This window comes from Sorex araneus, chromosome 5 (assembly GCF_027595985.1).
Source record: "Sorex araneus isolate mSorAra2 chromosome 5, mSorAra2.pri, whole genome shotgun sequence".
In the NCBI taxonomy this organism is placed as follows: domain Eukaryota; kingdom Metazoa; phylum Chordata; class Mammalia; order Eulipotyphla; family Soricidae; genus Sorex; species Sorex araneus.
This window is the reverse complement of record NC_073306.1, coordinates 73162716-73306894: the sequence shown is the minus strand read 5'-3', so window position 1 is coordinate 73306894 and position 144179 is coordinate 73162716. Positions and strand designations below refer to the sequence as shown.

Here is a 144179-nt window from a genome sequence, read left to right as displayed (position 1 = left end):
CTCAGTAGGTGCCTTTTAAAACCTTTGTTGGTTTGGAATAAATCCCCTGTGCACAGAGGAAGGGGAGGTAGAAGGGGGGAAGAACATGAATGTTGAGACAGATTCAGATTTGGTATTTAGACTAATACTAAGTAATTGCACAGGAAAAAATAAAGAATGAGTTCAGTGTGAACTGGCTGTCTGCACACTGGAGCCTAAAGTACAGACCGTTAGGAGTTCTGGAAACTAAAGAAAGGAGTTGGTCAGATTCCAGAAGGAACTAAGAAGTATGAATTATTTATGCTGCTGTCACGGTTGTCGGATTTCGCTGTTGGCCAGGGAAATCGGCGTTCACTTCATTGTCTTAAAGCGAGGGGAGGAGATGGGAGATGTTTACTCTGGGAACTGCCTGTCTTGCTGTTAAGTAATTTACATGTTGTTAAGTGATTTCCTCCATGGGACATTCCCACCAAGTCTCTGGAGAAGAAATTTAGATCAGTTTCTTCGGGGTTGTCTCGGATGCCTGAAAGGCTTGGGAGCCATCCTTGTTTGGGGTGTATTTGTTTCCAGTCTTTCCCCAGCGCCTCCTGCCCCAGAGCTGTCCTGAGCCGGGAGGGTAGCTGTGGTGGATGCTGTTTCATCAGGGTGTGGAGGTGAAGTGTGTGAACACGGGCGGTATCCAGGTAGTTCATTCATCAGGAGCTGTTAGGCTGAGAACACAGCACCTCGGGCTTCCAGGAAGCCTGTTTTGAAATGGACTTTCAGCTTTGTCTTAATTGGTCATTGAGAAGAAGAAAAAGAACAGATCAGGTGACAAGAAGAAATGGTAGGAGCAAAGAGAAGAAACGGACCTGGCTACAGTTCAGATCGGTCTCAAGTCTATCAGTTCCATGCCTGCTGAAATAAAAGGGGGCAGGACCACGATAGCCATGCGATTTTCAAGAAGGTCTCATCAAGAGAATATTCTATCAACTGGCTTTCTTGGCTATTGATAACTTACAATGTAGGGGAAGTGAAGTAGTAGACTTTGTACTTTTTAATGACTTTCAGTTGACATACAAATATTAGTTTCAGGCAATAATACGATTCGACATTTGTGTACATTGTGTACATCATACTAAGTCCAGTTGCTATCTTAGCAACTTTCAAAACAGCAATATCATATTATCAGTTAGGGTCCCCTGCTGTACATGTCCTTATATTATTTATTTCATACTAAAAGTCTGTAGTTTTTTTTTTATCACCTTTAGCCATTTTGCCTACTTAACAAGTCTCCTCCCCAATCATATTTCTGCCTCTATGATATTTTAATTATTTTTATTTTTCACATGAAAGTGAATTAGATACTTGCCTCGCCATATCCAACTTATTTCACTCAACGAAATACCCTCAGGATGCATCTATGTTTTCCCAAATTTGTTTTAAAATATGTATATATATATGTATTCATTTTTTTCATGGCTAATAGAGTAGTTTTCCATTAAATATCTTTTTCATTCTCTTTATCAATGAACATTTGGGTTATTTCTGTATCTTGAATACTTCTGGAAAAAATACTCCAATGAACCTGCTGTGCACTTGTTTCTTCAAATTAGCAGTTTTATTTCCTCAATAAATATCCAGAATTTCTTGATCAAGTGCAACTTTCACTTTTGTGAGGAATTTCCATACTATCTCGAGGGATGGCTGCACCATTTACATTCTCAGCAATGATACAGCAGGGATCCCTTTTCTCTACCAGTACTTGTTTTCTTAGGTTTAGTTTATTTTTATGACAGAGCTAAAGTGGCAGTCTCACTGTGAAAGAAAAAAAAAATGGAACCTGGCGTTCTGAGAGAGAATAAGCACTGGTTGACCATGGGGAGAGAAAAATGTAGCCACCTAAGGCGGAACTTACCAAACCTTCGAGTTTTCACTTTCCCTCCAGATGTTGCATATTGTTCCATGAGAGAAACAACCCAAAGGCCTTAGTCTGTGAAATTTAGATCAGACTGCAGCTTGAACCCGGGTGGGGGGTGGGGCGGGGGCTGAAGAGGTTGAAGTGGAGGAACCCTTGGAGGTCTCTATAAAATCCAGATATAAGCCGACTTCGGAGTAGAGTGGAGAGAGATCATCGTAAGAGACAGATTAACCTTAGCTGACTGAAGAGAGAGGAGACTGCTAGTTCAACACAGTTTCAAGCACTTGACAATTTCAGAGGTAACGTTTCTTTGGCATGATACGAGAATCGCTGACAGAAATAGGGAAATCAGGAAGGAAAGTCACATTCCAGTTAGAATGCTGGGTGGACAGTTATTTTGTTGCACATAGTTGGTTCAACTCCCAAGTTGGTGTTTCTCCTCGGTGGCACTCATCAGAGACTTACTGTCCCCAAAGCCACCCTGACCTAATAATGTACAGTCCTAAGACTGTCTGAGTCTGAATTTGGTTGAGGACTCTACAGTAGCTTGTTCCACGTGTTTCTGGAAAACTATTATCTTTTGCCGGGTGGGTCATTATTATTCTCCACGTCCATCTAACAGTCAATCCTCTGGACCTTGCAAGAGAGGTTCTGCAAGTGCTGGTGCTTTTGGTCTTCGTGGCAGTTGGTGGCTGGTCAGCCTCTGAAGCCAGGATTCTAGGGGGATTCACATTGCCCTGGACTCAGTTTCTGAACCCCACAAAGTATATAATGTCCACCTGGCATTGCAGATTTGCCTGGTACTGCCTTGACCCCATGAGTAATCTCTTTCCTTCCGTAACTAAGTTTTCCCCTCAGACTCTTCCTTTGCCCTCTCTCAGCCAGACCCGATGCTGCCTTCACCCTGACGCGTCTGCCCTGGACAGACGTTTCCATCCTGTGAGATCTTCCACAGACCACAGTTCCCGTTTCAAAAGACAGGCCAGATCATGCCACTCTTCTGACTGGAGTGTGACGCTGGCTTCACCTCTAACCTGCCTCACTCCCAACTCTGCAGGTGACCAGACAAGGCCCTTCGTGTCCCAGAGCAGACACGCTTCTCCAGCCCCCGCTGAGTCTCGGCACCAATGTCCCCTTAGTCACGGAGCAAATCCTTCCTTTGCTGCTCCGTTGAGCGGCTGGAGCTCGAGGCTCTCGTGAGGATTGAACAGCCCCGGCTCTTCAGAGCAGCTGCTTCCTCTCTAGGCTGTGGTCTGTGCAGGTGGGGGGTGGGAACCTTGAAGAGGCACAAGCCATGATCATTCTTGCCTAACTGACCTTAGTTCTTGCAAAGCTGGGAGTTAAAGTCTCCCACTGAGCACTTTCCTGGCCCCATCTTTGGTTTCCACTGTGCTCAAATTACAAGCACCCACAATTGGAAAGGTGACAGGGAAATCATTTATCTAGAGGAATTTCCTCAAACCTGCACTATGTCAGACAGTCCCACCTGAGTGGCTGTAGAGCATAGCCGTGACACTTCTTCCAGAAATTGGTTTGGCAGAATGTAGCCTTAAAAATGTCAATAACTGAGACCAAATAATGGGGGCATGTGGGGGTGTGAACCATTATGTTCGTTGCATTGTTTTTTATAATAGCAAATCTCAAATAGTTAAGTTTGACATTTCCAGGGAATGAGCTATTATATGGGAAATGTTCTCTAAGAGCAAATGGCATCGGGTTTAGCTTGTGTTAAGTAGGAAAAAAGTCAGAATCCAAAATTGTTAGTTGATAAGACCACAGATATATTTAAGTAAGCATAGGAAAAGACCCAGGAATGAGTGAGATTGTTTTGAGAGTGTGGCACAGAAATTTGAATAATGTTTACAGCTTACATTCTGGTAGCTACCGTAAAGTGAACTGCTAAGGGGCTGGAGCGATAGCACAGCGGATAGGGTGTTTGCCTTGAATGCAGTTGACCCAGGTTCAATTCCCAGCATCCCATATGGCCCCCTGAGCACCGCCAGGAGTGATTCCTGAGTACATGAGCCAGCAGTAACCCTTGTGCATCACCGGTTGTGACCCAAAAAGAAAAATAAATAAATTAAATGACCTGTTAATTTTAATAACAATTATGTAACTTCAGCAAGGCAAATTAACCAGGTACTTCTCTCCACTGGGGGGCCTAATATATCTCAAAAACTATTTTTGGTTCTTCTTGCAGTTTGAAAATTTGAACACAGTTGCTGAGTGTCTGTTTTCTCTGGTCAATGGTGATGACATGTTTGCAACTTTCGCTCAAATCCAGCAGAAGAGCATCCTGGTGTGGCTGTTCAGCCGCCTCTATTTATATTCCTTCATCAGTCTCTTCATATACATGATTCTCAGCCTTTTTATTGCACTGATTACAGATTCTTATGACACCATTAAGGTAAGTCATCGTCAATGTTTCCTACCAAAAACTGCTGCTAATTGTGTGAAGATGGGAACTTTGGAAACAAATAGATTTGTTTTTCTCTGACTTACATTCTATATCTTTTGATTGGACATTGAAGTTTTATTAAAAAAAAACATTTTAGATGTTGGAGGTTAATTTTAAATATGACACCTCAGTTGGTCTGAACACATGGTGGGAGAGAGTAAGGGAAAGGATGAGGCGGGGTTGGCTAGGGGAAATGAGGGTCTGGGGCTCCCCGCTGACAGGGGTACCTTCCTGATTGGCTCTCTGACCCTCAGGCCTGGGCAGTGGGTCTCACCAGTGAGGGCGATCACCACCCGACACTCCGGATAGCCGGTGCCTGCACATTAAGCAATGCAGCTGTGCTCTCGCACTGCAGGTTTTCAAACTGTGGCAAACTGAGTTTTTGTGGCTGTTCAGCGTCTGCCTTCATAAGCCACCCAGGGGGTTCTGAATCCTTTCAGATGCGGGTTCTCACTCATACCTATTTGCCTCGGGTGTCACTGCCCTCACAGCCCTTGGGTTCTACTGTACATTCCTGGGTCGCAGTTGGCATCTGAGCAACCAGGCTTCCCATGTCTTGTCTCGGGCTATTCCCTCTACTGAAACCCTTCTCAGCTGACTCACAGGGAGTAGTTCATTAACATCCAAGCCCTTTGTGTCTGTGGGGGTGGGGGACTCGGGGGAGGGGATTCATGTTCATGTGGGAGCAGATGACTTAGCAGTAGAGCTGAAGGTGGAGAGGAGAGTTACATTCCCTAGCCCTCTGGGTTCCGTCTCTTTTCTTGGCAGGGGGGTTGGGGGGGTTCTCCCCAGAGGGTCTCAGCAGTTCTTGGCCAAACAAGCCAGAAGTTCAGTGTGAGGGTCCACACATGTATGTTGTTTGGGTCCTGTGGTGCTTGGGATATCGGCGCCATTCGGGCAGTGTTTTAGGTCCTGACATGGATTTGACAGTGTCCCTGTGAGAGCACCAAGTGTGATGACCTGGTGGCTGACCTCACTCGTAGCATAGCCAAGTTGGGGGTATGTCTCAGAAGAGCCACTCGGTGACCAAAGGAAGCAGGGACCTCCTCCCACACAGAGTCTATGTAGGAAAGGGAGGCCTCGGTCCACTCGAACTCTGCAATATTTGCCTTATTTCTTCATTAACACCTCCCTGCTCTGTCTCATCTATCTTTCTGGAGTTTTCCTTCAGACTGTTCTCGATTCCCATGGTGGCCCTGGCTTGTCCTTCTGGGACTGACCGACTGAGTCATCGTCATTAATATCAGTTCTTGGACTTGAACTGGCCACGGGGGAGGACTTTGTGGTACTAAAGGTGTGATTGGTGTGTTTACAAAAGGAGCAACTTCTCAGGCTCTAGAAATAAGATAACATTGTGTACTTTTTTTTTTTTTTTTAAAGAAATACCAACGGAACGGGTTTCCTGAAACAGACCTTCAGGAATTCTTGAAGGAATGCAGTGGCAAAGAGCAGGTTCAGAAGGAGCCCTCAACCTTTCTATCCTGCATCTGCTGTCTGAGGAGGTCAGTGTATGGTTTACCCATGTTAGGGTCTGGTTTCGATAATTTCCCCCTCCGAATCCGCACAAAGAGCTCAGCCAGTAATGTAATACACAAGCGGAGTTTACTAAGCCAGCTGGCTGGGGTCAAGCTTCTAGGCACACAGGCCCAAGCAAGACCTCCGAACAAGGGAAAAGCCACAAATTTTATAGTAAGTGCTTACATCTGCTTACATCCTAACCCACACGTACGAATTTTAACAAAAACATAAGTGAAAATACAAATTTCATGATTCAGAAGAAAACATACTTTCAAACAGTACAAACAAGCAGTTACAAACAGGTGATCTAGACATGTTTTCAGAACATTCTGGCAGCTACCCACCCTGCTTTTGTCTGGGTGGCTTCTATAGACAGTGAATAGTGGTTATGAAACTGTTTGCCAAGGCCAACTTTTCAGCCCAAATGACCTTCCCTCACTGATGCTGAGGTGAGAAGCAGGGGTTTTAAGAAAAGGTTTAAGTAAAACAGGACGTGGAGCAGGATCTGGGCATGATGGAGTCGCTCCTGCCCTGCTCTGTGTCCAATACCCAGAGCTGCTCAGGCTTTAGGGTCCTTCCAAGGGTAACACTGTGCCCACAACCAAGGCCACTCACGTGGAAGATCAGTCATTCTACACCTCGGTCATCCCAGTGAAGTTCGCTCCCAAACCAGGGGAGAGAGCTTCCTTTCTCTTGGGATCCACAGGAAGGGCCCAGAGGACAGGTTGGTGGCTTAGGAAGTCCAGGGTAAGACTCAGGGCCTGAGCTGAATTCATAGGGTCACACATGTGCCCAGGTAACTCTGACTATTTCACAATCTGGAGTCCCTCGCAAAGACAAAAACAGTGGCATGGTTGAAATCTCTTGGGGATATAATAAGACTCAAGAAGGAACGAGTTATATTGCTGCATTAAAGAGAGTTAACTTGTAAATGGCCAAAAGAGATGTCATTAGTTTATAATTTGGTGGGCAGGTTGTAGAGCCACACCTAGTGATGCTTAAAGCTTACTCCTGGCTCTTTACTCATGGACCATATGTGGTGCTGGGGATTAAACCAGGGCCGGCTACATGCCAGGCAAGCACCTTAACCCTGTATTATCTCTCTGGTCCTATAGCTCATATTTTTAATTAATTTTATTAATTTATTTGTGGTGCCAGGGATCAAAAACAGGATCTCAAAGATTTGAGGCTTGTGCTTTGCTGCATTCCTGGTCCCAAGGGCCTTTCAGAGGTGGAGAAAAGTTTTTCTTTCTCTTTCTTCTTCCTCCTCCTCTTGTTCCACTTCTACCTCCTCCTATGCCCAGGAGGGCACAAGGACATTCACCTTGTGCTTATGGCTCCTATGGTGCCAGGAATTAAAACTTGGGTCTTCACCCATGCCAGGCATGTATATGCTCTACCATTTGGAGCTATCCCCACATCCCAAATAACCTCTGGTGTTTTGTTTTGTTTGGGGGACACACCTGCAGGTCCTCAGGGCTCTCTTTGAGCTCTGCACTCAGGGGTCACACCTGGCAGGGATTGGGGGACAAAACGGAGTGTGGGGGGATTTGAACCTGCATTGTCTGTGTGCAAGACAAGCGCCCTGCTTGCTGTCTTACCCCTCCAACTCCAATACAACTCTATTTTAGCCTTTGCAGGGAATCCCGACTGTAGGGTAGTTAAGGTTACCTCGACACGTATGTGACCCTATGAATGCAGTTCACGCCTTCAGTCTTACCCTGGACTTCCAAAGTCATCAACCTGTCCTCTGGGCCCTTTCTGTGGATCCCAAACATCAGGGCTGCCAGGCCGACCTCAGTGCTTGAGGGAGGGACTTGAGTTCACAGCCTCCTGCTTGCTGGACATGTGCGCTCAGCTTTCAGGCCTTTCTTACTGGGATTCGCACACAGTAGGCTGTGGAGCTAGAGCGAGAGCATAGCAGGTAGGGCATTTGCCTTGCACGCAGCCGACCTAGGTTCCATCCCCAACATCCCATGTTGTTCCCCAGCACTGCCAGGAGTAATTCCTGAACGCAGAGCCAGGAGTAAGCCCTGTGCGTAACTAGGTGTGACCCCAGAAAGCAAAACAAACAAACAAACAAACAAAAAACAGTGTGCTGTCTGATCATATCAGTGCATGGGGAAGCCCTGGGCTTTGAGCTCAAAGCATCATACTTTTTGGACAAGTGCCTTAAGCCACAGCCCACAGTCTGGAGCACACCTCCTCACCCCAGTTACCTTTCTTTTTTTGTTGCTTTTTGGATCACACCCAGCAATGCACAGGGGTTACTCCTGGCTCTGCACTCAGGAATCACTCCTGACGGTGCTTGGGGGACCATATGGGATGCTGGGAATCCAACCCGGGTTGGCTGCATGCAAGGCAAACGCCCTACCTTCGGTCCATCGCTCCAGCCCCCAGTTACCTTTCTTGAGCAGAGGTGGGAGCCTGCCAGTGAGGGAGCTGCATGTCCTGGCATGGAAACATACACCCATAGCTCCTCATGGGCTGGCTGTATTTTTGCTCAGAATCCCTCAGGACACATAGGAAAATGGTCTGGAGCCTCGCACCCTAAACTCTGGGCTTAACTCCAGATGGAATCAGGTAACTGAATGTGGAGTTGTTAAAATATGTGTTCTAATGGGAAGTTATGGTTTATTATCGGTTAGTTTTTGAAACATACACCTATTTTTTCTATGCAGAATCATGTAGAAATTGACATCCACTTGCCTGAAAAATTTCTGTATGATTCAACGTAGAAAAATAGGTATAAATTTTTCAGACAAGTGGAAAGAGCATATAAAATCCTGGGCTAGAGCTTAGTGACAAAGTATTGCTCATGTTTTGGGAACTGCATGAGTGATAGGTGAGGATGGTGGTCTTCTAAAAATTTTTTGGTTTGTTGATTTGGGGGCCACACCTGGTAGTGCTAAGGGATTACTTCTGGCTCTGTGCTTAGGGGTCATTCCTAGTGGGGCTTGGGGGACCATAATCGGTGCCTCGGATTCAAGCCAGGTAGGTAGAGTGCAAAGCAAGTGCTTTAGTCACTGTGCTAGCTTTCTGGTCTGTGAGGGCTGTGGTCTTAATTGCCCCATGCTTGCTTTGATCTGAAGTCAGGGGTGGGTTGGTTAACTAAAATTCCCTCCTACAATGTTTTTTAAAAAGGAATCTCTGAACCAAATTCCTGGAGGAAGATGGGGGAACATAATTGCTACTTAAAACCACAGGATGTAATTTCTGTTAATCAATTCATACTATATCTTGGGATTTGAAATTAGATGATTGAGCATTGCCAAAGACTGTCTGGTAAATATCAAATGAGGCCTTCTGAGAAGAGTCAGGTTTTTAAAATCGCATCTCATCCTCTCAGAGCTTTAAATTGTTGCCATGGAAGCGAGGATAAAGGGAAATTAATTTTCTTAATAGGCAGCTGCCTCCTAAGAGGCACCTTATAAAAGGGAAGTCTCTTTGGAAGTTGCTTTTCTAATATGCCATTAACTATGAAGGAAAAAAAATATTCATCAAAGAGTGTGGTGGTAAATTCTGGAGTGTGACCAAAAGCGTTTTGATGCTCGATTTTGGGAAGATTGGTTTGTGCCACAAAATAGACCCCGGAAAATTGTTGAATGTGTTCTTGCGCATCCTGATGGGGCAAGTGCAGGATGTGGAGGTTGGACCAAGGATAGTGAGTAAGATTGGGGCTGAGTGGTGAGAAGGCAGAACCATCAGATTGGTGAGGAGAGGCCTGGTATGAAGAACAGAAGCATTAAATGAAATAGCATCCACCAAAGAGAGCAACAAGAGTACTGAATGTTCTGAAGAACAAGGGTGTTGAATGTCCTGAAAACGGAATAGCAGAAAATAAAACGAGGAGTGGTTGTTCCCAAAGATGGACGTGCATGTGGCTTGCTAGAGCAGTTGCTGTTGAGTAGTTGGACCAAAGCTTTGATCCGCAGGAGGTTGGTTGAGGAGCCCCTGGAGATCAGAGCATCCTACAAAGGAAACGGATGGTATTGGGGCCTTGAGAATAAGTTACAACATCGACTCCATCTCCAATAAAGTACTCTTTTCTTTGTTTTGTTTTGTTTGGAGGTAACCCCAGTGGTAAGCCTCAGGGCTTACACCTTGATTTGTCCTGAGTGCTCACTCCTGGTGGTATTCAAGGAACCATGTAGAGTATCAGGAACCAAACCCCTCTTTGTTTTGTGCAAGGCAAATGAAGGCTTTTGCATGTGTTTAAGGGTTAGGACCCAAGGACAGAATACACTTAATGTGAAGTGAGCCGACTTTGCAAAGACACCCCCTCCCCCCCACAGGGAACCTGGCAGTAATTATGTTGAGCTGTTGACCCCAGGTACAGCCTCAACAATCACTATCACCCTTTCTAGGTCCAGCAGCCCAGCTGCCACCACCACAGGCTGACTCCTCCTTGACTTAGTGATGTAGCCTCTAGCTTGATCATCAGTTGAGTGCCCGAGTTTTCACTTTAGATTCTGCTGCTTACAGGAAGCCATGTTCTTTGAGTGATGCCAGGATGGTGACACCAGGATGGGACACACATGAAACATCCAGTTCTAGCATGATAGGGTTCTTAGAATGTTAAGTTTGGCTGAACATATAAGAGATGAGGGGCTAGGAGATAGCGAAGAGGTTAGAACACAGCCTAGCATGCACCCAAACGGGGTTTGAGTCCTGGCAACACAGTGGTCCAGAGACTTTCAGCACCTGGGTTCGCCAGCACCACAGGACCCAAGCAACAACGCATTCTCGTTGCTGGTTAAGAATCAAGAATTGCCAGTGGGACTCTAGGGCCTCCTAAACAGCACTTGGGAACCCACCCTCTTCGCCCCCAAATGCAGAGTTAACCTTTCCCCTTTCAAGCTGCAGCAATGAAAAAAAAAATCATCAAACTGCTCTGCTAGCCTCTGAGTAGGCCAATAGACTTTGTCAAAGAAGGGGCTTGGAGGCCGGAGTGATTATGTGGTGGGTATGGTGTTTGCCTTGTGTGAGGCTGACCCAAGATTAATCCCCAGCATGGCGTATGGTCCCCAGAGCCACACCAGGAATGGTCTCTGATCTCTGAGCTCAGAACCAGGAGAAAGCCTTAAGCACTTCTAGGTGTGGCCCAAAGACGGAAGGAAGGAAGGAAGGAAGGAAGGAAGGAAGGAAGGAAGGAAGGAAGGAAGGAAGGAAGGAAGGAAGGAAGGAAGGAAGGAAGGAAGGAAGGAAGGAAGGAAGGAAGGAAGGAAGGAAGAGAGGGAGGGAGAGAGGGAGGGAGGGAGAGAGGGAGGGAGGGAGGGAGGAAGGGAGGAAGGGAAGGAAGGAAAGGAAGGAGGGAAGGAAGAAGGGATGGAGGAAGTAAGGGAAGGAGGGAGGGAGGGAGGAAGGAAGGAAGGAAAGGAGGGAGGGAGGAAGGAAGAAAGGAAGGAAGGAGGGAGGGAGGGAGGAAGAAGGGATGGAGGGAAGGAAGGAAAGAATAAAAGAAGGGAGGGAGGGAGGAATGAAGAAGGGATGGAGGGAAGGAGGGAGGGAGGGAGGGAGGGAGGGAGGATTGTATGAGGTGCATGACTCCTCAAAGTGGAACAACATCTACTCAAGCCAAAAACAATGTAAATTGCCATTCTTGCTTTTTTTTCTTTTGTAAGTTGCACTCAGAATATTTATGACCTGTGAGTGTCTAAAGTAGAATATTTCTGTTCTAACTTAAAAGATTTAAAAATTACTGTTCTCTTTTTCTTTCCTTCTCCTTTCTGTGACAGGAAAGGAAATGATGAACACTTGATGCTCATTAATTAAACTCTGAGAAAGACCATCGTTTCCAGTCCCTTATCCAGTGGCAACACAGATGGACCCCAAACAACTGGGACAGGCGCTTCCAAAAATGCAGCCTTATTTAATTGCAAAGTGGAGGAGGAGGAGGACTGTCAGCTGTCTCACCACAACTGAACTTCAAAGTTCCCGTTTATAAACTTGGATAATGAAGCACAGACCACAGTGAACTACTGGGCATTAGTGCAATAGAAATGAAATGAAAACAATAAGATTCTGTATTGATCTTTTAATTTATGACATGATAATGTTGAAGCGGCCAAGGATCACATTTCAGAGTGTACGAAACAATGGTGTTTAAAGTCACGTGGCTAAAGAAGTGTGTTTGTCATCAAATCAGAGTTTGTTTTAAAAGAGAGTTTTGAGTTGAAAGACAGGTAGTTTATTTTTTGTGATTTTTATTTGTTTTGGGGTTTGGGGCCACACCTGGAAATGCCCAGAGCTTAGTTCTGGCTTGACATTGAGGGATCACTTCTGGTAGGGTTTGGGGGACCCTAGAGAGTACTCAACCTGGATATTCAACCCAGATTGGCCACATGTAAGGCATGTGCCCTACCAGCTGTACTATGGCTCCAACCACAGTATGTGTTTGTTAGCTCATGGTTTGCACAGGAACAAAGTTGATTGCACTGCCAAATTAGAGACTCCAAGGAGAGGAAGTTTTAAGAATTTTAAAGAGCACACTCAAATCAAGAAAAAGACCTTCTACAGTGGACATTTCTGAGACTACTTTCCTGAAATTTTCTTCTGTTGCATAATATGAATCAAGTTGATCTATTCAGTGGGACAGATAGGAAAGAGTCCCTTGGATATCTCATCACTTGTGCTTATCACTGATAGTAAATATGTGACACATGGAATTCATAGTGGTGGTTGCTTTTCTTCATTGAATTCCACTGTGTTGGGATGGCCTCTACTCAAGCAAGTAAATAGGGCACTTTTTTTCCCACATAAGAATATTTTTTATCATAACAGATATAACTCCTCCTATTTTTGTAATAGGAGTAATGTACTCTCAAGTCTGTTAAATATCTGGTCTCTAAAAAGAAGTTCTCATTTCCTTAAAAGCTGCAAAAGAGATATGGGGCTAGGATATCAGTGGTATTCAGTAAATATAGATGAAAATGGCTTGAGATTAAAATTATCTCATGCATACTTCTCTTTTATACTTGAAGTATATTAAAGGTCAACTCTTATACATTTGTTGGTGAAGAATACGAGCGAGGCAGGATCCTCATTCCAGGGATCATGCATTTGTTCCTCTAGCCCCTCCCCGGATTATCATTCTTATTCTCCCTTCATCTTACCTTCTCCCCACACTTTCTTCATATGGCAATTTCAAATCTGGGACTGGAAATATGGCTGTAAAATAAATGATTTGTATCCACATATAGAATATCTTCCTAAAATGATCATTTTGGATTCTTTCCAACCCCTCCCCCCAAATTATTCATAGTTCTGTTTGACTTTTAAACTAAGGATCACAACTTAAACTCAAAATTCTGGGGTCATTTGCAAGATTCCAGGATCATTTGTCTAATTCCTTGAATATACTCCCAATATTTAGTTGGTCTCTGCACAGAATTGCTATGCTATGCTATGCCTTTTGCCTAATCATCAGCTGGGGCTGCCATTTGAATGGAAGATTAATGATAGTCTTCCATATTATGTTTTTCTTTTCTCGACCATTATAATTCCTCTTTTCACTCTAGTTGCACCTGATACTTTCAGGAAGAAAAATAATTTTCAAGGTTATGCTGTATCTGTGGAAACATTCGATTCTTTTTAATTATTTTATTTCATTTTATTTTTATATTTTTGCTCTTTGTTCACACCCGGCAATACACAGGGGTTACTCCTGCCTCTTGCACTCAGGAATTACTCCTGGTAGTGCTCAGGGGACCATATGGGATGCTGGGAATAGAAACCGGGGCAGCCACGTGCAAGGCAAACTCCCTACCCGCTATACTATCGCTCCAGCCCCTCTTTTTAATCATTTTAAAGGATAGTCACATAACTCATGTTCTTGTTACTCTTCTTATAAGCAGAGTCTGAGACAAACTATTTGGTCTTCTACTCTGAGTCTCCAGTTTTCACCTGTTCTTCCTGCTAATTAGTTTTAATCTGGAATCTCCAACCCTCATAAAATAATAAAATGTACTTCTTTGGCTTGCAGTGACACTCTCCAAGCTGGACACAATATCCTAAACAGTTTGTTTGTTTGTTTGTTATTTTGAGTGGCAGGAGAGGAACTGTGTAGGAACTAACTACACAGATTTGAGTTAATACCCCACCTGATCACATAAACCTGTGGCCCTGGGTAAGTTGCACACTGCCTCTAAGTCTGAAGATAAACAAACTGGAACTGACATCAAATAACTTATGCAAAGTCTAGCATTGAACTGAAACCTGAGCTGAGAGTCCTTTTGACTTTCTGCCCTCTAAGTAAGTATGTTCCACAGAACCTGGGAGTGGTGAATTTCAAGACCTTTCATCAGTAGCCATCTGTACGGGCTGCTGTTCTCTCTGTATCTCCTTAGCCACATCACTGCATCACCCTGGGCCTTCATTTCCTTATGTGTAAAATGGGGATAGTGAGGATTTGATGTTAAATCATAAAGTGCATTGGGGCTGGAGCAATTGCACCGCAGGTAGGGCGTTTGCCTTGCGCACGGCCGACCCGGGTTGGATTCCCAGCATCCCATAAGGTCCTCTGAGCACTGCCAGGAGTAATTCCTGAGTGCAGAGCCAGTAGTAACCCCTGAGCATTGCAGGGTGTGACCCCAAAAAGCAAAAAAATAAAAATAAAAAGTAAAGTAAACCATAAAGTGCATAGAACAGGAGGTGTGTTATAAGTGCTTGATGAATGTTAGATCTTCCTAAAGCTCTTCTGGTGTGGCCTACAAATAAATGTACAGTTCCACCAAGAGGAAGAACTTCACTTCGTAGTGTACCCTTTTGGTGGACATTATTTTCTTTTAATTTTTTTTAATTGAATCACTCTTAGATAGACCTTTACAAAGCAGTTCATAATTAGGTTTCATCACACAGTTTTCCAACACCCATCCTCCTGGTGGACATTATTTAAGTTAGCCCTTCAAGTATGCAGAGGTTGCTGACCCAGCTCTGTCCAGGATGCAGTGATAAATTTGGTGATCAGCTTCCACTTGGTTGTGGAGGATTGGCACGGCAAACTGCCTACCTACCCAATTGCCTCTGGGGAAAATGGCTCAGTCCTAATGGGAGTGGAGAGGTCCCAGAAGAGGTCCCAGAAGTACACTCACTGTTCTAGGCCCCTATCCCTGGACCCTGGGTGAAATCTTCTGTCTGACTAGGATTCCACTGCCTTCTCACAATGTGTGCAGAATATAAGTCAGCTTGCTCACCAGTCAGTTACTGATTTGTGGTTGCAAAAAAAAAAAGGAAGTACTTAGCAAATGCTCCCCAGGAAATTGGAAGACCTTCCCTTAATCTCTGCTGTACCTCTGCATTGCAAGGCAGGGCAGAGAGGGTTGCTAGGCTCAGGACCTCAGGCTTATGAGAAGCACAGAAGTTCAGCCTTTAGATCCCGAGCTGAATAGCAAGTCACTCTATTTTGTGCCCACGAAAATCAACCCCACATTGCCTTTGATGTTCAGGGAACTCGAGTTGGGGGCAAGCATGCTCGGATGAACTGCTCCTTTGGCTTGGTCACAACTGCATGTCAGCTTCAACACTGATGTGCTGAGACCCAAGTCCAGCTAGCTTAAACAATTCAGCGGTATTACATGAAATGGCTTGAGTCCACCCTGTGCTCTTTCGTTTTCAAATGTGGCACACTTCATGAATTCGTGTATCATCTCTGGGCGGTGGTCACATCCATCTTCTCTGTATCATTACAGTGTTAGCACAGTGTGCTGCTGAGGGGAGCTGGGACCCCAGTTTAGGCTCAGTGAACATTGATTTGGTTGGTTTCACTGAACTCCATTGTCATGTGTCTTGAGAAAATTGTATCTTGCTAACTCCCAGGCTTGGACATCTTCACTTCAGGATTCCAATTCTTTCTCTACCTAAGGTTTACAAGTTCATGCTGCTTGTTAAACCCGCATGCAGGTAGTAGCCCTTATATGAGCAGGTGAGTAAGCACCCCCAGGTGAGACCTGTTCTCAGGTTGGTTTTTGTAGAGAAAATGAAGAGCAGACATGGAAACGGAACCAGATGCTCCCACGTGCGGGAGTGAGGGCGAGCATCTCTCTTCCCGGAGCTCCTCTCCTCCGGGCATCTGGCTGTCAGTCCTGGGTGGCTCTAAGGTCCATTCACAAAGGGTCTTGCATTCTGTTTAATGCTCTGCAAACACAGCCTTGCAGTTGTTAGTGCTTTTTTCAGTCAGCCTAGCAATTCTGTGACAACTGATAATTAAATGACTTTATATCTTAGTGAGTCACTCAGGGATTTGAAGGTTAGGAACTTAGCACTTTATTACTTCTTTAAAGATAAATTCTTTTTTTTTTTTAACCAGTGGTATCTGAGGGTTACTACTGGTTCTTGGCTCAGGGTCACTCTTGGCGCTGCTCTCTCTCTCTCTCTCTCTCTCTCTCTCTCTCTCTCTCTGGCCCTGAGCAGTTTCAATTTAGTAAGAGGAATGCTTTGTGTGTGTGTGTGTGTTCAACACAATATTTTTTCCTTTAAAAATTTTTGATTGAAATAATTTGGCTTAAAACCCAGTAGAGGTTTCGGTTTTATAGCTTTCTAAATCAGCCATTATATTTCCTGCTTTATGTTCCTACCCAGAATGCTACTTTTCATCCATCATGTAACACCTTTTCTCCTAGTTTCTGTCATCACAAATAGGTGGCTGTGGGCTGTGTGTTTCATTTTTATTTTTTCCAGGAATCTGGCAGGCAGGGGACTTTGGGAGCCACACTGAGCTGTGCTCACGGTTTACTCCTGGCTCCATGCTCAGAGACTCATTGGAGGGACTCAGCGGACTATACAGGTTGCCAGATATAGAACCTAGTCAACCTCATGTAAGGCAAACATCCTCCCCACTGTACCATCTCTCTGGCTCAGCTCTGTGATTTTATTCTTGCCCTTAACCTTCCTTATGTTGTTGAGCTGTGAAGATGGTCACACCCTTGTGTGAAATCACAGTAGTAATGCCAGTGATCACTGTCTCCCAAAGATGGAGATGAAGTTAGCTGGTTGCAGATGCACATCAATGTTCCGCGTCTCACTGCCTGGGTGGATGCTTTGCTCTTTACCTCCCACTCACCATGCCTGTTCTCCATCATAGAAGAACGCATTTTCTAGATACCTAGTGAAGTTTTTCCCTTGCTAGAGAATGAAGTTAGGATGGTAGGATGGTTTACTTTCTTTTTAATTAATTAACTAACTTTTTATTGAATCACTGTGAGATAGTTACAAAACTTTCCTTCATGTTTGAGTTTCAGTCATACAACGTTCGAACACCCATCCCTCCACCAGTGTATATTTTCCACCACCAATGTCCCCAGTGGGGCTGGAGCGATAGCACAGCAGTTGGGCATTCGCCTTTCATGCAGCCGACCCGAGTTCGATTTCCTCCACCCCTCGGTAGAGAGCCCGGCAATCTACCGAGAGTATCGAGCCCGCACAGCAGAGCCTGGCAAGCTACCCGTGTGTATTGGATATGCCAAAAACAGTAGCAATAAGTCTCTCAATGAGAGACGTTACTGGTGCCTGCTCAAACAAATCGATGAGCAACAGGATGACTGAATACTGAATACTGAATGTCCCCAGTATCCCTCCACACACCCCCCCACTCCACCATCTTCCCTGCCTCTATGGCAGGCAATTTTCCTCTTACTCTCTCTATTTATGGGCATTATGCTTTGCAATATAGATACTGAGGAGTCATCATGCTTGGTCCTTTTCCTACTTTCAGCACACATCTCCCATCCCAATCAATCCCTCCAACCATCATTGACTTAGTGATCCCTTCTCTACCTCAGCTGCCTTCTGCCCCAGCTCATGAGACTGGCTTCCAACCGTGGAGCAATCTTCCTGGCCCTTGTCTCTTAATTTTTTAAACTCAATCATGTTCTTGGCACTGGGGTACCATATTACCTCCAGACTTGCTCAGCAAGGTATTTTGGTTTCAGCTGAATACACTGGATCTGTAATCCCATGTTCCCAGCATTTTGCAGCGTTTGCTTTAGATAGGAAGGTCCTACCTTTTAAAGGGAACCTGTGGAATTGTATAACATGCTGCAAATTGGAAATACATTAGTGCTGAAATGACATCCAGATGAACCAATAACATTTAAATTGATGGGAGAAAAAAGTACCACTCATTGATTATCTGCCGGGGGCTCATTTACAGCAAATACTTCTGGAAACCAGTGGGTGAAAGTGATGACAAATATTCTTTGACTATTTATTTCTGCCAGAGAACTAGTGGGTGAAGAGAAACAAAACAAGTGACATAGGAACATTTCCCCACCACCTTAAACAACAAAGACAACAAAACTCTTGACTTCCTAACGACCCCTGGGAGCTACTGGTGGTGGAATGGGAGAGACAATTTATTAGCATGATGTATGTTTCTTAGTTTCTAATGATACATAAATTATCCCATGAGCCATGATACATATGGTTTAAAGAGAATTTTAAATGAAAGCAATTTTTTTTCTAGCAACACTAATTGCCTAGCAGCAGTAAATTACTCACCCCCTGCTGCCTGTGGTTGTGGTCATTACTCTCTCCTGGAGGCTGAGTGGATGTCCCCCCAGAGGAATGTTTACTTTGACAAAGTGAAATTACACCCTCACTCCCGAGTCTGCCATGGTAGGTCTACAGAGGAGCAGGGGGATTAATAACGCCTCTCAAACCCGAGTGTCTGTCCTTGGTAGGTTGTCTGTGATAATAGGACCGTGAGTTGAATCTTAGTTCTTGGTTGCCTGTGGGGGAAAATCAGAAAGCTGCTATCGATATTTAATCTTCTCCAGTAGGGAATTTTGAAAGGGGAACTTAACTATAAGTGCAGAAGTTTCTCAGGTGACAAGTTAAATGAAGGAAGAGAGGAGCACCATTCATTTGGGGAAAGAGTAGATCCCAGCATGCTGTATAGACGAAAAGGCTGAAGACCACAACATGGACATCCATTTGTTGATTCATAGTACAGTGCTAGGAATAAAGGGGAGAGGAGTAAAGGGCCAGGTCCCTGCCCTGCAGAACTGTAGTGGGAGAGACAACCAAGTCATAAGCAGAACAATGCAAGGTCACATCAAGTTCCCCATGAGAACAAAAGATGGGAGCACTTCTGGCCTTGGGTAGTAATGATGGAGGAGAGATAGACAAATAGAATCAGACATTACATTGGACCACAGGGCCAAGAATTGGCAGGAGTGGGTAGGCTTTCTAGATAGAGAAAAATCAGGAGCGGGAGCAATAGTAGAGCAGGGAGGGTATTTGCCTTGAACACGGCCGACTGGGATTCAATCTTGAGCATCCCATATGGTCCCCCAAGCACCGCCAGGAGTAATTCCTGAGTGCAGAGCCAGGGGGAACCCCTGAGTATTGCTGGGTGTGACCAAAAAGAAAAAAAAAATCATAGCAAAGGGTTGGCCATTGAGAGAGGACTAGTTGGAAAACTGGTTTTGGTGGTCAGAACGTAAGTCCCACGTTAAGGGAAATGAAGACAGGGCTAAAAGAGTGGCTAGGTGAAGCCAAAGGATCTGGGCACTCCAGCCTTGGACTTTCACCCTAGGAGTTCCCTGATCAGGATTGGTTAGGAGTGGAGAGGAGTGGGTGGGGAAAGCAGTGGCCACACTGCGGCGATCACCCACATTCGTTTTTGAACAAGTCTTTGGGGGCCAGAGACAGCTCCAGCAGGCAGCACCTGTCTAGCCTGTGCTAGGTCCTGAGTCTGAGCCCCTGTACCACGCATCCCAGAGCACCACCGTACAGAGCATCACCAGGCATGTCTCTGGCACCCCTACCCCACCCACCTCCAGCACTACTGAGGACTCGGCCTTTTTTTTTTTTTTAGAGGTAATTGTCTTGCCTGGTTAATTAAACATGAAATTAAATAGCAAACACTGGAGAAATTTGCCTGAGCAGTGTCCAGAGTGGTGGGGATGGGAGGGCGTGAGGGACTCCAGAACTGCAGGCTGACCACTCAGCAGAGAAGGGATCTCTGACATGCGCTGCGGAGACACCAGGTCACCACATAACAACCTGAGGAAGAGGTGAATGGATCAGTTTCTCCTTGATTCTTCATCGCCCTCAAGTAAGTGAATCCCAGAGCACAGGGTAAACAAAGACTGAGGGGACAGTGGCTAGTAGGTGAGGACCTGATTCACCCCATGATGATTCCCACTCGACTTGTTAATATTTTTGTTTGTTTGTTTTGGGGGCCACACTCATTGGTACTTAGGACTTATTCCTGATTCTGTGCTCAGGGATTACTCCTGGTGGGGCTTGAGAGACCATACCCAGGTTCTTTTTAAAACAAGGCGAGTCTGTTGAGGCCAGAGACAGCTCCAGTGGTGATAGATCCTGGGTTGGCCCCACACAGGGAAACTGCCTACCCACTGTACTATTGTGTTCTTGGCCCAGGTAGTACTATTGTTCTGGTTCCATTTCTACTGGGTTTAGTAGACTCTCCCCTGTAACCCTTATGCAAAATTGTACTGTTAGGCTTTCCAAATTGATATGATTGAGACACGAGAGTTGTAAATTTTTAATGAAGCTGCCGTAAAGATGAAACAACAAAATGAGTGAGATATTTTTAAATATCTATAAAATAGGGGGCTGGAGCGATAGTACAGTGGGTAGGGCATTTGCCTTGCATGCAGCCAACCCGGGTTCGATTCCCAGCATCCCATATGGTCCCTTGAGCACCACCAGGGGTGATTCCTGAGTGCAGAGCCAGGAGTAAGTCCTGTGCATTGCCGGGTGTGACCCAAAAAGAAAAAAATGTAAAATAAACTATAATTCATATTCATATGCAGGCAAGTTGGAGGGTAAGTTACAGAGACAAAAATGGGTATATGCCAAAGGAAAAATAGTATTGGGCAGTAACCTTCAGAATATGGCTAGATTTAACCTCCCCAGAGTCATGAAGTCAGGGCCAGATGGGTCAGAAACAGATGTAAAAAACAGCCTTCAAGACAACTAGAAGGAAAACAAAGAGACAACTTGATCAGATGCAAAAAATTTCTGAATCTAAAGCTGTAAATAAGCCATAAAAGAAAATCAGATTTACTATGTGAGAGTAAAGTTTTTCAGAGATTAAGAATGTAAAGCGGGGCCAGGATATAGCACAGCTCTTAGGGCTCATATGTGGTATGTGCCCAGCTTGGGTTCAATCCCTGGCATCATTGGGCCCCTAAGTGCCACTGAGTGCAGCCTTCAGACCTCTAGCCCCAGTACCCTCAGCACAGGGGTAGGGGTCCTGAGGAGAGGGCTGAGCAGTATTGCATCCTCATTCCCTTGCACAGAGCTGAGGACCAGTTGGCTTTGAACTGTCAGGGGGCCCTCAGAGCTTTTGAACATGGCTTGGGTTTGTTACCTATCCCAGACCCCCATAAAAGAGAATGCAGCCAAAATCCTAAAGCAGAGTGAGGAAGAAACTGGTTGCAGCATATGTGACTGATGTGGTACTCCTCATGACATGAAGATCCACTACAGATTTCTGCAGAATGAGCCTCCAAAGGCAATGAATTTTTGGTCTCTGAATTTCACCAAGTCTTCTGGGGAGGAGCAGACACTCAACAACTAATACATTTTCAAAACTATATCTGAGTGACCCCTACTATATGCATGCATCGCTGTTACCCATCCCAACAGATGTAAAGGTTTGGTGTCAGGGTTTTCATTTTGCCAGAAAGAAAACTCAGCAGAGTCAGAAGGGCTAGAGAGTGACTTCAAACCCACAGCTGCGGCCCTCCCAAGCTGTATCTCACTTTCCCTTTTTTTGCTGCCTGCCTTCAAAATAAGTGCATATTGAATAGGACTGTGAGGCCGAAAAACGGTTTGACCTACTTAATGAGAAATGTGACTTTTTTCCAACAACACCCTATTATGCAACATTCCTTGAACTCACACAGTGCTGGTGTGAATGCAAAAGAATCCATATCTTGGTGGGGGAGTTGAAAGCTCCATAGAAGGTCTCAGCTCTGATACTAAATAGCTAACTGAGGGGACAGTGAAAGAGTATGGTGGATAAGGCACTTTTCTTGCATGATCATATGGGATCGCAGATTCAATACCCAGCATCCCTTATTGTCCCCTGAGCTCCACCAGGAGTGATCCCTGAAACCAGAGACAGCAATAAGCTGTGAGCATAGCCAGGCATGGCCTCCACCAACCACCCCTCCATACACATAAAATATTTAAATTAAAATTAATATCCAGGTGATTCAGACACATTGTTAAGCCTGCTCCAGGCCTCAGAAGCCTTATCTGTCAAAGAGGGATAATCAAATGGAGCACCCAGAAAGATAACGTAACTTGCTCAAGGTCACATAGCAGTAACCACCAGAGCCAGGACTCAGACCCAGGTAGCCCATATTTTGAGCTGAATCCTGCACAAGGCTGATGTAATATCTAGGAGATAATGGATGTAAGGGAGCCTGGCAAAGAATACACTGGACACACTGAGTGAAAGGAGATAAAAACTTAGCTACAATCCCATTTCTTTGTGAAAGAATCAGAAAGCTCAGAGATTGATAGGGATATCACCGTTGTCTGGGTGGCCCTTCTCAACCTTGTATCTAGTTTTAAATTTCTGTGATTAAAAGCATACACATGCAGAGAAGGGAGCTAGCTCCATGTGCCTCACATGCCAGAGGTCGATGTTTGACCATCAGCACCAAATGGTCTCCTGAGCCCCACCACAAGTGAGTCCCCTGTGCACTAAGCCAGGAATGGCCCTTGAATCCCATGGAATGTGATCCCAAAACAAACAAGAAAAAACACTTGCTAACTAATGTTCCCTTCCACCCCTTTTATGCAAAACACCATAGTATTGGAGTACCAATTAATGGATCAAAGTCAACAAGTGCATGCTAGTTTCTTTAAAAATAAAAAATTTAAAAAAAGGAAAGATGAAAACATAATTGCATTCACCAGGGTGGAGTTACTGGCATATACAATAATGAATCACCAACTAGTTAGCAAAAAAAGATAGCAACCCCATAAAACTCGACTCAGCATCTCTTTCATCTCACTGGCCAGAAGCCAGGAGCGCTGTGTTAATAATGAGTTTTAATATCTCTCATGTACTTTTCATGCCTCAGTGCAGTATTTGATCGCTGATGAAGTCAGCAGTTGTACATGCATCTCAATTAGTGTATCTTTCAGAAAATGTCCTTCATACTCTCTAACTTATGTAATGTGTTTTTCTGAACCGTTTGAGAGAAGGTTGCACGGCTTGTGTCATTTCACGCCTTAATACTCCAGTTGTATATTTTCTAAGTTCAAGAAGAGTTGCATAGGAACAGTGCAAAGATGTTTAAGATGGACACAATGCTCTATCTAAAGCCTGCAGTCCGTAGACCACCAGTTTCATCAATTGTCCTAGACATGCAGCATTTCCCCTCTTTCAATCTAAGACCCAAGCCAGGGTCCTTACTGAATTTATTTGTCTGTTATCCTAGCTTTTTTTCTCTCTGAACACTTCCTCACTCCTTCACACCTGGGAATTTTTGAAGAATATCGGTCATCATTTTACAGTGAGTTCCTGATTGAGGTTTTTGGATCTTTCCTCTTGACTGGATCCAGATTAAACATGTTTGGCAAGAATATAGCAGAAGTACTGTGCCATCCTCCCGTTGGCATCGTGTCTAGAGACCTGATGTTGATCAGGGGATTTAGCTTGATCATCTTGTGAGGCCATATGGTTTCTCCATCAGTGTAATGACCCGGTACACTCCCGCTGTGGGGAGCCTCCCTGATGCTCCCTGCCACTGTACTCAGAGTCCATCTGCACAAAGACCACACTTTCTGTGGACCACTCCTGGCCCACAACTGCAATCTGAGGGCAGACCTGCCCCACCTGGGATGAAATCTCCACCAGTCTGGTCAAAGAGCTCTTAGCATTCTGCTGCATTGGAAACTTCCGACCCAATGTGACTCCCTCTCCTCCTTCCTTCTGCACATGCTCAGACCCCCCCCACACCATCAATTTGAAAACCGGCCCTGCCTCCTCTGGTTCACATCCTTTTTACCTCTCACAGGACAGCCTTCACACCCAGGTCTTTTAGACTTCTAAACCTGTCTTGGCATCAGCCTTTTGAAGGAAGTGAACTTGAACAGAGGGATCCGGCAGCAAGCAACTGAGAAGGAGCTTTGAGACGGGTTCCTTACTGCTGGTGCGTGCAGAGGAGGCCGTCTTGGTGGTAAGATGGGTGTACGGAGCCTCTCTGATCAAAGTGGTGGCCCATTTGCCAAGGTGGTGGTGACCTGGGAAATGTCCTGGTGGCAGGGAATAGTATCACAGCAGCTGTGATGTTTCGGGAAGTGGCAGGCCACGCATATTTAAACAGTGCGAGAAGAGGGATGCTTATGTAGAGTAGAATGGGCTTGTTTCCTCTAAGCTGATAGATATTCTGCAGAGGTATGAGGGGCTAAAAGGTGCTGAGAACAAGGAGACAAAGTGACTTGTGCGATTCTGAGGTCTTGGGCAGCTTAGAGAGAGCTCTCAATCCTTGCAGTGCAAGAGCTGTCAGATGGAGCAGCAAACGAAAACCTGCTCAATAGTACATGATTGGATGATTGCCTCTATTTCACACCTAAGAAAATGAAAGTCTGAGAGATGAAGATCTTGCTTTTATTCATCCAGCATTTTTTTTCTTGATGGGAAAGGGGTGTCTTTGAGCAAAACCCAGCAGTGTTCAGAGCTTTCTTCTGATTCTGTGCTCAAGGATCACTCTTGATGGTGTTTGGGGAATCGCATGTCAGGCCAGAGATTGACCCGAGGTCAGCTACTTGAAAGTCAAACACTCTGACCCCTGTTCTATTTCTCTGACCTTTATCCAACTTTTGGTTAGGTCTGCCTACCTTCAGAGCTACTTACAATTCCTGCAGATATATTTGTGTGGATGTGTAGACTGTACAGAGAAGGCTGAGGCCTGAGCAGGGTGCACTGTTGGACCACAGTAATGTTTTTCAACTGATCCCCCTCTTTATTGCAATTTTGATAGTATCTTTTGAGGTTTGCTTCATTTATCTCCACCTCTAAAATTCAAGGGGTAATGGTCAGCTGGTAGTAAAGCATGAAAAAATAGCCATTCCGTCATGCTTACAGGATTTATGAAACATTGATCTTTTACTAAGAAAGAGCATTCCTTTACATAACCACTATAACAAATGTGCTTCTCCTTAGAAGGAGCTATAGTTGTGTGCCTGTCCAGAGAGAAAAAGATAAATGGTGAGAATGGTTTTGTTGAGCCACACTTTGCACGTGCTTCGGTCCTGACACAAAGGACAGTTATAGCATTTTTGAAGATTAGACAAAGCACAATAATAGTTGACATTTTACAAGTATGTCAAAAACTGATAAATAAAGCTTATTAATATTAAAAATCCATCACAGGATCAGGGATTCATAATTGATCTTACAAATACAATATAAAAGGTTATCAAAGGTCCTTGCATACATACTACTTAATTTTATCCTCACAGTAACCCTAAGTTAGGTAAGACTCATCGTTTATGCCTTATTTTATGTATGAGAAAATTTTATTCTTACATAAACAGAAAAACTAAAGAAATAAAATTAATTGAAATGTCTAGGCATTAAAAGAAATGAATCTGAAGACTGGCATAAGAGGAACTCAATCTGAAAAAGATCTACTGCCTGGAACTTTTCATTTCTTTTTAAATATTTAATATGATTGCTTATATATCATTCAGTGTTCCCAACCTGCAGGAAAGACTCACTTAAATCCATAATTCCTTTTGCTGCTCTTTGTAAGATTTAATAAATAAAATAATATGAGCACTCAACAGGAGTCCTTTCCTTTGACAGTATGGAAAATTTATATGCAGCTTTTTAAGCCTTTTAGATTGCTATGGGGTTAATTATAAATGAGAATAAACTTAGTAATCCTAGATGTGATTTATTTGGGAGTTAGAGGAGAAAGGTGCTATTATTTTTTCACCAATAAGAATACTTCTCTAAATGTTGCAATAGAAATTCTGAGAAAGCAGTTTAATGGAAAATACTTTATGCTTTTTAAAGCAAAGTTTCTTGGGAGACATTTATTTTATATATGTCATGATTCTCTTTATCCCAAAGAACACTCTGTACTTTAAAGTTTATTTTGTTTAATATTAACACTTACATGGTTTTCCTTGGTATATATTTCTTATCATGATAGGAGATATATCTCACTCAAACAGCACATAGCTGAGTTTGTTGATTCAATTATACTATTATTATTTGAATTGAATAGTTTATGCTGTTTACATTGTGTGCTGATATAACTAGACATTGTTACAATCCTAACTTGTGTTTTCCATAAATTATTCTTTTCCTTATCCTCCTCTTTTTTCCTTCTCTTTAGGCTAATAGATCTCTCTTTTTATTTTTGCTTTTAGTGTTTATTCTTAAATTTTACAATTTTTACCTGAGTTGGAAAATTTAAAATTGATCAAATTTTCTCTGCTGCTCCTCAGTAACACAAGAATTTTAGTTTTTTTTGCCTCAAGTCATCCTTACTCTCTATTTATCCCGTCTTACACATTTTTCTTGTCTAGCAACTTAGTTTCTTTACTCTCCTCCCTCATTAACTATTCTTTTTTACTTATTATCTGGCACAGACAACATTTATTCAGTTTTACCCAATTCTTACCACTTACCTTAAAAATGCTTTTTTTTTCAACCTTCTTCTTTCTGAGTTCTGTTTCCTATATTTTTAGAGCTTTGTTTTTTAGCTAAATCTTTATGTGTAAAACATTTTTTAAATTTCACCTTTAGTTTTCAGTGATCGTTTAGTTGGAAATTGAAGTCTGAGTTGTCCAGTATTTTCCTCCAACACGTAGGTAATGATCTTTCATTTTCTACTAGGAAGTGTTATCAGTGTAAGTAATGTCTTATTGGTTGCTTTCAAGACTTAATTTTGATAGCTTGCTCTATTTCCCTCCCATTTGTATTGAGGTGCTGTGATTTACAATATTGTTAATGATACTCTCATGCACGCATTATCTACCACCAGGTGCCTGCTTTCCTCCACTCTTGACCCCGAATCTCTCACATCTCCCCCAGACTTAGTTCTATAGACCAACTCTCCATTTCTATTGCCTTTGGCTCTTTGTTGCTCTCTTACTACATATTTTAATACCTTTCTCTGTGTGTATATGTGGGAAGTGTATGTACATGTATGCTTCAAACCAATAGTTTGAGGCAGCTATTGTTATTGAGGCAGGAAATTCTTTAATTTGGGTCTTTGTTGCTTTTTCAGTTGTGGGGGTCACTCAAATCAGTATTGGGGGACACAAGGGCTACTCTAAGCATGCTGAGTTTGGGGTTCAGGGCTAGAGATTGAATCTGGGGTCTCACATCCCATCAGGGCTACATCCCTGGTCCCTGAGTCAGAAAAAAATTGTGTCCTTCTGAAAAATACTGCCTACAAGTTTTAAAGAATCTTTTTCCTTCTAAACATTCTCTTTTTCATGCTTTCTGAAACTGATTAGAAATGTGAACTCTCTAATTCTCTTTTCTCTATGCATTAATCTGTTTTATCATTTTGATCTCCTTTCATTTTCTCCTAGAGTGTTATGAATGTTCTTCAGACATGTCTAAGTCTCTCTTTAGCTGTTTGAAAATATAAGTATGCAGTGCAAGGCAGATGCTATACCTTTAAACAATACGTTTTCATTTTCTTTACTGGGGTGTGAGGACAGAGAGGATCACACCCCTTCATGCTCAGGACTTCCTGGCAGCGAGGGGAGCAGGGCAGGGTTCTATGCAGTGACAGGGGTTGAACAGGGTCAGCAGGAGCAAAGCAAGTGCCACAACCTCTGTTCTGTCTCTCAGCTCCATTTTCATTTTGTTAATGACAATTTTGAAGAGCATAAGTTTATAATTTTGAAGTTCAGTATAGTAAATTGTTTTATTTACATTAGTGTTTTTTGTTTCTTGTCTAATACATTTTTACCAATATATTTCCCTATTGTCTCCTGTGCATTCTTCTGTACCCCTGACAGTGGAGCAATGGAAATCACCTCCCTGCATTCAATGGCATAAAAATTAATTTAACAGCTTCATACTTGCCTTTGTCCTCAGTGTATGTAGAGACTCTGACCTCATGCATGTGGGCAAATGCTTGATGTCACTGAACCATCTTCCCAGTGTCCTTATTGTTTACTTCTAGGATCTTTACCAGTTTAGCTTATGCCAGAGGTATGGCTCAGTAGGAGAGCTTCTGCCTCTTATGTGTAAGACTCTGGCCCACAATAAATAAAAACATAAAGTAAAAGTTTAGCTTTTATACCTAGATCTAGTGATTGATTTCACAACATTTTGGCATAAGATTGAAGAGCAGTCATTTTTTTTCTGTATAAATTTTCATTTGCTGAAAATTCTTGATTTTTCCATTATATTATCCTACTCTTTTGTTGAAATTCAATCAACTATATAGAACCTATTTCTCTACCTATTCTGTCTCATTGATTGAATTATCCAATCTTGCATCAGTATAGTACTATCTTTATTACTATAAAATATATTCTTTTCCTCTTCCCTCCCCTCCCCTCCCCTCCCCTATCCTCTCCTCTCCTCTCCTCTCTTCTCCTCTCCTCTCCTCTCCTCTCCTCTCCTCTCCTCTCCTCTCCTCTCCTCTCCTCTCCTCTCCTCTCCTCTCCTCTCCTCTTCTTCTCTTCTCTTCCTTTGTGTTAGGGTTCAAACCCAGGTCCCTGCACTGCCCCACATACACAAATATAAGTGCTCTGCTGCTGAGGTATATCCCAGTCCTGTAATTCTACAGTCTTAAAGTAGAGTAGTATTAATCCTCCAACTTGGATCTTCTAAAAAAATTGTTTTAAAAAGAATTGATCTTCTAAAAAGAATTCTTTTTAGAAGATCGATTTTTTTTTTCGGATCTACTTTTCTTTTTCACCTTGTGGAAAGTTACAAAAGTTTCAGGTTTAAGTCTCAGTTATACAATGCTCAAACACCCATCCCTTCACCAGTGCACATATTCCACCACCAAGAATCACGGTATACCTCCCCCCTTCCCCCCACCTCCCCAGCCCCCCCACCCCACATGTGTAACTGGTAAATTTAAATTTACTTTCACTTTACTTTGATTACATTCAATATTTCAACAAAAAATTCACTATCATTGATTTGGAGTTCCTCCCCCCTAAAGTCGACCTGCTGAAAAGAAAGCATTTGGTAATTTGTTTTCCATTGCTGAGAATGAAGAGATATGAGGTCAGGAGGCTGCACTAGCAGCCGTACAGTTTTGGATTTCTGTATTTCAGTATTTTACTAAGTCCAGAGAAATATCTGCCAGAAATCGCAACATTGTGAGCTTGTATCTCTCAGCTACTTTATATTCCACATATGAGTGCGATCTTTCTATGTCTGTCTCTTTCTTTCTGACTCATTTCACTCAGCATGATACTTTCCATGTTGATCCACTTGTATGCAAATTTCATGACTTCATGCTTCCTGACAGCTACATAGTATTCCATTGTGTAAATATACCAGAGTTTCTTTAGCCAATCATCTGTTTTCGGGCACTCTGGTTTTTTCCATATTGTGGCTATTGTAAACAGAGCGGCAATGAACATGGAAATGCAGATGTCATCTCTACTATACCTTTTTGCCTCTCTGGGATATATTCCCAGGAGTGGTATTGCTGGGTCAAATGAGAGCTCAATTTCTAACTTTTTGAGAATCGTCCATATTGTTTTCCAAAAGGGCTGAACGAGTTGGCATTCCCACCAGCAGTGAAGGAGAGTCCCTTTCTCCCCACACCCATGCCAACACCGGTTGCTTTTGTTATTTGGGATGTGGGCCAGTCTCTGTGGTGTGAGATGATATCTCATTGTTGTTTTGATCTGCATCTCCCTGATGATTAGTGATGTTGAACATTTTCTCATGTGCCTCTCAGCCATTCGGATTTCTTCTTTGGGAAAGTTTCTTTTCATTTCATCACCCCATTTTTTGATCGGGTTGGCAGTTTTCTTCTTGTGGAGTTCAACCAGTGCATTGTATATCCTTGTTATCAACCCTTTATTGGATGGGTACTGCATAAATATCCTCTCCCATTCTGTAGATTGTCTTTGTATTTTGGTCACTGTTTCTTTTGAGGTGCAGAAGCTTCTTAGTTTGAGATAGTCCCATTTATTTATCTTTGTTTTCACTTGCTTGGCCAGTGGTGTGTCAGCTTTGAAGAGACCTTTGGCTTCAATGTCGTGGAGGGTTTTGCCAACCTTGTCTTCAATGTACCTTATGGATTCTGGTCTGATGTTGAGGTCTTTAATCCATTTTGATCTGACTTTTGTACATGGTGATAAATGGAGGTCTAAGCCCTTTTTTTTTTTTGCATGTAGCCATCCAGTTTTGCCAGCACAGTTTGTTAAACATGCTTTCCTTGCTCCACTTCACATTTCTTGCTCCCTTATCAAAGATTAGATGATCATATATTTGGGGATGTGTGTCAGAGTATTCAACCCTGTTCCATTGGTCTGCAGCTCTGCCTTTGTTCCAGTACCACGCTGTTTTAATAACTACCGCTTTGTAGTAGAGTTGGAAGTTGGGGAGGTTGATTCCTCCCATTTTCTTTTTCCCAAGAATAGCTTTAGCTATTCGTGGGGGCTTATTGTTCCATATGAATTTCAGGAGCGCTTGCTCCATTTCTTTGAAGAATGTCAGGGGTATCCCTATAGGGATCGCATTGAATTTGTACAATGCTTTGGGAAGAATTGCCATTTTGACAATATTAATTCTTCCAATCCATGAGCAGGGGATGTCATTCCATTTCCTCGTGTCCTCTTTTATTTCCTGAAGTAGCGTTTTGTAGTTTTCATTATACAAGTCCTTTACCTCCTTTGTTAAGCTGATTCCAAGGTACTTGATTTTTTGAGGCGCAATTGTGAACGGGATTGCTTTTCTCAGGTCACTTTCTTCTCTCTCATTATTTGCAGATAGGAAAGCCATGGACTTTTGGGTATTGATTCTATAGCCTGCAACTTTACTATACGAGTCTATTGTTTCTAGGAGTTTCTTGGTAGAGGTTTTAGGGTTCTCTAGGTATAGTATCATATCATCTGCGAATAGTGAGAGCTTAATTTCTTCCTTTCCTATCTGAATTCCCTTAATATCTTTTTCTTGCCTAATCGCTATTGCAAGTACTTACAGTACTATATTGAACAGAAGTGGAGAGAGTGGGCATCCTTGTCTTGTCCCTGTTCTCAGAGGGAAGGCTCTTAGTTTTTCCCCATTGAGGACAATGCTTGCCATAGGCTTGTGATAAATGGCTTTGACTATATTGAGAAATGTCCCTTCTATACCCATTTTGGCGAGTGTTTTCATCATAAATGGATGCTGGATCTTGTCAAATGCTTTCTCTGCATCTATTGATATGATTATATGATTTTTATCTTTTCTTTTGTTGATAGGATAGATTATGTTGATTGATTTCCGGATGTTAAACCATCCTTGCATCCCCGGGATGAATCCCACTTGGTCGTGGTGTATGATCTTTTTGATGAGTTGTTGAATTCTATTTGCTAATATTTTGTTGAGAATCTTCGCATCTGTGTTCATCAGGGATATTGGCCTGTAGTTTTCTTGTTTTGTGGTGTCTTTGTTTGCTTTTGGTATTAGGGAGATATGAGCCTCATAGAAACTGTTAGGGAGGGTTTCTGTTTCTTCAATTTCCTGGAAAAGCTTGAGAAGGACTGGCAAAAGGTCCTCTTTAAATGTTTGGAAGAACTCGCTAGTGAATCCGTCTGGACCTGGGCTTTTGTTTTTGGGAAGACTTTTGATTACCATTTCAATTTCCTTGATGTTAATTGGGCTATTCAGGTACTCCAGGTCTTCTTGGTTCAGCCTTGGGAGATTATAGGAGTTGATAGAAGATCAATTTTTTTAAAAAAACAAAAGCTAGTGTGCATACTTTGCATGCAGGAAAGACTGACTTGAGTCTCTGATACAGCATTGTCCCCAGAGAACTTCCTGAAGCAATATCCAAGCACTGTATAGCATACCCCCGAGCAACATTGGGTGTAGCCCCAAACTAAAAAACAAACGAATAAATTTAATTAATTTAATTTAATTTATAAATAAATATAATTTTTCATCTTAATGACTCAGTCCAGTTGGATTATAGCATTATTCAAATCTATAATCTTTTTTTCTTAAGCTACATATACTATGAATTACTGAAAAATACAAGTGTGGTTTTGTGTAGTTCTTGTTCATTTTTATTTCCTACATTTGGAGATTTGTTATTTGATGAATTGACTTTTATCATCATAAAATAATTTCACTTTCAAATAAGCTCCATTGAAAATTACTATAGTATTCTGTTCCTTTTAAATTCTCACTGCATTTGGAGATAAGAACTTCTCTTATATCCAAAGTTTAGGCATAAAAGCTAAACCTTTACTTCATGTATTGATTTATTGTGGACCAGGAATCAAATCCAGAGCCTAAATTTTAGTTGTAGAGTTTAGTGAAACGGACCAAATTTATACAGACATACATAAGGTAAAGTATATTAACATTCCTTTCTTCCTCTGCAATCCGGGATCACTCCTGATGGTGCTCTGGGAACCCCATTGGGTGCTTCATGTTAAGCCCTGGTTGACTGCAGGCAAGGCAAATTCCCTACCTGCTGATATATTGCTCTTGCCTTTCTAAACTTGACAAAGGTTTTAGAATTATAGATACTTTAGATAATAATTTTCATATACTATGATATCTTGTATGACAGAGTCCTATCTCATGTTTTGTTTCTATTCTTCTGGATTTCACAATTTTTAATTCTTACACACATGGACCATTATTTTCCTTACAAAACTCATATTTCCTTTCTCTCATTCTTTTTTGCCTCTTCTATTTTGTTCCTACCACAGCACAATATGATCAAAGTAAGCATGTTCCATTAAGCAAGAGAGAACTATGATTTGAAACTGAGAAAATCTTTTATTATAGCAGGATATTTTATCTTATCTTCTTGTTCATAAATAAAATATTTATTCATGATTTTAAGATAAATATAAAACTATATGTTGTAATTACTATTGCAATGTACTTTTCCCATAAAATTATGGGATCCTATTAAATGATATTTTTGTTCCAAACTTTGCTATGCTAAAAAGACCAAGACATTCTCAGCTCTTGTCCTTCTAATTTAAATGAATCAGTTCTGTTTTAAATGGACTAAAGATTAACAGTTCAGATTGTTTTCACAATGCATTTGTGTCTTATTCTATTGAATTATTATTCAAATTGTACATAACATTAAATATTCATCTGGCCAGTATCCATCAAACCCAATTGAAAAAAATCAATCCCGGAGATGAGAATATTGGTGTCAAAGGGTAGCTTTCTTTTGCAAAACAAAGGGAAAAGTTTAGTGCACAGAATGCAGAAAATTCTAACAAGATTTATTTACAACAGTTTCCCTTTTCTTTTTTCAGATTTACCAGAATAAATATTTATTCAGCTGAAAGTGTTGCTAGTAGCAGGTTCTTGGTGACTTCCTCGGGCAAGGCAAATATCCAGTCATAGCTTGAAGATCAGGTTTGGGAGCGCATGCAAACTTATTACATAAGGTGTTCTTGTTGTCCGAATATGGGTTCAGTTTGACTGCTCAGACCTTTCAGCAGCCCACAGTTGTCCACTATATGCAACCTCCACTACGCACTCTTGACAGAGAGAACACATATTTCCCAGGCTGCAAACTTACACCATGCATAAGTGTTTTTCTAAAGGAGGTTGTAAAATTTAACATCCTGTTCTGTCACTGAGAGAATTTTCTTGTATAATTTGAAACAGCAGTCCTGGTCATCTCAAGTTTGTCCTTAGGCTAATACCCTTCCTATTTACCCTCTTTGGTGTCATCTGCATGCTGAAGGGACATTGTGGTGTTCAACTGTTGGGTCACCCTGGGTGGACAATCAATAGCTGCTTTGCTAGATTCTTTTGACAAATGTGTCTTTGGATATCAATGTGTCTGTGGCCTCTGGCCTGGCCGTTGGTATTTCCCCAGAGGAACTTCCATAAACACACACACACACACACACACACACACACACACACACACACACAAAACCCAATTGATTCTAGTGGTGTTCTGCATTGTTCTAGGGCTTACAGAACTCAGGATAGATTCAATTCCTCCTTCGTACAGCTACGTTTTGTTACCATCTTGGGATTGTTCCAATAGCTCTATGACACAGAACACATACGCATGAATGTTTCCAACCCAAATCTCAGTCAGGCAGCAGGGTGCCTGTGTCTAGCCGGCTCTTTCTGCTCAGTGGGGATCTAGGCTGAAGGTGCTGCCTGTCTCTGGGACCTTGCTGGTATCAGATCCCAGAGAAAAGAATGAACCTTATGCTGCTAGGGCAGCTCACACTTTATGTGCTAATGTAAGTCAAATGGATAAGCTTGATATCACTGGGGCAAAGCAATGTAATTCTTCCCCAGGGAGGGGCAGCTTATGTTGTTAAGTACCATCCACCACACCATTATGGTTCCTAACTAAGGGAGGATCTCTCTTTCTTCTCTAATAACAGCCAAGGGCTGAGGAGGAGTCAGCAGCCTCTTGCCTGGGGCTAACAGTCTTGCTCTCCCCCCAGCTTGAAGGCTCTTTGTGGTGGGAAACCTTATCTGGTCTTCTGAGAGGAGAGTCGGGCTCATCTGTTTTCTTCTGGTTATTTATGTTCACCTCTTCTCGGTGTTTAGCCCTAAGAAGTTCAAGTTTTTTGCAAACCACGGAGTTCGGTGTTCAGGTTTTGTTGTTGTCTTTGTCTGGTTTTGTTATTTTATTGTTTAGTTCATTTGAATGTTCTCATTTAAATAATTTTATTAAAATATCGTGTCGTTAATTTAATATTATTTCAAGGAAATCTGTTTAGGTTTCAGGAACCGTGAGCTAATTTCTTCTTCTTCTTTTTTAAACTACAATAATAATATTAACTTAAATGTTATTATTAAATTTATTGCTGTGTGTTGTGTGTGAGTGTGTTGTGTGTGTGTGTGTGTGTTTCTTTAACTAATGCTCTTCCAAAACAATAAATGCTGAGGGATCCTTGCAGAGGAGCAACAAAGAAGAGCAGTGAGGCCAGGAACTCATGGGAAGGGGGCGTAACCGGCACGCCCTCGGCCCAGATAAACCCGGAGCTGCTGAGCGCGAATCGGACCCTCTGCGCCTAAAGACTTTGAATTCAGAGACTTCTTACAGCAATGCACTGGGACTGTGAGCTGGGCTATGTAATTTCTGGCAGAATTCTCCCTGGACTTTATACAGAAACCCAAAACCGCGCGGACGCTGCCGCGTCCGCGCGACTTAACATTTATAATTGTCAGCAATGTGAATTGGTTCCATTTGAACAGGTCTGACTTGGGGGGAAACTCCAAATAATAACAGTAAGTTTTTGTTGAAAGTATTGAAGTTTTTTAATGTAGCAGCCACCTCTGGACTGTGAACTAAGCAAAAGCCCCACGCTGGCCGACGTGGCGTGGCGTACACCATACTATGAGGCGCAGGAAGGGGGATGAGGGGGAAAAAGAAAAAAAAAAAAAGGGAAAAGGAAAAAGAGAAAAAAAAAAAGAGAGAGAGAGAGTTATGTCAACTATAGTGAGTTTTGTGTTGAATTATGGAATGTAATCAAGGTGAAGAAAAAACGAAGTGAAATTCATTAGTTATACGGTAGGGGGTAGGGGGTGGGGGCGGGGGGTATACTGGGGTTTCTGGTGGTGGAATATGGGCACTGGTGAAGGGATGGGTGTTTGAATATTGTATAACTGACATATAAACCTGAGAACTTTGTAACTTTCCACATGGTGATTTAATAAAAATTTAAAAAAAAAAAAAAAAAAAAAAAAAAAAAAAAAAAGAAGAGCAGTGAGGGGAAAACCTCAAACTTTATCTCTGCTTGCAAGTTCATCCTAGTTGTAAACAAAGTGTAGCTGTTGCTTAAATAATCTTGCTGGGGGTGGGAGGGAGAGAGATTGCTCTGGTTATTCTGAGCAAATCATGCTTTTCTATCCCATGATTTCCAAAGCTCATCATAAAGGATTTTTTTTAAAGGATTCCTAGCTTTTTGTAAAGGATTCCTAGGATTCCTAGCTTTCCATAGGACCTTTCCTCTGAAAAGTATAACATCACCCTCAGGTAGTTTGTTAGCCCACCTAACAGGTACAAAAATTAATATTCAAATGAATCTCTATGAAAAGAAGTGAAGCAGAAAACGAGTAGTCAGGAAGTGAATTCTCTCCACTTGTATTCTAGTTTTTTTGAGCTAATGTTGTTTGTAAGTGATAGCACAGTGGGCAGGGCATTTGCCTTGCATGAGGTCGGCCCGGGTTCTATTCCTCTCTCCCTCTCAGAGAGCCCAGCAAGCTACCAAGAGTATTCCGCCCACATGGCAGAGGCTGGCAAGTTACCCGTGGCATATTTGATATGCAAAAAAACACTAACTAGTCTCACAATGGAGACATTACTGTGCCCGCTTGAGCAAATCGATGAACAGGATGACATTGCTACAGTGCTGCAATATTAACAAATTCTCAACTTCAATTTGGCTGAGGTATATTATAATGAGCATTGTTTTATATATATGCGTACATAATGATGAGATGAATAACCATGCATTCCACATGAATACAGAAGTTCACCATTTAAAGTTTATTATTGGGGATGGGGATGAAAAAAATAAAAATATGTAAATAAAATGTTATTATTGGTGCTGGAGAGATTGGATAGTGGTTAAGTACCTGTATTGCACATGGCTGACACCAATTCGTTCCTTAAATACTGCCAGGAGTGATCTCTGAGCACAGAGCCAGTAGTGTTCCCTGGGAACCACCAGGTGTACTCTAGTCCCTCTCCCCCAAAACATTATTGGGGTGGGGATGGAGCTCAGCAGTAGAACAATTGCTTTGCAAAGCCACAGGCTTTAACCCTTTCAAAAACAATAATAAAGGTGCTGGAGTGATAGCACGGTGGGTAGGGCATTTGCCTTGCACGCGGCCAACCCAGGTTGGATTCCCAGCATCCTATATGGTCCCCTGAGCACTGATAGGAGTGATTCCTGAGTGCATGAGCCAGGAGTAACCTCTCTGCAACATCGGTGTGATCCCCCCAAAAACTACAATAATAATATTAACTTAAATGTTATTATTAAATTTTTATATAGAATATTAAGATACATAAATGTATACAAAAATGAATATGCATACTACCACCTTCCCATAGTGAGTTATTTGAAGCATTTGTTCTTTCATTTAAACATGTCTTTTTTGAAAAGAAAATAATTTTGGCTATAGAGTCTATGTTCTACTTTTTATAAAAAATATAATGTTAAATGAGTATTTTCCTATGCCTGCTTCTTGCATAGTGTGATACCTTACTATGGAGGGGGTTGCGGGGGTTAGGGGAAGTCACACAAGTCACATGTGGTAATGCTTAGGGTTTAATTCTATGTACTCAGGGATCACTCCTGTTGTGTCTTGGAGGACAACATGGAGTATGGGGGATCAAACTTGGGTTGGATATATGGAAGGCAAGCACCCTATTCACTGTACTTTCTCTCCAGCCCCACCAGTATGATACTGGAGTGATAGCATAGCGGTGTTTGCCTCGATAAAAATGTATAAAGAAACTGATGACCTTGATTTCAATCATGTAATTAATTCACTATACCCAAAATATTACTGGAGTGATAGCACAGCAGGTAGGGCATTTGCCTTGCACACAGGTTTAATTCCTCCATCCCTCTCAAAGAGCCCGGCAAGGTACCAAGAGTATCCAACCCGCACGGCAGAGCCTGGCAAGCTCCCCGTGGTGTATTGGATATGCCAAAAACAGTAACAAGTCTCACAATGGAGATGTTACTGGGTGCCCACTCAAAAAAATCGATGAGCAACGGGATGACAGTGAGAGTGACAGTGATTAAAACTGGTATGCAATTTATCAACCAAACTAGGTTGCTTTTGCAAGTGAATTGCATGTAGGCACAAATACCATTTAAATTATTATGGCTTTATATAGTAATATTCTTCTCATGACTTTTATTTTATTTATTCATTTATGTATTTATTTATGGTTTTGAGGCCAAAGCAATGCTCAGGGCTTACTCCTGGTTTCATGCTCAGGGATTATTCCCAGAAGATCTTAGGAAACCATGACTTTTATTTTAAAACCAACCACTCCTTTTTTTTTTTGTATTTTTATTTTTATTTATTTATTTTTAAAAAATTATTTATTTTATTAAATCACCATGTAGAAAGTTGCAAAGTTTTCAGGCTTATGTCTCAGTTGTACAATGCTCGAACACCTGTCCCTTCGCCAGTGCCCATATTCCACCACCAAAAACCCCAGTATACCTCCCACCTCCCCACCTCCCCACCCCCACCTGAGTAGCTGATAAATTTCACTTCATTTTCTCTTTACCTTGATTACATTCCATATTTCCACACAAAATTCACTATTGTTGTTGGAGTTTCCCCCCAAAAAACAGCCCTGCTGACAAGGAAGCATTTGATAATTAGTTTTCCATTGCTGAGAATGAAGAGATATGAAGTCGAGCGGCCTCCATAGCGTCCGCGTGATTTAGGATTTCTGTATTTTAGTATTTTAGTAATTAAGTCCAGGGAGATTTATGTTAGAAATTGCATCATTTCCCTTCCTGGGGCAGCATGGGGCTATGGCTTAGTTCACAGTCTAGAGACATTGCTGGAAGCAGTTGCTGGTACCAAAAGTAGTTTAGCTGGCCTCCGGATAGTGGTCGATCAGCAGCAGAGCGGCTGCACAAATGTGTGGCCACCCGGGTCGCATCTCGGAGGAGCTTAAAACCAACAACTCTTTACTCAAGCATAAAGCAACACAAAATTGAGTCACGATGGAGTGTATATCATGACATGAATATCATGAAAGAAGCATTTCTCCCTCTCTTTCCCCTCTGTCAATGTTATTGATTCCATAAGTGGAGGGTCACATACTTGCTTGCTGTAGTCTGCACATCAGGTTGCAGTGCTCACACACACTCAGCCAGTGCTCCTAGAGAGGGTGTGTGGTGCTCATGGAGAAATTGCACTCCAGGCTGCAGTGCCCTGCCGGGAGGAGGGTCACACCTGGCTATGGTGCAACCCGAGATCTCTGGTAGTACTGGGACTCTCAGACAATAGAAGTGCCAGTCACAAACAGCAGAGCTGCCAAGCCTCACTTGGCACATGCAGTAGCAGCTGGCTTTGAACCTATGGCCTCATCTTGCGAGCAGGCGCTTCAATTACTGAGCTGTCTTCCTGCTCCTAAAAGATATTTTTGAATTATTTCCACATTTGAAATGAAGTACAATGCACATCATATCAGTACATTGGGTTTTTTTCCTAGTGGGAGGTGCCCACATCCAGCCATGCTCAGGGCTTACTCCTGCCTGTACATTCAGGGATCACTACTAACATGCTCAGGCGACATACAGGATGCCTGGGATCAAACCCAGGTTGGCTACATGAAAGGCCAGTGCTCTACCTGCTGTACTATGGCGCCCGCCTCCATATCAGTCTATTAACTTCAACTTTTATGCATTTTTACAGCTTTTCTGTGACTTTTTTCTGTGACTTTCGCTTTTCACTTGATGTTGCATGCGCTTGCGAGTTATGTCACAGAGTAGCTTTGCTCATTAGTTATGCTTAGGATCTCTCTTTTCCTTCAGTTTTCATAGAGCTAGCTTTCTTGCTTCCTCCTCCGAAGCTTCCAACCAGCTGCAGTTTGAGATCCTTCTCACTCTGCTTGCTTCATAGCTGCCATTCCGCTTCCTGCCATTTTCTCACCTGCTTTATTTCTAATTAGTACAGAGGAGAAACCATTCACAGAGATTCAGTTCAGATCCTTCCACAAACGAATAATGAAATCTGCCCAGTATGACTGCAGGGGCGAGCCAAGTTGGAGGCATTCCTCTGTGACATTAATTGCGAAAAGGGAGAAGGCATTCTTGCTGGAATCCCACATGGCTTCAGTGTTTGTTATAATTTCCAAAGCATTTATTCTTTGCTGAGTCAATGTTGGCTGACACTGGTTCTCTAAGGCCATAATTATTCCTTCAGTCATTAGAATTCCTTTGTATGAAGTAACACCCATCCCCCCCAATAGAGAAATGATGTTATCACAATCCCTACAAGGATTTAAGGAAGATTCTAGGAGATAATCCCTGAGGTTCTTTCTAAAAACTAGGATTTGGGGCCACTTTCTTTTCACCGTTGTTGGCACCTGTCCCTTACGCCTCTTCTCACCTAGAGATCCATTAGCTGAATGATCCCCAAAAGCCCTCACCTCAATCATTTCCTAAGCTTAACCTTCCCATCAGGTATCAGAAACCATTGAGTTTTCCCCCCTTCTCCCAGCACAGATCATGGTATTCTTTTCTACCTTTTGGACTCATACACTAAACGTAGCCACATCTGGCTTTATAGAATTCCTGTTTTCCCTGGAGATGCTCAAGTTCAGGAAGTTCCAAAGTTAAAATACATCCTGCTTCCAAAGTGACTTGCTAATAAGTTGTTTGGAACTTGGAACCAATTTTTTTTTTTAGTGCAGCGGGTAGGGCGTTCGCCTTGCATGCGGTCGACCCAGGTTTGATTCCTCCGCCCCTCTCGGAGAGCCCAGCAAGCTACCAAGAGTATCTCACCCACACGGCAGAGCCTGGCAAGCTATCCATGGTATATTTGATATGCCAAAAACAGTAACAAGAAGTCTCACGATGGAGAAGTTACTGGTGCTCGCTCGAGCAAATCGATGAGCAATGGAGTGACAGTGACAGTGTTTAAAATAATTTTTTTTATTGAATCACCATGAGCTAAAGTTACAAAACTTTCATGTTTGAGTTTCAGTCATACAGTGATTGAACACCCACCCCTCCACCAGTACACATGTTCCACCACCAATGTCCCCAGTATCCCTCCCCCTCCTCACCCTGTCCCACCCCTCCCCCTGCCTCAATGGCAGACAATTTCCTTCTTTCTCTCTCTACTTATGGGTATTATGGTTTGCAATACAGATAATGAGAAGACATCATGTTTGGTCCTTTATCTACTTCAGCACACGTCTCCCATCCCCGAGAGGTGAGTGATCCCTCCAACCATCATTGACTTAGTGATCCCTTCTTTATCCCAGCTCCCTTCTCCCCCAACTCATAAGGCAGACTTCCAAGCATGGAGCAATCTTCCTGGCCCTTGTTTACCATCCTTTGGTGTTACTCTTATATTATTGGAACCAATTTCTTCCAGCACAAACTTCTTCCATCAGAAGAAGGCTTTAACGGGCATTAATCGCCTAACCTAGTCTATTTCACCATACTCAAGATACTACACATCTGTTGAGCTAACCATTATTAAGTGTGATGGCTGAGAATATTTTTGGCCATCAAGTTGCCCTATAGCACTGTGAATTGATGAGCTCTTCACCCCTGACCTCATCCTGATAATCATTCATAAGTATCTTCTTTCTTTTTTCATGATATTGAGAGTCAACCCAAGGCCTCACACATCTAAGCATGTGCTCTGCCACTGAGGATCATCTTTGGCCTTCAAGCATTTTTGTTGTTATTGTTTCCTTGTCCTGGTAAGCATGAGTTTTCTTTAGTCCCAGACTTGACAGCTGCACACTCCCCTACAGAGCTAAGATGCCATGGAATTTTCTTAAATACCAGGCGAGGCCAGACTGGATCAATAGCACAGCGGGTAGGGCATTCGCCTTGCTCACAAGGGACCAGTGTTCGATTCCTCCTCCCCTCTTGCAGAAACCGGCAAGCTACCAAGAGTATCGCGCCCTCACGGCAGAGCCTGACAACCTACCTGTGGTGTATTCGATATGCCAAAAATAGTAACAATACGTCTCAACAATAAAACGTTACTAGTGCCCACTCAAGTAAATCAATGAGCAACGGGATGACTGTGACTGTGACCAGGCGAGGCCACAGTCCTCTGTCCGTGCTGATAATATGTAGCTGTACCTGTGAAGGTGTGAGGAACCCTGTGGGTTGTGAGGTGAGGTCCATTGTATCTGGAATAAAAACAGTCCAAAATCTTCTGAGAGAGCAGAATTTTCCCGATGGTGGGATATCCTGTTTTTGGGATATGGCTGCAGGCCAGCATACGAGGCTGAGGCTAATGAAACCTTTGAATGACTGAAGAAGCAATGAATGAGTGCATGAAAGACAAAGGCGGGCATCAGTGTCCCCCAGACCCAGTGTGGCTGGCAGCAGTCACCCTTGGGAGCATATCCCCAGCGCTCTGAGATTGCTCTAGCCCGCTCTGCTCTACTGGTGGGTGTGAGGGGGGACCCGGAGGTGGGAGGCTTTCTTCCGTGTCTGTAATCAGAGGGTCCGGGGGTCCAGGGAGACCTTGCCAGTGCTCTGCTTTGTTTTCTGTCTGAAAGGCATCTAGGAAAGGCCAACGGGCCAGCTCCATTTACGTGTCCTCACCCTCTCCCAAGCCGGCCGTGACCGCCGAAACCGGGGTTCGGATTTTAGAAACCCCAGGGTAGGTCTGGACAGGACGGTGAGCTACGTTGGAGAGCGGGGGCGGGGGTAGGGGTTCAGTTCCATGCCGCCACGCGCGGGGTTGAGGGTCCGAAGTCCCCTCCTCGCTCCACTGCCTGAACGTGAATCAAGGTTCCCTAAAAAAAAAGCTCAGGGTGCCGAGGGCCCGCCTGGAGGCGCAGTAGATAGCAGCCGGGCGGGCGCGGGGCGCCCTGCGTGGGAAGGGGACGCGGGCAGGGCGGGGCAGGGCGGGGCGCGGCTCCTCCGCCCTCGGCGCCCGCCCCCCGCGGCCCGGCTGGCCTGGGCTGGGCGCTCGCGGCGGCCGCTGGAGCGGGGCGCGCAGCCGCGTCCTCCCCTGCTCGTCGCCCGTGGAGCCCGGGCCGCGCCGTCGCCGCCGCTCGAGGGCATGCGGCACCCGCAGGGGCCCCCCGCTCCCGGGCTCGGCTGCACGGGCGCGCGTGAGCGGTGAGTGGGGCGCGCGGGGGGCGGCTGGGGCGCGCGGGGTCTCCTCCGGGCCTGGCGGGCAGACCGGACCCCACACTTTGTGAAAACGGGACTTTCGAGGGCAGGGATGCAGCACGGCCTGCCCTCTCCCCACTTTTAATTTTTATTATTATCTTTATTTTTACCCCTCCTCTTTTTCCCCTCTTTTTTTTTGCAATCAAAACCAACGGACTGTCCTCTCCGCCCGGGCTGAGCGCGGGGATGCGCACCGTCCCGCACGTGCGGTTCCGCGCTGCCCGCGGGCTGGCACAGGTGCTTCTTCCCCAAACTTTCCTTTTCCACTTCTCGGAACTGTTAAGACCTGGCGCCGTCGGTGCTGTGATCGGAGGCTCCGTAGTGCACTTAACGTTTTGGAGCCTCCCAGCTACTCCCGGTTCTCTCTGTGTGGGTTAGGGAACACCTGGAACCAGGCAAGGCTCAAAAGATTTGGGAAGTATTTGGGAACTAAAGAACGACACTATTGGGATGGTGCGCTGCGAGTGACTGGAAGGTCTTGGTGATCCCTCATCACCACGGCCGTACAGAAGTGCTTTGTTCTATGCAATGTTACTTTATTGCTTTCCGTCAGCAAGTTGCAACTACTAAAGTTGCTTGGAGATTTCTCAGGTATGTTATTTGAGGAGTGACTGAATATTGGAAACAATTTAGTCTTATTAAGATAATCATTAAAACAACCCTCAAAAGCAATTGGTGGTCAATTTTTAACAGCCCTTCCCCTGCAAAGTTTCCCTAGCAATTTGTTATTGTCATTGTAACTCTCCCTCTTCCGAGTCTTTTCTTACCCAAGTTATTACTTGATTTTGGAATGTTTCTTTAGAAGTAAAGGACCATTTACTTCTCATGGTTCCTACTTGTTTCATTTACATTTCTTTCATTAAAAAAAAAAATCTAAGCACCTTGATTTGCAAAACTGTTAATATAGGGTTTCATGCATACAATGAGTTCCTACTTGTTCTAAGTTAAAGAAAGTTCATTGTTAGTCATGGGTGATGCATCCTTCTTTACTAACAGACTATCATGCCATGCAGTGTACGCATTTTTTAAAGTGCATGAACTTTTTTTTTTTTATGGCTGCAGTGATAGCACAGTGGGTAGGGCATTTACCTTGCACGTGGCCGACCCGGGTTCAATTCCTCTGTCCCACTCGGAGAGCCTGAGAGGTAAGCTACCGAGAGTATCCTGCCCGTACGGCAGAGCCTGGCAAACTACCTGTGGCGTATTAGATATGCCAAAAACAGTAACAAGTCTTGCAATGGAGACATTACTGGTGCCTGCTCAGGACGACAGTGCTATAGTGCTACAGTGCATAAACTTTTGAATTACTAAGGAGAGTTGTTGGTGTGAACTCGATAATCATTGCCCCAATTCCAGAGACTTTGGATACAGTTTTGTGTGACTAGAAGTGAAAGTTAGAAGCACACAACCTTGGTTCTGTTGACATGTTGATATCCAAGAAATTCGGGCAATTTGTCCTAAAAAGACCAGCAAGCAAAGATTTCTAGTGGGGCTGATGTACTCAAACTAAGCTTCTAGAGTTGTCTCTGGTGTCTTGAGAGTCTTTGTACTGGAATCACTGAAGAACCTGGGCACCTGCTGTCCATATATCTCTTATATTGATTATCACTCTCTTATAGAAAAATCAATGATGTTGGCATGTTTTTTTTTTGTTTTCAATTGTGTGTGTGGTTAGAATTAAAACCACAACATTCATTTAGCTACCAATGAAACATCCTCTTTTCTAAATCTGGCCAATATCAGCTATTAGTCTATATTAAATCACTCCGCCCCTCTCGGAGAGCCCGGCAAGCTACTGAGAGTATCTTGCCCGCATGGCAGAGCCTGGCAAGCTACCCATGGTGTATTCAATATGCCAAAAACAGTGACAATAAGTCTCACAATGAGAGATGTTACCGGTGCCTGCTCAAACAAATCAATGAGCAACGGGATGACAGTGACAGTGATTAGATCATATCTCAGGATTCTGGATGTTTTACAAGATGTTTGATAGAGTGAATCGGTGTGTATTTTCTAGGAATGAAGACTGAAATGAAAAACTTAAAATCTGTCATTGTGTTTTGAGTGTATCCATCAGAATCGATCTGAGAATCTACAACATGTTAATAATGCTCACATTTTTGTGAGAACATGCATTGGCAAAGGACCATGTTGCCTGTATCCAGGCAGCAAACAAGGTACACACTTTCAAGGGCTAGCCACTTCTCCCTCAAGTTTTTCAACTTCCTGCTGAGGAACAGCAATTCACCATAACTTTAGCTCAACCTCTTATTTCTTCGGGCTAGGGCAAAGGGAAACACTATAACTTGAATGGGAATTACTATAACTCAAATTTCCCATTAGCCCTTCTCTTCGGGGGTATACATTAGTTCAAAATGTTCTGTCCTGTGATTAGACAGAGTGGTTAAGTCTGATTGCAAGCTTCTAAATGGTGGAGCCCAGTCCCAAGGCATTACTAATGTGGTCTGAATAGAAGAGCGGGCCTTTGCACTGAGATTAGCCTTTGTTTCAGGACAGACTTGGTGACCTCGGACACATAGCTGTACCTCTCTAAGTCTTAATTTTCTCATCTGTAAAGATGAAGGTTATGCCCATCTCCCAGGGTAAAGGATAAAGCATCTATCAAGATCTTCCACCTAGCTAGTAATCCTTCCATGCTAGTTACCAGCTCTGAGGCATTGGCATTTCTGTAAATGTGGGTGTAATTTACATTGTTAAGGGTTCCACGTATTAGACAATTGTGCATCCCCCAACAGAGTTGACTTAGAGATGTTTACCAAGGGTCTCCTACAAACTTTCTCCTTTCCTGGCCATGGCCCTTTGTTTTTCCTTTCATCATTCCTCTTGTGGGTCATGAGCCTCTTTCTCTGGCCTTGCTCATTCTTTGCCCCTTGTTCTGTTTGTAGCACTGTCCTGCCATTGTTCATTGATTTGCTCGAGCGGGCACCAGTAACATCTCCATTGTGAGACTTGTTACAGTTTTTGTCATATCAAATACATTGCTGGTAGCTTACCATGCTCTGCCATGTGGGTGTGATACTCTCCATAGCTTGCCGGGCTCTCTGAGAGGGATGGAGGAATTGAACCTGGGTTGGCCGCATGCAAGGCAAATGCCCTACCTGCTGTGCTATCGCTCCAATACTTGTGTGGTACAAAAACAAAAACAAAAATTATGATCATAGAAAAATATGGAATGCTTCACGAATTTGCGTGTCCTGCATATGTCCTATGTCCTATCTTCTAGACTTCCCTGTAACGTAGTCCTGTGATGGATGGAAGAGATGGTAGTGGAGGGTAGGAACAGTCTAGAAGTCCAGCTCTTTAGGCATCCTTGAACCCAGACAAGTTAACCCCTAAAATTAATCTTCACCCACCCAGGAAACTATATTGTGTTAGCACTCACATCCCATATGCAGTGTGCATTCATAGTTTATTAGTTATCCCCAAATATCTCCCTTTCCTATGTGATTTAGGGTTCCCATTCTGTGAGTCTTTATGGCCTTCAGTAAGTTGCTAGTCACCCTGGAATTGGTTTTCTCACTTACACAATAGTGATAATAATTCTTCTGCCTGTCTGGGTTGATGGAATTACAGAGGCAGGACCTCCAATGTGGGACCCCCAAGTGGGCTGTGTTGAAGTGATAAGCTCCCCAAGAGGCTTCAGGCTCACTCACTCATTGAATGCTCCTGCACCCCATGTACACCCTTATCAGCTGCTTTCTGATGTGGAAGAAGAGATGTCAAGGACGGAATCAAAGAAGAAGATGAATATCAGGACTGAGATTACCTAACACTGTATGATCCAAGACACAGGGCAAAATTCCAAAGACACGTTAATTCCCTCCAGCCTGTATCGTCTGCTCCTGTCAGCTCCTAGTGGACAGAAACAAAGACCTAACAGTCAGTGAGTCACAAGTGAGTGGTGAGGGCACTCATTGGGGTGCCCTGTGTCATCCTCACTGTCCTGGGCCTTTGTTCTAATTGCCTCTAAGGCTCACCCTGCAGAGCACTAAACCCACTCAAGGACAACGCCCTATAGTCTAATCATTTAATTTACACACACACACACACACACACACAAACACACACACATATACATTTCTCCAGTGAGTCAGGAGACTGGGATCCACTGAGAGGGGACACCTCTGACCCTCTGACTGCTTGGTTGTCCCCACTGATTTCTCCCTTCAAGATGACATCCTCCACCCTGTTCCTCTTTCCTCTCTATCCTGACCTGACTCCTCCCCTTTTCCCCCAGCTGCCTGCAGCCTTGAACTTCTTCTGTGCCATGACCCTTGCCCCTGGACCTGTTCCACTGCCATGGACCCTCCCTCCCTTGCTCAAATGTGAATCATTCATCCACCTTAGGCTGGGTCAGGATGACTGTCCCTCTAAGAACAACCTGCCCAGTATGCCTGCCCCGCACCTCTCCCTAAGGATGTTAATCGGCTCCTCCCATCCCCCCGCCCCCCATTACTCATCAGCTAGTTCCATGTCCTTACAGCTCCATGGGACATTAGGCTGGAGATTCAACCAGTCCTGGTCTTGATTCTGTCACAGGCAGGTTGGATGGTATCAAAACAGAATGGTTTCCGGGTGGTAGCAGTGGAAGTTTCTGGAAATTAGCCCCCCCAAAAGCACTACCAGTTTGCCTAAAGCCCTGCAAACAGATATGCAATTTAGATAAGAGCAATAAACTTGCTTTGTAAAAGCAGCTTTAAAGGATACTGCTTGCCTTCCCCTTTTAGCTAGGTTCTCCCAGAGCTTCTTCTCTAAGGAAATTCTGAAGCTTCCCCCAGAGGGACTCAGCTCTTTTAAGTCAAAAAGTCTGCAAGAGTTAGACAGGCATCCACTCCCCCAGGAAAGTTAAATATCTCAAAGTCTCAAAGTCCTCGGCAGTGTCTAGTTGTTGAAGACTGAAGGGAAAGGTAAAAGCATTGAGTCTGTCAAGAGAACATCGAATGGATGATGTCCTAGTTGATTTTAATAAATCAGTCTTTTTGTTTATTTATTTGGGGGCCACACCCAGCAATGCTCAGGGGTTACTCCTGGCTCTGCACTCAGGAATTACTCCTGGCAGTGCTTGGGGAACCATATGGGATGGCGGGGATCAAACCCCAGTTGGCCACATGCAAGGCCAGTGCCTTTTTTTGCTTTACTGTCGCTCTGACCCTACATCAGTCCCTTAATGGGGACCTTCCTCTGAATTAAATTGTCTTGTGAGTTTGGTGAGGAAACAAGAAGTAAAATTGTGTGCTCCCATGAAATTAGTATTAGGCAGGCTTCCGAGAAAGAATAAGCGGTACAGACAACGATGAAAATAAGAGGTGACTGATTATAGTAACTGACTCGTGGGATCATGGAGGACAAGAAGTCCCACTTCTGAGATTTGCAAGCTGGCAAACCAGGAAAGCCAGCGGTATGATTCAGTCTGAGTCCAAAGGTCTGTTAACTGGGAACATCATGTGCAAGGGGAGGAGATGGAGGTTCCAGCTTAAGTAACAAGGGGAAAAATCCCTTTCTTTCACCTTTTTTTAAAAAAATTCAGGCTCCCCCCCCACTCCCCCTTCATGAGTTGAATAATGTCTATTCATATGGGCATAAATAATATTTACTGAATCTTCTGACTCAGAGGCCAATCTCCTCCAGAAATACCATCACAGAACACTCAGAAGCAATGGTTTCCAATTTCTCTGGGTATCATTTAACTCAGACTAGTTGAAATATAACATCAATCTTTTCACCAAATTAGAACAGTTGGCATTGGTCAATTTTCCCAAGCTCCCACCTGGTCTGTATCACTGTATCACTGTCATCCCATTGCTCATCAATTTGCTCGAGTGAGGACCAGTAACGTCTCCATTGTGAGACTTGTTTTTACTGTTTTTGGCATATTGAATACGCCACAGGTAGCTTTCCAGGCTCTGCCGTATGGGCGAGATACTCTCGGTATCTTGACAGGCTCTCCAAGAGGGCGGAGGAATCAAACCCAGGTCGGCTGTGTGCAAGGCAAACACCCTACCTGCTGTGCTATCACTCCAGCCCTCACCTGGTCTGTAGAGTTTGTTTATACTTTATCACTTTTCACCTAGAGGTTTCCTTTTCCTGATTTAGAATCCATGTTATATTTCTTTGTCAGGTCTCTTCTGGAAAAGTTCATCTGATTTCCTCTGTCCTTAAATCCTTATATGAACAGATTTTTTTAATACATAAAAATATTTTATATATTAATATTTTATACATTTTATTTTTATATGGTATTTAGAAAAATAGATTTTATATTTTGTGGCTGACTTTCAGCTTTGGTTGAGCAAGTATGTTCCTTGGGAACCAGATTCAGGTTATGTGTTCTGGAAAGGAAAACCCTGTTTTTCTTGGATCATGACATCATAAGGTAACTGATGCGAGTCTGTCCCACCAGAATATTGACCTGATCACCTGGTTGTGTTGGTGCCTGAAAATTTTCCCTTCCCCAGCTCCCTTGGAGTCACCATTTTTCCCATTTTTGCTTCCCAGTGTTTGTGGCAAAGTATTTAGAGTAACCTCCTTAACATCTATTCCTCATTAATCCTCCACTTACAGCCCTGCCATCATAACTAACTTCTGCCTGAACCAGATACCTGTACGAAATTGCCAAATGGTGATTCTTTATTTCCATTACTCCTGCGTGTATTATTTGGAGTCATTATAAGGAAAAAATTTCATTACCCTGCAAGTATTCACTGATTTACATAGAAAATATTTGTGAACTCCTTTTCAACACATTCAAAATGTTACTATCTGTACTTATTTTGGTGCTCAAATGGTCCTAGGTCAGGCTGGGGTGGGGGTGGGGGGATGGGCTGCCCCTCTGAGCTATCCTTTTATACGTGCCCATCATTCACTGAGCATTTCTTTGTTTTCTGAAATCACAAGATATCCCAGATTCATGTTGTACTAATGACCTAATTTTTGTAGGAAATTGTGCTTACAAGTAAAAATATGAGAAGTCAGTCCTATTCTTTCTGTACTACAATTCCTTTATCTTTACCACAGGGCATTGATGTGCATACACATGATGTATATGTTTATGTACATTTATGATTTTTTCCATCAGGCCGCACATTAGAAAATCTTGAGTTCATATCAACTTTTGCAATTAGTATATAATTATTATTAGTAGTAGTAATAATTAACAGTATTGGCAATCCACAGCCCTGGGAGTTTTTCTATACTTCCCTCGGATGTGTTTCCATCTGTCTTCTCTAGCAGTCAGCTCCTTAGATCCCTTTATCTTCAGTGCTTAAATCATTTCATCCAAATAGCCCACCTTCCAGCCCCAACACTGCATGCTCTGTGCCCGCCTTCTTCCCATTGCTTCTAGCTTGTAAGCCCTTGTCTTCCTGCTGTGCATCTTTTCCCAGCTCCTGCAGCTCCCTGTTTCTGACTCTGCATTGCACCCCTGCGTTCCTCCCCCAGTTTTCTCTTGGCAGACTGCATTCTTGGTCACATGCTGAGCTCCCAGCTCTCGGGAGAGGGAAAGAGAAGGCAAAGGGAGAGAGAAGAAGATGGAAATGGAAGAAAGACCAAGATGAATCTGATATACATTTTCTAAAAGATTTTTTCTATACAGCCAAAAGTTATATTAATTGACATTTTTCACTAACATGTTCCTTTTTTTAAAGTGTAGGAGGAGGGGCAGAGCGATAGCACAGCGGGTAGGGCGTTTGCCTTGCACGCGGCCAAGCCAGGTTCGATCCCCAGCATCCCATATGGTCCCCCAAGCACGGCCAGGAGTAATTCCTGAGTGCAAAGCCAGGAGCAACCCCTGAGCATCGCTGGGTGTGACCCAAAAAGCAAAAAACCAAAATAATAATAAAATAAAGTGTAGGAGGTACTGCTGTTTATTCAGCCACTGATGAAACTGATTGAATTGGGCAGGAACTCCAAACCAACATGTTATTATGATACCAATTTTGTTGTACCTGTGCTAGCATTGGATTTTAGTCACCTGTTAAAATGTTGTCACTCTGATGGCACTTTGCTTTTGTCTCATTACAGCTCATACCCTACTTAAACCTGTAATATTTCTGTTTTACTCTCAATGTTAGGTAGGTGGTTTTGTTGTTGTTGTTGTTTTGGCATGGAAGCACTCCCGTTGCTCCTCAGGGATTCTCCTGGTCTATGCTTAGGGATCACTCAGGAGGCTATATATCATGTGGTACAGGGGATTGAACCAAGATCAGCCACATGCAAGACAAGTGCCTTAACTTTTGTATTATTTCTTTAGCCCAAGATCAGTGGCAATTTCATTATCATAGAGTTGTTTTGGTTTGATTTTGTTCTATTTTGTTTTGGCCACACAGGGGTCACTCTTGGTGATTCCTGGTGAACCATGTGTTACCAGGGATTGAACCCAGGCCTCCCACATGCAAAGAGTGTATTTAGCCCATTGAATTCTCTCTCTCTTTGTCTCCTACCACTGGCTTTTGGACGGGATAATTGTTTTGTGGTGGAGGGGCATGTTCTGTACATATTTGCATGTGTTGGAGAAACCCTGACCTCCACACAGTAGATGCCAGTAGCATGTGCCAGTCATGTTTGTCTGTACAGTCTTCTGACACCAAGGCAACATGGTAGGGAGGGAGGGTCAGCTCTGGCTGAGAGCACACTGTATACATGATGAGCTTCTGAGGAAAGGGTGCTTCTGTTTATGTAAACACTTTGTACATTTGTCATTCTCCTACATATAGTGAACAATAAAGAGATAGTAGGTGCATAAATGTGAGTGAAGTGAGAACGTGGTTGATTGACTCCATATAAGGTTGATTCACTCCATATAAGGGCCCTAAAACAAGATATTTTGTTTCTTGTCAGCTGCCCACAACCCATCTGCCTGTGTTATATGGTCTGAGAGTGATGCTGTAAATACCTAAACAACTCTTGACAGAAAAGATCCCTCACCCTGAATATTTCCAGGCTCCTCAGATTTCTCTGAAATAGGCAAACTGACTAATCATTGCCATTTTCTATCATGTCTTGAGAGTTTTATTCTGTTATTTTTATTTGATTACATGGACCCATAAACTCTTATCAAAAGTTCTAAGAAGAAAAGTACTTACACTTTTTTATTTATTTACCACAATCATATTATTGTTCTTCTAGAGTCAGTAAATGTTGGCAGAGGGTATTAATGTCATTACAGAGGACAAATCCGCATAATTCATTTCTCATGGGGGTGCAGAATTAACTGCTGAAAAGAGCCCCCGGTGATCAGTGAGTTGGAGAGAGCCGTGCCCAGAGCAGGGAGGTATCAGCGCGGCTCCACTCTCCCCATCTCATTTTCCCTCTGGGAAGTGGATGATGCTACTGGGCTCTCGCAGGCATCAGATGGGGAAAGGGTGGCGAGCTGCCCCTGAGGGCTGCTCAGCGGTGTGCCAATGAGTGTATTCTGCTAGGTCGCTCTAGGATCAGAGTTTCAGGAAGTACGATAATAGAGACAGAAGCTTACACAGTGTAAGCAGGTTAAAAGTCATATGCATGGGACTAAATGTGTTCAGAGCCTTCGGACACCTCCTCATGACAGTGAGCAGGGTGGGAGATGAGACCTTGGCATTGGGGTTCTTACATTGGCGAGAATGTTAAGTCTCCCCCTCCAGTCTGAGGAAGGGGTTTCAACTTTGGTCTTCCTTCCCCTGTAATGTCTTTGGGAACTCTCCGTACCTATTCAGAAAGGCTGGCCCTGGAGTTAAGTGGACTGGACTGATTCCTCGGGACCCAGAAGCGTGCTGAGCACGTGCACTATTTATTCGTTTGTCCCCATTGCGCAGCCATTCACAGGTGAGAGCTTATTTTCCTTTTAGAGCACAGAAAGTTTACAATAGAAACTTAAAAATGTTAAGTGACATTCCTTAGATCCACCTGATAGCAGTGGTATTTATATTTTGTATCAGAGGCTCTTCTTTTTTAATTTTTAGTTTTTTAATTGAATCACCATGAGATAGAACATTACAAAATTGTTCCTGATTGTGTTTCAGTTGTACAATGTTCCAACACCCCTCTCTTCATTAGTGTACTTTCCCACACCAGTGTTCCTGGTTGCCCTCCCACCCCTTCAAGCCACCCCCTACCCCAGCCTACCTCTATGGCAGGCATCTCTCTTCTGTCTGTCTGTCTGTCTGTCTGTTTCTCTCTCTCTCTCTCTCTCTCTCTCTTTCTCTCTCTCTCTCCAGAGGCTCTTCTAAGCATCAATTTAAATTTCTCATCAGCCTTTGGAAGGAGGTATTATTATTATTTCCCATATTTATAGATGAGGAAGTTATACCTGTTTAACTCCCATTCAGGCCAGGTAGCCCCTTGCTGTTTATCATATGGGTAACCAGAGCCCTAATCCATTTCTTAAAGGCACTGTCTTTTTTCCCGTTCATGTGCTCAGCATTCTTATTGGAGGTCAGTTGATCTTGTATGTCTGAGTTTATATCTGGGCACTCTTTTCTGTTCCAATGGTTATATGGTTGTCATTTTGTTGTTGTTGTTGCAATTTTGGGCACCAAATCTAGCTATAGTCATCAGCCCTATTACTGGAGACATAAAAATCATGTGCTGTATCATTTGAGACATATCACTGGCCCTTACCTGTTGTTTTTAGATCCACAAGTGCTGCACTATGTTGAAATCAAGAAATATAAAACCTCCAAATAACTTGTTTTTTCAATATTGTTTTGGCTTGTTAGTATTATTTGTAGTTCTCTATGAATTTTAGAATTTTTATTTGTATTTCCATAAAACATTGGCACTGAGATCTTGATAGGACTTGCACTGAATAATATAATTCACTCCAATGCACATACATTTTAATAATGTCAAGTCTTCTAATTAATTACATGTGATAGCTTTCCATTTACTTGTGTCTCTAATTTTATCAGTGTTTTAAATTCTTATCCTTCTGTGGTTAAGTTTAGTTCTAGTATCTTATTATTTTCTTATTGTTGTTTTTGGTCACACCTGGTAATACTCAGGAATTACTCCCAGAGGTACTCAGGGGATCATATCGGGTGTTGGGGATTGAACAGCTAAATGCAAGATAAGCAGCCTACCTGCTGTATTATCTCTCCCACATATTTTATTCTTTTTGATGGTATTGTTAGTTGTACTGTTCTCATATTTTCTTTTTTTTGATTGTTCATACATAGAAATGCAACTAGTGTCGAGTATTTCTTTTCTATTCCACAATTTATAAATTCATGTATTTAAATTGTGTATGAGTGTGTGTATTGTGTGTGTGTGTGTATGTGTGTGAGAGAGAGAGAGAGAGAGAGAGAGAGAGAGAGAGAGAGAGAACGTTATCCCTGGTTCTGTGCTCAGCGATCACTCCTGGAAAAACTTGGGGGACCCAGCATGGCACTGGGGATGACCAATGCAAAGCAAGCAAGCACTTTATGCAAAGCAAGCAAGCACTTTACCTGCTGTATTATCTCTCCGGCTCTACCCTCTATTTTCAGTACTGAGCTGAAAGGCTTATTTACTTCTTTCTTCTGACTGACAGACATCCACTCTACAGTGGAGGAGCTGAATCAAGAACACCTTTAGGGTTTTCTTTTTTTTTTTTTTTTGCTTTTTGGGTCACACCTGGCGATGCACAGGGGTTACTCCTGGCTCTGCACTCAGGAATTACCCCTGGCCGTGCTCAGGGGACCATATGGGATGCTGGGATTTGAACCCGGGTCGGCCGCGTGCAAGGCAAACGCCCTACCCGCTGTGCTATCTCTCCAGCCCCACCTTTAGGGTTTTCTACATGTGAGATTATGTCATTTGCTAACAGAATCATACTTCTCCCTTTCCAAATTAAATTTCTTTGAAATATTTTTCTTGCATAACTTTTCTGGTTAGGACATTGAATACAAAGTTGAATCAAAGTGACCAGAGTGGTTATCTTTGCCTTGTTCCTGATCTTTTTTTTTTCTTTTCGCTTTTTGGGTCACTGCCGGCAATGCTCAGGGGTTACTCCTGGCCCTGTACCCAGGAATTACTCCAGGCAGTGCTCAGGGCACCATATGGGATGCTGGGAATGGAACCCGGGTCTGCCACGTGCAAGGCAAACAACCTACCTGCTGTACTATTGCTCCAGCCCTGTTCCTGATCTTAGAGGGAAAAGTTATCAGGCTTTTGCTATTGAGGATGGTATTTACTGTTGAGTGTGAGTATGGTGTTAGTTGTGGCAGCAATTCTCTCCAACTGCCCTGCACAGTTGTCTGTAGCATTTGAACTCAGAACCTGAAGCCTGTTGCTCTTCTATCACTCCATGCTGTCGCTCCTCTCCCTCTCATCCTCCTTCCCTTATGCCTTATGTTTTGCCCTTGTATCATGATTTCATATTCTTGAGCAGGGGGAAGCTTTCCTGAATGGGAGTTATTTTAGACGCAATATAGGATGACTTTGCCATAGGTCCTTATTAAACGGAATAATACAATGCTAGTTGTATAGTCCATTGGATTTTCTAGAAATTTTCAGCCATGTAACTTTGGGGGGGGAGTCCTATGCCCCAGTTTGTTGAGAATTACCTGTGTGCCAAGCTTCTTATTAAGCTCTTTATAAATGTTGTTTTCAATTCTCGCCAGGTCAGCAGTGTGCCAAGTTAGAGTGTTTGCTGAAAGCCCTGGACCTGACCTAGGTCCAGCTCACACCAGAGCTTCTGCTCCCGCCCCTCCCTTTCCTACCTCCCTGGAATTGTAGACTGATGTGCTTTCTTTGCAAAGGTTTGGGTTCCCAGGACTCCACAAATCTGTTCTTCCTTTCTCTACCCTCTGTTTTATTTTATTTATTTTTAAAACCTTCTGCCCATATTTTTGCTTAGACTCTGCTTTTTTTTTTATTTTTGGGTCATACCTGGCAATGCACAGGAGTTACTCCTGGCTTTGCACTCAGGAATTACTCCTGGTGGTGCTCGGGGGACCATATGGGATGCTGGGAATTGAACCCGGTTTGGCTGCGTGCAAGGCAAAGGCCCTACTCTCTGTACTATCACTCTAGCCTCAACTCTGCTTTTTTCTAAAAGCAGAGTTCTTTATTTTATTTGACTTAGGTTTGGGGAAACACCTGGCTGTGCTCAGGGCTTACCCTTGGCCCTATGCTCAGTGATCACTCCTGGAAAAACTTGGGGGGCCATGTGTGGTACTGAGGATTGAATCAGGGTTGATCAGGTACAAAGCAATCTCTTTTCCTGCTGTACGGTCTCTCTGACCCTCCCCTCTATTTTAAAAACTGAGCTGAAAGACTTATTTTCTTCCTTGTTCTGACTGACAAACACCCACTCTACAGTGGAGGAGCTGAATCAAGAACACCACAAAACAAATCAGAACAGAACAAGAAGCTCCCATGCAAAAGAACATTAAAATGATGGGGAAGGGGGGGAGATGGTAAAGCCCTGTAGAGCTGGTGTCATCCAGGCCTAGCATGGGAGTGGAGTGACTTCAGTGGTGGGTTCCTGTGTCTGCTCTTGAAGAGTCACTCAGGACCTGCCTTTGTTGTTGTCTCCTGGAAAATTCTTTCTTGTCTGTTAACCTGGGTGTCTGAAACATGAATAGGAAAACGTGTGCTCCATGTTGGAGATCAGTGCTCACCAAAGAATGGTGAGGACAGATCATATTTCATGGCAGCCATATCAGACAATTCCTGATCTGTTTGCTTCTGGTTGGTTCAGTCACCAGTTGCCACATGCACATTCTATTTTGGACCAAGTGTCTAAGCCTGCTCTATTTTCAAACTTCTGAGCTTGGTCCATCTTTCTTGCTCCTTCACTACTCTTTCTTCCTTGAGGTCCTCTAAGAAAAGGACTAGAGCATGGAGATGGACCTGGCTTTGTCTTTTCCATAGATCTGTCTTCTTTCGTTCCCTCTCGATACCCCATGGAAAGCCTCTGGAAATGTGAGCGGTGAAAGTGTGTTTTGCCATCTAAAACTGCAGTAGCTGTTGACTTCTAATCCTCTTGCTTCTCACTTCCGCAGCACCACCACCCTCCTTTTCTGGCTATTCATTCTTTTCCCCTATTGCTTACAGACTTAATAACAATTCATGCCCATACTCACCTCTTCTTGTCATACACAGAATGTATATTTGCTATATTTGCTCATGTTCTGCTCCTTTCAGACACCTTCACCTCGCGTTCTGGGCATCTCTGGCACAGAAGACCCTAAAAACACAGGAACCTGGAGGAGACTGAAATTTTTCCTCTCCTTGTTGAAAAACTGATTTCCTTGATTTCAAGCCTGCCAGAGACCAAGCTTTTTTGGTTTATGCTCCCTTCAGAGCCAAGTCTATTGATCTTGCCCTTGTATTTCCCAGCAATATCAATTTGCTGTAAATACATCTGAATGTTTATTGGCGGTTTTTGTTCTTGAGTGTCTGGCTTGACAGAGTGAGCTCACAGATCTGTCGTCCCAGTTTGCAGGAAGACAGATGGGAACACAGAGGTGCACACTCAGTGTGTCTGGGCTAACCTAGAAGGGGCACGTAGCATTGGCACCCGCTTTCCGCTGACAGAAATGAGTTTTGTGGCCTCCTTAGCCGCAATCAATCTGGAAATTGGAATTTGTTACTCTGCAAGTAAGAAAAGGTGAACACAACAGCACTTTGTGTCCTAGAACTTTAAATAATGATACTAAGAAGTAATTGCGAGAGCACTCACAGGGCAGTCAATCATTACGGGCCAGTGAGAAGAAAGACAACAAGCTCAGAGCTCAGTGTCTGCGCAAAGAACCGGGTTCCTGAGTCTGGGATGCTGGGTGAGGCCTGAGGCCTCAATTCATCGTTTCATCTCTGACAAAAAAAAAAAAAACTGATGTGTAAACGCAAAAGTTTGTTCCAGAGGAGACGTGACTCTCATTATAGAGCACTTGCCTGCCACGGGTCAGGCCCTGACTCCCTCCCTAGCACCATATGCTCCCGCCCCAACCTTCCACATGCTCTGCCTGTGGAAGTCCAGAGTTCAATTCTGGCAAATCATTGTCTCCTGGGCATCACCAGCTATAGCCTCACAACCAGAAGGAAAAAGAAAACCAGCAGATTTTCTTAAAAATGGAGTCAGAGGACTGGAGCAATAGCACAGCGGGTAGGGCGTTTGCCTTGCACGCAGCCAAGCCGGGTTTGATTCCCAGCATCCCATATGGTCCCCTGAGCACCGCCAGGAGTAATTCCTGAGTGCAGAGCCAGGAGTAACCCCTGTGCATTGCCGGGTGTGACCCAAAAAGTAAAAAAAAATGGAGTCAGGGGTCTTGCTGATCTTTTTATGCAGTCTGAAAAGTGGAGACATGTCATGTGATGAAGCTGGCAAGGGAAAATACATATACATATATACATATATATACATATGTATATATATATATATATATATATATATATATGGGCTGGAGCAATAGCACAGTGGGTAGAGTGTCTTGCACATGACTGACCCAGGTTCGATTCCTCAGCCCCTCTCCGAGAGCCCGGCAAGCTACCAAGAGTATCCTGCCCATATGGCAGAGACTGGTAAGCTACCCGTGGCGTATTTGATATGCCAGAAACAGTAACAACAAGTCTCACAATGGAGATGTTACTGGTGCCTGCTTGAGCAAAATCAATGAATAATGGGACGACGGTGCTACAGTGTGTATACATATACATACATACACACACACACACACACACACACACATATATATATATATATATATATATATATATATATATTTCAGTAAAACTAAGCAAATACAATACAGAAGGCAGGGAATGTGAGAAAATTTCAGACCTAAGTACTCAGGTTTGGAACTGAGGTTAGAACCTACTGATCTATATGCAGAACGCAGATGTAGGGAGCGGATCTGAAGTTCTGGAACACAACAGTGGTGAGAAACCAGGGCTGCTGGGCCAGAGCACCTGCTGTCGGCCCTGACCCCAGGCAAAGTGTCCAGAGATGAAGAACAAGCGGCACTGCCCACGGGGATGGATGGAACCTCTCCACTTCTGGTCTTTCTGCCGAGGTGCAGTGTTATTGGCTGAGAGCGAGTGGGGTCCGAGGCCTCATCTCATCTCTGACAAAAAACTGATGTTTAAACTCAAATGTTTGTTTCAGAGGCAATGTGGCTTTCATTATAGAGCACTTGCCGACCTCGGGTGAGGCCCTGAGTCCCTCCCCACCACCCTGTGTCCCACCCCCCACCCCAGCCCTCCAGCACCGCAATACCACCCAAACCAAAACTTAATTCTTTAGTGTGGCCTCATGACCATCTGCAGGCGACGGTTCCCATCTGTGTGTTTGCTGCCCTCAGGAGCCACATCCTTGTGTTTGGTCTTGATGGTAACATGCATGTTTAGCACGATAGAGTCGGAGGGGTGTCAGGGCTTGAGCTCATTATTCGGAAGTCTTTCCCATAGAGGAATTAGGGTAAGCCATATCATTCTGGTGGAAGAAAGTTTATAGGGAAGAGACATGGGGCCTGAGAGCTAGTACCTGTCAGTTGATTAAGAGCGGCAGACAAATATTGATCAGTGGGGCAAGGATGAAGAGAGAGCAGAGTCACAGAGATCATGGGAGGCCATTTGGGGATGGTGTGCAGTGGGGGGCAGTTACACCCAGTGGTGTTCAGGGCTTATCTCTCTTTCTTTGCTCAGGGAAATCACTTCTGTAGGCTCAGATGACCATAAGGGGCACTAGGACTTGAATCTGGTTTGGCCACCTGCAAGGCAAATGCCCTACCTGCTGGAGTTTTAAGAAAGGAGAATCTGATCATTAACTTCCAGTGGGAAACCAGAAAATCGGGGACTCTTTAGCCCAATCAAAGATGTTTTTCTTTTGTGTTCATTATGCAAGGTTCGGTGTTTGTGCTTCATGGAACAGAGACGCAGAGGATGCCAGTTCTGTTCCCGACAGGATTAGAAGTGAGGTTAAGACAAATATTGAATAAAATATATTGAATGCCATGGGAGAGGTGCCAAATATTTCTCAGGCAAATTTCTTAAAAGAATAGTCTATATTTTCTTTCTACTTTCAAATTCACCAAGCGTTATTCAGTTCAGTGCGATCAGGTTTCTGCTTGCCCTCCATCAACTGTCTGACACAAACAAACATTTGCTGTGTCCCTACACTGGTTGGCAGCTGCACAGACATGAGTAGAAATCTGGTCCATTCCTTAAGCGGCTTCCAGTAAAGGAATGAAGACTGAAATGGAATTAAGACTGATAAGGAATAAAGACTGATTGTGTTTACATTACAGTAGCAAAGGCTTTCCCCCATTTGCTAAAAGAGTATCATATTTAGTAAATGAAAAGCCATCTTTAGGGCTGGAGTACAAAGAGTAAGGCACTTGCCTTGCACAGGCCAACCGTGGTTCCGTCCCTGGCATAGGATCCCTCAAGTTTCAGCAGGAGTGATTCCTGAGCTTAGAGCCAGGAGGAAGTCCTGAGCACATTAGATGCTTCCTCCCAACAAAGGTCCATGTTTTAAGGGTCGTGGTTATGGCTCAGGGCAGAGAACCTGTCTTGAACCTTGGTACCCTCCACATTCTGAGTGTAATTCTGAAAGCATTGTGGTTGCGTGACCCCTGGCACCAAAACCAAAGTATAATTTCAGGTGTGCTATGGCCAAGTGTGTGAACTCTGATTCAAGTGTGTAGCCATTTTATGTTTATTCATTATTTATCGTGGGGCCACACCCAGGAGTGTTTTAATGTCATCATCTTCATTTTCTCTAACCCCCACGAGCAGAGATAAATCACTTGTTCGCTCAATCACTGTGTGTAAAGAAGTTAGGAGAGTTCTGGTGTGTGCATGGGGACATGGATGGCATCGCAAGATGAGTGGTCCTGGTCCCTGTCTTGGGAACATGCTTATTCCTCTTTTCTCCTCAGGCTTGTTCTGTGAAGAGACAGGAAATGAAAGTTTGGTTAGAGCTTACTAAAAGATTTAGGAAAATCCCAAACACATGACAAACCTTCAAACAGAAACGTTTGTTATATTACAATGCACTTTAAGTGAGATCTGTTTTCAGCCAAGTTCTAGAGGAAACAGTTGATACAGTCAAACTGGTGCTTGGAGGGAAGGTAGCCCTTAACTAGTGGGGGGTCCTACTTCTACAAGATCATGGGAGCCCGCAGGTGATGAGGAATTACATCCTTTCACCTCCAAGTAGAGGAGGCAGAGGAAAGCCTGAGCCACAGGCAGCTCGGCAGGTCTCAGCCTCACCTGCACCCTCTTTCCCATCACCTGTCTTCTCTGGAGGGCAAAGAAACCTGTGCACAGGGTTCCTAGATGCCAGTCCTGCAGAGTTAAGTAAGCATGCAGGAAGAACGCAGATGAGGAGCTGGTAGAGGTCAAGAAAATGAAATGGGGCACAGTATTCAGAGGCCTTTATATGCTTTCCCGTGACCTCTGCATGGCATCAGACAGGCCTGGTGCGGAGGGGAGCTGGGGGAGCCTTTGGAGAGAAATCCTGCTTCCTGATAACAGTCGTGCTTTCCCCTTGGAACCTCCGACTCCCTGCTTGGGGGAACGGTTTCCTGCTACAGCCACGTGCTTCAAAATGAGAATTTCCTTTCTGAGTCAAGTTTCAGAATTCAAGGCAGCTGCTAACCTTGGCTGCTCTGGTCTCTGGCAGCTTTGCAGGGGTCCCTTCAGCACACTCTTTGTTGACCTGTTGCTTGAAATAGCGGGAGATTATCTGGGAGATACTCTGGCCTCCTTCTCAGGACTGGTAGAGGACTGGCAGGAAATGGGGTGAGCTGGGGAATGCATTTCCATGCTGTGGTTATAGCAAGTAGATTGGACCGAAAGTTTTCCTGTTGCAAATTTTACAATGTGGAGAAATCTGATTTTCTTCTCATCAGAAGTCATTTGCTGTGAGCAAGCACTTTAAAATTTTCCCAGAATACATTTTTCACAAAGTGACACAATTTATTGTCCCAGAAAAAAGATCTCTTACAGCCATGAAAAGCCACATTTAAAATTTTGACATTACTACCTCAAACAGTAAAGCTACTAACATTTTATTATACAACAATTTAAGGATTACTTGCTGCATAGTAGAACATGCAGTTATATTACCTATAAGTATTAATTTTAAACATCTTGATTAGTACTTTTTCTTTTATGAGAGGCAAAGGACAAAATGTTCCTGTTTTTTTCTAACTCAATGGATTAGATAAGAATAAAATCGTATAACAGGACAGAGATGTAGCGCAGCAGTTGAGAACTTGCCTTGCATGTTTGAGACCCTGGGTTTGACCCTTGGCACAACACAAGAAAAAATATATAATAAGGTAAACAAAAAGATTAACATCACACCTGAATAAACTAAGTCCAGGAATTTGCTGAGCATGTAAAACTCCTTCACTCCCATCTTCTGTTCAGTTTAGATCCATGTGTTTGCAGATTTGCTTTCCTGTTTAATAAAGAGGCTTAAGACACTCTTTGGTCATCCCTGACATCTGGGAACAATGCATTTGATGAGAGTTGTTTATTAAATAGGTCTTAGGAGAGAGGCTGTGTATATATACTGTGGCCTTCAGTACATACACCCACTCAATGGAGAAAAAGTAGTCATTGAGCTAGCACTATATCCTTACTGAAAGGGGCTCAGTAAGCCGTCTCCTTCATCAAGTTCCAGCTACTGTGTTACAATCTTCGAGCTGGCCATGTCTGCAGGAACAGAGGTTTCTTTCCTTTCCCAAATGCCCCAAGAATGCGCCTGCTCTTCTGTGTGACCGTGAGATTGAACCTTTGCTCCCTGGAGCTGTCAGGGAGGAGAGGTGTATTGTGGAGACCTTGTTGCCATGTGGAGAAAAGAGGAGCTAGATGGAATGGTTTGTGTGCCTGAGTTTGCCGTTCTTTCTTTTTCTTTCTTTTTTTTTTGTGCTTTTTTTTTTTGGGTCACACCCGGCAATGCACAGGGGTTACTCCTGGCTCATGCACTCAGGAACTACTCCTGGCGGTGCTTGGGGGACCATATGGGATGCTGGGATTCAAATTAGGTCTGCTGCATGCAAGGCAAACACCCTACTCACTGTGCTATCACTTCAGCCCCTCTTTCTTAAGAAATGAAGGAAACTCTAGCAAAGTGAGTTTAGCTTTCTGAAGAGACATGATCTTGTGTATGAAGATCGGGTGGCAGATGGGTCACTACCCTTTAGAGTTACCCTAAAGTAAATAGGTTAGCTTTACACTCTCAAAAAAAAAGGTCAGAAGCTTCCAATACATGATTACACACAATATCCTGTGCAAACTGAATTTAAATTGAATTGCAAACAAGCTGTTACTCCTCTGTGTATTTTACCCTCACAAAGAGTAAAGTATTGGCTTAGGAGACATGAGGCTTTATTTATTTTAGGACTCTTGCTGTATATGCAGAGTTAAGAACATCTTCTTCCTCCTCTTTCTTTTATGCTTTTCTTTTAAAAATTAATTTGGGGGCATCTCCCAAACAGTGCTCCAGGAGCATGGGGACTACTCCATGTGGTACTCATCAACCAGTTCTCACAGCTTTGTGCTCAGCCCTGAGAATGTGGAGTTATTTGGTCCTAGAGTGTCAGGACCTGCCAGGGTCTTCCCAGAAGTGCTCAGGGGTCCTCCAGGAGTACACCCTATAGCTCTTGGTGGGTATGTGGTTCTGGAGTTGGTACTTGGGCCCGGACACTGACAAAACATGTGCCCCTGATCAATGAGCTGTTTCCTTGGTCCTTTCCATTTTATTCTGAATATTTACTTATTTATAGAGCTGTTTACAGGAAAATTGAACAAATAGTGGAGTTCCCATTTCATACTCCCTTTCCTGCGTTTCTGCTATCATCAACGTCTTGGTTAATATGGTAGATTCCATATAATTATCCAACTGATATGGATATCATTGTATCACTGTCATCCTGTTGTTCGTCGTTTTACTCTAGCGGGCGCCAGTGATGTCTCCATTCATCCCAGCCCTGAGATTTTTAGCAGCCTCTCCTTACTCATCTTTACAACAATTGGAGGCTCTCTCAGGGTCAGGGGAATAAGACCTGTTATTGTTACTGTTTTTGGCATATTGAATATGGGCATTCAATATGGATATATAATTATTAATTAAAGCTATAGTTTGCTTATGTTCTACTGTGGGAACTCGAAAACTGTGGGGTGAGAGAAGGTAGAGTTGTTTGCTGTGGCTCAGATCCAAGCCTTCTCAAAACTGTGAAGCATGTGTCTGTCCTTGAGCTACATCTGCAGTCTCTGGCTTTGCTTGACTTAAGAACCCTGATTAAAAATTCTTAAGAATATCCCTCTAACTGGTATCTGAGGCTGTCCCTCTGATTGGCTGAACTTTGGATTCTTGGGAGAAGGATTACAGTGTAATTTTCAAGTATCATAAGGTTAGAGACCAGCAATATGGCATCCACCGCCACTGATTCATCTCCTGACTGAAGTAGTATTCCTCTCACTTTTGTCCCCCTCTCTCCTAACGGTGAGAGAACTCACCATGTCTGTCCCACACTTGTGGACAGAGAGCTGTAGTGTTGTATACCAACATCCTTTATTAGGAATTCTTCTGCAGAGGCCAGACCTCTCATATTTATTTTTGAACTTAGTCATTAATTTACATCAGTAAAAAAACTCATGGGTAATTTGGGTTGTAATCCAGTGGTACTTTATTTTGTTGCAATCAATCACTGCTTCCCTCACCGTTCCTACCTCCACAGACACCCCCATATACCTTTTGAAATTATGTGTGAAGTTAAGTGATAGTTCTTAATATCCTTGAAGTCCTTCCTGACAGGGGACAGAATTCTTTTGTGAGGATTGCACTTTAGGTAGCTTTTTTTCTTTTTTGCTTTTTGGGTCACACCCGATGATGCACAAAGATCACTCCTGGCTCTGCACTTAGGAATTACCCCTGGCGGTGCTCAGGGGACCATATGGGATGCTGGGAATCGAACCCGGGTCGGCCGCGTGCAAGGCAAATGCCCTACCCGCTGTGCTATCGCTCCAGCCCCTCAGGTAGCTTTTTGAGGGTAGAAATACCACTGCTCGCCCCTCTCAGTCAGCAGAGGGAATGAAAACATAAAAGACCCCAGGTAGAGGACACTGATGAAGAATGGTGCTTAGCTGGGATAAAGGTCAGTGTGTGTGTGTGTGTGTGTGTGTGTGTGTGTGTGTGTGTGTGTGTGTGTGTGTATGTGTGTGTGTGTCTGGGCACACCTAATTTTCCGAGCACTTACTGAGCCCCTCCCACATTGTGGCAGGCCCAGAAACGCACCATCACCGCGTAACGTCCCTGCCTTAGTGCATGGGGGCCAGAGCGGAACCCAAGTGGATGGAGTTAAGTAATGAGTGAAGAAATAAAACGGGTGAGAGTGCAGTGGGGTAGGGTGAGGTGCTCTGTTAGAGAGGGGCAGGAAAGGGCTGTCTAATGAAGTGACAGTTGAGCAAGAATGAGGTAGAGAAATGAGCCCTGTGGGTGTCCACTGAAGAGGTTTCAGGGCAGAGGGAACAGGCCGTCCAAAGACCTTGAAACTAATGGCTAATATGAACCCCAGGGATAATATGTAGATGTAAGTCTCCCATGCTTTCCTTATTTTGCCATTAACATGAATTATTAAGAAGTCAGTGAGCAACTGTGATTGCTTACATAGGACTGTTCTCTCATCTGTTGTGAGCATACCAACCAACCTCACCCCCAACTCCCCTCTGCCACGGTTTCCAGCGATGAGAGGACTGTTCAACTGTTGGGACCATAGGAACACAACTGTGTCCAGCACCAGCTGACCTTGTTTGGGATGCACACCAGTGCTTTTGAGGTGGGAGAGGAGAGTGTTACTAAAGCCAGCTGAAAGGCAAGCAGCAACTTGTCTTGCAAGATGTAGCTAGAAATAAAAGCTGCCCAGTGGTTTTCAAATGTCTTAATTTTCATAATTGTTTCCACATTATGGACTGGTTTGGACCTTTTTTTTGTCAGAGAATCAAGTTTGGGAGAGTCTAAATGAAAGCTTTGCTTATGAAGTTTTCATTTGGGTTCCACATATAGACTTTCTAAACCATCATTTTATGAAGCCTTAAATTAGTCAAGTTTGAAGTTGTGGTAATAGCTCCAAAATTTAACATCTTTTGTTTCTTGGTCAGAATTATTCAAACCTCTAAACCTGAAATATAAAAAAAGAAGAAGAAAAAGAAAAAGAAGAAGAAGAAGTGAAAAAAAGAAATCCAGATGGGATTTGGCCGAATTTAAGTTTAGCAATGGTCAGCTAGTCTTGGAATTGACCTTGTTGTGGCCTACTCTCCATAAACTTTGAAAACCTATTTTCAGAAAGGTGCCTTTTCTGTTCTTTTAAGGCTATTAAAACAAAACAAAAAATACCCAAAGGCTTTTTTTTTCCTTTATAGTGTCGGTCTTGAAGGTGACTTGATTACATCCATACTAATTTGGTAATTGTAAGCATAACTACAGTTCTTGGAGAGAAAACAGAGTGTAGTAGACCATCACGGGGGAATACTGGCCTAAACAGAACCGGCAGTCTTCCACCTACTACTAGTGTGTCCTTAGAGAAAGCTGCCTCAGTTTCCTTAATTGTGACATGAGTGTAATCAGAGGATCTGCCTCACTGCGGGGAGGATTAAACAAAATGACGAGGGTGAAATTCTTATTCTGGCACACAGTAGCCACTGCAATATTAGCAATTAAAGATGGCAATAATAAAATGGAAATAATGGGTCACTGATACAAGAACACAAAGTTAGGAAGTAAAGAATTTCAGTAATTTTCATGTCAAGTAGGTGATGTGGAAATCATTTAAGGCAATCTATTTGTTTCTGTAGAGGAAGAGATACTGTAAGAGAATTGATTCCACAAATGCTGATGCTTTAGACATGAACATAAAAGGCTAGGTATCTGCTCTACTGGAGAAGTAAAGTCTACTGGTGGGGGACAGATTAAAAAAATGTAAGCATAAGTGAAATGAATCAGAAAGAGAGAGACAGACATAGAATGATTGCACTCATTTGTGGAATATAAAATAATATGAGACTGACACCTAAGGACCATAGACACAAGGGCCAGGAATATTGCTCCATAGTTGGATACCTGTCTCATGAGCTGGGGGAGAAGGCAGCTGGAATAGAGAAGGGATCACTAAGTCAATGATGATTGGAGGGATCGTTCAGTATGGGAGATGTGTGCTGAAAGTAAATAAGGACCAAACATGAGAGCCTCTCAGTATCTATATAGCAAGCCATAATGCCCCAAAGTAGAGAGAGAGTATGGGGAAAATTGTCTGCCATAGAGGCAAGAGGAAGACCAGGAAGGGGGATGGATACTACGGACATTGGTGGTGGAAAATGTGCACTGGTGGAGAGATGGATGTTCGATCATTGTATGACTGAAACTCAAATATGACAGCTTTGTAACTGCATCTCATGGTGATTCAATAAAAAAAAGTAAGCATAAAAGAAGCATGTATTGAATAGCAAGTGCTCTGATAATAACTAGGGCTTTCATTAGTGACAGTTGGAAGATTAATTTGGGTTGATCAGAGAAGGTATGTATCTGGAGGAGATACTTAGGTTAGGATTAAATAATTCTATTTTAAGAAAATAAATCCATCATTTGTTATAAACTCACTAAAGTTTTTGGTGACTTCTAGCTAAGAAAATGTGTTGGTCTGTAGTTAACCATGTCCTGGGAACCATCAACAAGATTGGCATTGTGTGGAGGCAGAGGAGGGAAAAAAAATCAAAATCAGTGAAGTCATGGAACTTCCTGTTCATTTTGGAGCCTGGGGTAGTTGCATTAGGAAGTGTCTTATAGGACAGAGGTGAAAGTGTCATGCTGATGTACTTAGTTGTCAGCATGGAAGATTTTATAGCAGTGCAAAGAAAACCACTTCAGTTGCATTTCCACCTAAAAATTCTGAAGTGTGCTATGTTGGTAACAGCACAGCACTATAGCACTGTCATCCCATTGTTCATCGATTTGCTCAAGCGGGCACCAGTAGTCTCCATTGTGAGACTTGTTACTGTTTTTGGCATATAGAATACGCCACGGGTAGCTTGCCAGGATTTGCTGTGCGGGTGGGATACTCTCCGAGAGGGATTTCCAAAAGAGACAGAGGAATCGAACCCAGGTCGGCCGTGTGCAAGGCAAACGCCCTACCCACTGTGCTATTGTTCCACTCTGTTGGTAATAGTAATAATAATAAATGAAGCAGATTTTGGCTTATGGCTTGTGGCTTTGCTTTTGAACATGAGTTTTGATTTTGCTTTTTTTTTTTTTTTTTGCTTTTTGGGTCACACCTGGCGATGCACAGGGGTTACTCCTGGCTCTGCACTCAGGAATCACCCCTGGCCATGCTCAGGGGACCATATGGGATGCTGGGATTCGAACCCGGGTCGGCCGCGTGCAAGGCAAACGCCCTACCCGCTGTGCTATCGCTCCAGCCCCATGAGTTTTGATTTTGCAGGGCTATAGTTGTTAAAGAAAGGTTAAATATATTAAGTAGAATATGTAGTCCTAAGACAAAATCTGTAACATTTAAAAATTGGTTTATTTCAGAAGTTGCACATAGAAGAAATTGGAAAGAATTTTTAAAAAACCTGCAGTTATACCATTTCAAATTAACTATTTACATTTTAAGATTGTTTTCCTTATAGTTTTTAAAAAAATATTTATGGTGCACATTTTTGCAATTATTTATAGTTAAAATAGTTTCATAGCTTATTTTGATATTACTGTAACCTTTAATAAACAGGAATTTCAATGGCTGTATAGAACTGTGTTCTGTGGAATCTCTCTTACTGATTTCTTATGTGAGTTTTTTGGGGGTTGCATTGTCCATTCCTCCCAAAAGTAGTCTTTGTGGTTAGAACATTGGGAATGGCTTGGTGGGAGTTCTGGTCAATCATGGTTTTTCTGTGGTTTCTCAACTTTGTAAGATAAAAGAACTTCTCAGTCTCAGGACATTTTTTTTGTTAAAATATGTACTAAAATGTACCATTTTGGTTTTGATGGGGGGAGGGAGTTGAATTTGAAGTTTTTGAAGTAAAAATCATTGAGGTTTTAGGGCATCATAATTATACATTCATCCAAATTTGTGAGCATCAATATAAAAAATTATGACATCTTCAAAAAGAAATTAGGAAAATTGTGATAATTTTTGTAGACTCTTAATGACATTTTTCTTACCTATTCAATTTAATATTGCTGATGAATTTATCATAGATAACAAATAAATATGGTAGAAATATGTTTCTATTAGCTACCTAAAACATATAGCAAGATTAGGCCAGAGAGATGGTGTTAAGCCAATAAGGCACTTGTCCTGCCTGTGGTAGACCCGGGTTCAAGCCCCAGAACCCCTTTTGGTTCTCTGAGCCCACAGGAATGATCCTGGAGTAAGCCCTGAGCACAGCTATGTGTGGCCCAAATAAAGCATATAGCAAAATAAAGTGCATGAAAAATTTTATTAGTAAAAGGAAGCACAATAATTGCATCACTAGAATTTCTCATGTGGTTCTTGTGTTGTCTTACATTTTTGTCTACTTTTGATTCAATAAAAAGCTGAGTTTTTGCCTTAAATACTTGAATATATTTTCACTACATTGGTATGTTTTATTTAACTCTCATCAACTGTCTGTGGTATTTGAAATATGTTGTCTTAAGGGTAGTTAAATTACATATACATAAACCATTTAAATACACTTACATCTTTTAGTTTTAAATCTAAGTAAATGTGAAAATATTACAATCCACCAGAATGTAACCTTACTTATAAGAGCAAAATATTGGAGCCAGAGGGATAACTCAGTAGGCTGAGTGTCCACTGAGATTTGCAAAAAACAGTCCTGAGTTCACTCCCTCAATGCCATGTGGTTCCCCAGCACCTCCACAAGTGAACTGCAAGCATTGAACTGTAGTAGCCTTGAGCACTGCCAGGTGTAGCCTTCCAAGACTTAAAAGTAAAATTAAAATATTTAATATAATCTAAATTTTCAAGATTTAGGGGTCATGTTGTATATTCATATACTGTAATATTATGACACTATCAAAATAATCTCTATATTTTTAATTGGGAAAATTCTCTTTTAGTATAGATCCATTGACCTCCCATATAGAATTATCTAAGATCAGTGAGTATCTGCCAAAGAGAGTAAATTTTGTTTTGTCATTATTAAAATTGAGTTCCCCTTCCTTATAATTGAAAGGCACTAGAACTATTTGTCTCTTGAGACCACTTTTAGTTTATCATAAGCATTACCAAGTGATATTATCAAATTTTACCTTCTATTTGTAATGGCAGAGAAGAAATTATATAATCCATTTGAAAGTATCATCCTATCACTAAAATACAAATTAGAAAAAAATGATATGTTTTTACTTAGAACTACTTCAAATTGATACCTGATCTACTTTACAGAGTGTATAAAGCATCTTAAAATTAAGCTTTCCCCATGAGAGCCACTTTCTTTTCATTACTGGACTCTTCGGTGTACTGGATCTTGGGTTCTCCAGAAAATAAACTGCTGCAGCTTCACCTGTTTTGAAAGAACCCATCTGTGGCCACTCTTCCAAGAAACTAGATTCCTGAGCTCAAGAAAAATTAGAGATCACTCTTCTTGGACCGTTCATGAAAACAACCAGACTGCAATAACCCAGAATCCTTCATCTTTCTTCTGAGCAATGATGAACAGGCATCTGTAGGGCTTCCACCCAGCTCCTTGGCCCCTCTTTTCTTGGGACTCAGGAAGTCTTAGACTGAGATGACTGTCTTCTCTGTCTGACACCCAGATCTGAGGTCTGTTTCGAACCATATGTTCCAAAAACGCTCTCTCTCTCTCTCTCACCTGATAGGTGTGGTCTGACAGCCACATCAAGTAGGATTTTGACCCAAACTCCACATCTCACTCTTTTCCACCACCTACTGTGTTGAAGCCATAGTGAGTGGTGGAAGGAAACTGACTTGAAGTGGCAGAGTTGGGAAATTTAATGAACAAAACCACACTGATACAGTTCAGATCAGGAGACCATAAGGATGAAGTAAACAAACAAAAAAATACAGAGGGGGAATTGAGGTGAACGACTCCTGCCAAGCACCACATTCTTATTTAACGCATGAGTGTTACCATTAACAAGTGTACCTTGAGGTTCAGGAGTGGAATCTGGAAGGATGGAAATTGATCTCTAGGGGCAGCCATTTGGTTACTGAAGAGTAATTCAAACACTATTATCTTGGCAAGAATGTTCCTGGCTTGGTTACCAAACTTCCCTTGATTCGGGAATGTGTCCCATCAATAAGAAATGAGCCAATTGCTTCCCGGAAAACACTAGGAAAAAGCTTTAACATGAATCATCATAATTGTTACCCATGCAAAGTGGAGATGGCAGTGAGGTCAAGAATATTTGACTTTTGCTGCCGCCACTATCTGTCATTCATTCATTCAGCCAACCCACCAGCCATTTGGCAAATATCTGTCAAAAGTTTACCTTTTTTGACAGACCACCAAGGGGCTCATGGTGGCGTCATGCTAGACAAAATAGATGCAGGTCCTCTCCCGCTGAAATTTCCACCTACCCTGTCAAGCACGGCAGTTGTGATGGGAGAATGGGAGGTACATGGTGTTAGGAAGGGAGTGAGGTCCTGGAATAAGGGATATTTACACAGAGGCTAAAAGGTTGACAGGAACTGGAGGGAACTACGGGCTTTGCAGTGACAATTGGTGCTTTAACAGCTGCTTTTTTTTTTGTAAAGACTAATTTTTGTTTCTTTTCAAATTTTTTTTTCCAGGATGTTCTGTCCTTCTCCACCATGAATGAGTGTCACTATGATAAGCAGATGGACTTTTTTTATAACAGGAGCAACACAGTCACTGCCGATGAATGGACAGGAACGAAACTCGTGATTGTCTTGTGCTTTGGCACGTTTTTCTGCTTGTTTATTTTTTTTTCCAATTCTCTGGTCATTGCGGCAGTGATCAAAAACAGAAAGTTTCACTTCCCCTTCTACTACCTGTTGGCTAACCTGGCTGCTGCAGATTTCTTTGCTGGAATCGCCTACGTATTCCTGATGTTCAACACTGGCCCGGTTTCCAAAACGCTGACTGTCAACCGCTGGTTTCTCCGCCAGGGACTTCTGGACACTAGCTTGACCGCCTCCCTGACCAACCTACTGGTCATTGCCGTGGAGCGCCACATGTCTATCATGCGCATGAGGGTCCATAGCAACCTGACCAAGAAGAGGGTGACACTGCTCATTTTGTCCATCTGGGCCATTGCCATCTTTATGGGGGCAGTCCCCACACTGGGCTGGAATTGCCTTTGTGACATCTCCACCTGCTCGTCCCTGGCCCCCATTTACAGTAGAAGTTACCTCATTTTCTGGACTGTATCCAACCTGGTGGCCTTTTCCATCATGGTTGCAGTGTACCTGCGGATCTACATGTATGTCAAGAGGAAAACCAATGTCTTGTCTCCACATATGAGCGGGTCCATCAGCCGCCGAAAGACACCCATGAAGCTAATGAAGACCGTGATGACTGTCCTGGGTAAGAGGAACCACCTGAACCTTTGTTCCCTTCCACTCCGAAGATACCTCTGGGGAACTTAGCAGTGCATGTCTTGTATGGGACCTTCTGTGGGGAGGGGATACAGCAGTGAATGAGGATGGACAAAAATCCTCACTTGCCTAGAACTTACACTCACACATGAAGACAAAACAAAGTCTTCCAGTGGAGGACAGCATTTTTTGGGGGGGTTTGGTTTTTATTTTGTGATGGGCGGGGGAGGGAAGGCGGTACATCCAATGATGCTCAGGGATTACTCCTGACTCTGCACTCAGAAATTACTCCTAGCACTGCTCCAGGGACCATATGAGGTACAGGGGAATAAACTAGACTGGGCCACATGCAAGGCAAGTGCTCTATCCACTGTGCTGTCTCTCTGGGCTGGGGTAAACAACAATTTGTAATGTGTTTTGTTATAAAGTTTATAAGATAGTCTCATGGGAGCACATGAAGCAGGGAAGCAAAAGCAGGCATGCTCAGCAGCTATTGTTTGCCATTTCAGAACGCATTTCGAGGGGAAGCTTTTACCTAAGGACTTTGGAACAACTAAGTCGGGGGTGGTGAGAGAGCCAGTCCTATGGGTTCAAGAAACTCTAGGGAAGGGGTTCTGAAAAATGTCTTGGGTGTTCCAGAAAGAAGATGTGTTTGGCATAGAAGCATTGAACCTCCAGGATGCCTGTGGCGAGGGAGAGGAGTTAGCATGGGCAGAGGAGAAGGTGATGCAGGTCAGAGCACTCCTGGGACAAGAGTGGGGCAATTTGGGTTCTGCCGGGCCTTGTAGTTCTCACACAGGCTTTAATTTCTGAATATGAGGAGCCATTGGAAGCATTGGAACAAGGAGCATCATCATGGGACTTAGATTTTATTTCTCTGAGGGAGGGCAGCTTGAGGCCCATTCTGCAGTGCTCAGAGCTTACTCCTGACTCTGTGCTCAGGGATCATTCCTGGCTGCGTTCAGGAGAATCATATTCAGTGCTCAGGATTAAACCTGGACCAGCCACATGCAAAGCAAGTGCCTTACCTGCTAAGTGTACTAACTCTCTGACCTCTTGACTTACATTTTAATGATACCTCTTTGGCTATTGTTTTGAGAAAATACTATTTTGAGGCAAACAAAAGCAAGAAAACTGATGACAAGGATATTCTAGCATTCTGGAGGGATGCAGTGACTAGTCCTTTGGGAAGTTTGGAGGTGACAAGGCGTGGAAGGATTCTGGATGTATCACAAGGTAGAAAGAATCCTATTTTTGCCTACTGACTAGGGATGAAGGAAGATTAGAGGGAGAGGAGAAGGTGGTGGGGTTATTATCTCAAGATGGGCAGATTGAAGAGAAGAATGTTTGGGAGTAAATGTCAGAGTTGGGGAGGGCAGTTGAAAGGGAGGGACATTGATGTCCTTGGGAAAGGGAGGTGGGTACAGTGGTGATGGGTGCACTTTTGGAATTTTGTGCACGAGAAATCATCATCAGTATTGTAAATCAAAGAGCCTCAACTTCAAAATTTCAGGAGTTTGGTTTTGGGAATCTAAGTTTAGGATCCTCTGAGACATCTAAGCATGCCCCCTGAGCACCACTGAGAGTGGTCTTTACTAAAACAAATAGTCTTGTGTTGGGGATGTAGCTTAGTGGTAGAACACTAGTCTTATACATGAGACCCTGGGTTTGATCCTTGATACCACAATTTATATATATATGTAACATATATATGTATATATATCACAATCAATCAATCAATCACAATATCCCGTTAGTCACTGATTTCTCGGGCGGGCTCAGTAACATCTCATTTCGTCCTTTCCCTGAGATCTTAGGAGTCTATTTCGACTTGGCCCTCCTAACGATGTTGCACTGGGGGCTCTTCAGGGTCAGGGGAATGAGATCCAGCTTGTTACTGGATTTTGCATATGAATACACCATGGGGAGCTTGCAAGGCTGTCCCATGGGGGCAGGAAACTCTCAGAAGATTGCCAGTTTCTCCTAGAGGGAGAAGTAGGCCAAAGATATCGCTTCTGAGAGCTTGCTTTTAAGTCTCTGGATGTTGACCGTTGATGGGATTACACACACCTGGGTTCCTCTGCTGGTACCTTCATGCATGAGGCCTGTCCGAATGTGTAAAATATATATATATATATATATACACGTATATATATATTTTTTTTTTAAATCTGGATTGGTCAGGTTAGGTCCTATTTAAAGTTCTCATTTTTTGGTGACTCTGGAAAGGCCAGATTTGTTGCAGCCAAGAGCCTGATTGAAGTGAAATAAAGACATAGGAAAGAAGTTTTAGGACAGTGGGTTTTACCAACTCTCAGGAGCTTTACTTTGCACTATTAAACATGTACCAATAACACCTGTTTGAGTCTCAAACCAAGATCTGTTTTATTTTGTCGTGGTAGAGGCCTGGGTTACAGTTGGACATGTTGTCAAGTGGCAAAATCAGAACATTGAGTCTTCCACATTAGATAGGCTGTTTCTGCCCCTGTGTAAGGACAGTAGCAGCTGACAGTTACAGAGAGAGGCCAGGAGGGTCTCTATTTCAGTGTGAAGAGCTATTAAAAAATCAGTGATGGCAGATCCTTTTCCAGTTCATATGCATGATGATTGGATGCTCACACGTTTGTGTGACATGTGCTGCCCTTAAATCTTGTTACACATTTGGCACATTACCCATCTGATGTGAACTTAGAAAAAAAGTCCATGATGGCGACTGAATCACTAGAAGATGCTGGGTGTGTGTGCTGAGATGTGAACTTCAGGGTTCTGAAACGTCAATAAGATTTGTCTGTCGGCCGTGTGTGGTCGGATTGCTAAATTAATTTCAGACTGAGGATCTAGCTGAGTTCACAGATGCTTTGTGTTTGACCTGTGCCCAGCATTGTCCTGAGTGCTTTACAAGCCTCAGTATACTTTTGCCTTCAAAGCAACCCCATGAGGTAGTTACTTTGTTTTCCAGGTGAAGACGCTAAGCAGAGTTAACAGTGCACGCAGGCTGGCTCAGAGTGCAATAGCAGTTTGCATGGCAATGCCAAGGCTGAGCCAGTGACCCAGAGCCTGTGTGTTTTGGCTTTATTATTATTACGTCTTTTGTCATGGGTGGGAGGCAGGACCATTCCTAGTGATGCATGGCTCTGTGATGCAATTCTGTCAGTTTCCTGGGCAGGAAACACTGGGCATGGAACCCAGAGCCTCACACTTGCTAAGTGTGAGCACTGCTACTTGAATTGTATTCCTGGCTCACCTGTTTAATAACTTACTCTGCAACAATTTATTTTATTTTATTTATTTAGACTTGCAGAGTCTCCTCTTTGTCCTATATTCTACTTTGACCCTCTCCTCTGTTGGGTACCTCGAAAAGAACAAGAAAGGAGAGGATTCCTTCAATCCATTTTCCACTCTTGCTGGAGAGGATGTTCATAAAAAGAATAAAATTAGGGTACCAGCAGGTAAGGCACTTGCCTTGCATGCCGCGGCCCCAGTTAAATCTTTGGCATCACTTAATGGTCTTCCAGAATTGCCTGAAGTGGTTCCTAAACACAGCTGGGTGCAGCCTAAAGACAACCCTCCAACACACACACACAAACAAACTCACACACTAAAATTTGGTATTCAGTGGTATGTCAATAAATATTGCTACTTTTTCTGCTGAATTTGCAAGCATAATCATTTGCTGGGCTATATGTCTTGAGAATTACCTTCTTGATTAAAAGAAGGATCTCACCCTTCCCAGTATGTTATAAATCATATACCACATGAAATAGGAAAGATTTTTTGTGCTCAACAATCATTCCTAGAAGTAATTGGAGAACCTGATACAGTGCCAGGATCAAACTGGGATTGGCCAGATGCAAGGAAAACTCCTTAACCTAGCACAAAAAGACAAAATATTTCTAAAATTTTAGGTGGGGAGGGGCAGGAGCAATAGTACAGCAGGGTGGATGCTTGCCTCGCTCTACCCTGCTCTCCATTTGGTACCTGGAGCCCACCGGGAGTGATGCTTGAGCACAGAGCCAAGTAAGCCCTGAACAGTCAGGTGTGACCCCCACGCACAGCCTCCCCTCCCCACACTGTCCCCACACATACAATTTGTTTTTTAGAGGAAATAAGATTGTGAAATACCCATAGTCACTTTTTTTTTCCCCCACTAGATACGTACCTTGGTCTGGAACGTACAAAAGGGTTTTAAATAAAGGAGCTCTGGGGTTTGGCAAATGTGAGTTAGATAAGGGTAAAAATGGAAGTTTCAGTGAAATTGTCACAAAAAATAAGAAGTTGTGGTGCTGAAAATAGGAATTGGTTAACGACAGGAAGAAGATTTGGTGTGATGGAACTGACCAAGTTCCTCCATGGTGAGACTGAGGGATCTGTAGAAAGAGGGAAGTATGGGGACAAGGAAGGGAAACTGAGAAGCCACATGGTTTGGGGTCTTTAGAGTCCCAGTCCCTGATTTCTTCAGACAACAGAAGATTTGAATTTTAGATGAATTTTGTTATTTTCTACAAGAGTGATCTGAAACACATTTCCTCCCCTTTCTTGGTTAAATTTTCTCATCTATCGGCTGGAGCGATAGCACAGGGTAGGGCATTTGCCTTGCGCAAGGCCAACCCGGTTTAGATTCCTCCACCCCTCTCAGAGAGCCCGGCAAGCTACTGAGAGTATCCTGCTCGCACGGCAGAGCCTGGCAAGCTACCCCTGGTGTGTTCGATATGCCAAAGACAGTAACAACAAGTCTCACAATGGAGACGTTATTGTGCCCACTTGAGCAAATCGATGATCAATGGGAGGACAGTGCTAGTAAACGTTTAGTGGTTCTTTTTATAACAAGAAGTAATGAAAAGTGGAAATGGTGGAAATGAAAAGAAAAGGAGTGTATGTGTCTGTAGGTGTGTGTGTGTGCATGTGCATGTGTGTATGTTTGCACGTTCTTGTGTGTGTGCACATGTGTGTCAGAGAGAGAGAGAGAGAGAGAGAGAGAGAGAGAGAGAGAGAGAGAGACTGTCAACCAACTCTAAATCCTGTTGATTGATAATGGATCCAAGCAAAGTGTCCACTATGCTCTCTCCCCAGAAATGAAGTCCCTAGTTGCTCCATCTGGTACATGTAAAAATATAGTTTCCCAAGACAAGTGACTCCCAAATGATAATATAAACATCTGGTGTTAGTGCCTGCCATCATTGCAGAAGTTGGCTCCTAGTAAGGGGAAAGTATAGTTTCAATACTTCCTTATAGGATAGTTGCCTACTTAAACTATCTTCTTGATAAAATACTAACCCGTTGCATTTGCTCTTTCATATATGTGATGTAGAAAAGATTAATTTGGATTACTTTCATTTTCTCCCTGCCTTTCCCCTAGAATCCTACACAGAGGGATGGTCAGGATTGCCCTGGGCTACTTGTGGGGATAAAGCTCACTAGCCTTACACTTGCTTTTTTTATTTGTTTGTTTGTTTCTTGGAGCCATACCCAATAGTGCTTGGGGGCTACTCCCTGCTTGGTACTCAGAAGCTCTATAGCGCTGGGGATCGAACCCAGGCTTCCTGCATGCAAAAGCATGTACTCCAGACTGTCGGATCATCTCTCCATTATTTTTAATAGGAGTCAAACCCAGCAGTGATTGGGGGCCGCAAGTCACATTTGGGGGTTCTGGGCCCCTCTGTGGTGCCAGGGATGAAACTCTGGATCTCATAGCCGCTAGAGATGTGCTCTGTCACTTCAGTCATCTCTCTGCCCGTGATCAATTTCTTATAAGCCTCTTCATTTAATTATTAAGAAATCACTCTTTCAGCATATATTATCTGTCTGTTAAACAGTATCTGAAAAGCCAAGGGAGGTGTAAGCCCAGGGACCTTAATCTCATTTCAGATATGGGATGGGCAGGGACTATAGAATTTGAAGATTTCTTAGAGGGCTTGGGCGGTGATCTGGAACGACACGCAGTATTTTTAAGCCCAGGACGGAAAGACGGTCCCAATAGGAGAAACAGCACAAACCAGAATGTGATGGCAGTAACCTTTAAAGCAGCACAGAGGCATGTGCGGTACAATGGGGAACAGCTTGTTCGTGAGTCAGAAAAAGTTTACTTGGTCATCCTGTTTGGAAGGAGAGCTGTAGACCAGATGACCTTTGGCTTTTTTTCCAGCGCTAATAGGCACTTGGTTGCACACCAAAGCATACATGGTGAGATTATGTTTCTCTCCTTCCCTTAATTTTCATTGCAATGACTTGAGGGGGTGAGGGGTGCAGGGGCGGCGTCACACACAGTATGGTGTTTGCATATTTTCTGGTTGTGATGCTCACCAAGCACACATGAGATTATGGGGCTCATGGGATGGGAGTGTCACACTCCTCACTTGCACACATGCTCCTTTTGGAGTTGTGGCACACACACACACACACACACACACACATTCTGGTGATCGTGCTCATTGGGTATCCCCATGGCACTCACACCTGAGCTGGCCAGGGGTCACACTTCCTAGCTGGGGTCCTCACATGTCTTTTCAGCTGCAGGTCTTGCAGGAGAGGACAAACCTTCGGTTGTGCTGCTTATACCCTTAATTGCAGTGAAGCTGGGAATCACCTCCAGCAGCAGAAATTGCAGAAACACACAGTAAATCCCTTGAAATGTGCCCTCTGCACGCAACAATACACAATCAGCTCACTGCTCTTGGCTGGCCAGACGGTCCCTCTAAGCCTTTGAGCTGTCCTTCAGATGCTAAGGAGGAAGTCACTTCCTTTTTTTTCTTTGTCAAATTTAAGTTTAGGTTACCTGAAAGTTTTAACTTTTTCAGTTTTTATGTACATCACCAAAATATCCCAGGACCCCCATCCCTGTCACCTTTAGTGATCCCCTCCTCACCACCCCTCACTGCTTGGAAATCTCAAATTTCGGGTTTGTCATTGTTTGATACAGTTTTTCCCCCTTGTTTTATTTCTCTGTATACCATAGATGAGTGAGATCATCCAGTGTTTGTTCTTCACCCTCTGACTTTTTCATTTGTTTTTGTTTGGGGGGCCACACCCTGCAGTGCTCAGGGTTTACTCTTGGTTCTGTGCTCAGGGATCATTCCTGGCAAAGCTCTGATTACTGTATGGGTGCCAAAGACCAAATCTAGATTGACCGTCTGCAAAGCAGGCACATTACCTGTTGTACTATCTCTTCAGCCCTCTACCCTCTGACTTATTTTGCATAAAATAATATTCTTTGATTCCATTCAATTTGCAGTGAAGTGCAAGCTTTTATCTTTCTTTTAAAAAATTTTAATTTAATCACAGTGAGATATATAGTTACAAAGTTTTTTATGACTTAGTTTCAATCACATAATGTTCTAACACCTGTCCCTTCACAGTGTACATTTCCCACCACCAATGTCCCCAGTTTCCCTCCCCACTACCACCACTTGCCTCTGTGGAAGGCACTTTTCTTGTCTCTCTCCCTCCCTGCCCCCGCCCACTTTTTCTCTCTCATCTTTTCTTACAGTTGCATAGTATTCCATTGTATGTATACTTTTACGTTTTTGTATTTTGGGGGTAGAAGCCAAGCAGTAGAATTGCTGGTTTATACTCTATTCTTAAAAGACTTAGAACAAACTCTACTGAGATTTCAAAGGAATCTTAAAACTCCCTGAATAACCAAAACTAGTCAGAAAAAAAGAAAGTGGAAATTATTTCATTTCCTGAATTTAAATCAGAAAAATTGGGATGTAAAGAAACATTGTAAGGAAGTCACATATGATCGAAGTCACGACAACACAACATGAGAACTAGTCTATAGGATAAAGCTTACCACAGAAGGGTGACAGTGTGGGGTGCAACCCTGAGACAATGATGAATGGAAGGGACACTCTAGTACAGGATGTAGTGTTGGAACATTGTAATCATGAAACACTATCATTAGTAGTATTGTAAATCACAGTGCCTTAAATTAAATTTAAAAATAATTTAATTATACTATAAGGCTGTACTTCTCAAAACTATGTTGTACAAAACTTGGCTCTCAGATCAAATGGTAGTACAACAGGTAAGGCATTTGCCTTGCTTGCAGATGATCCATGGGCAATCCCAGCATCCCAGGTGGTCCCCTGGTGCTGCCAGGTGTAATTCCTGAGTGCAGAGCCAGGAGCAGTCCCTGAGAATAGCTGGGTGTGCCCCCTCCTCCACAGAAATAAATAAGATTGCATCTCAGACTAATGGAATAGAATTGAGACCCTAGAGATAAACCCTCAGATTTATGGACAGTTAATCTATTCCCACAGAGCTAGGTGCATGGAGTGGATCCGAAAGGCCTCATCAGCAAATGGTACTGGGAAAACTGGATACCATGTGCAAAAAAATGAAACTAAAGCAGTATCTTGCACTACACAAAAATTAATTCAAAGCAGATTAAAGATCTTAAGATTAGACAAAAATTTATAAAATACATTGAGGAAAACATAGGCAGAACTTAACTGCCTATGGTATTTTGCTAAAATACCAAAAAAAAATGAAGAATTAAAAATGAAACTATATTCATTTAAAAGTTGTTACATGGCCAAAGAAACTCAGGTTCAATTAAAAGCCATGCTACTGAATGGGAGAAAATAATTACACATCATATATCAGATAAAGAACAGGTATCTAAGATATACGAAACACTCACAAAGCACAACAGGGAAAAAACCAACAACCCTATCCAAAAATGGGGGAAGGGACAACTAGAGAGATAGCACAGCAGATATGGCATGCTGCCAACCTGGGTTTGTTACACTCTGTATGGTGCCTTGAGCCCGGCTAGAAGTAATCCTGAGCGCAGAGCCAGGAAAAAGAGGTGAACACTGCTTGGTGTGACCCCAAAGCAAAAACAAACAAAATACAAAGAAACAAAAAGAAAAAAATTGGGGAGAGGACATGAATTGACACTCCTCAGAGAGGACAGACATATAAATGGCTACCAGGCATGTGTAAAAGTATTCATTGTCACTTCATCAGAGAAATCGAATTCATTATCAGGGAAGTGAAAAGTCAAAATGGCAAATTCTTTTCTTGTTGAGGGAGATGGTGATGGTGATGTTGCTGGTGAGAGTTTTAAACCTGTGCGTGACTGGAAAGGCATTTAGGCGTTGTGTTCCCATTTCACTTGCCCGAAGGTGGAATGCTTGCTCACTTCTGGGTTATGAAGTGTGATGGGCCTTTTATGTAAAAGAGGCTACTTAGTGAATCAAAAAGGCATTGGGCATATGATTCTACTTTCCACAGGGCATTAACATCCTACCCAAGTGAGTCCTGTTTTTTTCTTGTTGTTTTGTTTTTGGGCTCATGCCTAGCATACTTAGGGATTACTCCTGACTGTGCTCAAAAATTGTTTCTTTTTGTGCTCAGAGGATCAATGGAGTATCAGGGATCAAACTGGAGTTGGCTGCATGCAAGGCAAGCACTGTAAACCTTATGCTACTTTTCCATCCTGAGCCCTATATTTTGAATTCCTACTTGTATAAGTCTAGATGGCAGCAACACTAAACATACAAGATACCCTACTTCGAAATTTTTTATTTACCGTCAAACAACATGCCATGTGAACTCCGGGGATATTTTCTTTCCAGGAAATGGGTCTGGGTTTTTTTTTTTTATTTTGTCATTATCTTGAACTGAGAAAGAAAATAAAGGTTGACGGATTTGTGAAATATATTTTTAAATTCTTTTACAAGCTTTCTTATCTTGAAGAGAGGTATTTTTCAAATTTCAGGTTGGGATCCACTAGCCTGTATTAAAATTAACTAAGAGATTGTAACTGATGCTTTTTAAAAGTGTCATAGACTAGGAAAAAAAGACTATTACGTATGGACCTTAATTACCCCCATGGCTTTTCTTTAGATGTTTGTATATACTCAAGTATAAAATATATTTCTTAGAATGGGTTATGATAGTCAAGAATGTTTGGAAAGTCATGGTCTTAGGGTCAAGGTTTCTCTTTTGGATGATAAGGACAAAACTCCTTTAAAACATTGGTTGATTGGGCCTGTGCAATAGCATAATGGGTAGGGCACTTGCCTTGCACAGGAAAAACCTGGGCTTGACCTCTGGAACCCAATATCAATCTCTCAAACCTTGCTGGGATATCCCTGAGCACAGAGCCAGAAGTAATCCCTGAGCACCCCCAGGGGTGGCCCTCAGACCAAAACAGAAATAAAGCATTAAAAACTGTATAATATTTTAAATATATATTTTATATAATTTCAATAGATGTTTTCTTGATTTAATATTAGCTTACAAATGCTATAAAATTGGGGAGTACATAAGTGTATGAGATTCACTGCACCCACCACCGAAGTTTCAGTACCATGATACTACGGAATGGACTTCATTATCCATTCCTCCTGTTCCTTTTTCCTTTTTATTCTGGTAGCCATTATAGTTTTCAGAGACTGAATTATTTTTGTTGTGTCCTACTATTTATTTGCTTTGGTGATTCATATTCAGCATTTGAGGTGAGATAATCTGCCTTGTTTCTCTTCCTTATTTAAATCGCTTAGCATTAATCACCTCAAATTCTAGCCATGTTGTCCCAAAAGACACAACTTTTATCATTTTTTTTATCTTTTTGGGTCACACCTGGCGATGCACTCAAGAATTACCCCTGGCCATGCTCAGGGGACCATATGGGATGCTGGGATTTGAACCCGGGTCGGCCGCATGCAAGGCAAACGCCCTACCCGCTGTGCTATCTCTCCAGCCCACAACTTTTATCTTTTTAATGGCACAGTAATATTCCAGTGAGTCTATAGACCTCAGTTTCTTTAGTTAATCATCCATCAATAGGTGCTTAGATTTATTCCATGCTTGGGCTATTTGAACCATGCTACTGTGAGTATAGTGGTGCAAATATCCTTTTGAGTTACTGCTTCATATCCTATGGATAAATTTGAGGAGTGCTACTGCTGGGTCATGTGTATTTCTATACTTAGGGACTTTTTTCCCCAGTTTTTTTGTTTTTACATTTTATATCTTTTGTTTTAAGAAATCATCATACTTTTTTTAAATGGAGGCTGTAAAAATTTACATTTCACTAGCAGTGTACCAGTTACTTTCTCTCTTTATCCAATGTCAATATTTGTTATTTCTAATATTTTTTAAATTATCATGGGTGAAGTGATATCTTTTTGTACCTTGGGATACATTTCCCCAAAAATTAGTGAAGTTGAGCATTTTCTCATGAACAAGTGAGCCATCTACATATTTTCTTTGGTGAATGTCTATTCAGTCCTTTTGTTCATCTTTTGATTGGGAGCTTATTTTTTATTGTCATGGATGAGTTGTGTGAATTCTTTATATAACTGTGATCTAAAGAGATATGAGGAATGTGAGTTTTGAAGAGTTTGTGGTAGGTAAGACAAGGACTGACTTTTTCTGCTCATTTCTCTCTACCATATCTTTACTGAAATATGTTAAATCCTCCTACCCTTCTCACAGGAAAGAGAGGAAAAATGCAAAGTGGTAAAGAGAGTTAACAATAAGGAATGAATGCTAGGGGGAAATGCATGAAAATTAAACATACAAGGGTGAACCTTGCTAGAGTTCAGTAATAATCATAAATATCATTTCTGCAACATTATGTCTTTTTCATGTTGTAATACATGTATTTTTATTCAGTCTCATGAAGAATTTTCAAGGTAAGTCGAAAGATATCATTATTCTATTTTCCTGCCATTCCCCTAAATGCACCCTGTAGTCAGCTATAACTAATTAGTTATGTTCGTTGTTTTGCATCTCAAAGTCTTTCCCCATGCTGGTAATGCCTTTCCTCTTGTTCTACTTGGGAAACTCTCATTCATCTCCTAAAACGCAACTCAAGGACTTTTTTTTTGGCTCTTTTTGTACTCTGCCTAGATAAATCTGATTCCTTTCTCCTTTGAGTCACCTCTCTTTATCTTGTCAGTACCTCGATCAATGCACTTACTTGTTTCCATGCCTTCATTTTGAAATACAGCATGCACTCTTTGAAGCCTGGGTCTGATTTATCTATCTTGGTATATCTAATGAGTAACATGTGAATTGGCATACGCTTGTTGAGATTAGTACAGTGAATGGAATAAGAAAATCAAGATTTAGGGAACTTAAGTGGCTTTTTAAAAAAACTGGAATTGATAGTAGAACACAGATTTCCTCACATTGTGTTTGTTGTGTGCTATATGTGGCTTTTTAAAAAATATTCATGACAGCCTGAGGGAGGGTCTGCTATTATCATTATGAGATGAGATGAGGAAACTGATACCCTTGCCTTAGAGTCTTGCCTTTACTCACAGTAAAGCTGTGAGTGACACCAAGCAGATTGGATCCCACTCTTCAAGATCAAGTGAAAGGGAGAGAATGGTTTTACCTGAAGAATGAGGTTTATAATTGTATCGCCATGATTTCTAGTTGTTTATTTTTGTAAATCACTCAATCGCTCAATATTTAGTTCACCCTTTATTAGTCCTCAAGATTTTGTGCATGGTAGTGAGAGTTAGGAGAACATTCCTGGGGAATGAAACTCTTCATGCTCTCAGACTTTTTGTTCATTAAAAATAGATGGCAAGATTAAAGGCTTTGGAGCAGGGAGAGAACCAGACTCAAGCCCTAACTTTGCTGCTTTCCAAGTTGTGTGACCCTGTGCCATTGATCTCAGGTCTCTGTGACTTACTTGGCTTGCCTTTATCACAGCAAGGTGTTGAGAGTACAATCAGAGAATGCACATAAAGCACCTAGCTTGATACTCGGCACAGTGTAAGCACTTTGGATGACTTAATGAAGGCACACAGGAAGTCACTATGAACAACTGTTGGGTCATTGCTGAATTCTGAAGAGTCTTGTTGTGTTCCAGCAGAGGGCCCTTTGTGCCCAGTCCTGTCACAGCCTCTACAAAAATAGAGGTGAGGGGCAGCTGCTGGTTCCACCATGATGGCATGTTTCATGGTATAGCTGAGTGCCAGGAGAAAAACCCGCTAAGGGTTCCACAGCGGCTGCTCCACAGCTGGCAAATGCAACAGCTCAGTTCTTGGTGACTCAAGCTCACCTGAATACTTGGTCGCCACAGACCAGAAAAGTTGGTATCTGCACTGCTAGTACCTATAAACACCCCTAACTCCCACTTCATGCCATTCGGTTAGTGATTCCTGCCTCTGTATGATGACCTTTGCATTGTACTGTCACTGTCATCCCCTTGCTCATCGATTTGCTCCAGCAGGCACCAGTAATGTCTCCATAGTGAGACTTGTTACTGTTTGGGGCATGTCGAATATGCCATAGGTAGCTTGCCAGGCTCTGCCGTGCAGGTGAGATACTCTCAGTAGCTTGCTGGGCTCTCCGAGAGGGGCGGGAGAATCAAACGCTGGTCGGCCGCATGCAAGGCAAATGCCCTACCCACTGCACTATCGCTTTGCATTAATAATTTAATTTTTCAACATTTATAAATAAAACATTGAAAGTGAGACCCTGGCCTCCAAGCCTCGGGTTCAGAATCCTGAAAAGGAGCACAGTCCTCTTGTGTGTAGATGGTCTATAAGGTACTCCTTATGTGAAACTGGCCCTGCTGTGCTAACAAACCCTACCAGAAGGGCTACTAGGTCAAGGACTTTTACCACCTTTACTAATATGCAGAAATGTACTTTGTCCCCAAAGAATTGAGATCAGATATCAGGACTTTCATGTTGTTTGCTGATCTTGTCAATGAAACATCCTTGATCCGTAAGAAAAAGGAAAACTGAAAAAACGTGCTCCTCTCTGTCTCTCTGTCTCTCTTTGTCTCTTTCTCTCTCTCTCACACACACACACACAACACACACACACACACACACACCATGGGGTCAAAAGGTGCTAATCAGAGTCCCCAGAAATTCATTTGTGTTTAGCTTTTGTGGTTTCTTGCAGTGATTTCTGCATCACAGAAACCTGCTTTCAATGTTTGCTGCCTTGAAACACCATGTTATATGACAAGGTTGTTGGCTCTCAGGGGCACTGTGGTGGCTGTGCTGCTCTCTCAGATGAAGCATGCCTCAGTCTTTTCAGAGTCAGACCGTCCAGGCTCTCATACTGAGAGCATCAAGACTTAGGGTGCTCATGGTTGATCCTTAGGCAGCTCAGCTAAGGAGCACTTTCTCAGCAATGCTTTCCTGGGAGCTCACTGACACCACCACACAGGTCCTGCATAGGTTAGGCATTTGCCTCCATCACAACAAACTGGAAATGAGTGAGTACAAAAGTGATATGCCCTCTCAGTCGCTGACCACAGTGGTATTGCTTGGCACCCCCAGTCCCATTCTGAGGAGAATAAGATGATGGGAAAGTCCTTCATGACTAGTATGAGAAGGAATAGGGCTTCTAATTTTTTGAAAAATTCCATTGTATGTGACTGCATCCTACCTTTTCACATTGCTGCCACTGTTGCACATCTTCTCCCCAGTATTTTAAAAGTCTGCCCCCAGGGGTATGGTGCCACTAGCAGGTCAATCTGTACCTGTGGGGTGAGTGTATCAGCAGCCTTATGGTGCCTTCAGGCTTTCTGATACTCCAAAATTGCCGCTGTGCCTTTGGCCAGACCCAACAACTTGTGGCTTTACCAAGTTTACCAAGAAATTAAATGGCCAAAAGTTAGGTATGTGGGAACCACATCCACAAACCACCTCTGACTCAGCGATACAAGCTCATTTATTGGCCTTATTTCAGAGACCCATAGATAAATCTTGAAAGAAATCAAAAGCTGCAATTAATATCAGACCCATGAATGGCTGAACAGACCAGGGTAAATTGAAGGTGGGGGTGGGGGGGTGCAGGTTAGCCTGGTGCCTGTCCAGGCAGAGCCCCTGGCAGCCGCTTGCTTTCACAATACAAAATCACCTCCATCCCCCTGGCCTGACTCCACCATCACAGGAGGGATCTTACCAAGATATGCTGAACATTTAGGTTTTATTACTGAAATCTCCAGGCTTTCTTGGAGTTGGAATATGCTACCTCCCCCCACTTCTCAATAATCCTGGAAGCACTAGCAGTCACCCCCACGAACCAACTCCAACACCACCATATAAGCTTTACTACCTGCCTTGCTTCAGAGACCCATAAATAAATCTCAAAAGAGAGCAAGAGCCACAACTAATCCCGGACCCGCACATGGATGAACACACTGGGGTAAGTCAGAGGTGGGAGGGTCGGTCAGGGGTCAGCCCAAGCAGAGCCCCCAGCAGCCGCTTCCTTCCACAATCCAAAATTGCCACCATACCCCCAGCCTGACTTTGTCTCAGGATGGACCTCACCAAGAGAGAATCTGCTGAAAATTCGGGTATGTTGGTTTTTGTTTCTGTTTTTGTTTTTGTTTTTTTTTTTTTTTTTTGCTTTTTGGGTCGCACCTGGAGATGCGCAGGGATTGTTGCTAGCTGTGCACTCAGGAACCACCCCTGGTGGTGCTCAGGAGGACATATGGGATGCTGGGATTCAAACCCGGGTCGGCCGTGTGCAAGGCAAACGCCCTACCTGCTGTGCTATCACTCCAGTCCCTCGGGTATGTTCATTTTGTGACTGAAGTCTCCAGGATTTCTCAGGGTCTGGATAGGCTACCTCCCCTCACCTCCCTGTACTTCTGGAAGCCTTGGCAGCCATATCCACACCCCAAAGTGGCCACCAATTGAAAAGCTAACTTCAGCCTTACCATCCCAATACACATACCGAATGCCCTGAACAAACACCATGACCTCTCAGCACTTGTATTGCAAACCATAATGCACAAAAGGAAAAGGAGAGAGAGAGCACGAAGGAAAGTGCCTCCCACAGAGGTAGGTTGGGGGCTCGGGGGTGGGACATTAAGGGATAGTGGTGGGGAAACAGGGGACATTGGTGGTAGGAAGTGTACACTGGTGGAGGGATGGGTGCTGGATCATTGTATGACTGAAACCCAATTACGAACAGCTTTGCAATGGTCTATCTTACAGATATTCAATTTAAAAGGTTATTTTAAAAAATTAAAAGAGTAAAGTGGAGTTCATGGCCAATTCAATCAGCTTAATCAATGGCTAAATAAATAGCAGTACTCCTACATTAAAAGAAATGAATAAATAAATAAATAAAAATATGCCCCTCCCTTCTGCCTATGCCTTACCCAGCCCTCTCCTATCTCAAGTCTGATTCCCTCCTTCATTGTCATCACTGCTCTGCCCGCCTCCCCCCTTCCTTGTCTCCTCACACTTCTTCAGCTCCCTTACCACAGTCTGCTCTGTTTCTTTTATTCTTCTGTTCTGTTCCCTCCTCCAGAACATTTTCTTCTGGCCTTCCTTCTCTTTAGAAACCTGAAACCTTACTCTTCAGCTAGAACAAACAATTATTGAATATTTTTCCAGTGTGAGGTGCAGAAAGTCTTAGATTCTACAGCCTGTTCCCCACAACTGTATTGAGTAATAACTGACAAATATGATTCTGTGTATTTAAAATGTACAATATGGTGACTTGATATATATTTTCTTTTCTTTTTTAATTTTATTTTTATAAAGTTGTTCACAATATTTTATAACATTCAATATTCCAACACCAATTACACTTTCTCAAGACCATTATTTTGAATATTCACCACCCCAAAGCCTGTCTCTAAATAATTTACTTTGTATTGCTTGTTATGAATAATTGGCTAAAAATGATCCAATAAAATTTCCTTAGAGGAAAGTGTGTGAAGATTGTTGTATCTCACCGTGGTTGATGTACATTTTCATCACAAGTTTCACAAAATTAAAACTTTTGAATTTACCCATCACTGTTGAGTTTTTTGTTTCACCCCTCAGTTCAACTCATCACACAGTACATAAGAAATGAAAAACAGCGGGCTGTCGTGAAAGCCGGGCACAGGCAGGACTCGATGGCGGCATTTGGTGGAGCAGGAGTTGCCTCCCTAGACTCTGCCAGAACGACAGTCAGAGGATGGGCAACAGTGGACTCCCTGGCATCGTCCAATCTCTCCCTTTATGAAGCAGTTATAGTCTTCATTACAGCCATAGCCGTATGGTCATCAGAGTTCCATCATCCTAGTCTCCTCACAAACCTCAAAGTCTCTAAAGTGTCAGTTTCCGTCCTCACCTTCTCGTCTTCTCTTTGTTGCTGTGTTCTTTTTATCTTCTTCCTTTGTGTTCTGCTTCTCTGTGTGCCGTTGTGCCTTTCTCTTAAGTCCTCTGTCTTCTGTCCGTGCCATTGTGCTCTGTCTTGTAAATCTTCTGTCTCCCATCCATGCCATTGTCTTCTTCTTCAGTCTCTCTCTCTCTCTCTCTCTCTCTCTCTCTCTCTCTCTCTCTCTCTCTCTCTCTCTCTCTCTCTCTCTGTCTCCTGGACTCTAGTCTGCTGCCATTGTCTCCTCCTTTCTTCTTCTGACCTTCTAATCATCTGATCGGACCTGACCTTCTGACCATCTGATCAGACTTCAGGGATCTTCTGACTATCTGATCTCACCGAACTATCTGACTTCCTTTCTGACTTGACTAGACTCACCTTCTGACCCTCTGATCTCATCTCACTCGTCTTCTGACTGGGGTGTTCTGACTGCCCTCATAACCTCATAATCTTGTAATCTCCCCAGCCTGTACAGCATAGTTTATATAGAAATCATGTTGGGTGAGGATACAAAGGTGGGATGGAGCATTAACAAATCAACAAAGAGAAGTAAGGCCACTCCTCCAGGAGATCAACTCAACGACAAAATATCATCTAAGGAGATTATCCAGATTACTTAAGAGATCCACTCAAGGGCAGGATTCCATCCAGGGTGTGTTGCTTTCTTCTTTCCTCAGCTAGTAATTTACTTAAATAGTTGTAGTAAATTTACTTCTTATAATATTTCTAGCAATGTCATTTTGTATAGCACAGTAAGAGATATATCAAGCTTAAAGTTTGGTTCTTCCTGAGGACATCTCACTATAAATTCCAGAGCACAGTCCTCAGGCCAGATTAGTCTTCCCAACCCCAGCAGGCTCCTTATTTAGTTACCTCTTTCGGGTCATGACAGAGTTTGTCCATGACCATGCTTTCAACTTATAGTTAAGTATTATGGTGCTTGGCCTGCCCATTTCAATGCCAGTGTAGCTCACAGCTTGCCCTGGGTCCATCAGTCCCTAGTTGGGACCCTCCTCTTGGAGTGCTAGGAACTAAGGGCAACTGAGGATTAAGTCAAGTAAACACTGATGCCCAGGAGTAAATATTATTTTGGAGTCAGTTAACTCCCCTGTTACATAGCATAGCATCAGTTGTCTTCCTGTGTCTATACAAAAAGGACATTGCTAAACTAACCATACAAATGACATAAAGGAAAGAGAAAAGCACTATAGGATTTTTAGTTGTCCCTCAGATTCTCTGTTGTAGGAGTGGTTCAATAAACCTTAAGTTCCCTGTGGGAGCAGCAAAGTGTTATCCAATACATCACCTTACTTAATCATGCATGTGTGTGTGTGAGGGGGGGTACAGAGGGAGAGAGAGAGATAGAGAGAGACAGAGAGAGAGAATGCTTAAGCTAGACTCTTACTGGCTGAACAGATAGTACAGTAGATAGGGTGCTTGCCTTGAACGTGGTTGACCAAGTTCCAGTTCCCAGCACCCATTAGTTCTCTGTCCTCTGAGCCTACCTTGGTTATCCCTGAGTTTAGAGCCAGGAGTATGCCCTGAGCACAGCCATGTGTTGCCCCTAAACAAAACCAAACAAAAAGAGAGATTCTCAGCAACGTTCAAGTATGCAGTATCTTATTATTAAGTGGAGCTACCGTGATATAGGTTAGATCCCCGGGATTTACACTTTTATAAGTGAAAGTAATATTTTGTTTCAATTTTAGTATTACTTTTGGGGGTCCATACTTGGCAATGCACATGTTCTTTAGATTGGACGTGAGGGATCCTGAGTACAAAGCATGAATGCCAGCCCTCTGAATTATCTCTCCAGTACTATAAGTAGAAATCTGTATCCTTTGACCAACATTTCCTTGTTCTTCCTCCCCACAACTCCTGGCAACCACCACACTATTCTGTTTCTATCACACAGGCAACTACTTCTTCTTCCTTTTCTTTTTCTTCTTCTTCCTCTATGCTCCTTATAAAATTCTGCAGATAGTAATACCATGTAGTATTTGTCTTTCTCTGTCTGGCTTATTTAACTTTGCAGAGATGTTCCATTACCCAACTATTTGCAGCTCTCCTGCCAACACCTAGCCTCTGAAAGGCTTGGAGTCCCAGAACTCACAAATGTCCCTTCATAGAGCCTTTATTTTTTCCAGAGGAGAAAGTGGTTGTTACCTATTACCCAGATAGGATGCTACGAGGCTCATTGAACACCTGCACACCTGGGGTAATGGTAAAAATTAAAGACATCCATGTTAACATTGTTTGTACTTTTCACATTTCTCTGGGATATTGGGGGGCTATAACATTCAGCATGTAACTGAAGTAAATAGTTTGGGTAGAGGTTAATGATGAGTGTCTGCTGACACAATGGCCTGTCTCCTACAGAACAGCACAGAAGCTGGGATATAGCCAGACACACCTGTAAGGGCCCCACAGATGAACAACCCCCACACTCCCCCCACCTCTCTCCGATGATAGTTCCTCCAGTACAGCCACCCTTTTTCTTTACCCATGGTTTGTTATTGAAACTCTGGGGAGCATAGCAGGAGAGATCTCATTACCTTGAAGATCAATAGCTGTTGAGAGATTTGTCCTTGTTCACCTTGTATAGTCCTCCAGAGCTCTGGGCTTTTTGCTTCTGCCTTTTCCAGTGGTCTCCATCCTTAACTTGGTGACACATTTTTAAGTTGGTTACTCCAGGCCATTTGTTTTCACCAAGGCAGAATGTTCACTGCTCAGCAATACACTTGGGTTTTGTTTCTTTTTGTGTTTTTTCTTGATTGTGTGTGTGTGGGGGGGGGCGATGGAGGGAAGGGGTGTGTAGCTGGGGGTTGATGGTGCTGGGAATCTAACTTCACATATGCAAGGCAAGTGCCCTGACGCTGAACCACATACCCAGCAATAAGCTTGTTTTTCTTTTATGTTTTCGGAACAAGAAGACATCTGTTTCTTATATGTTCTCATCGTAAGCATTTGTGGAGTACCTAATAAGTTTTAGGCAGTGAACAACTATAAGACATGACCTCACTCTGGAAGCACATTCGATTTGTGCTGGCCTGAATATTTTATGGTTGTCTGGAGATGACTGAGGTTTGTGAGTCAGCGGCTGGCTTTATGAGAGAGATGGGTCACACAGTCAGATCTGTTCTGTGTTGTTTTGTATGGGATAGCCAATTTGTAGACTTTACTGAAGAAATTGGAAGCTTACAAATTATATACATATATGAATGTATGTAAATATTAAATAGATACATGAGGACCCAGTAAGAGAATCCATGCAAAAAAAAAAAGTGTACATTTGTGTGTCCAAGGCAGCCTTTGAAGGAAGTAGGACATGGAGCCAGAGTGACAATAAAGCAGGCAGGGTACTTGCTTGCATGCAGGCTCCATCCCTGGAATTCCATAAGATCCCCTGAACCCGCTAGGAGTGATCCCTGAGCTCACAGCCAGGAGTAAGCTCTGAGCATTGTTGGGTGTGGCACAAAAACAAAACAAAAACCCATAGAATGTGCTTCAAATCTCAGTCGGAGAAGAGGGGAGAACAGAAAATTGCAGATAGGAGGAACGATGAGATCGAGACAGACAAACATCTATCTAGGGAGACCATGCATGGGCTGAGTAGCAAGAGGGGACAGACGGAAGATGGGCTGTGAGTTGCAGAGATTGCCAGGATTGGCCCAGGGCTCTGTGGGTGATGGTTTCTCTGCCTTGAGGGATGCAGTGGGGTGGAGTGGGGGAAGGTGCGGGGACGAGTGACTCAGCCCTGGTCTTGGTCAACATGACCTCTCTGCCGTGGTGGAGTCTACCCTACAAGGGAGGATACTCAGGGCCTATTGATGAATAGAAGAAAATCAGGTCCCAGAGCATGAGCTGGAAGTAATCTGTCAAGAGACAGAGATCAAATAAACTGGCGACTCAGGCCAGAGAAACATGAACACAGAAAGCAAAGATTCATGGGATTAAATATTCAAAGACAGAGGGTTGTCAAAAGCAAGATTGGACCTAGTCAAGCTTTTACTCTTTAACACCTTTGAACTTTGCTGTACTCACCTCCCAGCTGACTCTGTTTTCCCAACTTCCTTCTGATTGGAAATATAGATGTTGTGTGACATGAATGCTCCAAATTTCTCTCCTTTCACTATCTTAGCCAACTGTCAAAGTCTCCAGGCTTACCCTCCAGTTTTCTTGTATACAGCTTAGGACAGCCAGTCTCTCTGGGACCTATTCTCAGCCTTATTCTTGCTTCTGTATACCTGACCATTAAAAATGTAAGCTATAAACTCACCTCCCCTTTACAGCCCTAGTTCTCATGTGTCCTTTATTACCCTCTGTTGTCATACCTCAGGCCATGGTTGACCGGCTGTGCCTTACCACTTTCCTAGACTGTGCCACCATGGTCAAATTGAGTAGTCTGACTACCCTTTTCTCTGTTGAGTAGCTGCCTGCTTCAAGCTTCCCTTTGATGAGTTCTTTCCCCCATTCTGTCCCTTCCTCTAGTTTCTTCCAGCTCTCATCTTTGGCCATCTCTGAATTTCTTCATGTTTCTATGTACACTTTGGCTTTCCATATTGTCTCCAGGTGATAATCCTTCCATGACTTGGACTTCTACATGAGTGCCTCCCACTGCGCTTTCTCCATCTGCAGTTTCTCTGGAGATCCTGATCTCTCTTTCCACTGCCTATTGCATGCACACACCTGGATGTCCTGTAGGCATCGCAAATTTCATCCACCTCTGTAAATCTGTTCCATGTTATGTTGTATCTCTGCAATAGGGGTCCCATAGGTTCCTGCCTTCAAATATGAGAAGGTTGGTGTGACCGTCTCTCTCACCACTGGTATCCAGCTCATTACACAGCCTACTTCAATGTCTTACATCCTACCATGTCCCCTTAGACCAAGACTCAACTTTTTGTTGCTTGTCATCATCTTTATCTGGAATCCCTCCCTGTCTCCATACCACCAACTGAGGCATCTTCTTGATTAAAGCATCATTTAAAGTGTCTGATCTTTTCTTGGCTTTTCTTACATATTATATGAAACCCAAATTTCTGAACTTGGAAGCACAGGTGCTTTTCACAGTGCTGTCCCCAACTTGTTTTTCCAAATGCTTACCTCCTACCCAGCCAAGCTTCTCGCTCGTCTGCAGGTGTGAAGCTTAATGCTTCCTTTGGTTTTTTTCGTAGTTTGGCAAACCCATCCACTTTTTTTCTGGGAAATTTTCTAGCTCCATCAGGAAGAACTAATTATCCAGTGTTTTTGTAGCTTTTTAAAAAAAAAAATATATATATATATATACATATAATTGTTCTGTTCATTTTGTTGTATTTTATTTATGAATGCCTGCATCTTTTACTGGAAAGTGTTTGTCAAGGACCATGTCTTTCTTCATTTCTGCATCATATGACACACAGTAGGTTTCCGTTATATTTATATAATGAACGAGTAAGCTCAGTCACTGGTGATTCCTGGGACAGAAACAAAGCAATTGCCCAGACTCCACCTTTATTTTGATTTTAAGAAGTATGGGTCTGTGTCCACTGGGACCTTACCTACTAACCTCAGAATGTCCTAACATGATTTCCTCCCTGGAATATGGGCCTTCTATGTTCTGGTTCTTACCAGTAGTCTTCCTTTGAACTGGTGGCAGTATGGGGAAGTTTCCACATGAGTCTGAGAGGGAAATTGATTTATGTGAGTGTTGCTAAGGCATGGCCTTCTATTGTAGACCTGGAATGGAGACCAAAGAATCCTTACAGAGCACTACTTTAAATAAGTGATTATTATGTCTCGAAACCTCTCATAGATTGACTACTTACTTGAGAGATGGTTGTACTAGAGCCACTGAGATCACCAGCTACCTAATTTGTAGCCTCTAGTTTGAGAATAAAAGTGTTACTCAAGATAATAAGTATATCTTGGGACTGGTGCAATCATACAGCAGGTTGGATATTTGCCTTGTACGCAGCCAACTTAGGTTTGATCCCTGACATCTCCATATAGTTCCTGATCACCTCCAGGCGTAATTTCTGAGTGCAGAGGCAAGAATAACCCCTGAGCATTGCAGGGTGTGACCTAAAAGACCATATATATATATATATATATATATAAATGTGTGTGTATACACATACATACATACTATGTAAGTAAGCTCTAAGGAAGAAAAAGAGCAGAAAATGGGCTAAGTGCATGCATTGCATGTGGTTTTCTGCATTTGATCCTATATCACAGAGTCCTCTGAGTAGTGCTGAGAGCAACCTCTGAGACAAGAGCTAGGAGAAGCTCCTGGGTATTGCCAGGTGTGACCACCCACACACCAAAATAAGCCAATGAATATATATAAAGCCCCTTACTTTCTCCAATACAACTTCTTTGCTCATGCTCATGCCTTGTTTTCCAGTCCAAGTTCATTTACCAGAGCACATTGAAGGATTTGAAGGATGGAAGTAGATGATTTTTTACCCCCCCACCACAACAATTCTAAAGGAAGGGCAGAGCCCTGTGGGTACATGGACCACATCACACGGGGCCCTTCACTAGCCTCCAGCCTACCTCTTGTGGCATGGAGCTCTTTGGGAGACTTGATTCTCACTGAATTTTCCCCTCAGGATGACAAGGGATAAGGGGTGGGCATATATATTGTCACATGATCTATCACAATTGTGAAATATATTTTCTTAGAGGCACTCTTACCTTCTTTTTTTTTTTTTGCCCTCCCTTATCTTTTCTAGGGCTGGTGCCTATGTCCAGGGTGAGACTCCTTATCAGCAGCCTCAAGTCCTGACTGAAGGGACGTAGGCTGTGCGGGGAGTCAGTCCCAGGTTCCCAACCAGAGCTTACACTTTCTTGGATTTTCAGAACAGAGCTTACCCCTGAGTACGAGAACCATCTGTGCCTACTCTGTATCTGTCTTGTGTCCACCTCTTGGGCCCGAGACAAGGTTGACAAAATAAGTGTTGTATCCAGAATACTCCCCTTCATGACTGGGCCCCCCTTAGCCCCCCACCTTCACCCAGTCCTGCCATGAGGTGCATGAGGTCAGGACTTTCTGTGTGGCTTGAACTTGACCTCCCTTGGAAGGTTGATGTTTTCTTACCCATGATGTGTCCCAGGATCTGGTCTACAGAGGTGCTGTGCTAAGTTGAGTTCTGTGGGTCCAAGTGCTGGACAAAGTTCCTAGGGTCTGCACTTGGATGTATGCGATATTACTCCAAGAATATGATAGCAAACAGAGGAGCACTGTCTCAGAGGAGTTCAGTGCTCTCTCAGGGCAGGGCTTGGGGTTATCTACTGAAGCTGCTGACAGGATTCTGAGCATTGCCAGGTGTGACCTATAGAACAAGACAACACCAACAGCAAAAATCACACAGACAGCATTTTCTTTCATTTTTTTTTAAAAACTGGATTCATGGGGCCAGAGCGTTAGTACAGCAGGCAGGGTGTTTGTCCTTCATGCAGGCCAACCCAGGCTCAATCCCCAGCATCCCATGTGGTCCCCCAAGCACCACCAGATGTAATTCCTGAGTGCATAGTCAGGAGTAACCCCTGAGCATCGCTGGGTGAGACCCAAAAAGAAAAAGAATCTTGGATTCACATTTATTGGTGAAGTTTTGAGACTCAGACACATCATAAATAATAAATACACTAATGTAACAAACAAAACCTTGGATCTAAAGAGCTGAAAAAATCTTTCATTTGATTTCTTTTCCAAGTTCTTCTGATCTCCCTCCTTTAATGCAATTTTGAATCAGTTTTGATTTGGTTTGGGTTTTTGTTTGTTTGTTTCTTTGATTTTTGGTACCAGGGATTGAATCCAGGGCCTCAAACATGAGAGACATGTGCTTTGACACCAACAGTAGATTGACAACTGACACTAGCAATATTTCAACTTGCTGTGCTGGGCCCCCCTCCCTCCTACCTGTGCAGAGCATTTTCATGTGAGGGTGCTGCTGTAGCGTCCTAATGTATATTGAAGCAACTTCAGAGAATCTGAGTGACCTCATTCTGCATGCCAACGCTTCTGAGGCAAGAGGTGCTGTAAATGTAGCACTGTTGCCCTATTGTTGATTGATTTGCTTGAGCAGGCACCAGTAACGTCTCCATTGTGAGACTTGTTGTTACTGTTTTTACCATATCGAATACACCACCAGTAGCTTGCTAGGCTCTGCCATGCAGGTGGGATACTCTCGGTAGCTCACCGGGCTCCACAAGAAAGACGGAGGAATCGAACCTGGGTCAGCCACATGCAAGGCAAATACCCTACCTGATAGCATAGCTGTAATGGTAGTGAGAGAAAATGGAAAGACAAATCTAAAACACTAGAATGAACAGGACCATAGGAAACAGGAATTCTGTGTGTGAGAGGGGAATAGCAGAAGGATAAACTTAGCTTCAGAGTTCTCTGTTCAGCTGACCGAAAGAACAGAGGCAAGGGTGATTTCAAAGTGGAAGAAAGGCAATGAAATTACCCAAGCCAGGGGCTGGAGCAATAGCACTGTGCGTAGGGTGTTTCTCTTGCATGAGGCCGACCCGGAATTGATTCCCAGCATCCACATGGTTCCCCACGCACCGCCAGGAGTAATTCCTGCATCCATGACCCAGGATGCAACCCCTGTGCATCACTGAGTGTGACCCAAAAAAGCAAAAAAAAAAACAAATCACCCAAGCCAGAGTCTTAGATATTCCTAAAGAATTGAAAACTTTTGGAAAATACCACCAAACTTTCAAAATCCATCCTCTAAGAGATTAAACTGAAGAGTGGAGCCTCAAAATGTTCAGGGAGCATATCAGAGCTGCCTAATTGCTCATATAGGACCCATTTATTTGCCACATTTCTTTTTTCTATCTGGATATTACAAAAAGACTTTACAATTTGTTTTTGCTCTTTGTCTTATTCTTTTAGTTATTAGGAATTGTTTTCTTAGGCTGAAATTAGCCAGTTTGAATTTGTATCAGACCTCATTTGCTCTGACATGAATAATCCCGTTGTGGGCAATGAAAACAATTTAATGGTGTGGTCTGAAGGAGAAAACAATATTACTCAAGCTATTAACACCAGGGGACTTATCGCTGACCTCTCCTGCTGCCCTACAAACTGTGCTTCCAATATTATTGCACTCCTGAGGAAGCAGCAAATGAAATCTTGCCCCAAAATATTTTAGAGAATGCTTCACAAGGAAAAGTCATAAAATAGCAGAAAAATGTAAGTAGCAATAAATGAGAGGAGAGAAGGGACTTCTAAAATTAAGTAGATGACAAATTTTGCTCGTTTTGAGCAGCAGGAATTCGACACCAGTGTTCCTTGAATTAGGCACACGAGCCTTTTGCTGTAGCATCTTGAAAATAAAAATTGCCAGGAGTTCTGCAATATTGTTTTGAGATTCTCAAACAGAATGGAAACTTACAGGGAAGTACAAATTAGCTTGGCATTGCTCTGGGTCACATCTGGCGATGCTCAGAAGTTACTCCTGATCTGTGCTCAAGAATAACTCCTGGCGATGCTCAAGGAACATACGGGATTTCGGAGATCGAACCCGGGTTGGCCGCAGGCAAGGCAAGTACCCTGCCCTTGGTACTATACTTCCAACCCAAATTGCCTGACATTTCTAGCCTTTATTCCCTATGGTAGATTAGGTTCTTCAAGGTATCTTGTTCATCTTTATGTTGTACATTATGCTACACAAACTTGGGCTGAAGAAATGTTTGCTCAATTAAATTATTCAAGCAAAAATTTCCTCAAAGAAGATTGTTTGTTCTTGTGATGAAACATCTCTAGATGACATCCCCCAAGATGAGAGAATAAGTATTAGTTGCAAAATAATGTTTTGGGGCAGTGTAACTGGTGACTCTCTACTTTTTTCATGTAGCTCAAATATCTTAATGCCTGTGGGGATAGGAATGTCACTCATTGGTAGGATGAATGCCCTGCACACATGATGTCGTTGGGTTTGATTTTCACACCACAAAACAAACAGAAAACAGCCATAAAAAACATAATACTTTTTAAAAAAAATTAGCAAATTTTGTCTGAAAAGTATGACAGTCTTTCTGATCTATCACTTGAATTTGTTCATTTTTTTTACCAGACCCATGATGTTGAAAAAATTTTAGAATGTTGAAATACTGAATTAAGGAAAAAATGATAATACAGTGGTTAACACCCTTGTCTTGCCCACAGATGGCCCCATTTGGTCCCTGGTACCACATATGGTTTCCTGAGTACAGCTAGGAGTGACCCTGAACGTAGTACCAGAGTATGCCCTGAATACAACTGTAGCCTCACCCAAATTCAACAAAGAAATACAACTGGAGCCTCACCCAATTTTAACAACACAAACATTTAACAAAGAAACATATATACATATACACACATTTAACAAAGAAATATATATATACATATACATTTCTTTGTTGAATTTCTATTGAAAAATATATACATTTATTTAAATTTTTATTGAAAAATATATTCAATAAAAGTCTGCAGCCTGAAACTGTGGAAACCAGATCCTACCCACCCAATTTAGAAGTGAACCCTCTTATTTGAGTTCATGATAGTGGTGTATGATAATAGTATCAATGACTTTTTTTTTTACTTTGGGGGTCACACCTGGTGATGCATAGGGGTTACTCCTGGCTCATGCACGCGGGAGTTACTCCTGGTGGTGCTTGGGGGACCGTATAGGATGCTGGGAATTGAACCCGGGTTGGCTGCATGTAAGGCAAATGCTCTACCAGCTGTGCTATCACTCCAGCCCCCGGTATCAATGACTTTTATAAAGTGGTATCTCTTTTAGAATTATAGCTGACTGGACATGGCAGTACATACTGTCTGTTTGTGCCTGTGCCTTATTTGCATACGATGGTAACGTTGCTACAAGATGTAAACCTTTCAAAAGTCCTTGGTGACTGATATCTTTTCTGCAGCTTGCTGGAATTAGTGCCCCCTGCTTTCCCCCACTGGAAATCTTGCTTTTCCTCTAAGCCATGTTTGTCATATCAAGGCCTACATTTTTTCTTCATTTTGAAAAGTCTTGAATATTTACACTGAAGATTTTTTTCTAAACTGTTTTGGTTTCTGGTTTTGGATGCAGAAAAAACATTTATTTGAGCGTATTTGACAAGATTAATGGGCCTCGGACATCACTTTGCATGGTACAGTTTTGGTTTTCTGTCTTTGTTTTTTGACATGTTTTGTTGTATTTTATATTTTCAAGGGTGCTTATTACCGCTCCCTATATCCCTTTCATCTTGGAGATATTCATAGTCTACGGTTTCATATTCACCTGCTTTCTCTCAGGGTAGATGTATGAGTCAGAAAGGAGATTTTAAAAGCATAACATTTGATAATAATCTTCTATCCATGAGAAAAATTGAACATTGTAAATCCTTTCTAGAGTGTATTCTTAGTAGTAAATAAAATAGAATGCTAACAAGATGTTAAACCATATACAAAATGGCTTCTTGGAGCTTAGTGATTTTTAAATGTTTTCTAAATCCCTTCTATGAAATCAACTTAGCTACCCCTTAACCCTAAGCAGAGGATAGGACAAGAACTCTGACCTTTTTATGGATCTGGAGTAAATAAAATCAAAAGAGGTGACAAGACATGTTAATCTTAATGTAAGACTAGAGTTTGTAATATAAATAATTTTTATAATTTTAAAGATTTTTATCCCTGGAATTTAAATTATGTGAAATATATTTATTATGGTTGCTATTATGGATTTAATGCTTGATTGTTGCTAAATTCACACATTACAGAAAGTTATGGCTCATGAAATGAAATTTCCCCTCAATCTTCTCTTTAGAGAGATCAGAGCCTTTGTTACCAGCTTTGTGTACCATCTTGCAGACACTTTCAGACAAATAATGATTTGTGTATTGCTCACAAATACAGTTCTGATTTTAATTCAAAAATGTGTTCTGTGCTCTAGTCAGTTTTCTTTTAACTATATGTTTATTGAATATATATATACCTAAAACTTGGATGTCTTTTTTGTCACAATCAGTATTTCTAATTCTTTTCAGTAACCATGTAAGATTGCATTGTATTTCACATTGACTTGCTTCTGATTTTTCATCCATACTTGATGCTGCAGTACATACACCTCCCAACATTTCTGGAACTAGTCTTATGGATTAAATTCACTGTCACTGTCACTGTCATCCCGTTGCTTATCGATTTGCTCGAGAGGGCACCAGTAATGTATCCATTGTGATACGTGTTGTTACTGTTTTTGGCATATTAGATACACCACCAGTAGCTTGCCAGGATCTGCCATGCAGGTGGGATACTCTTGGTAGCTTGCCAGGCTCTCCGAGAGGGACGGAGGAATCGAACCCGGGTCGGCCGCGTGCAAGGCGTGCAAGACCTGCCCTCTGGGCTATTGCTCCAGCCCGCATGGACTAAATTAGCAGGCAATAAAATGTTAAAATTTTTTTGTTTTGTTTTTTTTTTTGCTTTTTGGGTCACACCCAGCGATGCTCAGGGGTTACTCCTGGCTTTGCACTCAGGAATTGCTCCTGGCAGTGCTTGGGGGACCATATGGGATGCTGGGGATCGAACCCGGGTCAGCCGCGTGCAAGGCAAATGCCCTACCCGCTGTGCTATTGCTCCGGCCCCCTGTTAAAATTTTTGTTAGTTGTTTCTAGTTCTTTCTACAACAGTGTATCAATCCACACTCTTACAAATAGTACAATTTGGGACTGGAGAGATAGTATAGTAGGTAGGGTGCTTGCCTTGCATGTGGACCAACCTGGGTTTGATCCTGGGACAGCATATGATTCCCTGAGCTGCACAAGCAGTTATCCTGAGCATGGAGCCAGGACTAACCCTTAAGCATAGCCTGACATGTCCCTAAAACACAACAAAAGAAAAGAAGAGTACAAGTCCTGTGTTTTCCATAGACGTCAGGTTTTTACAATTCACGTATCTTTAAATCTTCTCAAAGTGGACATACCAACCTCCAGAGATTGCTGGAGCAATCCAGGAGAGTAGCCTGGTGTGGGATTGAGGGATGCTTTCAGTTTTTTCACTTAGTGATGCTAGATATGGTGGGCATTGTACAATTTTATTTTCCTAAAAAGGGAGAGGTAGACCCAGGAAGTTTGTCAGCTTCGGCTTTAAGGAAAGCCTTAGCACAAGATACTTGAAGGGTGAGAACTATCCCATCTACAATCTCTGTCAGCAAACCAAGGGCAAATATCTTAGAAGAGTAAATTAAAGCTGGTACCAGGGTAAGCACAGTTAAGCCAGAAATTGAGATATTTGGCTTCCATTCCTATTCATTCCTCCAAATAGCATTTAGGCCTATTTAGGTACTACACATAGATAGTTCCTCTCTTCATGAGCTTACATTCTTGTTTGGGTGGACCATAAACAAAGACATGATATCCAGTATTGTTAAGATCCCTGATAAGCACTGGGGATGTGCCTCAAGAAGTTGAGCTCCTGCCTATAAAGTTGTTGGCTCTATAACCAGCTCCACCTGGGTGGAGAGTATGGCCCCAGGGCCCCATCACATTTTAAAAAATGTGATGAAAAATGAAGCTAAGCAAGATAAAGAGCAGCAAGCAGAGTGGAGAGGGAATTCAGTGGTCCTAGAAATGTCTTTATTCGTGTGGTACCTGAAAGAAACCCAGCTACAGTGGAGGCTAAGCCCAATGTCCCGCACAGAGGGGGAGACCCCCACAGCCACCCTCATAGCTGGCACTAGCAAGAGAAAATACTCAAGAAAGGCAATCTGATGGGTTCCAGGGGTAGTGATACGGCTTCACTGATTTTTCATCTGCCAGAAGATAATTGGAAGATAGAATTTTTTTTTTTCAGAAAGCCATGTTCAGGTGAATGAACTCGTGAAATTCTACATCTCATTAGAAGGATGCCATGCATGAACGCTAATGCTTTAACTCTTAAAATCCATCTGTGAGCTTATGTCCTAAAAAAGTGAAGTCTGAGTCATCTACTTTCCCTAAGAGTAAGGCTGCCTGCCAAAAATTTTTTTAAAAATTTAAAAAATGGAGCAATAGCACAGCGGGTAGGGCGTTTGCCTTGCATGCGGCCGACCCGGGTTCAATTCCCAGCATCCCATATGGTCCCCTGAGCACCGCCAGGGGTGACTCCTGAGTGCAGAGCCAGGAGTAACCCCTGTGCATCGCCGGGTGTGACCCAAAGCCCAAAAAATTTTAAAAAATAAGAGTAAGGCTGCCTGGGCCTCCTGACCTCATATCTCTTCATTCTCAGCAATGGAAAACAAATTACCAAATGCTTTCTTTTCAGCAGATCGACTTTAGGGGGGAAAAACTCCAAATCAATAATAGTTAATTTTTTTGTTTAAATATTGAATGTAATCAAAGTAAAGTGAAAGTAAAGTGAAATTTACTAGTTACACATGCGGGGTGAGGGGCTGGGGAGGTGGGGGGAAGGGGGAGGTATATTGTGATTCTTGGTGGTGGAAAATGTGCACTGGTGAAGGGATGGGTGTTTGAGCATTGTATAACTGAGACTTTAACCTGAAAGCTTTCTAACTTTCCACATGGTGAATTAATAAAAGAATTTAAAAACAAAAAACAACAACAACAAAAAAAGAGTAAGGCTGCCTGTATTAAATTTATAAAAGTGTGAAACAGAGGACAGAGAGATCGTATAAGGGCTAAGGCACATAGTGCTTCCACGCAATCAACCCTGGCTCCATACCTGGCACTGCATATGGTCCTCCGAGTGCCTCCAGAGTGACCTCTGAGCACAGAGCAAAGTAATCCATGAGCCTTGTCGGGCTTGATCCAAACACCAAACCAAACCAAAGTGCGAAATAGACCCATTGCACTTCCTGTTTGGAGAAAGTTAGATCAACATTCGTTTATGATTAATTGACCTTTTATTGTTAGGTGAAGAAGCACCAGTTTATGGTTGGAACCATTTTCATGTAAATGGAAAGAAATTATCGTTTCCTTTGAAGTTGCTGGAAGGGGTCACAGGGAGATGCTTGCGGTTGCCAGGCCAGAAAAAGCCCCTCCTGTGTCTAAGACTGGACCTTACCTACCCTTTCCTGCTGATTTAAGGGGCACCAACATAGACTGAGAACAGAATCAGGGGGGTCGAGGCAGAGCCTGAAGCTGGCCTGGGGGAAGAGGACATGGTGAGAGGGAACCGGAAAAAGTAATTTTAAGTGTGAGGAAGAAAACTGGTGTTACAATTTTCTATAGACCAGAACATCTGCAAACACTGAATTGGGGGCATAGTCCTATCATTCCCCCTATATTTGTCTTTCTTGTGGAAGTGACAAGAGCAAGATAAGGGTTTGCTTCTCTTAAGCTCTGGTTCCCTCCATCTATTTGCTTATTTATTTAAATCACTCATGAGAGTGATTTAAATAAATCATCATGAGAGACAATACAAAGCTGTTCATGATGGGTCTTAGTCATACAATATTCCAACCATCCATTCCTCCACCACTATATATTTCCCACCACCAATGTCCCCTCCAGTCTCTCTCTTCCCACCCCACCCCCCACACCCACCCAGCCTGCCTCTCTGGCAGACACTTTTCTTCTTTCATTCTCTTTTTTTGGGCATTATGATTTGCAATACAGGTACTGAGAAGTTATCATTTTTTTTTCTGCTGCACAGCAAGCTACCAAGAGTATACCACCTACACAGCAGAGCCTGGCAAGCTATCCGTGGCGTATTTGATATGCCAAAAACAGTAACAATAAGTCTCACAACGGAGATGTTACTGGTGCCCGCTCGAGCAAATTGATGAGCAACAGTGACAGTGACAGTGACCTGCTTTCAGCACATAGTTCTTATTCAGAGTGATTATTTCTGACTATCACTGTCATAGTGGTTCCTTCTCTATCCCAACTGCCTTTTTCCCCCAGGCCTTGAGGCGAGCTTCCAACTAGGGACCAATCCCCCTGGCCCTTGTTTTTAATGTCTTTGGGTTAGTCTCATACTATGTTTTAATTTTTGAAAAATTTTAAGAGGTTTTTTTTCTTTTTTTTGCTTTTTTTTTTTTTTTTTGCTTTTTGTGGCACACCCAGCAATGCTACACCTGGCTCCACAAATGCAGTAACACTCAAGTATTACACTCAAGTATTATGTGCTCAGGGGAACATATGGGATGCCAGGGATCAAACTCGGGTCAGCCACATGCAAGGCAAACGCCCTCCCCAATGTACTCTCCCTCCGGCCCAGTCTCATACTATGTTGTTTTTGCTTTTGTTTTGTTTTTATAGCCCACAAATGAGTTCAATATTAAATAAGTTGTAAACTTGGCTGAGCAAAAGCAACAGGATGAGGGCATGCTTCACATGGAGATTTCTGGGTTTCATCCCCAATACCACATGTTCCCCCATGTACCACTGGGAATGACCCCCGAAAAAAGAAAAAGATCAAAAAAATTTTTAAAAAGCATGAGCTTGTCCTGACATAAAGCTTAGAGAGGCTGAAGCAGTACTTACTCGTTGGGTGGTTTATATTTCCTGTACACTAATTCCTCCATGTCTCAACATGTGAATCTTTTTTTTTTTCTCCTCACTCTCCTCCAAGAGTCTTATGCAAGAGGGCTCAAACAAGAAAAACCTCCTTGCGAACAAAACAGCACCCCTGGAAGACTTTGAAATCCATGCCAAATGTGATACTGAACTTGAAATTCAAACATAGGACTGTTATTATAATCTTCTGCCTCTGAAAGGAACTCCCCAGTCTACCCCCATTTACCTACATAAAGAACGTGCTAGCTCATAAATAATTTAACAGATCATTTTTAAGTGGCAATTTTTCAGAGTGCTATGAATAAGTAGAATGATGAGGTTTATAATCTGCACTAATACTTTTCATTTTGCCAAAATTAAAACTCCTCTAGGTAAGTGCATTTCTTTCATTGAACTCTTCAAAGCTCTAACTTGCGAAGGCAAAGGAGATATAAAATCCATGATTCTGCTGGCTCTCTACATTATATAGCCAGCTATACATTGTTTTGGATTTTTTGTTTTTCTTTTCCTAAGTTCTCTGGGAAATATTTGGCTTTTGGCCAGTGACTGAACCTTTGTCTGAGACTCTAAACTTATAACATAATAGATCTGATAATAGAGTTATGAAATACCAAAAGAAAAGTATGTACTTCATTTTTATTTTTTATTTTTTTTTGCTTTTTTTGAGTCACACCGGCGTTGCACAAGGGTTACTCCTAACTCACGCACTCAGGAATTACTCCTGGTGGTGCTCAGGGGGCCATATGGGAGGATGCTGGGAATTGAACCTGGATTGGCCGCATGCAAGGCCCTACCCTCTGTGCTATTTTTCCAGGCCCTGTACTTCATTTTCTGTACCTATACTTAAACTTATAGTTTCATTCATGTATTCACTTTCCTTTTGCGTGACAAGTGCAGTAACTAACTTTTGTCACCTTAGCACAGGAGTGTCCCAGAACCAAGAATATATGGGACTACTCTGCCTGGGATTAACATGGGGGGGTTGGGAAGCCCTGTGTTATCTAGAAAGTTCTACCCACTTCTCTTCTGAGTTTTTCTCTCTATGCTTATCTTATTCTTATCTCTTTCAACAAAGGAGCGTTTTCCTCTCCTGCTATTTCTGTTCCTGCTGTGCAAAGCATGGTAGCCAGCGACTCCTGTGAGCACTTATCTAGGTCTCTCTTCCTTCTCTTTACATATTCTTAGGGAATGGACTTACGCGGCCCAGCCTGGAATCAGATGTCAACCTTTATGCCATTCATATCTGACTGAGGCTGGGATCTATGGAAGGAATTTTCATTGGTACTGTCTAGGTCAGTCACTTCAAAAGAATCACTTTTAGTCAGAAGTGAATTCAGGTGTGCCCAAATAGTCCTCACCTGTGTAAACACGTGATGAGAGAAAGAGAGAGAGAGAGAGAGAGAGAGAGAGAGAGAGAGAGAGTATGTGTGTGTGTATGAGAGAGAGACAGAAGGAGGGAGAGGGAGAGAGAGACAAGGGATTCATACTCAGAATTTGAAAGAGGGCTGGGGCGTTAATTGAGAGCACTGTGGAGGTAGCAGAAGCTATAACAGAAAAGATAATCTTTGAGCTCTCTGTGTCTATTTTCTTCTTCATATATGAAGACTTACATGAAATGACCTGAAAGTGTAGTGGTCAAACTTGGAAAATTACAAAGGAGCCCACTGATAATTTTCTGCAATCACATGGGAACTAAATACATCACCACCCACTACTCCCCAAAGGATAGACTCCACTACAGTGAAATTCAAAGACTTTCCAAATTTTTTTTATTATAATGGAGTTTTCTTTCCATTTTAAATTTCAAATTCTTAAAAATTAAGTTTTTAAGGGCTGGAGCAATAGCACAGCGGGTATGGTGTTTACCTTGGATGCGGCAGACCTAGATTCGATTCCTCTGTCACTCTCGGAGAGCTCGGTAAGCTACCGAGAGTATCTTGCCTACACGGCAGAGCCTGGCAAGCTACCCATGGCGTATTCAATATGCCAAAAACAGTAACAACAAGTTTCACAATGGAGACATTAAACTGGTGCCCGCTCGAGCAAATTGATGAGCAATTGAATGACAGTGATACAGTGATGCAGTGAAGTTTATAAGACAAACATTATTGGTCAGTATAGAACCAGTGATTGTCTTTGCAAATGCTCAGGTGAATAATGATTTTTGGTGAGGCTGTATTTTTTAGTAGGATTTAATCTCCATCTAAGGAATTGGAAATAAACTCTCAAGAATTCTTTTTTTGTTTGTTTTTGTTTGGGGGCCACACCCAGTGATGTTTAGGGGTTATCCTGGCTCTGCGTTCAGAAATTACTCCTGGTGGAGCTCAGGGGACTAGATTTGACACCAGGGATTGAACCTGCATCAACTGTATGAAAGGCAAACACCCTATCTGCTCTACAATTGCTCTCACCAGAGAATTTGTTTTTAACCCGTGATATAGAAAGAAAAGATACAAATCTCATGAATATCTTCACTTCCCAGCATTGCCAAAGGCCTGATCCCACTATTGAGAATCAAAGGTCTGGGGAGCATTTAGTCTGAAAGTTCACTTGCTGTTTCCTCACAAAGAAATTCCGTCAGTATTGAAGTGGGACACAAACATAACTATCAAGACCTCAGATTGCCCAAGAGAGAGTCAAGTCTGCACAAGAATTTCCATATTTCTCTATGCAGTCTTTGGTGAAAACCAGCCACTGCTCTAAGTACCTGGGGTCTCCATTCTGATCATTTTTGAGCAAAACACAGTTCTGAAAAAAGATGCAGGACTTGATCATTTTCCAAGTCCTGGCACTGAGTTCAGTCTTTTGGTTATATCTTTTCTTAAACAAAGTTGTTTTAATAAGACATCTGCTTTGCTTTTAAGAGTACACACAATTAACTCCTGGTTGAGGTTGGCAGATACAGGCTTGTCTTTGTCAGAGAGTAAATTGTTCAGGCAAAGTTCCTCCTAAAATGGATCTGCTTTCATACTAGTCATTCACACAAATCTGAGATTGTCCTACCAGAAAATGTTTCCTGATAACTTTATTATAAATTTGGTCATCATGTAAAGAAAACTGACATTTACAGAGCTAAGTAATATGCCCTGAAACTTCTGGCTCATTTGCTCTCTGAGTGGTTAAGAGGTTTCTCATTCAACTGATGTCTGTGTTTCAGAAGTCTGCTAATTGGATATCTTTTAAAGGAATCCTTAATTTAGTCAATGCTTTGTAATAAATCTTTGAGTGACGATAGTAAATTCTAAGGCCAGCCTGTACTTAAGGATTGTCATTTTTATCTTAGCTTATTGCGCTTACCTGTAAAATTGAGCTAATGATAATCATTCAATTTAATAAGTGCTTTTAGTTTCTTCATTAACACTAATGCTAATAATAGCAAACACTTATGTCATCCTTACGAGTGCCAGGAACTCATCAAAACACTTTTCAGATATTAAGTTATTCAATTCTTCTATGAAGTATGTATTATTTTCATTATCCCCATTTTAGACAGAGAAGCTAAATAACCTGTTCATAGTTCCACAGTTATTAAGAGCAGATATTTGAATTCAAACATTTCTTTCTATAATGTACTCCTAAATCCTTTACCATGTTGGGACATATTGTCAGAAAACATTGAGTTTAATTTGAAGACTACCAAAAATCACAAGTCTCTTTTTCCTTTAGTACTTACATTCTGGGGTACATAAAATTTGGAAAACAGATCTTTTACATTTTATGATAAACATGGGTATTTATGTAGGGACTTGGAAAGACATATCATCTCACCTTGAGAGATCATACAACTTTTTGATAAGAGGAGAACATGTCAAAAAGTTGACATAAGGGTTTGGTGACTGAAGCCCAGAATAACAGCATAACTAGTTCAAGGTACTGCAAAATAACACAGAAGACAGAAAGAAGGAGTCAAATAGAAAGGAGATAACAGATCAACAGGGATGATGAAGTCATGAAGGACTTGCCTGTTATGTATGGATTTTGGGTCTTTGTCCTAAAATACTCAAGGAAAGAGGTTGCTTCATTAGATTTTTCTTATGTGAAGATCATTGATCACACTCTGGAAAATGTTTCAGAGCAGATAAGACTGGAGACAGAAAGGCCATTTGGAAGGCAACTGAATTAAACTGGGCTAGATATGAAAGTGAACTAATGTAAAAGATATATAGGATAGTTATAAAATAATGAATGAATTAGAGATATTTTCACTGTATCACTGTCATCCCATTGTTTATCGATTTTCTTGAGCAGGTGCCAGTAACATCTTTATTCGTCCTAGCCCTGAGATTTTAGCAGCCTCTCTTTACTCATCCTTGCCAATGGTGCTGCATTGGAGGCTCTCTCAGGGTCAGGGGAATGAGGCCCATCATTGTTACTGTTTTTGGCATATCAAATATGCCACGGGGAGCTTGCCAGTCTCTGCTGTGCGGGCAGGATACTCTCGGTAGCTTCCTGGGTTCTCTGAGAGGGAGAACTAGACAATAAGAGGTTGCACGGCTGTGAATGTGGCCCCACACTTCTGGGAGCTTTGTTTCATAGTCTCTGAATCTTGGCCATTAATGGGATTACACAGCGTCAGGGGCAGTTTGTGGGTGTGGCTGCCAAGCTATTGGAAAATGGAGGATCTGGGTGGAGGAGGCCCAGTCCTGATCCGAGCAGGCTTGGAGATCTCAGCCCCGGGTCCACACACCTGGGTTCCTCTGCCCGTTCCTTTGTGCGTGAGGCTCATCTGAGCTTGTGGAGAGTGGTCTTGAGCATAGCTGTGGCTGAGTTCTGGAGGTCCTCAGCTGCTGGGGCTCTGTTCAGGTCAGGGAGGGAAACACAGCCCGACCATTTCCCGGGGGCCCCATGAAGACAGCCAGGCATGGGGGCAGGAAACTCTGCTTTGCTTTCTTCTAGGAGCTTTGTTTTATAGTCTCTGGATCTTAGAGATATTAACGATGTAAAATTTATAGTCTTTGATAATTCTTTCCTTAAGAGAGTGAGAGAAAGAAAAGCCAAGGATGACACCCAAATTTGTAACCTGGATGTCCAGATGGACAATGATACTGTTCCCTGTGATTGAGGACATGCAACTTAGATATGAGACCGCACATCCAGAATTGTTAGAAAAGAGGTAATGAAATGTTATTGTGTACAGCAAAAGATAGTAAACAATGCAAGTTTCAGTTATGGACCCATTGGTAATATTGACATTGGCGCAGAATTTTTAGCATTCAAAATTTCTTGCCATTCCTTATGGGAAACTCCTGCATAAGCTTCTGTATCCTCTATCGTCTCCACCAGTAGATGTCATCTCGGCTTTATCCTAGATTGTAAAAGGACCCAAGTTTTCATAACTGGACCCAAATAGGCTCAGAACCTGTATCAAAATGCATATGACTTCTGTATGGATTCCACACAGGAATGTTCTATCTTTTAATACCTGAAGTGTTGTGTTCATATCAAATGATAAGTGACGATATGTTTTTCCTTCTATGACAATATTTAAACTATTTTTTTCAAAGAATAGATTTTAGAATATATTTTAATTTTCTAGATAAATGAATCATATTTGCATGATTTGTTAATAAATTTGCTAAACCCTCAGTCTTCTCATCTATAGAATGAGGTCATTAGAAAACACATAAATAGTTATTAATTTGGTGCCATTTGCTATTATATGACTTATTGCCCCTCTAACCAGTGCTGTGGTAGGGGGTTTCCCAAGCACCAGATCAGAGAAAGACCTTCTCTGGAGAAAGAACTAGACTTCGGGATGGTGACAGTGACCCTGTGCTGACCCGCCATTGTTTTCTCATATCCACCAGTCCCAAGGGGGAGATTTTACTGTCTTACAGTGAGAACTCATGGCTTCAGGACTTTAATTAGCCAAGTTTACCTAACAGTAAATCCTTGATTTATGCATATCATTATATTGGTTAGTCCTTGTGCGCAAGAATAAACACATTTGCTTCAGGAAAGTGTTGAGAGAGGTTTTACTGTGCTTTCTATGAATAATAAGTCAAACTCAGGGAGAAGAGGAGCTTTTTCTGTAAGCCTCACCATCACTCTGCCGCTGCAGTTCGTTTGAAATAGAAGCACAGACTTTTAATTTGCCCTCTTTTGAACTTAGGGTGTTTGACTTGTCCACTACCTGAACTGTGATGAGGTTGTCTTTCACTCAAAGACCATCTCTGTTGAATGTCAAAGCCTCAGCATTTACTTATTGTATTTAAATGTTTCTATTTTGTCAGCGAAGAGTTTGCCATTATTTGTTACAGCATTTTGACTTACTCATCTCCTTTGATTACTAGGATAGTAAAACTCAGTTTTTAAGCAGAGGATTCTGTCAAACCCTGATGCATTGTGGCTTAAATGCATCTAATGAATACAAGCATGTAAAGACATGGGTGTTAAAAAGTGCTCTGACAGCTTTGTTCTAGATTGCTTACTATTCCCCAAATCAGAAGAGGGTAGCTTCTCTCTTAGCTTCCCAGGTGCCTGGGTTAACATTGGTTTACAGTACCTTTGGATAAAATTTTGTCCCAATTTGCTATTTTTGTCTTGTTTTGTTTTGTTTGGGACGCTGAGCGTCACACCCACCTCTCATGAGTACAATGCATGCACTTTTCCACAGAGTCAAAGGATAGATAGATTTTAGAATCCCCACTCCTCAGCTTGGTATTATTACACCACAATATATGTTGTTTGATCACAAAAGTGTTTGTATTATTTGTGTGTTTATTTGTTTACTAATTGGTCACTGAGTCTTTAGACAAAGATGAAGGTTTTTTTTTTTCTCCCTAATATTTCTTTCTGGTTTTCTTCCCTCACCCTCAAACCCTATCTTCCCCATTAGGTCTCCTGTCATCTACTCCATGGATATTTGTTCTCTGAGTGCCTGCATTATTCTCTTGTACTATTTATTTGATGCTGTCTTTTCAAAGTGATTTTTGTGTATGTACTCCCTTCCCCCCCCTTTTTTTTTTTGATGTGGGGTGGGCACACCCAGTGATGCTTAAGGGTTACTCCTGGCTCTGCATTCAGGAATCATTACTGGCAGTGCTCTGGGGACCATATAGGATTCTGGGGATCAAATCCCAATTGGTAGTATGCAAGGCAATCACCCTGCCTGCTGTAATATCACTCTGGGCCCTAGAATACGAACACTTTGAGGGCAGAAAGGACCTATTAAGCCATCTTGTTTTACTAGCATTTATAACAGTTTGACAAATATGTTGATATTTATGGGCAGAAGTAAGAAAGGAAAAGCATTAGCCTTTAGTACCCATATTCGTATGTGGAGAAGAGGAATGTTCATGTTGCAGCACGCATTGGAACTATGGGCATCCTTCCCCAGAGGGGGATGGAATCATTAGGAGTATAGAACATTCGCACAGGCAGCCCTTCTATTTAAACTATTTTCTTTCCAGGAAACAAAGTACAATCTAATTTTTCTGTAGGGATAATATTTTAAAAGGGAGCTGTGTGGTGGCCAGAGAGATAGTATAGTGAGTAGGCCCGCATGTGGCCGACTTGGGTTCGAACCCCAGCACCCTGTATGGTCCTCTGAAACCCACCAGGAATGACCCCTGAATGCAGAGCCAGAAGTTAACCCTGAACACTGTCAGGTGTACCCTGCCCACCTCCCCAAAATAGTTTTTCTTTGTAAGAACCTGAAATAGTCCATTTTTCTCTAAAGGAAAAATTTTAACCTGTGCTAGAGCTAAATCAACTCTAAATTAAATATATGTAACATAAAGCAAGTGTATGTATTTAAAGAATGTGTGTAAGTGCATATATATAGTATTATTTGGGGTAGGTAGAGTAATCTCATATGTTTTAAGATTTTGTGTCTTTTAGTTAGTTGATTCAAAATCCATGCTAGCAGTGCTAAGGGGACCATGTGATGCCAGAGATCAAACTCAGGGCTCCTACATACAGGAGTATTTGCTCCAGACTCTTAAGCCACACACATCCATGCTTAGATTTAGTTTGTTTTCAAATTCAAAGGTATGAAATCTATATGAATTGGGAACAGTCTGAAGAGCCTTAAAGAAACAATAGAAGAAATACAGATAGACCTCTAACATCTCAAGAGAAATGGCAGGGCCTTAAGTCTTAATATGTATCTCATGACCTAAAATGTAAGACGTAGCTTGGGAGGAGATCAGTGGAAGTTCTTTCAAATATTAGCCAGGACTAGGGCTGAGGACATGGCTCAGAGGTGAAGTGCCTCAAATATTAACATGAGTCAAGAACAAATCATAAAAAACTATCACTGAAAATCAAATTTCTCCAAGTTCAGAACTGCCAATGAAGTATCAACATATATGGGTGAAACAGACTTTTGTTAGTAATTTGTAAGCCATGTAGATCAACTGTGTTCTCAACAAAGTATATTTTGAATTTTAACAACCCAATTTGCAAAGTTTGAAACACGATTGAACTATTGACTTAATTGCTACTGTGCTCTCTCCTGGTGCTTCAGCCTTGCTTGTACCTTAGCTGGCACATATCAGCATCATCATTATTTTTTTTGATAATTCTTAAAACCCATTTATATTTTCTTTTCTTTTTTAAAAAAATTTTTTACTAGTGAATCACCATGAGATACAGTTCCAAACTTACAACCTTTCATGCTTGCGTTTCAGTCATATAATGATTGAGTACCCATCCCTCCACCAGTGCCCATTTTCCACCACCAATGGTCCCAGCATCCCTTCCACCACCAATGGTCCCAGCATCCCTCCCACTACCCCCATTCCCACCCCGCCTCTGTGGCAGGGCATTCCCTTTTGCTCTCTCTCTCCTTTTGGGTGTTGTGGTTTGCAATAGAGGTATTAAGTGGCCGTCATGTTCCGTCTATAGTCTACTTTCAGCCCGCATCTCCTATCTCTAGCGGGCCCTCCTAGCACCCTTTACTTGGTAGTTCCTTCTCTATCTGAGCTGCCTTTTCCCCCAGCATGTGAGGCTGGCTTATAAGCTGTGGAGTACTCCTCCTGGTACTTATCTCCACTATTCTTGGGTGTTAGTCTCCCATTCTGTTACTTTATATTCCACAAACGAGTGCAATATTTCTATGTCTGTCCCTCTCTTTCTGACTCATTTCACTTAACATGATACTTTCCATGTTGATCCACCTATATGAAAATTTCATGACTTAATCTTTTCTAATAGCTGCATAGTATTCCATTATATAAATAGACCAAAATTTCTTTAACCAGTCACCAGAACAGCATCATTTTTGATTGCTTGAGAAATGTTATGTAGGAAACCAATCCATGGGAATGAGTCGAAGCAAAAAATCCACTGAGGATATATTTCATATGAGTTTAGTGTTTTGTTTAAAACATCCAAATTTTCCTTTCCTGCTTCCTTACCTACCAAAAATCCAGCCCTTATCAGGTATGGGAACTCCAAGGTGAATGCAGCTTCATTTTTGCCCTTTCTGTGCTCTTGGCCTAACTGAATTTACAGAGTAAATTAAATTTAACCAAGTTTTTTCCCCTGGATATTCCAAATATAGAATATCTACATCTGAAATTTGTACAATGAAATCAAATGAGTGCTGTTTAATTTGGAAGGGTCACTAGTTAGATAAGATTATTTTATAAAGGAAATGACCCCTATCAAGAGGGGACAGTGGATGACACCTGTCAGTTGGTACCACACATTCTGGGGATAGACAGAACTTGTGATGATGACATAGTTCCAAAGCAAAGGTAGAGGTGTGGTCTGCAAGTCCACATCATGAGGGAGGAATGGCTTCTATTTACAAGATTATAAGTTTCAGTTATCTGAATGCTGTACTTACATGGATTCTGATTTTCTAGTAGTAAATAAATAAAGGAATCTGGCAAGTTCTACTCCCATAATGAGTCATTGAAGGTGGTTTTTCTCTCCCAGGCTTCTGTTTTCAAATAAAATCAGTCAGTTATGCCCTTGAGGGAGGGGAATGTAATCAAGTAAGGACCTTTTTACTGTGCACTCAGTACACAGTAAAACACATATTTATTTTTTACCTTTGTGCTTTTTTGGAACTTTTGAACAATAAAAAATATTTTTAAACTAATACAATAATAACAGACTGCATATTTTTTAAAAACTTGATTTGGGGGGTTCCATTCAAGATCTACAGCTTGGTTTTACTATTAAACTCTCTTTCATAGTCTTGTTTTGTATTTTTGTATTTGATAAACTACCTCTGAGTGAATTGGGATAAAATGGAGTTAGGAGATTGGGAGAGAGACAGACTTAGCCTTCTTATTTCTCAGTGAGGTCAATCAGTCTTATAGCATTTGATTGTAGTAGAAATCTAATGCATGCAGATGTATTTGTTCCCAAAATTTAACAGACATAGCTTTTGTACAAGTTTATTCTTAAAAAATACATATGTATCTGATGACCTAAAATTAAGACAACAACTAAACTGTAAGGAAGAAAGTAAGTCACCTGAATCCTAATGCCTAAAAATAATATTTGCTAGGATATATAAACACTTCCTTGAGATTTCTTCAAAGTGTATAGATGAATATACACAGGTGCTTGGTTACCTTATATTTATTATTATACATTAATAATTTATTGTTACACATAATGGGATCATTTTATAATGATGGCATTTTGTAATCTTGTCCTTTGAAACTCAAAATTAAATATGAACATTTGTTGTACCAAAGTTATTGGATCTTTTATTTATTTAGGGGCCACATCCAACTGTGCTCAGGATTTACACTCAGGGTTTACACCCAGGGATCAATCCTAGTGGGTCTTGAGGGACTGACGATCTTGCAATTAGGAAAGAAGATTAATGTGGGGAAAGACTGAATAGGATATAGCAGACTGATGGATTTGAATCAGTCCGTAACTGTAAACCTTGAATCTTCCTCACTTTGCTTCCCTTGGTGCCCTGGGTTATCTGAAGGTTATTCTTTGGTACATGTTGGGTTTTATATATTATAAAACAACTTAGTCTTCTGTTATCAATAACAGTTGTAGCTATTATTACTGTTTTTTGTAATCAATATAATCAATATTACCCTTTTCAATAGCTTATTAGTATAGTTTTAATATTAAGTGATTTCAATAATTTCAAAGTATAATTTCAGTATTTCAAAAGTATTGTTTATATTGAAAGCATCATGATAATAACTGCACCACAATAGTTATTCTTTACATCTATATCCCTTTGAAAACTCAGTCTGTGGTGGCAGTATAAATGACAGAAACTCTGTCGTGTGCCCAGACAGCATCCTATGTGTGTGTGCACCCTACATGGTCAGCGTTTACTCCTCTGTCTGCTTTAATAATTAGTAGCACAGTGCCTGTCACTAAACGAATGTTCACTGTATAGAAGTAAAATTTTAAAATTTTAAGAGCATTCTGGATGCCTCATCTCCAAATACTGATTTCTGCTGGACTCATGTGACTTGCATATCTCTCTCCTCACCCTCTCTTTCCCTTCCTCCTTCTCCTCCTCCTCCTCATCCCTCCCTCCCTCCCTCCTTCTGTTTCATAAAGAGCATCCATTTTTTTTGCCGTTTTATTCAGTTATTTAGATTATACATTTGTTATGACTAAAGAAGTCCAGAGAAAAGCCAAAGGAGTTTGGTTGCAGTTCTAGTCCAACCTTATTAATTTGTAGATGGGGAAACTGGGAGCAGAGAAACGTAATGACTTTTTTTTTTTATTGAATCACCATGTGGAAAGTTACAAAGCTTTCAGGATTAAGTCTCAGTATAATGACATTTTTAAAAGCACCCATTGGGGCTGGAGAGATAGTGAGCAGGTAAGATCCGTGCCTTACACTCAGCCAATTCTTTGTTGGGTCCCTGGCACCACATATGGTCCCCTGATCCCCACCAGCAGTGCCCTGGACCAGAGCCAGAAGTAAGCCCTGAGCACCACAGGTGTGGTCCCTAAACAAAACAAAATTAAATTAAGTTTAAAACATCTGCTAATCAGTATTTATTAGCAAATATTAATTAGTTGCTATTAAACAAGTACAGTATTTATTAGTCAAATCAAGATCTCTTCTTCATTTAAAATTGCTAATTAATGGCTCTGTGTGTGGTTCTTGGCTAAGCACTGGGTACCCTAAAAACTGAGTGCAATACAAAAGGGATCTTTCCTGAGGATGTCAGTCTAGTCTAATATTCCTCTACCTGGAATTTTAGAACTACCTTTTTTCTGCCTTTGTTATCTGTGTTGGGCTCTCACAGCTTAAATTATCATTAAAGCTCTCACAAAAATATCCTGTCATTCAATCTCATCCTGGTCACTCTGTAAAAACCAGGGAGGTCATCCCTTTTGCCCATGATTAATTAAAGAATTAATCTGCTCAGGGTCTGCTTGGTTCCAAGCCTGTCTTCTTCTTAATGAAACTGGAGATTTCATCTCAAAGAAAAAATGCAACTGTTTCTAGAAAGTGCTTAGAGAATTATGCTCTGAAGGATTTTCAGTTGCATGTGAGTTCAAAAGCAACAATAGAATGTAGGTGGTGGCTAGGGTGGTCAGATCTTTGTGATTCCTGAGCTAGTCACAGTTATTTCTCCGAGACCCACCTCTCCCTAAGGCAAGTCCCCTAACTTCTACTTTGTCCTGACTCTTCCTTCTGAGCTCAGAATAAAATGTCATGCCACCTGAGTGTACAAAATCTTGTCTCTATTCAAAGCAACTTCCCTGTGTCATGGCCTAAGAAATAATTCTTTTCAAGTTTATCAGTGCCACTAAAGATTCCTTTTACATTCCACTGGAACCCTATCTGTGCTAATGAAAATTCATGTGATAAAATATTACCTTTAGCTTTATATACTAACATGTCTAGATAAGGTGCAATGGTGGAACCTTCCTAATCCCAAGGAGTGACTCCCACAGGAAGAGTTTCACATATATCCAGGTTATATGTGAATTATTTATAAAGATTATACCAGGTATATAGCTACTACATGCCAATATATGCATCTGACCTTCCACCTTTCCTTAGATGCTAGAGTGTCTTTGATATAATAGGCACTGTGTGAAGTATTGATGGTCCATATATTGATGCTTACAGAGGAATCTGGAGGTGAAAATGGTGTTTTCCTACTTATATTTTCCTACTTTTTTTGCAGTTTATGGCTTCCAGCTGTTACCCAGAGTTAAACACTGGAATTAAATCTGGGCTGCGGCTCTAGCTGGTATGCTTCTCTTTAAATTTTATCTTATAACTCTTGGCACGAAGATTTTAAATTTTCCAATGCTGGCTGCAAATTTGAAACTAGTGTCTAAAACTAGTTGTTAAAGTCAAAAGATCCATCAGTCATGACAGTAGTGTGAAATGAATCATTTGTGGACTGCTTAACTGTTCATCATCTATTTGAAGGGTCTTAATTTTTTTCTTCAGCAGCAAAAATAAATCAGGTTTACAGAAGGTATATATTTTCATTTCCTTCGTATATGTGAGGATGTTTTTTCTGAATTATTGGACTTCTAAAACACTGTGAGTAAATGATTATGAATTTGGCTGTAGACCACAGCTGAAAGTGTTATACTTGAATTTTAACATATTTTCACCATTACAAGAACATTTTCTTTAACTATTATAATAATGTATAAGTTACACATTTTAATAACTTTAACCAATTTTGACTAAATGTTACTTTTAAAACTTTCTTTTTAAATAAGAAGAGGGCTTCCCTAGGATGGGGTTTGCAACCTGATTTTTATGTAGAGTTATAATTTTCTATTTTAGTAAATCAGACAGTCTTGTGGCTTACTAGGTTAACATTATTGCTTGTGCCCTACTACTTTTTCCTGGACTAAAAACAAAGAATCACAGACTTAACATGTTTAAAATATATCCTCTTGTTTGATAAAATGAGTGTTCCACGTGCCAGCATGAGACTGTTTTGTGTGAGTGATTGCTTGTATTGTTACGGATGCTTTATTTATATCAGGATTTTTTAATTGTATGTGTGAATTTTTAAACAGAAGGGGAAAATGGCTACAAATCTAACTAGATGGAGTTAAAAAGTCCTGAAAATATCCTGAAGAACAGGTTTTACGCAACCTGAAGTCTCACTCTTTTGTACATCCTGTCAGTCACCAAAACCCCAAGAAGGCAAAACTATCTTTTTCTTCTATTTTTGTTATGAGGTTACCATGAGGTTTACCTCTAGGGTTCTAAGCTTATATCCTATCTTAAATGAAAAGCAACTTCCTCTTGAGATTTTTCTAAAATTGTCCATTATTACTCTTCTCCTACCCCACATTGTATGTTTTGGGTGTCTTTCTGCTTCCATGAGGGGCTTCTTTTCTTTCTGTACAAAGTATCCTTTAGTGGAGATGAATTCCTTTATTTATTGTTCTTATGAAAATTCTTCATCACTCCTTTAAACTCCTTTCTACCTAGTTGGGTAGAGTATTCTTGGTTGAAGGTCTTTTTCATTCAAATGCTGAATTCTCTGAAATGTTTCCCAGAAAGGGGCCATTTTTTTCAGAATGGACTGGGAAAAATGAGTTCTTAACAGGAGTACTGTTTGAAATATTTTTGAAAATGCAGAAATAAGCAGGAAGTGCTGTTATAAATTAAGCATATATCTACTAGGGACATTGAAAGAGCTTTAATCCATTTGTCACAAATATTTTTATTTCTAATTTATCCTCCAAAGTGTTAGCCATTCCTTAATTTAAGGTTTCTGATTACCCTAAATTGTAGTCATTAAAATCATTTCAGTACTGTAATTGAATTTTCTCATATGTAATTCACTGTACTTTAAAATTAACATTGAACTCATGATAAGACTTTTTGAGTACAGCTCTGAAGCTCACTTACTTAATTACTAGAGGGAAACTCCACTTACAACCTAATTGGACTGTAGTGAATCTCTTAAACAGGTACTGAAAGAACATAGAATATGATTAAAATAAAAACTAACTTTCTTATCAATATAACTTCTGTCACTTGGCAATGGAAGGAGATTTTAAAAAGTATTATACAAACACACTTGTCATGAAGACATTCACTCTTGGGAGCCAGCACATGGTAGGTGATTGCTTAGCAAATATTTATTAACAGAAGACATATGGCTTCATTTCTGGCTTAAGGCTTATGTCTCCCAAGTTAATATTTCATTTTGGAGATCTCAAGAGTTCTTAGCATCATTTCTGGCTTCTGTCTGACATGTCTCTGCTGAGAGGAGCCACAGAGCTATGAGACCACAGTGCCTAAACCAATCACTGTTGGGAATGGAGCTATAAGGACAGGGAGCAGACCACATGCCATGCATGAAACTCACCCAGGTTTGATCCACGGCACCCCATATCATCCTCTAAGCACCTCAAGTAGGAATTAAGAGTACCACCAGGTGTGGTCCAAAAACCAAAGCCAAAAACAAACCAGAATCACTCTCTCCCTTTTAAATCTCTTCTCTTTCGTCTTTCCCACTTGGTTGTAAATATTCCCTTGCTTGGTGACTCTATATTAGTCATTCTGGGTTCATTCCTTGACCTCCCCTACGGATCCAGTTCTTCATGAAGTTTCTTTTGCCTCCTACTGGGCCTCCAACCCATCTACATGTCTGTATCTTCACGACCTCCACTTTTTAACTATAGACAGTTTGCACCTGTCTAGACCAGGTGGTCTCACACTTGCTGTACAGAAGCATTCTACAGGGATCTGATTAAAACTGGAGATACCCACACTAGATATTTATCAATTTGGTAGAATGGTGAGGTAAAAAAATCTGACTGCAAGGAGCCGGGTTTAGAGCTACACTGGCAGTGGTCAGCCTTACTCCTGGCTCTGTGTTCTGGGATCACTCCTGGCTTCTTAAGTCAGAGATGTTCTAATTCTGAAACTTAACAAGAAAATTCCTTTTAGGAGTGTTCTTATACTGTTTAAAAAATGTTATCTAAGAGAAGGGAACACCAAGTAAAATGTGGTTGGAGGCCACGTGGGGGAAGGGTGATGCGTGCTGAATGTAGACTAGATTGGCCACTCAACACCTTTATTGCAAACCACAACACCTAATGAGAGAGAGAGAGAGAGAGAGAGAGAGAGAGAGAGAGAGAGAACAAAAGGGAATACCCTGCCACAGTGGCAGGGTGAGGTGGGGGAGATGGGATTGGGGGGATGGGAGTGATGCTGGGTTTATTTGTGGTGGAGAATGGGCACTGGTGAAGGGATGGGTTCTCGAACTTTGTATGAGGGAAACATGAGCACGAAAATGTATAAATCTGTAACTGTACCCTCACTGACTCACTAATTAAAAAATAAATAAAATTTTAAAAATTAAATTAAAAAATGTTATCTAAAGAACAGTCTATTTTTTTTAACTTTTTATTAGTGAATCACCGTGGGGTACAGTTACAGATTTACAAACTTTTGTGCTTGCAAAATAGATGCAAGCCAAAAGTAGACTATAGATCAAACACAATGGCCACTCAACGCCTCTAATGCAAATGACAACAGCCAAAAGGAAAGAGAGAAAAAAAGGGAATGCCCTGCCACGGCGGGGGGGGGGGGGGGGAGGGGGGAATGGAGTGGGGGTCCTGGGAGGGATGCTGGGATCATTGGTGGTGGAGAATGGGCACTGGTGGAGGGATGGGTACTCACTGGTGAAGGGATGGGTACTTGATCATTGTATGACCAGTGCCCATTCTCCACCACCAATGATCCCAGTATCCCTCCCAGGACCCCCACTCCATTCCTCCCCCACCCCCCCACCCCCCACGGCAGGGCATTCCCTTTTGTTCTCTCTTTCCTTTTGGCTGTTGTTGGTTGCATTAGAGGCATTGAGTGGCCATTGTGTTTGATCTATAGTCTACTTTTGGCTTGTATCTATTTTTATTTTGTTTTTGAGCCACAGGTGCTCAAAACTTTGGGGTGCTCAGAGCTTTCTTCTGGCCCTGCCCTTGGAGTTGGGCTCAGTGGACCAAAGGCGATACCGGGAATCGAGCCTGGGCTGATTATGTACTAGGCCAGTGCCCTACCCACTGACTATCTCTCTAGTGCCAAAACACTTTATAGTGTACATAAAGTTTTCTTAAGCTGGAACCCTATAATATGAAATAGTATATGTTCTATATCAGGGGTCAGTTTATACATATTTTATACATATTTTTGTATGTAACTGAACCAAGTTTTGTGAAATATATTTTACTATGCTTGATGCACTCTGATGTTTTTTGTTCTTTTATTTTTCAGAAAATTTCTAGTTGCAGCTCCTTAAGTTGATTTCACAGCCCACTAATAAGTTGCAACTGAGTGTTGTAAACCTCTGATCTGGACTATCTCAATAGGATTCTTTTATGAACATGGAATATAAGAAAAGTTTCTTAATCCTCATGAGGATTGTATATGACTCATACTATTTTAGATGTTTGGAAGAAAAGAGAATTCAGTACATACAATTTATACCTGAGGGCATTTGGCTTAACTATCTCCATAAACTCTGGGTTGGTAAAGATTTATGAGGTATGATCTATATAATAAATTCAATCTCCTGAGTATTGCCTACAGGACCTTTGCAAGTCTAATTCATGTTCATCTCTTGAGCTTTGTCTCCTTCCTCAGTTACCTATCTGGACTGAAATTGTCTTCAACTATTGGAATTCTTCAAATGTAACACACTATTTCTCCTTTCTTTGTTTTTTTTTGACCTTTACAACATTTGATATATAACACTAACAACCACCATTTATCAGCAATTACCATGTTATTTGTATAAGATGTTTTGAATTAAAATAATATTGTATTATATAAGTTTCAGGTATGGATCATTGAAGATAAAAATATTTATATATTATTTTAAGTCCATTGCTAAATATTTCATGCTGCTTTCACCCTAAATTTGCCCCTTGTTATTTGCGTGTGATTTTTTAATTGAAATAACATTGCATTATGTAAGTTTCAGGTAAGCATCATTGGAAATCAACATATGTATATATTAGATTAAGTCTATTGCTAAATGTGCAATTCTGTTTTTACCCTAAATGTGTACCTTTTGTCTTAATTTATCCACCTTCCTTCTCATTTCTATTAAAGTAACCACTAGTCATATAGTCCCAAAGTTACTTTTTGTATTATAGTTCATCTTTTTCTTTTCTCTATATTACAAATATGAATGAAACGTGGTATTTGTCTTTGACTTATTTAAACTAGACCTACTCTTTAGGTCTATTCATGTAAACGGAACAATTTAATCATTTTATAGCTTAATTATATTCTCTTGTACCACTTTATTCATTCATGAATAAATAAGAACTTAGGTTTTCTCTAGTCATTGGCTATTATAAATAATATTTACTAGAAGAGGAGTTCATATATCTCTCCAAATTAGTGTTATTTAAAAGTTTTTGTATTTATACCTCCTCCCAAATTTTTATTTATACTCCAAAGTGGAATAATTGTCTGATATGTGATTTCTAGTTTAAATTTTGAGCTATCTCATACTTCTTTCCATGATTACACCAATGTACATTCCCACCATCAGTATATAAGTGTTTCTTCCTCTTCTCTCCACATTCTCTCCAACTCTTACTGATTTTTGTTTCGGGGGGGTAAATAATCATTCTCACAGGGATGGAATAATATCTTTATTGATTTTTTAAATTGAATTTTCTCTATTAATAAGAGATGATGAATGCCATTTCACATGCCTCTTTGCCTTTGTATGATTCCCTTGGAGAAGTGTCTGTTCAGATTTTCTGTCCATTTCTAAACCAGGTTTGGTTCTTTTATCATGAATTTTATGGTTCTTTGTATATATATTTTGTATATTAATACTTTGGGGATATATGCTGTGCAAAATCTTCTTCCTTTTAATAGAATGTCTTTTAAAAATTCAGTTCTGTTTAGGTACTATGAATTACAAAGTTATCCATGATTGGGTTTTTGGTATACAATATTTCAACACAGATACCTTCCCGGTGACCACATCCTACTACTACCAGTGTTCCCTCACCCTATTTCCCGTCTACCCACCAGTCTGTGTCTGTGAATGGTGCTTTTTTTCTTTTAAAACTTTTCGTAAGTAGGATGTCTTTTCATTTTGGTATGTTTCTTTGGCTTGTACAAGAATGGCATTTGTGAAATTCTTGATCCAGTGCATCTGAGTGTCAGTCCGTCAGACACCTTCAACAGCATCAGAGCCATCTCGTTCAGGTTCCATGCCTATGGATATTTCAAGAACAACATTGTGCCCTATTCACATCAGCAGATACTATAGCTAGTGCTGTCAGTTGAGCACCTCGTCAGCTCTTAGTAAATTTTTCAAACTTACTTATTTCCACTGCTACTGCTATTGAGTGTGGGACTCCATTCAGTTGTGCAAAAACAGACAGATTTGAACTCATAGACTTGGGAACTTATGACAACCTTAAAATATAGGATGTGTTTACTGAAAACTGCCAAAGTAAACACAATGCTCAAGAATTTACATGGGGAGGGGTCAGATCTGGGGGCAAATCTTGTATTTGTTGGTACGTCATGAAGGACAGACACCAAATCACCTAGGATAGACTTTTACTTGAGTCATTCTGAACTAATTCACTAAACATAAGACTGAGGCACTTAAGAGTAGCCCTTCCTAGGGTGGTAAGTTCTAGGTAAGAGATGCATAATAAGCCCTGAACATAATGCCTGACCCAGGCTCTGGGAGACTATCAGAAAAGAACAAAGCAGGTGATGTGCTCTGTGCCACGTGGAGGTTGTAGGTGGAAAGTGACACTGGAGTTCGAGGAGGGAATGGTCACTGTGGGTTGGACAGATGGGAGAGGTTGAGTGGAGAAGGCGGACTCGGAGCTAAGCTTAGAAAGAAAAGTAGACCTTAGGTTAGGAGGTGGGAAGGCATTCCTGGCAGGGCCAACCAAAGAGCCAGAAGAGGCCCACGGAGGGCTGTGTGCCTTGCCTGGACACTAGCGTCCTGCTCGTGTTTGTACATTTATTTATACTTGCGATATGTTTAAACACCCTTTGAAGTGGAACCTGAAAGCATTTAGAGATGCTGATTTTCTATATTAAAGAACTCTGCGCTCTCTCTTTTTTTAAATGACATTTTTGCTGTCTATACAACATCTTTGATTTTGTTCACAGGGTCAGCTTGATGAAACCATTTTGTGTCATAATAGATTGTTTGGTCTGGTACTGTCTGTAATCACTTAGGGCATGTAAAACTTCTGGCATTTCCAGGTTTCCACCCCAGAGATACTGACTATTGAGTGGAATCAAGGACTCTTCATTATTAAAAATTCTTCCCTGGGGGATTAGAGAGATGCTGCAGGGGTTAAGGTGGATGCCTTGTATGCAGCTGACCCCAGTTGGATCCCAAGCATGATGGTTCCCTGAGTATTCCCAGAATGTGGCTCTGGAAGCCTCTGAGCCCCTCAGAGTGTAGCTTGGGAAGCCCCAAGCACTGTCACAGTGGCTCCAGGTAAGCCCGGCGTTGCACTACCGCACCCCCAGCCTCTGGGGAACCACTTGAGAGGCAAAAAACAAACCCCAAACAAAAGCACAAAAGCCTTGTCTCATAATTTCAGTGACAAGATAGCTAGGTATGGGTATTGCTAGGTCAGAAAATTTTTCTTTCTTTTTTTTGCTTTTTGGGTCACATCTGGCGATGCTCAGGGGTTACTCCTGGCTCTGCTCTCAGGAATTACCCCTGGTGGTGCTCAGGGGACCATATGGGATGCTGGGAATCGAACCCGGGTCGGCCGCATACAAGGCAAATGCCCTACCCGCTGTGCTATCTCTCCAGCCCCTCAGAAAATTTTTCTTAAACTGTTTTCAGGCATATTATCTTATAATAACCTATGGTAAATAAGTGAAATTTGCTTGAATACTGGGGTGTTGAAACTCAGGGCTTCTTAAAATTAACCATTGGACACACAGGAAAGAGTCCAGAATCCACTTAGTAGTATTTCTCGTTCCCTTTGTACATCTCAGGAAGATCCACACAAGGGAAATATCCTGCTCCCTAGAAAAGCCCAAGGATAGTGCCTCTCCTAAATATCCTTATCCACATAAGAAGTTGTACCCAAATTCTGCAGCTTTGCGCTTTCCATGAGTTTTAGTGACCTTCTAAAATGTCCTAGGATATGTGCAATGGCCCTTTAGAGGGACTTGCTATTCTCTAAGAGAAACATACCTGATTTATTACATTGTGTACCCAGTAGACATCTTTTTGTCTACTATTTATAAATGGTTGTTTGTTTGTATTTTGTTTTTGTTTTGTTTTTTACTTTTTGGGTCACACCTGGCGATGCACAGATGTTACTCCTGGCGCTGCACTCAGGAAACACTCCTGGCGGTGCTCAAGGGACCATATGGGATGCTGGGAATCGAACCCGGTTGGCCGAGTGCAAGGCAAACACCTTACTTGCTGTGCTATCACTCCAGCCCCTCCTGTTTGTTTCTTAATATAATTCAGGCGTGGCCTATCTATCACACTCTAAACATTGAATCTGACTATTCAGAAAACACAGGTGTCTATTTTTCCTGGAGCACACAACCGCATTTGTAGCCGTGCGACTTATTTATTTATTTATTTATTTATCTATTTATCTATCTATCTATCTATTTATTTATTTATTTATTCCCCCGCATGGCAGAACCTGGCAAGCTACCCATGACATAGTTGATATGCTCAAAACAGTAACAACAGCGTGCTCTTCTTATTCCTGGAGAGAGCAGACAACGTTAGGCTACACTAGCATACGACAGGGACAAATGAAGACGTTACTGGCGCCCACTCAAGCAAACTGATGAACAGCGGGATGACAGTGATACAGTGATACAGTGATATAGGGCACTGACTCTATATTTCTCAAGCCCCATTTTCTGTCCCACTTTTAAGATTTGAGACAGTTGCTCCTTTGTATTTCTCTGACCTCTCCCACATTCTCCAAGAATGCGCCATGATTCCCAAGCTCAAACCTATTCCGGGCATTTCCTTCTCCTCTAAGAATTTGGGGGGTTTTATACTCAGTAGACTTGCAGTAAGAATCCGCCCCCCAAAAAATAATCTCTAACAGTTTCCCTAAATAGTAGCTCCTCAAAGTTGCATTGAGAGTAAAGCTGATTGTATAGAAGGGCTGTTTCCCAGGGTTCCTGTTGGAGTGTCATACCAAACCCCTTCGAACCCTTTTCTGGTACTGCGGAGTGTTTGGGTGGATCAGTCAGAGTCTGACCTTCTGACCTTTGTTGTTCCTGGAAATAGTATAAAGATAAAGCAGTAGGTACTTGTTTCTCTTCTCACCCCCATGACTTTTTTGTTGTTGGAATTTGATACCATCTTTTCTTCCCTTTTCTTCCTTTTTAAAATATTTTTTTGCCTTTTTGCATCGCTCTGGTTCCCCCTTGCTTTCCTTTTCTTTTTTCTTTTTTCATTTTCTTTTTGGGTCACACCCAGCGATGCTCAGGGGTTACTCCTGGCTTGGCACTCAGGAATTATTCCCGGCAGTGCTTGGGGGACCATATGGGATGCTGGGGATTGATTCCGGGTCGGCTGCATGCAGGGCAAACACCCTACCTGCTGTACAATTGCTCCGTCCCCTTGCCTTCCTTTTTTAACCCTTCCTCCCTCCCTTTTTTTCTTCCTCCCTCTTCCTTCTACTTCCCTCCCTTCCTCTCCACTCCTCCTCGCTCTCCTCTCCTATCTCTTTCTCTTCTCCCCTTCCCTCCACTTCTCTTCCATCCCCTTCCTCTTCACTTCTCTGCCTCCTCTCCTCTCCTTCCTTTCTTACTTTCTCTTTATGCTGGAAAAATATTTGTTAGCAAACTATTTAGTGAATTTAATGTGATTTTGCAGCAACGAGATCATCTTTAAAAAGCAATGAATGGGACTTTGAAGACCAGAAGTACACCCCTCCTGTCCATACAACTCACCTTAGTAATAATCAGGTGTGGCCCATTGCCAAGCACTGTGGCTGGTGGCAGGAGCACAGCCCTGTGTTAATTTCTCTGGGTTCACATCCTGGCTCTTCCACTTACCACCTTTGAACATGTTATCTAACTTCTCTGTGCTTCAGTCTCTTCCAGGTTAAAGTACAAGAAGTGTAACATTGCCAAGGGTTGCTATGAAAATAAAATTATTAATTCATATAAAATACTAAAGTGCCTGGTTTATAATCATTGTTCAGTGGGAAGTTTGTCCAGGGTTGATTAAATGAATTACATAATTCATCTCAAAGGGAAAATATGAAATCGTGACAAACAGAACACCATTATGAATATCTGTTTGGGGGAGGGAGGGGTGCAGTGCTATTTATTTAAAATAAATTTATTTTAATCATTATTATTATCATTATTATAAAGACAAAAAACACAGGAGTTGCATATTTATCTTGAAATAGAAAAAGAATACTGGAATAGAGAGTATAAGGAGACAAAAATTAGAAAAATTGAATTGCAACAGAGAGAAAAAAAATTAAATGATTTCATGAAAATATTGGATAGTGAACAAAAAGATAAGGATAATAAATATTACTGAAGTACAATCAGATATACAATTACTAATAAAGTTTAGATAGACTAAAGAGAGAGCTATCAATTTTACATCAGTAAGTTTATAAATGTAAAATTGACAAATTTTAATTAAAGCCGAATTTACCAAAATTTACTTAGGGAGCAACAGTCTGAATAATTTTATCACTATTACAAATATGTAATCAATGAATTTGTTTAGATTAGAGTTTTTGCTAGATGTATACCTAGATGTATGCAAGCTAGGGTTTTATGCTGGGAACTTATTTTTTACTTTTTCGGGTCACACCTGGTGATGATCAGGGGTTACTCCTGGCTCTGCATTCAAGAATTACTCTTGGCCATGCTTGGGAGACCATATGCGATGCCAGGGATAGAACCTGGGTTAGCTGCATGCAAGGCAAACGCCCTGCCTGCTGTACTATCGCTCCAGCCCCCATAGGAAACTTTTATAAGAAAAAAAAATCCTATTTAAAAAATTAGTTTTTAGGAAAATAAGTTGGCACTTTGATTTTTACAATGTATGTATATAAAATATGTCTTTCAAATTAAGTGATATAGACTTTAGAGTAGGAACTGAGAAGAATAAACAAAGTACCTATAAACTTGCCACCCGATTTAATAGAATATTACCAGCATCTTTAGACCTCTGACGTGCCCTATTTCTTTCCCTACTAAAATAATCATCTCATAAATTTATGTTAATCATTTTGCTGTTCCTCTTTGACTGTAATTTTACATCCACAAATGGATATAATTTTAAAACACCAAATTGTTTCTATTTGTTTCTTAAAAACACTTTCATTTTTTTAAGTATGGTAGTTTTATTGAAATTTATTTAGAAAGATGTAAGGGGAAAGTAGAGAAGTATCTGTTTAAGCGGAAACACAGGCTTCTCCAGAGTGAAAAAAGGCAAGAGAAGAGACAAAAGACAAGCAAGAGAGATTCATGTTCAAGGGAGAACATGGGCTTCGAGAACAAGTTTGGAAAAAATTCCTGATGTGGCTGATCCCAATTTGATTCTCAAGCACTATATACTGTCTCCCTGAGCACTGTCAGGGGGGATCCCTGAGCACAGAGTCAGGAGTAAGTGCTGAACTCAGTTAAATGTGCCCCCCAAGTCCCCTCCTCTCGAAAGAACACAATCATGAAATTCCGTTAATCACCGATTTCTCGGGCAGGCTCAGTAACATTTCATCTCGTCCTTTCCCTGAGATCTTAGCAGTCTATCTGGACTCGGCCCTCCTAATGATGTTGCACTGGGGGCTCTTCAGGGTCAGGGGAATGAGATCCAGCTTCTTACTGGATTTAGCATATGAATACACCATGGGGAGCTTGCAAGGCTGTCCCATGTGGGCAGGAAACTCTCAGAAGATTGCCAGTTTCTCCCAGAGGGAGAAGTAGGCTAAAGATATCGCTTCTGGAAGCTTGCTTTTAAGTCTCTCTGGATGTTGGCCGTTGATGGGATTACACACACCTGGGTTCCTCTGCCTATACCTTCATGCATGAGGCCTGTCCGAACGTGTGGAGAGGGGCCTCCAGCATGGCTGTAGCTAGGTTCCGGTGGTCTTCGGCCGCCGGGAGTTCTGCTCGGGGTGGGGAGGGAAGCTGGAGCTCATCCCCTCCGAGGGGCCCTGGGGAAGACAGCCAGGTGTGCGGGCAAGAGACTCTCTGCCTGAAAAAACACATCTTCCCATAATTTTCACAATTCTCATTTATTTCATTTTATTTTATTTTTTGGTTTATGGGCCACACTTGGTTATGCTCAGGGTTTATTCCTGGCTCTCTGCTCAGAGATCACTCCTCGTTGACCTCCAGGGACTATGTGGCATTCCCGGGATTAAACCCAAATTGGTGGCATGCAAGGCAAGCACCCTGCCTGCTGAACTATTCCTCTAGGCATTTACATTGATTTTAATTGTGAGCATATTTGAATTCATTTTCAGGATCTTGTTGTTGTTATTGTTTTTCTGTTTCACCTTTTTTTTTCATTTATTTATTTATTTATTTACTTTTTGGGTCACACCCAGCAATGCTCAGGGGTTACTCCTGGCCCTGCACTTAGGAATTACTCCTGGTGGTGTTCGGAGGACCATATGGGATGCTGGGAATCCAACCAGGGTTGGCAGTGTGCAAGGCAAAGGCCCTACCCTCTGTGCTATCGCTCCAGCCCCTCTTTCCTTTCTTTTGCATCGAAATATTTTTATTTCCTTTAGCTCTATGCTTCCCTTCCACTGGTTTGGAAGTTATATGCTCTATAAATTTTGTGTATGTAACAAAGTACAAAATTAATCAATATTTTCTCTTGCCATTAATGTAGGGACCTTGGGACTCTCCCTCTTGAATTTATTTGAAGTTATATAATTTCATGGATAAAGGACACTTCCCATCAAAGTTGGTGCTCTAGCTCTGATGTGTGACTTGTTTAGTTCTTTCATCTTAGAGACAGTCATCCGCTCTTGGGAATTCCAGAGAGAATGAAAGTGCTTGTGCTTTGGGACATATTGACCATTGGAGCTAGAGGAAGCTTTAAAATGATCTAAACTCATACTTTTCAAGCTTTGGAATATGACCAATAATAAGGAATAGTTTACTTTATCATCAGCACAGACAGATAGAAATAATGTCTATTAAAGAAAAGTTTCATGAAGTAATTGCATTCTAGCCCATTTAATCCTCTTCTTTAATGAAAAAAAAAGCAGCCATCTAACCTGATTAAGTTGATTGTGCTCAACACAATCTTCAGTCTAAAGCCGATAACTGCACAGTTAGCCTGTGAATACGTATTTATCAAGCATCAGTATGAATGCATTAAGTATATGATTTTGAGCAGATGACCTGAAAGACTAAGAGGAGAATGGCACCTGCTTGCGTGCCTGCCTGCCTCCCTCCCTCCCTCTCTCCTTCCCTTCTTCCCTCCCTCTTTCCTTCCTTCCCTCCATTCCTTCCTCCCTCCCTCTTTCCTTCCTTCCCTCCCTCCCTCCCTCCCTCTTCCCCTCTTTCCCTCCCTCTCTTCCTCCTTCCTTCCCTCACTCCTTCCCTCCCTCCCTCCCTCCTTCCTTCCTTCCTTCCTTCCTTCCTCCCTCCCTCTCTTCCTTCCTTCCTTCCTTCCTTCCTTCCTTCCTTCCTTCCTTCCTCCCTCCCTCCCTCCCTCCCTCCCTCCCTCCTGAGCAAGCATAAGTAGAATGAATGCAAGCAGATGATAAACATTCTGGAATCTAGAAATATATATTTATGAATTAACAACATTTTATAATTATTACTATTAAGATTTTGACATTTTCTAAAATATCTAAAATGCATTCATATAACATCTTTGGAAAATCTTTCAGGTTACATTATTTTAAGTAAAACACTTGATATGTAATCAAATAAAGCACAAAAGGAAAGAAACTATTAAAAAAAAAAAAGAGGAGAATGGCATAGATGTCATGTCGGAGGCATTTAGGAAATTTCCAGAGTCTCAGTGTATTGGTGATGTCCCACATGTGCTTCCTGGAGTTGGTCTCACATGGAAAATGTGGATAATGACCTAAGATCCTCCTAGCAGGGTTCAGAGAACTGACCAATAGATAACTAGAGAGAATAGAGAGATAGAACAGGGGTTAAAGCACTTGCCTTGCTTGCAGCCCAGTCCTCAGCACTCTTTGGTTGCCAGAGCACTGCTCTGGGTGGCCCTGGAGCTGCCTGAGTATCACCAGGGTGACCCTATGAATCTCCAGCAGCACCCCATCCTCAAGCCCTCCCATTGAACTGCCACCCAGTTGGTGGTTAATCTCAGGGAGAGGCCTTATGAGCACCATTTGGACGGACCCCCAAAAATAAATGGTAGCTGTAGTGCTTAGTATGTGCTTAGTAAGCAGGAGGAAATGTTGGACCCTTCCTAGTAGTCCTGGGTCAGCAGATAAGAAGGGGAAATGGAATGTGGTTCACAGTCAAGGAAGCTCACCACTTCCTCTATAAGCCCCTGGTCTCTGAAAGGTGGAAGTTTGCTTTGTGGCTATCAAAGCAAACCTTTGAGTTTCCTTGACGCTGCTGGGGAGGAAGAAACCTGGAAAAGCAGCCGAGTCTGAGAACCTGTCGCATCCTTTGCTTTCTCTTCAGGGGCCTTCGTGGTGTGCTGGACCCCAGGGCTGGTGGTTCTGCTCCTCGACGGCCTGAACTGCACCCAGTGCGGCGTGCAGCACGTGAAAAGGTGGTTCCTCCTGCTGGCGCTGCTCAACTCTGCCATGAACCCCATCATCTACTCCTACAAGGATGAGGACATGTACAGCACCATGAAGAAGATGATTTGCTGCTTCTCGCAGGAGACCAACCCGGAGAGGCACCCCTCCCGCCTGCCATCCACGGTCCTCAGCAGGAGTGACACCGGCAGCCAGTACATGGAGGACAGCATCACTCAAGGCACGGGCTGTGACAAGAGCAAGAGCAGCTCCTGAGCTGCGACACCCGCCACCCACCTGGGACCTCCTCCCAGAGAAAAGAGCTGTTGAGCCTGGCTGTCTGCCTCCCGAGAAGTCCACATACAGTGTTACTGGGGGGGGGGGGTCTCCATTCATCCTTTGTTGGGTTTTTCTTTTCTAAAAGGAAGGTTTTTACGTAGCTTAAAAGCACAAGCAGTAAAGAGAGCACACACTGCTTTTAGAGCAAATGCACAGACATTCTGGGGAGCCCCACCGCCCCCCGCCCCCCCGTCCCATGGGTACTGCGCCCGTCTTGTAGCCATCCTCCTGGTGTTTTAAAAGGATGTGGTTAAAGGGCTTAGGGCAAAATAAATAATCATTTTTCTCGAGCCATTTTACGTAGTGCTTGGAAAGCCTCTAGTTCTCTCTGCATGCATTTAAAACAATTGACAGCGCTTCAGTAATGATCCTCCGATCCTCCGAGAACCATGGCTGGCCACAAGCAAGATATTCGGTAGGACTCTCAGAATCATAAATCAATAAGGGCTCCAGATTAAGCAAACTTTTACTGAAAAAAATTCTGAGGGAAAGACAAAAGATTGAAAGTCATATTAAAAAAATATAAACATCAAAAATTCATTTGAAGCAAAAAAATATAAGATCTTGCAGTGTTCACCACATGACAGGCATGTGCTCGTGCTTCTTCATATTTATACACTTGAACTTTATCTTTAAAGATGTCACAGATAGGGGCTGGAGTGATAGCACAGCAGGTAGGGCATTTGCCTTGCACAGGGCCAACCCAGGTTCAATTCCCAGAATCCTATATGGGCCCCTGAGCACCGCCAGGAGTAATTCCTGAGTGCATGAGACAGGAGTAACCCCTGTGCATTGCCGGCTGTGATCCAAAAAGAAAAAAAAAAAAGTCACAAATAGTGATGGTGACATAGATCCACTGGCAGCCTAGACTTTCCAGTTTAGGACTACAGCTAAATGTAGTAGCTAATCTATAGTTGAACAAAACAACCTTTTGTACTCCATAAAAAAAAAGAGAAGATTTAAAAAATAACTTAAGCTTATAGCAGCATAAGAGGTATATTGGCAAGATGTCTGCCTTCCTTACATATAGGATAAAATATGAACTCAAGTCCTTATTTTCACTTACCTCCATACTGCTGGTGACTTGTCAGATTTAGTATGTGGAATAATTTTTTATATCTCATATTGTGCCTGTGATTATTCCATATTTCTGGTACTGGTTTCAGATGTGAAATGAATTTTAATCTCGGTTTTGTTTTAAAAATGTTATCCTTTAAAGACACATGTAGGCGACATGAAAGGCAAGTCAGAAAGAAAAAAACGTTTCACACACATAGACTTCTGACCAATGTTTTCTCTGTGTAAAGCATTTAGAGTATAATCTGATTTTAAGATAAAGGCAAATATTATAATATTTATGTAGGTTGCAAAAGATGTTTACATTTTTTGCTATTTTGATATAACATTTATGTGCAAGAACTACTTGGAATAAAAGGATTTGAGAAGTCATGCTTTGAGATATAGTGTCCTAAAACAGAAAGTATTATGATTTGAAGGTGTACATTTTACCAACTGTGTAGTAAGTATCTTAAGCTTATGTCAATGCTACCTATGAAATAAAATTAAAAAAGAATCTGTTCTCTCCTGTTGAGGTGCATTATTGCTTTGTGTATTTTCTAAGTAAAAATATAGTTGTGGTAGCTATAGCACAAGAAACTTGCAGAAGAAAAATCAGATTTGCCATGGAAGACACACTCTCAATGTTTTATGTAACCATTTTGAATCTACAGCTGGCCAAAGAGTGGAGAATTGAAATTGAATTCCAGTCCCTGAATAGCTACTAAGGGATCTTTAAAGATTTTATTTTGAGGAAAGCACCATTTTTTACCCTGCAGTAGAGTGTCATATTCAGAATGGTGTCTGGAGGGGATCCAAGTGTGGGAACTCGGGTGGAAATATGTAGCTTTAGTTTGTATGCACTCACAGAGCTCAGCAATGGTGCAGAAGGAGAGAAGTCATGTATATTTGGAATTGACAAGTGCCAGAAGTCACAGGACTTACTCTGAACACAGCACGCCCATCTCTTACTGGAGGTGAAGAATCAGTAGAGGTTGGGGGTAGTGAACGAACGTTTTTTTTTCTCAAATCCTAACACTCGTTTAACTGCAAGTCATCAGGATGATGGTTCTAAAATTTTATCAAAGTATTTCGTGATAAGCCCTTTACTCCAAGTAGGAGCTATACTATCCCTAAGCACAATTTTATTTTCTTAATTTTCTAGCACTAATTAAGGTATTCTGATAAATCCATACTGGTAGGAGATTTAATTCTTTGTGAAGACTGCCTCTTCAGAAGAAATAATATTTTAGAAGTCTCTTGGAATTTTTTTTATATAAGTGGGTGGTAGCTTGGTGTTCATGTGATTTTTTTTAACCAGTTATATGGCCTCATCTGTGATTCCAAATAAAAGCAGCATTACATCATAGACTAAATACAAGGTTCCAACACAGTTCCAATTTCTCTCCTAGTCAGCACTTGGACATCTTTCACAAAAATGAAACCTCAGAATGTAGGCATTTTAATGTCTCTTCTTCTCTGGCACCCTCAGCTCATGTGCTGGATGGCTCAGACCTAGGGCTAGATAAAGTCTCAGCAGCTGCAGAGTTGGAAGCAGGCCTATTGATCAGCTGGTGCACCCCACAGTGGCGAGAGGATGTGCTATATGAGTAAGCCAGTTTCCTCATGGAATTGAAAGTGTTTTGTGTTATCTCATTCATTCTCTAATCATTCACGGATGGGGGCATTAAGGATACTGTTTACTCCTTAATTTTAATTGACTGAAGAGGTATAAAGAAGACAAGCCCTCAGATGACACACATGAAGGTGATTTAGTGCTGATTCAAACCCCATGAGAAACTGGAGTAAAAATAACCAAATATTCCACACAACAATGCAGCCAATAAAATGGGCTTTTTAAAGGCCCAGTCTTCAGAAAGAATTTAATACATGGGAAAATAGATCTGACTTTAGGGATGCTTACCAATGAATTATAGTGTCTTGGATCCCTAAAGATGACACTAAATTGGAAACCCCTTGGGACTCTTGCTAGTTTCCCATATTGTATTTCAGAGGTAGGAAGTGGGATTAGAATGAATCAGGTAGAGACATGAAGAGCTTTTCTAAATGCGGGAAGCTGTCTTTTCTGCAAGATCCTCTTCTGAACATATCACATACTTTTAAATGTCCGTAATAGAAGACTCATTCTTACTGAGGATTAAGATTAGATGAGAAATTCTATAGCTGTGTAGAGGGGGGTTATTTTTGTTTTGCCTTAATGCTGTACTTTATGTTCACAGCATCATTTCCAGTGCTTAGAGTGTGCTCTCTTAAATTAACAGATGGTAAACTACTAATAGAAGCAGTTACAGGTCTAGATTATTTCATCATCCATAACTTCCATGCTAAAGGTTGATTGGATCAATGATAGTGGGTGGTCACTGGAATTGTATATGAAATTGCAGGGCATTCAACGATGTACTGTGCCATGCAGCAGCTCCATGTGCCAGCCATGAGCAGTGTCCAGGTCTATGGGCAGCCAGCATTAGAATGTGCAGTTCTTGAGAGCTTTTTAGAGGGATGCAGTTTTATGCAGCAAACTTTATGAAATATTTCTCTGTTCGCAATTTTAAGTTTGCCCAATTTAAAACTCCATAAGCTGCATTGTGTTATGGTTATTATTGAGATTAGAGCCATCATGTTCTTTGAGCCTAAAGTTTTGCTGAAGGAAAAGGGCCAGGTGGTTTCCTGTCACAAGCCCTTGTTATATCTCTGTTTATTTTTGAAAATGGGATCCTGTCCTTGCATCTATTTGAAAACTACCTATTATGCTAATTGTGTTAGGACTCTCTACCTCAAAAGTGCACTGATGCATATGCATATGTACAGTGTGACTGGCACAGAATCTAAGCTTAGATCTTTGGTTTTGTATTCTGGAAACTACAGTTCTCACCTCCAGGATTTCAGATTTAGGTATGTCTTTTATCCTACAGGGGAAGGATAAAAGACATACCTGACCATTGACAGAGTTCAGTACCTAGACAAGGAAAAATGGAATGGGAGGCGTTTAGTTCATCACTCACACAAGTGTTCCAGACAAGCAGCAGAAAGAAACCATTAGATTGAAATTCAGAATACTTAGGTTCTGGTTCCAGTTCTGCCCAACACTGCTATGAAATGCTGGGTAGGATTGCTGATCTTTTAAATGAGGGGCCCAAAGGGAATGCTATAGAAAGAGCTGGTCACTTCTACAATTCGATATTTCTACAAATCATCTCCTGGCTGTCAGTCTTGAAAAGAGCTCTTAAGTCTTTTGGATTCCTTGGTTTTTATTACATTTGGATTTTAAAAGAAAGGGAGCTCTGTTTTCTTTTCTTCCCGTGGTTTTTAGGTTTTAGTGTGCATTAGAATCACCCTGGGACACCATCTAAAATCTTCGAGATTAAGGCAAGTGTGTGTTGTGTCATTGTAAATCCATCATCAATACAGACTGGATGCTCTGCGTACACATGCTAACATGAACTGAAGTTCAAAATATGTGATCTGCTATTTCAGCTACCAAGATAAAATAGAAAACTGTGCATTTATCTTTACTTATAATTCAGTCAGCATCTTTGAACATCTCCTAGATGTCAGGGAGCAACAGTCCTTGTCTGATAAAATTAACAATCAAATATATACGTCAGAAATCCAAGGGAAATTAAGTACTGGCAGTGGCAAATACTAAGGATGATGTATATTGATATAACCATCCTTGGAGTTCTTCTCTTAGCACTAATGAAATTGATAGCTTTTTTTAGGTCACATTTATTTATTTATTTTTAACTTAATTTTTATAAAGTTGTTTACAATAATTCATTACATCCAATATTTGAACATAACTCCCACCACCATTGCACCTTCCCACCACCATATTTCTTTTCTTTTTTTTTTTTACAATTTTAAATTTATTTTAATGTAGACAAAAAACACAACTGTCAATTGATACAATTCTAGAGTTGTAACTCATTCGATAACAAAGTCCCAATATTAAATTAGGTAATTATAAGAAAAACAATTTTTATGTGACTATTTTTATAACTGGCCATAGGGTCATTAAGTCCTTGTTTAAAAAATTTATTAAGCTGTTTGTTGCTAGTTGAATTTTCTGTGTTCTTGTTTTTGTTTTAATTAAATTTTTTATTTTTTAATGAATCATCGTGAGGTACAGTTACAGACTTACAAACTTTCGTGCTTACATTTTAGTCATACAATGATGGAGTACCCATCCCTCCACCAGTGCCTGTTCACCACCACCAATGGTCCCAGTATGCCTCTCATCCCCCTCTCCCCCCGGATAGATCTTTTTTAATGCGGCAATTGTTGTATGATTCTTGATAAAGAATTCTATAATCCTTTTGGGGGTAAGAAAAATATATAAATGGGTTCTTAGAGTGAAAAAAATCAGTTTATAATTTATGGGCTGGAGATTTGGAGCTGATCATGTAAATGATACGTGTTTCTCTTGAGGAGGTGGACATCTGACTGTAGGTCTGAATAACTTAAGAGCTGGAACCCTTCAGTCAGTGTTCAGCTAGAAAAACATGTGAACTCTTGAAAGAGTAGCATACTAGGATACTTAAAATCAGTCATTGGTGCTAAGAAAACACGTGGAAGGTTAGAGTAGCAAAGGAAAGGGAAGCCCATAGTTAACTTTCAGTTTTGCTGCTAACTTTCAGTAATTGTTATCTCACTTTCTGGGAGCTTCTGGAAACTCTTACTGAGAAAGAGTTTCTCTTTGTGGCAGAATATCCAGAGATCACTGCAAAACCTCAGAGCTGCTGCTAAAGGAATGTCTGCTGTTTAACCTTTTGCTACCCTCATCCCTCATTTGTGAGCCATCTAAACTTAGATTTTTGCTGGTTTTGTGTTCTGGGAACTACAATTCTTATCTCTAACACTTCAGACATAGGTGAGAACAGAGAAAGGATCAATGATACAACTAAAGTCAACAAAGAATACAGCACCGAGAGAAGGAAAAATGAAAGGGGAGAAGCTTTTTTTTGACTTTGAAGATGTTCCTCTGTATGAACTACAGGTCCTATACTTTTTCCTATAGACTGCAGGTAGAAAAAAAATAAAACTAGTTGTAGAGTAAGGACACTAGAGTGTCGGCACATGTGATTACATGTCTCACATAATAGTATGTATTCTGGAGTATTATAGTATTATGTATTAATACTAGTAATACATAATAATAGTATTCTGGAGCCAGAATGGAAATAAGACCAAAATTAACATAAGAACATAGTGGTTTTTTATTATTGAATCCTGTACTATCCAGGTTGAGATCAAAGCACATAAAATAAAATACTCGCACTCTCAAATAATACACAACTACAGCCACTAGAGCACCATCAATCTCTCCATCAGGTCCAACTGGTGAATGGAAGAGGGTTTTTAAAAATCATGAATGGCACAAATTAGGTGTAAAACTAAGGTTTCAATGTCATTTAAAAGTCTAAATTGAGGGGCTGGAACTATAGCACAGCGGGTAGGGCGTTTGCCTTGCTCGAGGCCATCCCTGGTTTGTTCATCCAGGGTTCGATCCCCAGCATCCCATATGGTTCCCTGAGCACCGCCAAGAGCAATTCTTGAGTGCAGAGCCAGGATTAGCCCCTGAGCACCACCGGGTGTGACCCAAAAAGAAAAAAAAAAGTCAAAACTGAGTGTCCTTTGGTTCTTAATAGATTCAGTGAATCAATTTTTTTTCTAGAGTGTAATGGTTATAGATCTAAAGTTTAGGATTTGTGGTTTGTTTAGAAAAAAAATTACTAGTGAAATTTCTTCTTTTGCTAGAAATAAGAACCTGCTTTTCTACTCAGATGAGGCAATCATCATGAAGAAGTTACCTTTATTTTACAAATAAGGAAAAATGAAGTCCACGAGTTGAATGACTAATTCAAAGACTAAAGAAAGGATTAAACTTATTAACTAAGCTCTTTAGAGCTTTCTTCACTATACTGAAAGTATTTTCTAATAATTGTATTTAACTTTATATTTCAAGTAGCCTGTGTTAACTAAATAGATTAACCATTTGAGTTTAAGAAAGGTCATGTGGTTTGAGCAATTTAACTTTGAGGAATGTAAGCTCAAGAAATTATTCTAAATTAGGAAAACAATTTATAGGCAAAGGTCACTAAACAATGCAAGTTATAATATGGAAACTTCTAAACAATGTAAGCATTCAAGCATGTGATAAGTGTGAAACACTATAGTGAAACACATGAACTTTGGAACTGAATTGCCTAGAATGTAGCTTAACTCTTTCACTTACTAGTGCTGTGATGTTGAGTGAACCTTCTGGGCTTTTAGTATTTCACTTATAAAATGGACATAGCAATTCCACCTCATAGACTTGCTGTGGATATTAAATCAATTATACGTCAAGCACTTTGAACAGTAATGGGTGATGGATACATGTAATAGTGTTATAGGTGGAGTTCTAGTTGGTTATTTAAATTTATGGGTATAAATAATCTGTAATATTGAATGCTGTGGGGATCTCCCAGGCAGTGTTCAGAAGATCTGGGGCCCCCCACTGGCAATTCTAGGCCAGATAGGACCCATGGTTGACTGTAAAGGCTAAAGACTGTGGTGCTAATCAAATCCTGCAGTGACAGGTAATACCTGGCTATGAAAGCAGTACTTGGGGCTACACCCACTCAGCAATTTTCTGGGGGCCATGTGGCTGAGGATTGAATCAGGGCTGAGATGCGAGGCATGTGCCTTAACCTATACTATCTCTTCAGTCTCTCTAAAAGTGAAAAGTGTGCAGTCGAAGGCCATGTGGGGGAAGGGAGTTGCGGGCTGAATGAGGGCTAGAGACTGAGCACAGCGGCCACTCAACACCTTTGTTGCAAACCACAACAGCTAATTAGAGAGAGAAAGCAGAAGGGAATGCCTTGCCACAGTGGCAGGGTGGGGTGGGGGGGAGATGGGATTGGGGAGGGTGGGAGGGACACTGGGTTTACGGGTGGTGGAGAATGGGCACTGGTGAAGGGATGGGTTCCCAAACTTTGTATGAGGGAAGTGTGAGCACAGAAGTGTATAAATCTGTAACTGTACCCTCACGGTGATTCTCTAATTAAAAATAAATAAATTATAAAAAAAATAAAAATAAAAAAAAATAAAAGTGAAAAGTGTGTGTGTATGTGTGTGTGTGTGTGTGAGAGAGAGAGGGGGGGGGGGAGAGAGAGAGATGGAGGGTTTTCTGGCATGTTGGATACTACCTAGAGATATATATTAAGGTGATTTCTAGAGTTTTGACTACAAAAAAAAAATACTAAAGAAAGACTTGTAGAGATGTTCCAGAGACAACCAGGTGGAGATGTGATTAAAGTGGATAACATACCTGTAGCTCAGGGGAAGGTCCAAGCTAAAGACAATAACTTTAAACTCAACAGCACCATTTAAATACCATTCATTAAATGAATGATATTTAAAGCTACAAGACTAGACTTAGTTATAGGGACAGGTAGTGCAGAGAGAGAATATCAGGTCCGAGAACTTGGCCCTAAGGATATGCAGTGTTTGAGGTGAGGGAAATGAGGACTCAGTTCAGGCGGTATAGGAAGAGAGTCAAGACTGAGGGGAGACCAAAAGCATTAGCTGTGTCAAATGCTGCAACATGAGGCTTGAGGACTCACCTGTTAATAAACCGTGAAACTCTTAGTGACCTTGTCATAGCTGCTTGTGAAGTAGTGGGAATGAAAGCCTGACTTGCAGGGTTGAGAAAGGGAGGGTGAGAGTGAGGGCTCAAGAGAGATTAGGAGGAGATAGTGAGGACTAGTTATTTTTAAATTGCTCTTGAATTTCTTTTCCTAAAAAGGGATCATAGCAATGGGACACTAACTGGAGGGGAATAGGTCAGTGGGAGGTATTATTGTACATTAGTTGCCAGCGGGAATGATCCAGTAGAGAAGGGATAAAGAAAGTCCCAGAGAGAAGTGATAGTTGCTGGAAGGAAAAGGTTCCAGGTTAGAGGTGGAGGGTCTGGTGTTTGACAGCAACAGGGATAGCATTCCACCCATAGCAACAGGGCAAGGGCAAGGTATGCACGCGGGGAGATGGAGGACATAATGATGGTCATGTGTTCACCCCTTCCAACTATCTTATCAGTGAATGAGTGCCATAGATCCTTAGCTGAAAGCAGTGATGAGTCAAGATGATTTGAAGGAAGACAGACATGATGGCATGAGCTGTAAGGGATGAGAACACTGGATTTTTTAAAAAGTAAAAGTTTACACAAGAGCTTGAGGTCCTGGACATCCTACAGAGAAAAATTCAATGTCTGTTTAATTGCCAAGGTGTGTGCTATAAATTTACAGCTGAGAAAAGGCTGCTAAAGAAATTGAGACTGATTGAGAGCTTAGAAGAGGTTAGGAATGGTGCTTTGCACTTTATCTATTTAATAGGAATAAGGTAAGAATTATGTAAGACTTTTTTTTTTTTTTTGCTTTTTGGGTCACACCCGGCGATGCACAGGGATTACTCCTGGCTCTGCACTCAGGAATTACCCCTGGCGGTGCTCAGGGAACCATATGGGGTGCTGGGAATCGAACCCGGGTCGGCCGCATGCAAGGCAAACGCCCTCCCCGCTGTGCTATCGCGCCAGCCCCTGTGTAAGAATTTGGGAGGGAATTTTAACCTCACTTTGTAATGTATAAGTGGAGACTCAAGTAATATCAATAACCTTTGGTTCCATTACTAATAAACAGGAAAACCAGGATCCGGATATAGACCAGTTTCTCTAAAGAGTTGGAGGAAGCTGTGGGACTTGAGCTGTGTGTTGGAAGAGCAGGTTTTGCTTTTGGAGATGCAGACGCGCTTCTGGCTGGGCAGTGGGGAAAAGGACCTGAAAATGAGAAAGAACATGATAAATGCAAGGAATATACAAGGGGAAAATGCTGCCTCCCCTGGCCATGTTGGTTGAAGTAAATGATAGAACAAATGATTCAACAACCTCAAAATAAATGAACTGGGGGAGTGTCTGTCTTCAGCGACCAGACAGCAGGGCAACCCGCCAGCATAGGACGCTGCATGAGAAAGGAGCTTTGCAGGACTGCTAAGCAAATGTTCCCTGCATTGTTTGTACAATTCATTATTTTTAAAAAATGAGAGCTGTTGGGTTCCATTGAGATAAAAGATAGCCTCTGAGTATAATCTCATTATCATCTGTCACCGTGGCTGGGGAGCTTTATGTGTCCGCAGAATCTCAGAATCTATATTT

General features: G+C 41.9%; 2 protein-coding genes and 1 non-coding gene across 3 annotated transcripts in view; all 3 read left to right on the top strand.

Annotated features, from left to right (window-relative positions):
- Nucleotides 1-12941, top strand: part of MCOLN2 (mucolipin TRP cation channel 2) — a 61293-nt gene extending 48352 nt beyond the window's left edge. Inside the window, exons 12-14 of the mRNA XM_004603317.3 lie at nucleotides 4080-4286; nucleotides 5718-5839; nucleotides 11594-12941. Of these exons, the coding sequence (XP_004603374.1) occupies nucleotides 4080-4286; nucleotides 5718-5839; nucleotides 11594-11630 (366 nt within the window). The 3' untranslated portion in view covers nucleotides 11631-12941. The remainder of the gene's footprint in view (nucleotides 1-4079; nucleotides 4287-5717; nucleotides 5840-11593) is intronic.
- A 29746-nt stretch (nucleotides 12942-42687) lies between these two features.
- Nucleotides 42688-135467, top strand: LPAR3 (lysophosphatidic acid receptor 3). Its single transcript, XM_055139704.1, has 3 exons — nucleotides 42688-42818; nucleotides 71618-72374; nucleotides 133515-135467. Exons 2-3 carry the CDS (start codon nucleotides 71639-71641, stop codon nucleotides 133847-133849), a joined length of 1071 nt encoding a protein of 356 aa, XP_054995679.1. The 5' UTR covers nucleotides 42688-42818; nucleotides 71618-71638; the 3' UTR covers nucleotides 133850-135467.
- On the top strand, nucleotides 74965-75068 carry LOC129405445 (small nucleolar RNA U13). The gene has a single exon (XR_008630587.1). It is a non-coding gene; the product is annotated as a small nucleolar RNA U13 (small nucleolar RNA).
- Nucleotides 135468-144179: the final 8712 nt, after the last annotated feature.

Bases quoted from the DNA above. Each gene is read 5' to 3' on its own strand.
- LPAR3 (XM_055139704.1), top strand. From the start codon at position 71,639: ATGAATGAGTGTCACTATGATAAGCAGATGGACTTTTTTTATAACAGG. The intron at 72,375-133,514 runs GTAAGAGGAACC...CTTTCTCTTCAG, and splicing joins GACCGTGATGACTGTCCTGG to GGGCCTTCGTGGTGTGCTGG.